The sequence below is a fragment of the Chanos chanos genome, chromosome 2, assembly GCF_902362185.1.
Source record: "Chanos chanos chromosome 2, fChaCha1.1, whole genome shotgun sequence".
NCBI lineage: Eukaryota > Metazoa > Chordata > Actinopteri > Gonorynchiformes > Chanidae > Chanos > Chanos chanos.
The window spans coordinates 31,358,250-31,469,189 of NC_044496.1; the positions used below are offsets into that span (position 1 = coordinate 31,358,250).

Consider the following 110,940-nt stretch of genomic DNA (forward strand, 5'->3'; position numbering starts at 1 on the left):
GTGCAGGTGTCTGGTCTGAGGAAAGGACATAAAATATATCTGTTGACTGAAGATCATTCCAGGAGAGTGGAGAAGATGCAGGTCTTCAACAGTCATTCAGTAAAATAAGAAATAAACATCATTGCAGAATATGTAAGACTCTGCTAAACAGAGGCTGACTACATACAGCCCATAAAGTAACTTTTTTCTGTAAATGTGCGGAAATATTCCGCTATCCTTGTGTTGCAAACACAGTGGAGCGTTGACAGTAAACAAGACCCTCCCCAGCTGTTTGTGTGTCATTCTGTTCCCTCAGCATGGCTCATTAGAGTTCCCACAATCACATGTTAGCGTTAAAACTGGTGTGTATGCATTCTGTCATCTACTGACTGGTGCCAGAGGGCAGAATGAATGTTCAGGTTATTAACTCTACACATGAATATTCAGGTTATTAACTCTACACATGCTGAGCAGATATGAGGGGAATTCACACATTTTGATTTGATTTTAAAAGAAAAGATTCTTCCTCTTGAAGTCATGTCCAGCACTGCATCTTTGTTCCAGTTTGATCATTCAATTTTTAAACGTGATTTTTGCCACAGCTCAACCCTCATCTTACTGCAATAACAACATGCATAAAGCAGAATTTTTAGACAACATCAAAGCATGTGTCAGTCATGTGATTGAGACAGATAGCTGAAATGATCAGTAAAGGTTTTGAGACAGAGTGCAGTTTATAGTGCAAATACATCATGTGGTAAGTGGCTCAATGGCATCACAGTTTAGAAGCCATTTCCTTGTTTTCATGCAAACATCTTTGTTTTAGCCCCTTTGTTTTAATTTAAGACATGCTGAAGGAAGAGTATTAAAATAGTTCGAATTAGGCAAACATAATCGTCAGTGTTGTGAGTCACATACTTCCGAAACATCCATATGAAGAAGACCCACACATATACTATACCAGAAAAAAATGTGTTTGAAGGAAAGCCACACATACAGTAAGACGAAAAAATAAATAAATAAATAAAAATACAAAAAAAAAAAAAACACCTGGCCTCAGGCTGAGTTCGACTCTCTCCATAAACATTATAGTTATGTGGAACATTTATATCTCTATATGAGTGAAGGCAGGGCTGAAGATACACCACATCCCCACATCCATAACGTACAAACACCACACGTCTGTTGTGATACCATGACACTACAGTGTATCACTGGTAACGCAGTGAAGCCTGGGCCTGAGCCTTGACCCCTATGACTGTCCTCACCAGTATTTACCCAGTCTTCCCATTCAGCATACAGCCCCACCCTCTCCCAATATCACACAATGACACAAACGTCCATTAACAGTGAGCCAGCTGGTGTCTAACATGTCTGACATGTCTGAGGAATGTGTGACTGTAGACAGTGCACTGGCTGAAAGAGCAACATGGCCAGAAAAACAGGGGAATGGAAAAGCTGCTGAAGAACATGAAGAACACGAGGAACATGACAGTCATGAAGAGTATGGAGATCCATCTACTGATGAAGGGAGGGCAGCCGGCCACTCCTCTCATATGGCAGGAGTGAACTCTCAGATCCTGAGGATGCTGGAGGCAGCTACAACTCGCTGGTCCACTCAGTCTCCCACACACAGTAATGAGGACGAGGACCCAGAGGCCTGTGAGGAGCCACTGAAGGCCACACACACCGTAAGTCTATGCTAACCTTTCAAATCACAACTGCAAAAAATGGCCATATCTGCAAACCTTTAAACTCAGTGTCTTCTAATTATCTAATTATCTTAATCATCTAAAGACTCTTACCCAATACAGGCCTAAGTTCGAAATATACACCACAACAAATGTCATCCATATGTCCTCAGTAAGTACATGTGCAAAGCCTCATGAGGCACTGAAACATTTAAAGTAATGGCCGGAATCACATAAATGGAGATAGTCACTTATCGATGTCTTTTATGTTTTATTTGTTTTATGTCAAAATACAGCAATCAACCCATAGTCTTCAAACAGACATACTCAGTAGCATTTGTTTTTGCAATATCTGTTCTGTTGTGATCTCTTTGCCTGCATACACTCATCTGACTGTGATGTAGTCAGGGCAGGTTTTACAGGCAGAGCCCAGCACAGAGGAGACGCGTGAGCGAGTGCTAACCAGAATTAATAAATGACTCCTTTGTGAGAGGAGAGGATTTAATCATTGCCTTTACATGAGTCATGTGACTTGTGCAAAGAGTTTAGTTTGCTCTCTCTACGGACAGTTTTTCCCAGGGCATTAAGTATCATTTTCCTGACCTAACAGTCAGTCTCTTTCACCTTGGCAAAACAAGTCCTCAGCCTTTGGGAGCAGTGGTTTAGGTCTGGCATCCTCAGTGCATTTCAGGCCAATTTCTTAAAATACTTTCCTAGTTGGATTAGAAAAAATGAGGAAGGCCTATAGTTTGGTGAACCGCACAGACATTAGGGAGTCAAAGGAGGCAGTGCAGTCACTGCATATAAAGGTATTTCACTTCTCTTCAAGGTTTCTCTCATTTGAATGTAATCATTTTGTGTATGTGTTCAACTAAAGCTCACTGTAGGTTTCCACAGCATAGCTCCTGTTTCTCCTTGTGTGAGGTAATGGCCAATGGAAAACTGGTTTGACCTGACATAGTACACAAGGTGCAGCCTCCTCGGGATAGCTCTGATTATGTCTTTGATTATAGTATGTCTGATATGTCATTGTTGCAAAATATGATTTGTTAAAGTAAATATATTTTTGTGTATGTGTGATTTAGTAAGCTAAGAGATCAGTGTGATTTTCACTAAGTAATTACATATTCAGAAAGGCACACTGCAGTTGTACTGTGACTTCTTAAGCTTGCTTGGCTAAAGACAGCACAATAGACAACATTATATTCAGTTGTATGTTTGTATCTTGCATATAGCCACACATACAGTGTGTGTGTGTGTGTGTGTGTGTGTGTGTGTGTGTGTGTGTGTGTGTGTGTGCGTGTGTGTGCGTTTTCATACAGCAGTGGAAAATTCCCATGCGCTTCAGGGTCTGTATAGACCCGCTGCATAATGTAGATCAAAAAAAAAAAAAAAAAAGAACTGTCAGTTTATTTGTACAGCCAGTCAGCATACACAGGTCTGCTACAGAAAGAATATTACAATTTGAATATTAAAACTAATAAAAGATGAAAAATTTTCGAAAAGCACAGTCTTCTGAGATTTAAAGATTTACTAAGAGTAAAGCTGGAAAACTGACACTGGGAATAAAACTAAAAACAACAGCATTTTATTTGGAAACAGGAGAATCTTAGAGTGTGTCAACTGCGTTCATACAGTCAGCGCAACATAACAATAATATTATGAAACTGATAAGCCTTAAAGGAGGAACCAGCTGGTGGTCCAATGGACAAACATTTGATTTTCACAGAGGGGAAAATTCATATGGAGAAAATCAAATCGATGGACAGTTTCAAAAGTCTGTTAGTTTACAACAGACCTATAATTGAATGTGATGTGTTCATACACATTGATGTGGGCTTTCACACAATAACTCTGGTCAGTTAAGCACAAAATGCAGATTACATTTTAAAGATGCAGTCTGGTTTGGTACTCTGGACTTAAGTGAAAGTCTCTGTCAGGCTAAAATGCCCCATATTTTGTCATTTATTACTTTTATCATTTTTAGAATCCTCAGTAAATGTTGACCCCCCCCCCCCCCCCCAGTCCTGACTGGGTCAAAGGGTACAGACTCAGTGTCTGATTGAATAGAGTGCAGAGGGTACAGACTCGGTGTCTGATTGAATAGAGTGCAGAGGGTATAGACTCAGTGTCTGATTTAATAGAGTGCAGAGGGTTTAGAGTCAGTGCCTGATTGAACAGAGTTCCTGAGAAGCACAGAGTAAATGACCCACAGGATTATACCAGGTCATAAACCTGCACAAATTAGGGTTTAGTTGTCACCTTATCACTGACAGGGTTTACTGATCCAACAAGGACAGGTGTTAATAATTAAACACAGACCACAGAAATTATGACATCCTCAAGTCTGACTTTGCATGGACATTCTCCTCTGTGACTCAACCACTGAACACTTTTTTCTCACATAGCAAATCAAATTTCCAGAACAGACGGAAGAGTTCAATAAACGTCCCACCAAAACAGCTCGACGCTCCCTATCCCGCTCCATTTCCCAGTCCTCTGCCGAGAGTCACAGCCCAGGTACAACATACACACACACACACACACACACACACACACACACACACACACACATACACACACACACACATACTTGTACTTCTATCTATGTGAGGACATGGATTGACATAATACATTTCCTAGCCTCTCACCCTCACCTCAGTCATCACAACTAAATGCCACTAAATACCACAACTAAATGTCCTCACTTTCCCAAAATGTCCAGAGCTTCCACAGCCCCACTTTAGATAAAACATACACACACACACACACACACACACACAGACATCCAGAGCTTCCAGAGCCCCAGTTTAGATACAGCACACACACACACACACACACACATACACATCCAGAGCTTCCGGAGCTCCAGTTTAGATACAACACACACACACACACACACACACACAGGATGAGCTGCTCGTCTCAAGCTGATATATTTTTCATTAGGTATTTCATCAACCTCATTCACCAAAAATAACAATTACATATTGTTGGCCCAAGTCCAATCTATGGCTGATGAAGATATGAGGAAAGACAAGAAGCAGGAATTAGCAGGATTTATGTACTCTTCTGATGTCTGGTGTCTAATGACTCTGAGAAGGGTTTTTCTGACCAACAGGACATGTGTTAACCTGTTCCCTGTCTCACAGTGCCCTCTGACTCAGACAGTTCGTTGGATGAGATCTCTCCACAGGACAAACAACAGAAAAACTCAAAGGGACAGACAGACTTCTGTGTAAAAGACATCAAACAAGCTCATTTTGGCCGAAGAGAAATCCAAATTGTTGAGCAAGGTTATGATACACAAAAAATAGTATCTGTATGTTTGTGTGTGTGTGTGCATGCATAACTGTGCGTGCCTGTGTGTATTGAAGTGTAATTCATGGTGTGATCCTCTGTAATTTGAACAGAAATGGGTGCTCTGATAGCTCTAAAATTGAGAGGCCAGGGAGACAAGCCATTAGCTGGAGCAAAAATCGTGGGCTGTACCCACATCACAGCACAGACAGCGGTGAGTATTTACCATGCCTGCTCCTTATTGTCACTTATCAATGCAGCAAATACATTCATAGACATGTAGCAAGAGACATTCTATTTGTGGTTGTGGTTTGTTTTGCAGGTGTTGATAGAAACACTGTCAGCCCTGGGCGCTGAGTGCAGGTGGGCTGCCTGTAACATCTTCTCCACCCACAATGCTGTGGCTGCAGCCTTAGCAGAGGAAGGTTAAAAAAAAAAGACTTTTGTCTTCTTTTCTCCTTCTCAGCTTTGCTGTTCAATATGCCTTTTAAGTAATTTCATATTTTTATATGTACTACTACAGTAAGTGCATAGGCTGTATTGAGTGTGTCTCTGTTTCTCCATGAAAGGTTTCCCTCTGTTTGCATGGAAAGGTGAAACGGAGGAAGATTTCTGGTGGTGCATAGAACGCTGTGTTAATGTGGACCGCTGGCAGCCAAACATGGTATGACTCACAGGAATCTCTCTCCTCACAGCATCTGCTTAACACAGTTATGGTCCAACACTGTACTACTGGATGGGGATAAATGTATTACAATACACAGAGTATTACACTGATGTGGAAATACAGTGCTACACACACTCATGTGGTCTACTGTGGTAAATGCACTATGCTACTGCCACTGTCTCTCTCAGATCCTGGATGATGGAGGAGACCTCACCCACTGGATCTATAAGAAACATCCTGAGATCCTCCAGAACATTAAGGGTGTGGTGGAGGAGAGTGTCAATGGGGTTCACAGGTGGTTTGGGATTTCTCTTGCCTTTTTCTTTTCCAAACATAGCTGCAAATTACACTGGACAACAAAGTTTTGCTTCCTGAAAAAAAAAATTGAGATTACGATAGATAATGTCAAGCTACACACAAAAATAATGTCAGATTTGCTCTATCACGTAGGAATTTAACATGTTTAATTGCATAATGATGCTTTAGCTTTTAACAAATCTTAGTCCCTAACCAGGTCATTTAGTTCTGGCAGTGTTATGAGATGAAAGGGTTCAACATCTGGATCACTGTCGTTTTCCACGTCTGGTTCATGTGTTGTGGCATCTTCATCTGCCTCGTCTACACTGTCATGGCTGATTCAACATATTTCTTATTTTTAAATGTAAATGGCATTGACTTCCAAGTACCTCTGAGCCAAGCTCTTAGGTTGACTGCACATATTGCACAACAAATGTGAGAAGCCAAGGATTTGTCTTGGTCACCAATTTCACATCCAAGTAGAGCTCATAGGCTTTCTTAATAAGTGCAGTCATGGTCCATCTTTGAGCCTTAAGCGTATACTCGCCACAGATGTGACAGAATCTACTGCCAGTTGTTGCAACATTGACAAGACATTTCTGCTGTATTAAATCTTCCTGAAGTCAGTAAATCCTATTGTTAAGTATATTCACTTTGCTATGGCCTGAAGAACATGTGCATCAACATGCATCCAAACAGCATCTGTAAATGCAAGCAGCTTTTATAGCCTGTCTGCCAGCATCTAACCTGACTAAGCATGCCCAGGCATGCCTCAGACAACATTTACATTGCACCTACACTGCACGCCCAGGCTTGGACTGACCAAAACAGCTTGCTTTGTGGGCAATATACTAGTAGACTCAAAACATGACGGGAAATCACAAAATAGGTTATATTTACAAAACAGTATGTGATAGGAAAAATTTAAAGATAATTTTCATGATCAGCAGCCCAGCATCCATAAAATACACCCATGAAGCAAAATCTTCATTGTCTAGTGTTATCCATGCTCCTATGGGAAACACCTCTGATCTGGTCAGTATCTGTTCATGAGGATCTGTTCTTTGTTTGAACCTGCTTTGTTCTGAGTTGCTACACACTGGTGACAATTAGCTTGGTGCACTGGTGCAGTTAGCATGTCTGACTGATGCTATGCTGTCTTACAGTGACAGAACAAGCTCTTGTTTTGCCAACACAGGTTGTACCAGCTGTCTAAGGCTGGGAAGCTCTGTGTGCCAGCTATAAATGTGAATGACTCGGTGACAAAGCAGAAGTTTGACAACATGTACTGCTGCCGGGAGTCTATACTGGATGGGTAAGATGTGAATTTGTGAATTTGAATGTCTGTATTAGTGTGGACAGGCATCAAAAACTTACTTTAATGGCATATTTCAGCAGGTAATTACTCTTTTCATTTAAACCTGTTCGCAAGACTTATAGGTTACAGTGAGTAAACACATACAGCTTCTTCTCCTGTGTTAATCTGTGTCCTCTGTACACATAAAACAGACTGAGGAAGACGGCAGATGTGATGTTTGGGGGAAAACAGGTGGTTGTATGTGGATACGGAGAGGTACAGTAACCACTTCATCATTTACATTAATGTCTGTTTGCTTTCAGTCAGGACACATTGCTTTGCTATGACATATGGTAGTGTCAGGCAGACACTCTGCAGCTTTCAGAAAGAAAAGGACATTTGTTAACCTTAAGTGTTCCTTAGTAATTAAAGTTGCAGTTGTGTAAACTCTCTTCCTCTTTTTCACCCTTCTTTATCTATTTCTATCACCCTCACTCTACTTCTCTATCCCTATCCCCTTTGATCCCTGTTCTCTCTTTTATGGCCCAGGCCTCCCTGCGTGTAGGACCAATGCATACCAAAGCAGAAACCACTCGCAGTAACACCTAACAGACGCCAGGTTTGATGTTTTAGCGCAGCAACCCCCAGACCATTTGGTCAAATGCTGATAACGTTTAATTGCGAGGGAGACTAGATCACCTCGGGAGGTTAGTTTCCCTGTGAGAATGGAATTCAGACCATGTCACAGGCCGTATCTGCATTGCTCCATTCGAGTACAAACTATGTAGAACAAAAGAAAAATGAAACAAACCATACAATATTATCAGTTAAATACGCATATCAAGTCATAACTGTTCGTATAGTCATAAATGCGCGGTAAAACTTAAAAATAGCCAGGAGCCAAGTCATGAGCAGCTAATTGTATGACCATCGGTGTAACTGTGCTGTTTTTAATGGTAAAGAAACCATATTTGGTCTTGTTCGGGAGCATAAAATGTGGTAGATTCGAGTACAGACGTAATTTTACTATTCTTTAATGGGAAAAAGTTATGTACAATTATTTCAACCGAGCTCAAATTAATACTTCCCAAATTCCAAGGAGTGTCTCCTCCTTTCAGCCAGAGACACCCCCAAAAGGATAGCAGCACCCCCCGTCTGCAAATCAGATAAAATGCCAGACTCTCTGCTATCCTACAGTTCAGTTCAGCTGCGCTAAGGTTCAGCTCCAGTTGAGCTCCGGTTGTATCAGCCATAATGTAAGTCTGTCCGTTCTGTCCTGCTCGTCTCCACGAAGAATCGGTCCAGGCTCACAGCTACGGAAGATCCGCGACGCTAAAAGACTTTCCCGGCACCGACACGAAGTCTCGCTCACGGTCTCCTTCTGCCAACCTCGGTAACTCCGGTCTCTCATACCTGAACGTGGCTGGGCCTGCTCTTCTTCTTCCTCATCCCTTTTCTCTCCCTTCCTCACAACCCCTTTTCTCCACTAGAACATCACTCAGATAATTCTTTTGGTTAAGCGTGCCTCTTCGTGAGTAATGCCTCATGCTCGAGGAGTTGTTCATTCATACATACTTTAGGTAACGAGGATATTGTTATTGTCTACCCTAGTGGAAATTCCAGTTGAAAATCCAGTAGCTAGTCTATTGGGATGAACTGGTCTCAAATGGTCTGTACTGGTTTCAACTGGTTCCAACTGGGTTTTCAGATTCTAATGGTTTGCCCAGTTAAGAATACCAGTTGAAACCATTTAAAACTAACGGTATACCGCTACTTGTTCGTCTTCTTGTTAGTAGTTTAGATGCTGTTGTATGTGTGTGTATAGCGGATGTGCCTTAATTCCAACTGATTTCCAGTTTATTTAACATTAGATTCATTCTGTACTGTTTGAATTTGATCGTTGTAATAAACGTGCACGTCCGTATTCCTACTCTTTGAGTACGTGATAACTTATTTACCAGTTACTGAATGTGGTGATCCAGGAACTTAGTTAGAAGTATTGAATTCGAAGAGTATTATTGTACCTGCTACTTTAATGCTGTTATTTATTATATGTACGGCTAATGAAGAGGTATTCAGAATAATTTCTAGGTTCAGTGTTCAGAGCGCTGCGCTATAAATAGTTTTTCAGGATGTCTATAATTTCACTGGGTTCAGGTTCCAATATAAGGTTATGGTTACAGCTAAGTGATATTAGTATTAAGTCTAATATTCACAGTGAACCATTAACCAGATTTTCCTCATACCATTGGCACGACAGTAGAGTATATCTCTGTAAAATGTGACAGATGGTAGAGTGTAATGGACATGTTTGGCTGTGCGGAGGGCTGGTAGATACTGATGTGTGTAGCTGAAGCATTTTAGCTATGGTAAATGTGTATTTCTGATGTGCGTATGTGTGTAGGTGGGGAAGGGATGCTGTGCCGCACTAAAGGCCATGGGCTCTGTGGTGTATGTGACGGAGGTCGACCCCATCTGTGCCCTACAGGCCTGGTGAGTCCACACACACAACGCACACAACACACCATCCACCATACGACAAACACAACACACACAAGGTCAAAATCAAGATTCACTTTATTGGCTCGGGCTTCCACCTATGCTGCATCCATAGAGAGAAACATTCCACATACATAAAAGACATGGTAAAACAGCTACAGGAACAGGAAACATCTAAGAATATAATCAAAACGTACAGTAAAAAAAAAGACAGAGAAAAACATAAAAAGATAGATAAATAGATAAAAATAAAACAGATAAACAGATAAAAACCTGTAATGCCAAAAAAAGTAAAAAGAAAGTACAGTGCCGCAAGTTTTATAGTCCACATATTGCTTAAATCCAGGTAGTGCGGCTTCAAACTTGCTGTGGTTAAAATCACCAACAATAAAACAAGGCGCTTCTGGAGTATGTAACAACTGTCTGTGCACACAGTCTGCACTTAAGGTGGCTGCCTTTGTGGCGTTTCCACTCAGTGGCATATAGACAGAACATAATGAAATATTCCCGAATTCATGGGGGAGATAAAAGAGTCTGAGACTTAGACATACCAACTCAATGTCGGGGGTGCAAACAGACTCCCTTGGTGTAAATTGGGAGCACCACTTTTGGTTGACAAAGACACAGATGCCTCCTCCCTTACTCTTGCCTGAGTTGTCATTCCTGTCAGAGCGCACCAGAGAGAGGCCAACAAGAGAGTCAGGCACATCCCCCTGTAACCAGTTTTCGGTGAATATAAGCAGGCACAAATCTTGATACACATGCTGGACTCTGGTGTTGACTCGTAGTTCGTCAACTTTGCAATGCCCCTCCCCTGAAGAGCAGAGAATCATGGACGGTAGAGACGGCCAGTTTGCCCTTTCACATAGTCGCTGTCTCACCCCTCCGTGCTTTCTCACACTGTCTCACCTCTCCTCCACGGTCCTACCTGTTCGCATGGGGTCCGAGTCCACAGTTCTCTCAGTAGTTTTGTTTGCACATTTGGTGCAAACAAAATACTAACGAGACAGTAGCATGGCAGCCTGGGTCGCAACAGTGCAGCGCCACCGGAAGTAGGTTCCAACACACCATCCACCACACAACACAAACAAAACACACACGACACACACCATCCACTATACAGCACACACAACACACCATCCACCACACAACACACACAACACACCATCCACCACACAACACACAGCACACACCATCCACCACACAACACACACAACACACCATCCACCACACAACACACAGCACACACCATCCACCACACAACACGCAGCACACACCATCCACCACACAACACAGAGCACACACCATCCACCACACAACACACAGCACACACTATCCACCACACAACACACACAAAACACACAACACACACAAAACACACCATCCACCGCACAACACACACAACACACCATCCACCACACAACACACACAACACACCATCCACCACACAACACACACAATACACCATCCACCACACAACACACACAAAACACACAACACACACAAAACACAATATCCACCGCAAAATATTTACAAACAAAATATTTACAAGTAAAAAACCAGACACAGACACAGAGCAATAATGTCTCCTTACTCCCTCAACATACAATGATTGAAACCCACTTTTCAATCATAAGCCCCTCCTCAAGAACATACCACATTCGTTCTGTTAATTTAAAAATAATATTGCAGTTCAAAATCATTTCAATGTACAAACAAAATCACCACTACCTTTATACCCTTCATATTTATATGATCACAATTTCAAATATCCCCATAGTTTCACTAGATCATCACATTTTCACATCAAACTCCTTCGCTGGTTTTGTGGCACCTTCCTATACTACACCGCACATGTGCAACTCAGGTCAACCCCAATAAACTAGCCCGTGTTGCTACACCTCGGTTTGGTCCTCTCCTGCACCGGTAGTGGTACCCCGCTATGGCACAGACAAACAGACGGAGAGAGAAAACGGAGGGAGACACGACGATCAACAAAATCCTGTAACACAAAAAGAGCATTTAAACCAAGCGCTAAGTACAATAAAGACAGGAACAAACATTTAAATGTGTAATTGTGTGCAATATGATAAAGACAGTAACAGTAAAGACAACAACAGTAGAGATGATAACAAACATTTAGGTGTAGTTGGTTGTGTTTGTAGTGTGTTTTAAACTGGAAGATTGTGAACGTGAATTGGAAATGTTTGTGTGTATGAAACCGGGTAAGCTGCTGCTTGCTTTGAGTGTGCACCCTCGAAGCTAGCATGATATTTTGGTGGACTATGTGCGTTAGTGATATGTATGCAAACACGTACAGGCAATTGGACACAAACACAATGAATAAATGAATGAATGAATACTGTATAACTATGGGGTAAGGTGGGAGAAAGGATGCCGCTCGCAGCCTGAGACCCAGCCCTCTGTCACAAAGTACATAACACACACACAAGACATACCATCCACCACACAACACACACAACACACTATCCACCACATAACACAAAAAACACACACCAGCCTCAGTTAGCCCTGCCACACTGTCATTGTGTCCTACAGAAAAACAGTAGTTTTTTAATTATCAGCTGATATACTATAAAGTGTCTGTGTGAGATGAACACACTCGTGTGATGGCTGCTACATATTCGTATCTGTTTTCAGTTGACCATAAGGTCATGTTGTCTGTTTTGTACTCAGCATGAATGGCCTTCGACTGGTTAAGCTGAGTGAGGTCATTAGAACAGTGGACATCATAATCACCTGCACAGGTCAGTGTCACAGCCCTTGTTTGTCAGCCCTGTTACAACACGTGCCACAAAACGAACGTCCTATAAATAACTGAACTCACTGTAACTGTGTACATGTAGCATGTAAACTGATATCTCCTTTGGCTCTGTGTGTATGGGCGCGTGTGTGCATACGTGTGTGCGCGTGCATGCATGTGTGTGTGTGTATACAGGCAATAAGAATGTGGTTGTGAGGGAGCATATGGACCGTATGAAGAATGGCTGTATAGTGTGTAACATGGGACATTCCAACACAGAGATTGATGTGGTATGGCATAAAATTATTACTATGGTCATGTCTGTATATATACACACATACATATACATACATATACATACGTGTGTGTGTGTGTGTGTGTGTGTGTGTGTGTGTGTGTGTGTGTGTAGGCCAGTTTGCGAACCCCCGAGCTCCGTTGGCTGCGTGTAAGGCCAAACCTGGATCACATTATTTGGCCTGATGGGAAGAGAATTCTGCTACTTGCCAAGGTCAGATGGCCTGCAATCACTGGGTTATCACTATCACCCTGAACACAGTTAATAGTGACATAGTCAAACCCTCCACACAGAAGTAATGAGTGTGTGTGTATGTGTGTGTGTGTGTGACTGCAGGGTCGTCTCCTGAATCTGAGCTGTTCAACAGTCCCAACATATGTGTTCTCCATCACTGCCACAACTCAGGTGTGTCCAGCATTGGTCTCTGTTTATTTACTTAACTCTGTTTGTCTCTGTTTTGTTCAATCTGCACATCAAATTGTTTTGGTATCTAGAATGAGTTTTAAAATTTAATGGTATAAGAAGGGAACTGAACCTGTTTCTGTGTTACAACCCCGTCTAAGGTAGGGTGAAACATAAAAAGCATGGGAGAACCTCCTTCTCCTGCCACCGCAGTAACCCAAAACACCAACACTCAACACTGATATAATACTTGTCAGCTTTTATTACTAAATATAATTATTTACAAAACACAAAAGACTTCGGGAGTGAGCCAGGCCAAAATAATAAACAAAAATACATCTAACTTGTGACAATCTACTAAGGTAACCCAAATGCAGAGACACAACTCAGGGTTAGAATGAAAAAATGAGAGTTTATTGACACGTTGTAATATGGTGACGGAAATGGAGGCAGAGGAGATGAAGGCAGTGGGCAAGGAAGCGGATGATGGGAGAGGTTGCAGAGTTGAGCTGTGAGTGAGGCAGAGTAGTTGGACTAAGGAGACGGAGTTGAAGGGTGACAGGCAGGCGAAGGGCACACTGGAGATACTGAGTGCCACAGAGGTAATCTGGATAGGCTGAAGTAACAGTCTGGCGAAGAGTGGATTAAACACCGGGGTTTAAATACTGTAATGTGATGAGATGACTGATTGCAGGTGTGTAGGCAATCTGGAAGAAGAGAGAGAGAGAGAGACGCCACGGCCACAACACACACACACACACACACAAAACAGAGAAGACAAACCAACAGGGGGAGCACAGGGAAAAGAGAAACACTAGAAACATAAGGAATAGACTCACAAAATAGCCTTAACCATGACATAACTAAAGGGAAGGGAATAAGCTAGCCAAAAGAATACAAAAAAAAAAGACAAACCAACTTCCCTCCCTAACTAACATAAACAGGAGAAAATATGCTCAACTGAAACGGCACCCACCTCCTACAACTGCTGACGAAGAAAACGACAGAAATGAAAACAACACGATAACCCAACTATTTACAACTATTTACAAACTATATTCATCACTAGCAAGATTTTTACACAAAAACACTCTGTTGACGTGGCAGCAGGAATTTCACAGGAGGTTCAGCCAGCTGTGCGCTGCAGAGCAGTTGTCTTTTAAAATTCCCTTGCACGTTCTTCAGCCAATCATGACCCACCAGCAATCTGAAAGGAGAAATGGGCCGGGGAGCGAGAGGGAGAGATAGTGAGAGAGGGAGAGAGAGAAAAACACCCAAACAGAACACAAAAATATGTCTAAGGATGTAACACCCCCACACACAAAAGCAAACATCAATGTGTGTTTACACACGCACACACGCACAAACACAAAACTTCATCGACACAGTCATACTGCACACACCACGATATTACAATATCCCTACTTACACTTTCAGGTGCGGGACTGAGCATCTGCCACGGCTATTTCAGACCCTTTTTTGTGTTTAATGTCTAGTGGAAACGATTGTGCTAGTAAAGACCACCTCATCAGTCTCTGATTTGTATTGCACATACAACTTAAGAACACCAGTGGGTTGTGATCAGTTTAGACAGAGATAGGGAGAGTGCTTGATACACCAAGATACACCTCAAACTGCAGTAGCGCAAGCAGGAGAGCAAGCATCTCCTTCTCAACTGTACTGTAATGAAGCTGATGCTTTGTGAACTTTTTCGAATAAAAACAGAAAGGGTGATCGATACCATGAGAATCCTCTTGCAATAAAACCACACCACCGCCAGTAGCGCTTGCATCCACTTCCAGTTTGAACAGCCACGCAACGTCAGGAGCGGCAAGCACGGGTGTGTTACACAGAAGAGTCAAATGCACACTGACACTCTGTCGTCCATACCAACTCTTTAAATGCCCGGAGCAGATCAGTGAGCGGAGACACCACGCTGGAAAACTTTCGGCAAAAAGCCTGCCATGCCTAAAAATCTGCGCAAATCTCGTCGGGTTCTGGGCACAGGAGTTCTACAGCCGACCACAGCGCACGGGAGCAGAAAGCATTACTAACTCATCATCAAGACGCTAGGGAAACAGAGGCTACCCCTTTAATGTCAGAACTCGCGGGTACACTGTTTTCACCTACACTATGGTTAACATAAGGTTTTAACGTGTTAACGGGACACATTCGAGTTTTACGTTTTAGGTTCGGTGTCACAACAACGTAATTGGTCTCGCTCAAGACAGTGTTTTTCACAATATTGTAATTTAAACTTTGCTCAACCGATAAAGACGTACACACCTCCTGTGCGTTTCCCACCAGCTTGCGTTGGAGCAACAAGGACCACACTTCATTGGGCCAGTGAAGGGCAGCTGCGATGCGCTCAAAAGCAACAAAATAAGAGTCTACCTCCGATTCACGAAACGGAGGCACCAGGTTAATGCGCCTACTGTCGTCAAAATCAAGACATGGTGTAGCTGATAGGGAGGGTGCGGTGGGAGATGGGGGAATTGGAGAGGCATCCGCAGCCAACCCCAAAGGAGGAACAGAGATAGCAGGGGAACTGGTCACTGGCCGTATGTCCAAGGATGTAACATTCTGTGAGAAGGAGAACTGGTGCATTAGTGGTGTCAAAAATGTCACATTTAAAGTGGTGTGAAAAGATGCTAATGCTAATCATCAGCAATCAACAACTTAACCAACAATATAACCAACAATGACAGACAGTGACATGTTAGGTCAGACCTGGGTATAATACGCCCCATGGGCCGGAACCAGCCCTCATGATGGTTCTGCCTGGCCTGGGAGGTCTAAGACAAACCACACCATTTTGAAACGCATGTGTGTTGTGAGCGTGCATGCCTTCTTCCTGTCACAGTTTACACTGACATGAGAAATGTTTGGTATTTACTGGAAGTCACAGCGGCATCTGCTGAGGCGCATCAGGTTGTGCAAGTGTATGAGGATTCTCATTTTGCTCGTGCAACGCAGTCGATGCAGATACAATTTGGAGTCACCTGCTACACGAAATGAGCACTAAAAAGCGAATGGTTGATGCCGAATGTAGAGTGTTTAATATGTCATGGACTGCAAAGTAGTTTTTCACTGAGGTTGGCAGCAGGGATGGACTGGGACAAATTGGTTGGATACCACCCATCAGTACACCATTCTTGCAGTCCCCTTAAATATGCGCACCTACTGTACTATTCCCACAAACCATGGCAAAGCTGAGTAGTGCATCCTCAGTGGACAGCAGCGTCAAACAATTTGAACTTACTGTAGGTGGAAAGCTACCTCACAGACAGTAATAACAGTAATCCATACTATACATATCCTAATAGTTACCACCATACCTGGCTGAAAATAAACATAGGACAACTTTGTTGCCTGTTGTTGCAAATGAAAACTTCTTTTTTCTGTGTAGACTGATACATAAGCAGACATACATTTTAGCACAGTAGAGCTACAGATGTAGTATATTATACAGCCTTTTCACACATCTTTATCAAGTGAACACTTAGCCTAACAATTTTAAGAACATTATGATGATACGATATGGACCTAGGTCACTCACGGCAACGTGGGCTTGGCCAACGTGACACTGACAAAATAACGTTAAGTTAAAATTAAGTTAAAATTAGAATAGTCAGCTGAAGTTGTGACTGCATTAGGGGACTATGCCAGCTACAAAAACAATGCCAAATAGCTTACGCTGTGCTATTTGACATTGACTGAGTGACCACCAGCAGTAGGTGACGGTCTCACTTCATGATAGCGTTACGATTATGTTATATTATCTCATTATCATCGACCTTAATTGAACTAATTATCATCATAGTCATCATGGCATGGCACACACACTACCTCCACGCTCCCTCCCTGCGAGTCCCTGTTAATCATGAAGCTACTCCATGCTTACCGCTTCAGCTACACTCTCCTCCTGCTCCTGCTCACTCTGTCCTTCAGCCCAATCATGTTCACATCGTCCCTCGGCCCAGTCATGCTCACTCTGTCCCTCCTCGGCTTCCCTGTCATACACCTGCTCCTCTGCTTGCTCCTCGGCCTGGCAGTGGCCATGGCCAGCCACCTCTCCTCTTTCAAGTTCCACCTGTTGCTGCACAATGTCAGATACTGTAGACGTTGAAGCTACTGTAGCCCCTGCCGCAAACATGTCACAAACATTTTTGCACATTTGGTGGCATCCACCTCTAGATTTTTAATTTTTAACTTAATTTTTAACTTAACCTCTCCATACCCCCCTTGTGCTTCTTTTTATCCATTCTGACACCCTCATCCATCCACAGATTTTTGGCTCTGAGCCAAAAAGAGGGGTAGGAGTGGGACCTAGTAAGTGATGTGATTTGGCCAGCCCAGTGTCAATATAGAAAATGAACCAGTGGGCCACTGTGCCTGCTTTACGGGCTGGCCATTGGCTAATTCTTCTTTTTAATTAAAAATGATAAATTAAATTATATCAGCCCCAAGGTGCATCCAAGGCCCACCAGAAAAATGCCTGGTATGCCAGATTACCAGTCTACCTCTGGTTGGCAGTAAAGCTGTGTGCTTAGTTTGCAACAAACATGCAAACTAATTTTTGTCACAGAGATCTTACTGCTGTAGTCTAAAAGACTGTCATAATGACCAATGCACTTGTTAAGGTAACCGTTCTTGTCAAAGATACAAACAGGAATACAGGATAGGTTGTGTCCATAAAAGCTGATTGATATAGTGTGTGGCTTTGTTCCCCGGTGCAGTAAATCAAACCATTTTAATAAGATGCTGTTTGGAGTGATTTTCAATTCATTCAAGTTTATTTAGAGCCCAATATCACTGTTTACAGTCTCAAAGGGCTTTGCATGGCTAAAACAAACAAAACAGGGAGGCACCCCCTGACTAAATCCTCATAGTGGGCAAGAGAAAACTCCCCAAAACCCAGGTGTAACAGAAAAAAAATCTTGAAAAAAAGAAACAGAAGAAATCTTGAGAAGGACCACAGGGAGAGGAGACCTCTTCATGGTCAGACTCACGTGCAATAGGTGCCGACCCAGTGGGCAATTACAGGTAATACAATCATAATGCAAAAGAAAACACACTAGATAAAGACAACAAAAAGCAGGACGAGGCAGATGGCGATGACGAGCAGGCTGATAGGGAGGGACGAAGAGAGCAGAGGGAGGCAGGGCACACCTGGGAGGAAAACAGTCACACTCACACAAGGCTTTCATACTCAAGCATATGAGACATACACACACACAGAAGATGAGGGGGAAAAGGAGAGCATTAGCAGGGTATCAGGAGTTAACAAAGCAAATAAAGAATGTAGTGCATAGACGCTTTAATGCAGCAAAGCCAATAACTATGGAAGGCACAGGAGGAGCAGGGCAAGCAGTGGCAGGAAACACAGGGCATGGGGATAAAATAAAGCCACCGACCTAAAGATGAGAGCCACATCTATGCAGTGAGACACAGACAACAGCCACTCACGCAGACAGAGGAGAACAGGTTAGTTAGAGAGAACAACAAGGTTGAGACAGATAAGTCTCGATAATCAGATTTAGTTGGATAGGTAGGCCAGCCCAAGCCCATGTGGAATTTTATATGTCAATAAGAGGACCCTAAAATCCGCCCTTGCATGAATTGGGAGCCAATGAAGGGAAGCCAGGACAGTTGTGATGTGATCAAACTTCCTCGTTCTGGTCAGGATTTTGGCAGCAGCATTGTGGACCAACTTAAGACTTTTGGTACTAGAGGCAGGCAGACCAGAGTACAGAACATTGCAGTAATCGAGGCGAGATGTGACAAATACGTGAACAGTGGTTTCTGCATCAGCCACACTTAGCATGGGCCTAATTTTAGCAATGTTACGGAGGTGATAAAAGGCCGTTTTGGTTGTGTTTTTGATATCAGTGACCTGCGAAAGACTAGAGCCAAAAACACACCAAGGTTTTTAGCTGTAGAATTTTGAGAGATAATGCAGTTGTCAAAATTTAGGATAAGATCACTAAAAAGATGCTTATGCTTAGGGAAACCAATGACCAGCATTTCAGTCTTGTCTGCATTAAGCAACAGGAAATTTTAAGACATCCAACCCTTAACAGCACAAAGACACACCTCAAGGTTAGCCAATTCAGAGCAGTCATTGTGCTTCATAGGTAAGAAAAGTGTGTATCTGAGTATCACCAGCATAACAACGGCAACTAATGTTATCACTACAAATAATGTTGCCCAGAGGGAGCATGTGAATAGAGAATAGGAGAGGGCCAAGGGCCGACCCCTGAGGAACACCATAGTTAACCTCACGGTACTCAGAGGTCACATTATTATAGTGGACACACTACTTTCTCTCTGAGAAATAAGATTTAAATCAAGAAAGCACCAGGCCACGAATACCAATTTGATTTTCCAGGCGCTTTAACGATATGGTGTGATGGACCATGTCCAATGCTGCACTAAGATCAAGTAGAGTAGGATAGGAATAGAGCAGGCGCCAGCATCCATGACTACTGAAAGATCATTAGTCACTCTAGTGAGCACGGTTTCAGTAGAATGAAAACACCTGAAGCCTGACTGAAACTCTTCAAACAGATTGTTGGAGGGCTATAAGCTGAGCAGCTACACTTTTTTCAAGTATTTTTGAAAGAAACAGGAGATTACAGATCACCCTATATTTATTTAAGGCTTCAGGGTCAAGGTTCGTTTTTTTAAAAAGGCTTGATCACAGCCATTTTAAAAGCAGAGGGTAAATTGCCAGTTTAAGTGACATATTAAGGATTTTGTTTTGTTTCTTTTAAGCTCGCCCCCACCCCCATCTTCAGAGGACAACCTTATTTATTTATTTATTTTTCCAAGTTCAGATTCAGTACCTTCAGTGAAGCCGCTCCACTCCCATTCACCCAGCTAACCTAAAACCATGATGATTCCTGAACAGACAGGCAGACCTGCAGACAGAGGCATGACGAGACATAACAACAGCAAGCAAAAGGACGGACAGGCACACAAAGACACAAACATGACAAGACATGACAAGACTAAGCAGGTAGACAGGTAGACAGACAGACAGACAGAGAGACAGACTGACTGACATGATAGGACATGATGAGACATGACATGACCGAGCAGGTGGACGGACAGACAGACAAACAGACTGACATAACAGGACATCACAAGACTAGGTATTGCATATAATGCGTTGTATGAAAGTTAATGGGGAAGTGTATGTGCGGATGTGGTAAGTTTGAGAACCGAGTGTAAGATGATGAAAGGGAGGAAGTAAGACTTTGGTAAGGGTTTATAATGTGTGTGTGTGTGTGTGTGCATGTGTGTTGGTGTTGGTGGGTTTAGTTAATAGGCAAGTCTAATGAGGTGATAAAGGAACCCCAAACTTTTTTGTGTGTGAAGTTTGGTGCTGGAATGTAATTAGTTCCATGGATATGTAAGATTGGGGATTAACCATAGCGTGATGTTTAATGTGTTTCTAGTTCACTAATTTAGGAGGGTTGTTTTTTTGGCAATAGTTAAGGCGATGAGTACAGGTTTTGAATTTGGGATTGGCGGCTTTATTATTGAGAGATCTCCTAGTAGAACGAGGGATGAGGATAGTGGAATGCTACAGCTCATAATAAGAGATTTTCTATCAGTAACTTGTTGCCAGAAACTTTGAGTTGGAGGGCATAGCCAGGTTGAGTGGAGATAATTATCTGGGCTGTTTAATGAGCAATGTGAGCATGTGTCAGAATCTGTGAGTCAACAACGGGTTTTCTAGGGTGAAGAGTTGGATGATTCTGTGTTGGCAATGCAGTGATGAGAATAACCAGGCAAAAGGTTTGGTTGCAGTGTTTCAGCTTGCTAGGAGTTTAGGAGAGGGGCGGTGCCATGTTCAGTCTCACCCGCTGTCTCACAATATTCTCAGAGCTGCGTCATTCCCCCTCTAGTCGGGGAGTGAGTTCAAGTCTAAGTGACTTATTTAGAAGGTTAAGCATTGTTGGTACGAGGACCGAGAAAAGCTCTATGTAAAGTTTAGCAGGGAGGGGGTCAAGCAGGCAAGAGGCTAGTTTAGCAGAGTGCGCCAATTTGGACAGCGCGTCTAAAGGGATAGGACTGCATTTTTCAATATTATAAATGCTGAAGAATAAATGCACAGTATGTTTTCTTTAATTTAGGTGGTTGCTGTGGTGATTTATTTAGACATTTATTTATTTAGATTTGGAAGTTTATACTGTGTGAGGGAGAGCAAACAGCACAGATGCCATATCAGATACTTTTTCTAAAAACAGAATCCCCACAGCTGCACCTGAGGAGACTCAGAATTTTTTTTCTCCTATACAGAAGGAACAGTAACGATAGCATTATAAAAGTGTCTAGTTGTCTGCAGACACATTGGTGGTGAACCGTGAAGCAGCTGAAACAGTGACAAGCGTAGTCAGAGCAGATGTTTAGTCATTGTCAGAGTCTTTGTCACTATCTGTGCTGTAACCGTGAAGTCTGTTTCTCCTGTAGGCTCTGGCATTGATTGAACTGTATAATGCTCCCGAAGGCCGCTACAAACAAGACGTCTACCTGCTGCCAAAGAAGATGGGTGAGCCAAGCCTTTTGTCTGTCTTTCATCCCATCTGCATTTTTCTGACAGTATCATCATGTAACATATGCAGAGAGAACAAGAAAAACAGAGTTGGAATTTTAAAATGATCTGTTGATGACTAAAAAATGTTTTATTTGTTTATACCTGATTTGTCTACTCGTGAATGTTTTAGATGAGTATGTAGCTAGTCTTCACCTTCAGACATTTGAAGCACACCTAACTGAGCTAACGGATGAACAAGCGAAGTACCTCGGCGTGAACAAAACTGGTCCCTTCAAACCCTATTACTACAGGTGACACACCGCCTCTGTGATTATGACATCACAGTCATGCCTGTGATCCTGAATCCACTTTAACTTCAATGCCACATTAAGCTCAGTATGGATTTAAATATCTGCCCATAGATTGCTGTGGTGGAGAAAGCCAAATGAAATTCTGCATGCAAATTAACTGCACACTGTGTCATTGTGTTTTCTTTTTGACCCCATATGATGTACAGTACAAACGTAGCTTGTGTCTTTTAGGTACTGAACAAGATGGAAGCAGGACAGTTGGGAACACAGCAAAGAGAGATGGTCAAGCAGAGACAAGGCACACACACAGGGCAAATACAGCTGGTACTTCCCCTCCCCCACTGGCTGAACATATCTGAACACACTTGAGGATGTTTCTTTCCTTTCCCATAGAGAGAGATGGACAAGCAAACATCCATAGACACTATATGCAAAAGCAAAAGAATAAAACAGATTTCCCAAGGAGGAAAAAGCTTCGAAATGACCGCATCTTCTTACCATGGACTGCTACCATCCTTTCTAATCCAGTATAACACTTAACGCTTACTGCGAAATTATTTAAATAGCAATGATATGAGATAAAATTCAACTGAAAATTAAAGTCATTTTATTACTTTTGAGTTGCCACTGAGTACACTTCATTTGTGTTGAGCATAGAGGATATTTCTGGAGGACTGAAGATTCTTGAACAAATGCTTCAGTTGCTTTATGTGTTCATTAAAAATTCTCAAAGGTTCATGAAAAGCTGAAATCGTAATTATAATTTAAGGTGGTGTCTTACCATGACTGGTTTGTCTTGCAGAACACCTGAAAGTTGACTGGATTTATGTGACTGTCCTAAGGGCTTCATAAAGCAGTTGTTGAGATACAGGCTGTAATGTATGCTGTGCTTAGGGAAAGCACTCCTCAGTGTACCTGCAGATGGAGACCAAGTTGAGCTTTTGGGACGGGGAGGGCAGAATAGCTGTGGCAGTCAAAGCAGCATAGAGCAGGGGAGGCTTGGGGACAGCTAGGGCTGCATTCCCATGTCGTGTCAGAGTTGTGTCTTGAGCTTTGTGTGGTATGATCTTCCTGTCTGGAGACAGGTTGGCCTGACAGGGGGAAACAGAGAATCCAGAGTCATTGCTATATAGATCAGAATTTGTGACTGTCGTGTCTTTGTCTCTACATCCATATCTCTCCCTATCCTTTCCTCAGCTGTTCCACACATTTTCAGACTTTTGTGGCACTTCTTTTATAACTTCTTCCTTCCATTCATTGACTTGTACGTCTGCTGTTATGTTCTTTGTTTGTCTGTGCTCTGTGTTTCGTAACAGATCCCACGGTTCAGTATACTGAGGCAGAGGGCTTTCAGACATTAACAGAATTTGAAGACAGAGAGCATCTCAGAGTGTACCTTGGCTGGCACTACTGATTTCCAAAGAAGACTTTTGTATTTGTCCTATCTGAAATACTGTAAACACACACAGCAAAGGGTTTCACACAACCTCAGAGAAATGCTGCTTTTAAATGATCTGGCTATGAAAGGTGAAAAGTGATAAGTCATAGCTGATAAGGGGTTGAGTGTTCAGAATGCTTTCTGTATGTATCAGTTAGAAGTATAACTTTGCCCTGTGTATGTTATTCAAAAAAATTTGTAAGGTGTTTCCAAATCACATATTTGAAATAACTCAAAGGGTTTGATTGTATAGTATCTCAGTGTTGATCTGTGTAAACCACTCTCAGGATCAGTAAAAGATATACAACACTAGGGCTGGACCCGAATATTTGACAATTCAGACATTTGTTCATTGGGTACGTATTAGGTTTTCAGTTTTGGGATTTGGATATTCAGTTTTTGTTTTTCTTCTAAATGTAGGCTACCTGTGACGGAGCCATCTTAGGCAAGGAGGCAGCAGGAGTCAAGATGGTGGTTTGTGGCTGAATACCCAGTAAATTTATTTTAGTGTCAATACAGGAAAGAAATGAAAGAAACCAAACCAAAATAATAACGTATTTACACTATTTACTGTATTTACACAATTCTTGCCAGGAAAAACAAACAAGGCATAAATTCCTGCAAGACTTTTCAATTATTACTTCGCACTCACAAAGTTGAAACTCCCACAACTACAACAACCAACCAACAACATACCACACATCTAAAACAAAATGGAGGGCTATTATAGCTCAAAAACAGAATGCGATGCAAACGGACCTCCTGTGCAGTTCGCAGGACTTTTCTTTTAAAATACCTAAGGCTGTGACCTACTGGTTTCCTTGACGTCACTGCCGCAAAATCTCACCCCCGGGAAGCATCAAACAGGTAAGTAACAGCTCCTACGTTTAACAATCAACAGTCACACAAATTAAATTCAACATTTACACATGGACAACACAACATAACGTAGCAGTTTTACAGTAATATGAGGATAGTGGAATATGAAAAATTGATTCGTTGGCCAACTTAATCGAAAATTTTATAGAATACTTTCAATGCTGATAGGGTGAGGAGCTCAGACACCTGGGAGGAGCTTGGAGTAGAGCCACTGCTCCTCCGCATTGAAAGGAGCCAGTTGAGGTGGTTCGGGCACCTAGTCAGGATGCCTCCCTGTGGAGGTGTTCTGGGCACGACCAACTGGGAGGAGACCCCGGGGAAGACCCAGGACACGTCCTCAGCCTGCTGCCACCGCGATCTGGTCCCGGATAAGCGGCAGAAAATGATGATGATGATGATGACTTTCAATGCTAACGCTAGTCTCTTTTCCCGATTATTTTCAGATCAATAAACAAAGACATTCGACATCACACACACAACAAAATCACAGTGACAACGATCAATAAATATTTGACTTGTACTCAGTCCATGTTATGGGGTGAATGTTTATGTTTGTGCAGTGATCGTGTAAGAACAGTTCATGCCTGCAAACAGTTCATACATGACGGAGAGTTTATGGGTCACACTACCAGTAAAGGCGAACTGCAAAATACATTTTGTCAGCACATTCATGTACTGTATTTATACTGTTTAACTGCACTGTTAAAATGTAGAAATCTCATCTCAGCTTGGGCGCCTGACATCCCTCACTCACAGCAGTGAATGTCACGCTTAAGTTCACCCTGGCCATTAGAAGGAAGACTAAAGGCTACGTCCACACTAAATCAGGTAAATCTGAAAACGCAGATTTTATGTAAAAAACGTTTTGTGTTAGCCAAGTGTTCTACGTCCACACCAAACCGCTGTAATGCCTTGGCATGTTGTTGTTACGCCATTACAAAGTGTTGCAGACGAACTACTTGTTTGGCCAGTAGCCCATGTTTCAGAAACATGGTTTAGTGAGAAAGCTCAGGCCATGTTTACACTTTATTTTAAAAATGCATCATTGGCCGAGTCAGATCACAAGTGGATCAGCCAAAACACATTGCGGTTTACACCCGTGTCATGCATCATGCAGTCTCCAAAGTGTCCAGCTGCCACGTTGTGTTCAGATTTCGGTACTGCCTACGTCACTTCCGCTAGAAGGTCAAAGGGCATCGAGCAGAGAAAAAAATAGTTTCAGGAACTAATATATATGCATGGGCTACTCCAACTGTTGAGACTGGCAGGGCAAAGTCATTTGCAACTTGCAAAAGAGTGCAGGACAAGACAAAAAAGAAGAATGTTAGAAAAGCAGTGGCTTACGATGACATATTTTCCTGTTATGTCCTTGTCGGGCATGTATAAAGACAAATTAGCATTTACACTACAAAAGATACGTGGTCAAATGCGCCCTAGACCACCTCAGTAAATGGTTTGAGTGATCAGATAAGAGTGCGTCTTCGTAGTTGCTTACACTTGTATTTAGCGCTGTCCACTTGTGATCCGATCGCCCAAGATGCATTTTAAACTAACTGAAGCACCCTATGGCTTTGTTTTGCTAGGAGAATGAAGCCAAAGGGCTCTTCTATTAGGAGGTTTACTACTTACTCTGAGCTAACTAACTCTGAGTTTTCACTAAACCCACCCCAACCCACCCAGTATTCAAATATTCTAACATTCACAGTTGATTACTGAACAAAAAATTATATTTGTGACAGCACAACACAACACACAGATTGGTTTCATTTTAATTGTGAAACATTTGGTCAGAGTCTTATCAAATTATGTCTGTATTGGTAAGTTTTGTTGTTGTTTTTTCTTTTTCTTAATATTGGTAATGAAAGAGGAAGTTAAGAGAGTAAGCATGGAGAAAAAATGACACTTTAATTTTGTGTCAAAGAGGAGATGAATAGTCAAAACATTACTGTAGTCAACTGAGGAAAACAGAACATATGGTCTGATGTGATAGCCTGGAGTGAGCAGAAACCAAAACAGGTCTGTAGCGTTTGTGTCATTGTTATTACTCTCTGCTCAGAGCAGGCTTTAAATGATATTTACTCCATGGCTTAGAGCGCATAGCTCAAGTCCTTTTTCAGCCTATTTATAGCACTTGCTCTTGCTACAATGTCAATGTAACTCGACTCCATAGACCAAGCCAGAGCATGTTGAATGTCAGAGACTGTCTGTCCGGCACTGCCGTCTCTCTCTGGCACAGACAGCCTGATGGACTTTGCAGGAAGACCCACAGGGGCTAGCTCCATCTTACTGGGCCTGCCTGGAGCAAACCTGCCTGATGAAGATGACGACAACCTGGGCCTCACAGGCATCAAGCCTAAATCTTCCCCTCTCCCCCGAAGACGGGGCTCCTCGTCCTCGGAGGATTCACAGCCTCCCCTGTCCAGCAGTAGGAAGGTGTCCTTCGCAGATGCCATGGGCCTCAACCTGGTCTCAGTGAAGCAGTTTGACGCCTGGGACATGACTCCACCAGCCTGCTGCCTTCCCCTGGATGGGGACCTGAATGAGGGCAAGGAGTATTCTCTATCCTTGCTCTTCACACCTCCGGAGTCAGTGGAGGAGTTGGCAAAGAGAGTGGAGGAGCAGAAACTGGAGCTGGAGAGCATAGAGCTGCTCCCTGGGACCACGACCCTGAGGGGAGTTATCTGCGTCCTCAACCTCTGCTTTCACAAAGCTGTGTACATTCGCACATCACTGAATGCCTGGAGCAGTCACTTTGACCTGTTGGCAGAGTACATGCCCGGCTCCAGTGATGGAGACATGGATCGCTTCTCTTTCAAACTCACCCTTGTCCCTCCATTCACAACCAGCAGGGCCAGGGTAGACTTCTGTCTGCGCTACGAGACTCCGGGAGCCACGTTCTGGGCCAACAACAACGACCAGAACTATGTTTTGTTTTGCAATGAAAGGTTTAAAGAGACAAAAGAGAAAAGCCACCAGGAAAACAGGATCAAGAAAAGCTGTTTAAAGATATCAAGGTGAGGGTTCTAAACACCATATTAACTGGGGAGGAGTTCAACATCAAAAACATTTCACATAATAAAGGTGTGACTAAATAAAATCTGACTGAATGATTGACTCATAGTATATAGGAATCATGTTTGGAGAGATTCCTCATTTGTGCTGTGGGAATTACTGTCAATGTTTTTCTAATAGGCAGAATTCATAGAGATATTTGTAAAGTGTCCAAAGATCCTTAGTAGCAAATCAAACTAGAGTTAAAGTTTGATTGATTTTCACACCTCTGGGTCTTGGAGTCACCCCAGTGTACTCACAGTATAAACTGTTATAAACATTCCTTATTTACCCCTTTATCCAGAATAATGAGTCTGCACAAAGTTGTTCCTAGACAATAAGTGTCTTCCTGCTCAATTAATACTTACTAAAACACAAATAAATAACATCTTATTGTATGCAAAAGTTTAAGTGTTATAAGACACTTCATCTTCAGTGATGAACAACGTTTCAATTCTTTATCTTCCTCAATAAATGTTAAACTCGCAGGAACTTTGCTCAATAATTTACTCAATAATTATTTATTAATGGTTGTAATTTACATTTTTGTGCTCGCCTTTTATTTTCTCAGACTATATATTCAGTGCTAGCAGCTTCTCTTTTGTTCTGTTTTGGTTAAACTGATTTTTGTTACCAGCTACAACAGTCCCTCCATGACAAATCCAACTCCAGGTTCTGAAGTTAGAACACAAGGTACTAATCTACAAACAAAACAAAGGCTTAACATCTGTTTTATGTAAAAACATTCATACAATAAACAACGTATGAATCATTACCAGTCCCAAGGTTAAACATTTACGGTGTTTTTCTAAGGACACGTACAATGATTTTTCCCCATACAGAGGCTGAAGGCCCAGGGGGAGAGTCTGAGATGTGAAAACAAAGAACAGCTGAGGCACAACAGACAAGAACAGCTGAAGAGCAACAGACAAAACTGCTGGTGGGTTTGCCTTGTATGAACATTTTCCAGATGAGAGAGGATACAGAGCAGACCTGATCTGTTAGAAAACTGTCAGTGTGTGCGTAAATGAAATTCTTCTGTGATCAAATAGTTACATTATATACTATTTCCTGGTTTAAAAAAATGTCTCTACATGACAATGTTAGCAAACAGCAGCAGTAAGAGCATGGATGTGGATCAGATATTTTATTCTGTTAGCACCAGGCCTGTAAATGTCACTGCCAAATTTGGAGCATGAGGCCCTCTGTGTTCAGTGAAATGGCACAGCCAGTTAATGTGAACTTGGTTGCTCTCTCTGAAAGAATGTCATGTGATTCCAAAATGTCAACGTCAGACAAGCATCAGCGTAACACAGTGTACCATAGCACAAGTGAGAACGTACACACTGCTCTCCTCAGCCATACAGGGAGTCAGGGGGATCAAACATCTCTATTCTGTATATCAACACAGAGGTCTAACAGGAAGATCAGCTCTTATACTTAAAATTGCCACACACTCATCATGAGGCTTACAAAGGAGAACAACAACATAAATACATATTTACTTTGAACAAGCAAACAGAAACAGTTTGAAACAGCTGAAAATGAATAGATTTACATTCTGCCTTGAGCTGAATGTTCTGATGTTTCAGAGACTGCATTACCTTTCATTCAGTCAAATAAAAGCTCTGCTACTAAACATGACAGATGATCTAACATTTCTGATGTTGTCATGATAAGCATGAAGAGAACAGGAACTGCAAACGAAGGAACAGGAGGAGAGCTGCACGGTTGGCACGCCTACGAGAATATTCTCCCAACATATCAAAGATCCTGACATAAAGACCTCAGAAACAGACAAAACTAATGAAGAAGACAGTGCAGCAGTGCCAAACAGCGCAACTTACAGCTGTTTAACACAAAGCACAACAGGGAAAACACAGCCTTTACCATTGGAAAGGTAAGCACAATCAAAAAAACAAGCAGATAAATCTCATTCTGATGACATCAGCAAGAAGGAAAAATCATACTGAGGCAGCTCAAACCCAGGCTGAGGAAGAGGATGCTGGTTTTGGCCAGCCTGGACCTGAGGCTCAAGCACCAGCTCACACCAGCACTTCCCAGGAACTGGCCGAGAGCACGGAGATATTGATGATGTCTGTAAATCAAACACTGGACAGGCAGCAGGCACAAGATATTCACACTGAGCAGCCTCTCTCAAACAAGCAGTATGTCTCTGACAGCAAGACTACTGAGCCTTTCATTAGTGAGAGAGAAGAAGGAGTATGGGAACATTTTGAGAGAGATACAAAGCAAAAGAGTACTACAGGGGGATCCAAAAGGACAGATGGAGAAAAAAATAGCAGCTCAAACACTGTGCCACAATTGGAGAAGACCAACCTGGAAAATAAGCTTAATCCTAACCAAAACCCTACCACAGAGGTCTTTAACCCCTTTGTTCCCAGCTGTAAGTTTGAGACAGTTGTGGCTCCTCTGTACCAAGAGATGTTTAGCAGAATGGAAACTGGGAAAAAAGGCTTTTCTGAGACTGGTCAGAGGGTCGTAAAACTGGTGGATGAGGGTAAGAAAGCAGCCACTGGCCAAAATTATCCTACAACACAGAACGTGGAACATATATCAAATGTCTGTATGTCTGAAAAACATGCACAGGAAGATGCTAGTCTTGGGATGAGTAATGAAACAGCTCAAAAAGTTATACTTAATAAAATAGTAACAACTGAAAAATGTCTGCCTAGAACAGGAGAATCAGGGAAATGTATTCAACACACAAAAACTGCTCTAGACAACAGCATCTGTCTCTTTCACAAACTGACTGATATCACTGAAAGTCAGCTTGACACCAAGCAGTGTTCAAAACCCCAGACAGAACATTTGCTGGCCAATGTCCAGGCAGGATTCTTACAACACATGCCACCACTTGGCCAGCCAAAGTTTTCACAAGGAAACACACTTCATCAGACAGATCCCTCACTAGGTAGCACACTTTTTCTGACAGAATCTTCAGAGAGCAGCACACATTTCCAGACAGAAACATCTAAAGACAGTCCTTCAGAACTGCACCAATCAAGACATTCACTAGAGAGTTTTCAATTCCAAACAGAAACTTCTAAAGACAGCAAACATCAACAGACAGAGCCTTCACTAAACTACACAGATTTCCCTACAGAATCTTCACTTTACTGCCTAGAGCACTCCAAAAAAAGCCAAGCTAGACCCCTCCCAGATATGTCTCACACCCAGACAGAAAGTTCTCCAGATATTGCAATAATGCAGACTCAAACTTCAAAGGCCAACAGTTTGGACACTATGTTCAGACCAACACTTTCTGCCTCTGACAACACAAGCGCTGACAGACAGTCAGCTGTGGAGAGCTTGACTACACAAATGCACCTCGACCCTCACACTGAAAAACACAATAAAAAGGACAAAACAGTTAGCCAAAAGCTGGTTCCCAGTGCAACTACTGTTACAAAAGCCAAACGTCCAGTGGACTCCATCACTGATAAAAGCCAAGGGCACTCTTCATTCATTCACACTTCTACTCCAAAGGACACTGATCTCAGGCCAGTTCACATTGGCACGGTCCCCATCTGTGACAGTCATGGTGAGTCAACAGTGCTGAACCAACCCATCTCTGCCATAAGCACAGCCAGGGTAACTGCAAAAGATCCTCAGTATGTCAGCCACAAAGATCAGCTCATGTCATCAGCCAAATATTCAGCAACATACAGGATCTCACATAACCTGCTAAAAAGGACTCACACAGAAACACCTAGAGCTGATAAAAATAGCCTAAATGTCATGGAAAACACTCAGAATGAAAATGCCTTTATCAAAGAGGCAGTGTTAAAGCATAAGACTAATGTGAAAGAAAAAGTTTTGTTTGTTGGGGATGAATGTTTGGAGAGCATAAGAGCTGCTGCTGATGCCTTAAGCAGGGCCAATGGAAAGATAAAGGAGAAGGAAAATCACATTGAGGCTGAATATATTTCAAACCATAAAGGGGAAAGAATCCATGCCATGTCCACGCAGAATGACCCGAATGTAACAGACAACATAGAAGCTCTGGGTAGGGCTGAAGAGGATCTGGGTGGGGCTGAAAAGGATCTGGGTGGGACCAGAGAATATCTGGGTGGGGCTGGAGAGGACCTGGGTGGGGCTGGAGAGGGCCCGGGCTGCTGTGATGCAGATGACCACAATGAGGGGAAATCAGAAGAAATGGAAGAACTTGAGCAAAAAGAACCTAAGGGAGAAGAAAAGGAAGGAGGACATAAAAGTGAAGACATAAAATACAAAGATACTGTAAATGAGGATGAGCTGGAGGAAGAGAAGGGAGATGGGGAAAGGCAGTATGTGTATAAGGAAGAGGAGGAGAAAGAAGAGGTTGTTTATGAGGAAGAGGATGATGTGTATGAGGAAGGAGAGGACATGAATGAGGAAGAGCATGGGAAAGAGGAGGACGTGTATAAGGAAGAGGATAAGGAAGAGAGGGATGTGTGTGGGGAAGAGGAAGATGTTTGTGAAGAGGAGGGGTATGTGTGTGAAAGAAAGGGGGATGTGAATGAGGAAGAGGATAAGGAAGAGGGAGATGTGAGTCAGGATGAGGGAGATGTGTGTGAAGAGGAGAATGGGAAAGATAGGAATGTGAATGAGAAACAAGAGGTGAGGGCATTGAAGTTGAGGCTTGAATCACTTAATCAAGTGATTATGGAAAAGAGGGAATTTGTCAGAGAACACAAAGTCAGACACTCAGATATGAATGAACAAGAGAAAACTGAAAGAGCAGGGGATCCTTGGATGATGCATGAGCACCAAGATAAAAGAGATGAGCAGAGTGAGGATAACCCTGCGAGTGACAGACTCGGTGAATCTGAACTGGACGATGGAAACTGTGTTAAGAAAGAGACAGAGATGTACCTCATAGCAGACACGCTTCAAAGCCAAACAGTGGAAAATGTTGTTTCTGCCCATGTTGTGTTGCATGGCTTTGGAAATTACTGGAATTTGAAGGGTTCTACTGATAAAGAGGGACAGGAACACTGTCAGATGGATAAACTGCAAAATACAGAGAGGAGTAGTGAGGGTGTCCATGAGCTCTGTGATAATCAGGTGGATTTAGAGGACCCAGACAAAACCTGTATGAAGGGGGTGGTTGAAGGGGAATCTGAGGACAACACCTCCACAGAATCTCAGGCAGACGAAGAGATGGAGCTATACATGCATGCTCTTAAGGTTGACCATGTGTCTGGGCTCAGAGACAACCCAGCCTGCAGAAACAAAAGAGCTTCTGTGTGTAGAGCAAAGACATGTTCCCCTATGCCATCCATCACTGAGTCTATTGACGAAGATCAGACATATATATCAGGTGAGGACCAGCCAATCACAGAAGAGGAAGCCAGGGCCACATTTCTGCAAGGGCAGGAGACTGAGCAGGTTACGGGGAGAAATGTGCAGTGCTGGAGAGAGTTATTCACTCCTGATCACATGTTTAGTGTACTGGGGTTCCCTTTGCTGATGATGATGTTCTTTGTCTCTGCTTACTATTATGACTTCCTGGCCTGTTTTGCCCTGTACCTGTTCTCCATGTACTGGCTTTATTTTCAGGGAGAGAAAGTGTCAGTGAAGAGAATGGAGAGGGGACACGGAGAACTGTAGTAGAAAATTCATAGAGATTGCATTGGTATTCACGGATTCCACTGAGGTTGTGTCATTAAACAGCTGCTGCAGTGAAGTACCAATTCAGGCAGTTAAACTTCTTTACAGTTTATCGGTGATGTAAACTAAAGACGTTTACTGACTTCACACATATGCGCGCATACACACACACACATTCATGATATACCAGTGAGATGACTAGGCTGCGTTTGGCTCTATAATGTCCAGAGGACCACATAGTGAATGTATATTAATAAATGACTATTAACCACATAGTGAATGTATGTAAATAAATTACTATTGACCACCTTAGCACAGACTGGCAGCCATGTATGAAAACAGATTACTAGATGGCTATAACTTACTAGATATTAAAAGATGGCTATAACTGCTGACCAGGGGGTATTCCAGAAAGCTGGTTTAGTGAAAACTCAGCATCAGTTAATTCAGAGTAAGTAGTAAATCTCCTAATAGGAGAGCCCTATGGCTTCATCCTCCTAGCAAAACAAAGCCTTAGGGGTCTCCAGTTAGGAGGTTTACTACTTGTTCTGAGTTAACTAACTCAGAGTTTTCACTAAACCTGTTCTCTGGAATACCCCCCCAGAGGCCTGTACTACGAAGCAAGATAACTGGCTTATCCTGGTAACTTCTGGTTAAGTTAACTCAGAGTAAGTAGAAAACTCCTAATAGAGGAACGCTATGGCTTTGTTTTGCTAGGAGAATGAAGCCATAGGTCTCTTCTGTTAAGAGTTTTACTACTTACTCTGACTCGCTTCATAGTACAGGCCCCAGGCCTTTAGTTTGTTTGTTTGTTTTTTGTCTCTTTGGGTTTTTTTTTTTTAATATATTTGTTGTTATTTAAGATCTGTTGTATGTTTGGAGCTGTCAGCCTAAAACATGAAGAAAAAGAGAATAAATCCTGTCTGTGTTGATAACTATTATCAATAAATGGTTTCAGTTAGGAAGAAACTCTCCTTTATTTATGAAGGCCGTATCACAACTTGGACAAAGTCAGAGGTGTGTGGAATGTTCTGGAGTGACAGGAAACTGGCCCTATTTGGTCACTGATTACAATCATGAGTTTCTTTTGGACTTTCTGCCACAAGTCACTAATGTCCCCATACAAGACAGGAGAAATCACAAAAATTCAGGTTACTTTCAAATTCAACCACCAGGTGACATGTTTTATTCCATTTATTCTATTTTTATTCTATACTATTGTTTTATATAAAATAATCATAATAATCAGAAACAAAAATGAGCAGACTGAGCATTAGCTCCCAGACAGAAGCTGCTAATGGGACTCAGACTTCTAGTCTTGCTTTTTTAGGCCACAGTTAACACACATGGTAAAGGAGGCAACCAAGACAAGCTGTCATAGACTGATGGGTTGTTTTAAAACAGTGGTTCTCCACTCCAGACCTGAGGACCCCCTGTCCTGCACTTATTTGTTTTAACTCTTCATTATCACAGTTAATTGAGCTAATCAAGGGCTTGATGATTAATTGATCAGTGGAATCAGATGTGTCAGTCCTGAGCTCAGAGTAAGTAACAGTGTAACTGAGACATGATTACCAAAGCTAGGAGTTATGGAACCACTAGATGGCAGAAAAGAGATTTGTTCCAATCTCCAACACACCTCCAATGACTTTGTGTAATATTTTTTCTCAGCAACTGAAAGATTTCTGATACTGAAAACACAGGTTAGAGGAATAAAAGCTCAGTGAATGAAAGCTTATCATAGATATGTCTCTGTAATTCTGCTGACATATACCAAATATACTAATATGCCTTTCACTTATTATGAATTTATCTTAAAGAGCTACGTGCCTTTCATTTAGTGTGAATTTATCTTAAAGAACTACGTGCCTTTCATTTAGTGTGGATTTATCTTAAAGAGCTACGTGCCTTTCATTTAGTGTGAATTTATCTTAAAGAGCTACGTGCCTTTCATTTAGTGTGAATTTATCTTAAAGAACTACGTGCCTTTCATTTAGTGTGAATTTATCTTAAAGAGCTACGTGCCTTTCATTTAGTGTGGATTTATCTTAAAGAGCTACGTGGTTGCTTGTTACCCTGGCTTGTCTTCATATCTCTATGACTGAATTTTATTCTATCCAGATTAAAAATGAAAGCCTACAAAAGGACACAAAGTTTAATCAGCTCTAAACATGTCTATCAGAGTATAGGTGTTGGCTGTAGGTGACCTGTAAAAGGTCCTAGGCTGCATGCGCCTGAGATGGTACATGTTCATCATGTTGCAAATATGGACCATTATGCTCCCAAACTGGGAACTGTAATTCCACATAACATGTGGATGAAATACACAAGTAGTTCCTTTGTGTTCTTTAAGTAGATTGTCATAAGACAGGCAGGTCCCTGACTAGCAGTTTTGTTTGAATTGTCATTCCTCAGGGGTCTCTCTGCCTTCTGGCCTGTCTCCGCATATTGAAGTGTATCTGTTGGTGAGGGGAGCGACAAAACAGTAAAAGAGTGTTTCAAGAAACTGCTGCCGTGACACCCCATTGCACAGATGTTGAAGGAACAGAAAGAGCAAACAGATGATGAAGGAACGAACCGTGGGCATTCTGAATGGTGAGTTATTACCTCACTTGCAAAGCTGCACTCACGCACATACAAGCAGAAAGTGAAAATCTGTTCTTCAGTGGATATGTTTTTATGTTTTGCAAAGAATATATTTTGTTAGTAAATCAGTTCATATTCCGTGAAAAATGACAGGCTTTTAATCAACAGCGATGTATTTTCCGTATCTAAAATGTGTCCGATGGCATCATCAGAAACATGTGGTATTCATAGCAGCCGTTAGAGCGAATCTCCACTTCAGTGTTAACACCACTAACAATTCTAATGTAGCAGTATTTGTCTAGACATGTCCATGAACGACCAAGCTGGAACTGAACTCTGTCGGTTTTCAATTTGGGGATTGGTCATGCAGATGGGTCGGCGACATGCTTAGCAATCAGAGAGTTTGTTGGCTTGCGCGAGGCCGGCGAGCCGGTAACTGTAGCTTCAGCCTGCACAAGGAACATCAGTGCTGTACTATGGACCTGCGGCACAATGCAGATACAGAGACGGTGTCAGAACTTTTCCCCACTTCTAGTTCGAAGGAATTACGAAGCAAGAAAACGGAGCAGGAGAAATTGTCTGGCGTTGTGAAGAGTGTCCATCGAAAACTTCGAAAGAAATACATTGAAGGTCGATAGCTAAAGCGTTTAGCTTGCAAAACCTGTCACGGAGGGGTATTTAAACGGATAACTAGAGGCCCTCTCATCTAACTGAGTTTACTTGGGATCCTGGGTTATTTTGCTTCACCACATACCTTGCCCGTTACTAATCAGCAATCCCCTAGCCTTTTTAGTTTGCTAGCAGTATTGTTAACTTGCTAATGGCCAGCACAGTGCTAACGCTGAAAGTTAGCCTAGCTCGTCTGGCTGGCAAGCTGTTTTCAGTGTTGAAGGCGAACTTGTTTAAACTTTAGCAAAACTAAACGACCCCTGGATAAACCGTTGAATCGTTCTGTGATGGATGCGTTTTATTTATTTTTTTGAGTGTGTAACATTTTAAAACCTAAAGATCAGGGCGACTTGACAAACCGTATTAGCATAGGTTTTGTCTCTCCCAAACCAGAGCGCTTCGCAGTGACAACTTCTCAGTTGTGCATAATCAGCGTGTCTTCTATGCTGCCAAGACGTAAATATATTGTGCGAATAGTGTGGATGTGCTACTTTGAAGTAAGTGGATAAGATACGGACGTAACTTTTTTCCCCCCGAAGTTTGATTTCTTGCTTTAATTGTTGAGGTGTGGGAGTACGCGTTCCAAACTCGTGTTATTTGTCGTAGCATTTGTCACCCAGAATTTACGTTTTAATTTACGAAAGTTCTGAATATTTCTACGTTGTCATACCGGATTTAGATTAGAGACATTGTTAACGAAAATGTTAAAATAACTTCTTTAGAAATAGTTTGTCTGATTTTTGGTCATTTTATCAGATTAACTTGAACGTGTGAAGATCCGTTCTATTTTAGTAAAGATATAAAGAAGTACAATAACCGTCCTTGTACTGGAGATGCAGACCATTATAAACCCATGTGGAAAAGAGTCCAATAAGCATAGCCTTAGTCACAACTGATGGGGATGCAGAGGCAAGTTGGGGCATAAGACAATATACGGCAAAAATGACTGACAGGTTAGTGACAGGGGATGAATATTATCAATTCTTTTTGCGTCATCTTAACAGCCCTTACATAATAGGTTTATTTGTATATGGAAGGTAGAACAATTAAGTAAATGGGTAAAATGGGTTACACAGTGACAAACATTTCTATAAACCCACGTGATCTGCTCATCAAATACGCTTACCGTATACCGTTATTAGCTGTTGGGATTTTGTCTGGGGCTTTCCTTTTTTGATCTCCGACTATACAGACTAAATCATTCTTTTTCAATCATGCTGGGTGATTGTCTCTCATGCAAGCAGTTTTACAGTGCCAGTGATGGAAAGATATACCTGAATAATTTTACTGATACAGCATTGACCTCTTTTCTTAAAAAGGCTTATAGCTGTTGAATAACAAGACACAGTTGGCCATTCAGTGGAGTTCCTGATAGGTTAATGAGGAAAGCATGACTGAGGGTCTGTGACTTTGAGAAGTGGAATTCATTCTTGTAAGGGCCAGCCCACCATGCATTTCTGCTCTTCTTACTTCAGCTGATCTGAAACCCATCCATATGGTCACAGAATATCTTGCTCATCACTGTCTCTCTCTCTCTCCCATATACCGTAATCTGGCCAGAGTCAGTAGAGTCCTGAACTGATAGTGCTGTTTCTGGGTTCTGGAGCCTGTAGGTGTCAAAGATGTGTGTGAGGCCTGGTTTTGATACTCTTGTAAGAATACAGCATGAATGTAATTTTGTTATCGGGGGACAGTGTCTAACTTTAAAACTTTTAAGGATACGTTAGCAATTGTGTTTGACATCTCACTCTCTGACAGAGTGTGTGCACACTGGTGTGTGTTCACTACACTGGGGAAAAAACATAGTGCAGCTTAACGGTGAGTTCTCTGAAACAAATATTGCTCAAAACTGTCTGTGACTCATGCCAGCTGCCTCCTGCCTTTGTTTTCCCCCTTTTCTCTGCTTTGTACATTTCCCTAAGAGGATTTGATGTGTGCTGCTTATAAGGGCTGTTTTTGAGTTTACAAGCACTGCTTAGCAGCCACAGAGACCATCATTTCCTTTTGTTCTGTGCCAGAGTGAAATTGTATTTAAAACAGTCTCTGTATGAAAAGCATAGTATGTTGAAGGCATATAAGCCTTGATCTCTAGTTTTGAGATGCAGAGATGCTTGATTTTAAGATGTAAAGCAGTTCTCACTTAAGTCTGCAGTTTTTTCATTACAGGTTTGAGGACTTGGTAGTAAAGAAGCTCACTGTGTGTGTTGAGTCTATGATGTGGTACAGTAAGACTGTGTGTGTGTTGAGTCTATGATGTGGTACAGTAAGACTGTGTGTGTGTTGAGTCTATGATGTGGTACAGTAAGACTGTGTGTGTTGAGTCTATGATGTGGTACAGTAAGACTGTGTGTGTGTTGAGTCTATGATGTGGTACAGTAAGACTGTGCGTGATGGGCTGTGTGTCAGACTGTGTGTGTTGTGACTGTGCTGTGGTTCAGTAGAAGGCTGTGTGTAACTGTGCTGTATGTCAGGATGTGCCTGTTGTGACTAGAGGTGTGCGATATTGACAAAGAATGATATCTCGATATTTTTTTGGAATTTGTCGAACGATAAGTAGACAATATTTTGCATTCTTCAAAAAAGTGTTTGTAAAAGTCTTATATTGTACTAGCTTGCTGTTGTTAATAGGATAAGGAGTTGGGGGGACATTGTAAAAGCTGAGCTGCTGGTGATAGCAATCAGAGAAGTTAGAGACAGAAGTCGGAGACAATACCTTGTCAAAGAGTTAAAAAGATCACCCTTTGTTTATTTCAACAACACCATTCCACTGCCTCGTTGTCGCAGAACAAACAATGTAGGCTAATCATCCAGGGGTAGGGTGACCAGATGCAAATAAAGCAAATGTGGGACGAGTAGCAAGTTTGTCTGGGACATGTTTACCAACGCTGAGAGGTAACCTAAAACTTTGATATAACTATAATTATTTAACTGAATAAGAAACATTTGTATTCTGCCTTTTGGTTCATTAACACCAACATTTTGTCCCCTAGTCGATTCCACTGCACGCCAGTTAGACCATCAACATTCCCTCCCTCGTACGCAACCGCACAGAATGAAAGAAAACAAAAGTAACTTGTACAGTGTGAAAGAATAAATGTACATATGGTATAGACATTCATCACATAGTCCTAAAATTACTAGGCCGTTTAGATAACCACTGGCCGATTAACCAACGGCTGATTCTCAAGCTGTCAGTGAACAAAAGTTGTTTGCAATGTTAGAACAGTCATATGTGATATCACTCGGAAGCGTAAAATGCTAATATAATTTTACTGTTCCTTAACTGGAAAAAAGTTAAGTAAGAAAACCCAGGAATATGTCGAAGCCCATTCTTTATTAGAAGAACATTTTCCTTTCTTTGTGGCCATTGACGTCACCTGGTAGCTTTTATCTTTGTATCCGCAAAGTTTGTTTAAGTTTGTTTTTTGTAACGTAGCTGTGGAGCTCACCGGACCCACATCTGCACAGTCTGATCAACAGCCGTCGCCGTCACTGCTCTCTTCTCGGCTGTTAGATGAAAGCCAGGTTTTTAGAAAAGCTTTGCTAGATTGCATTTTTTTGAGCCAGGTTGGTGCTTTTGATTTAGCGCTGTTAAATAGAGTAGAAATTATGCTGCAACGGTATAAGCAACTCATGTGCCTGGCGGGTAAAGGGACGCATCCATGTGTTCTTATTTCTGACAATTAAAAACCAAATGACTAATAAAAAAACGGGATGTTAACTTAGTATGCGATATGCAGACGAGGGTTCAAAATGCTGTGCAGTACAATGCAAAGCGGGACACCTGGTCACCTTGCCTCAATACAATATGTCCATTTAGTTAAACATCAGTTTAATAGAATGAGAAACGTCTTTATTTTTGACGGTATTGAAAATCATACCTTCGGGATTTCTAAATACCCCGGTATACCGTAATACCTTGATACGGCCCAATCCTACACTGCATGCACACGCAGTAGTCTATCTTACTAGGCTACATGACACAATGAATGCGTGGAGTCTCAAGCCATGTTTTTGACTAGTTTTTGGAAAGTGAGTGACATACTGATAATGTCAGCTCGCACATCATTAAAACAACAATTAAGATATTATCACAGATGACATATATATCGCACACCCCTAGTTGTGACTATGCTGTGGTACAGGTACTGCGTGTCTGGCTGTGCATGACTGTGTTGTGCTGTTGCAGTGGGAGATTTTGAGAGGATCTGGCGTGAACACTGTGAAGATGAGCAGACCCTAAGTGAATATGCCATGGCCATGAAGAGCCTGGCCCGTAACTACTGGCCCAACAGCTGTGAGGGAGAGGGCCGGATTGAATGGTGCCGTAGGTAAGACTAATGCAGCTCTACACTGAAACACCACATTCACTTGGCATCTCCATCATGGAACAGTCACTCTGAGGCAAGCCGATGCCATTTAATTCATTATAATACAATTAAGAAATCTATTCGTTCTTCCCGGCATGCCGTTTAATCCTTACCTGAGCAGTCCGATGTTTTATGATGGCAGTGTTTGTCAGGAGTACTTTCTGGACGGAGGCATGAGGCGAATGTTGGAGAAAGATGAGAAGATAGCGTGGCACGCCTCAGTTCTGAATGGTGCCCCCCTGAGTACCCCTCCACTTTCTGTCCCTGCAAGGTGCTGTCCACAGACGGCTAAGCCCACCTACACTAAGGTTATCTGCACAGATTTTACTGGACTGAACACTTAGGATATGTCCTCAAGCAGCTTTACCTGGGATTAAGACTGGGGCACACAAAGCAACTTTTTCAGACTAATTTCATAAAACTGATCTTTTCAAGTTTCTCAGGTCCTTGGTCTAGGATTATTTTTACCCTACTTAAGCAAATAAGGCTTAACAGGGAAAACTCTAGGAATTGCATTGTGTTAATTCTCTCAACCAATGGGCCACATCCCACCTTCAGACCAGAATCTTAAATTTGTTTATGGGAGAACACAGCGAGTGAGTCTCTGGACTGACAGCTCACATCCATTTGTATCAGTGTATAATACTGTATGTGTTATGGGTCCTTCACTGGAAGACACTGTCAGCTAAAGATTATTCAGAAATCAGTCAGGAAACGAGCCTGATCAGCCTTCAGTTCATCACTATTGCCTCTGGGTCAGGGGCACCCCAGAGAGAAAAAACAACAGTTAGTCAGTTGTCTCCTTTGGACAAAAGTGCAGTTACGTACAACTGAGTAAAATGATTTTGAAAAAGATGAGAAGCAGGAGAAATAGTACAAGTTCAAAATAGTTTTATGTAAATTATGTTTCCAAGGAAAAGACACTAAATATCTGAAATATTTTCACAATATAAGAACTTACATTCATAAATAAAAGGTCATAAAACATTTATGAATTTCAAAACTTCAATGATGGCTGAGGAAGACAGCCTCACCTGTGGTTTTACACAAAGTGTCCGTGATGTTTTGTCTTAGTCAGATTTGAGGATTTCTGACCTGATTGGACCATACTCATGTGTCATGTGCTCATTGCGACCAATATGTACTAATACCTCTGTTCCAGACCAAGCTTCCAGTCAGGGAAGATGCGTTTGTTGGACGTGGGCAGTTGTTTCAACCCTTTCCTTAAGTTTGAAGAGTTCCTGACTGTTGGTATTGACATTGTGCCTGCTGTAGAGGTAGATGAATGTCTCCCTCACATGTTCTCCTCTTAAGATTGAAAATACTGACTTTAACAGAGAGGCCCATTTTGAACTGATCCTTTTCCACACACACAGTCATTTTGTGCATCACATTTGGTCATCTTTAAGCTTTAAGTACTACCTTACAACAATTTTGACCCTCTGCTGGTCTGCTTTTACCAACATTTTTTTGTTTATTACATGGAGTTATTCAAAGCTGATTTATGTGTTGTGTCTAATTTCTCTGACCACAGAGCGTCTATAAATGTGACTTCCTGAACCTGCAGCTGAAGCAGCCATTGCAGCTGGCAAGTGACGCATTAGAGGCCTTTCTGCGTCAGTTGCGCGGGCCCATTGAGGCATTGCCTGCACAGCTCTTCCACGTGGTGGTCTTCTCACTGCTGCTCTCTTACTTCCCTGCTCCATACCAGCGCTGGCTGTGCTGTAAGAAAGCCCACGAGCTGCTGGCCCTGCACGGTTTGCTACTCATCATCACGCCTGACTCCTCCCACCAGGGCCGCCATGCCCTCATGATGCGCAGCTGGCGCGTGGCTGTGGAGTCGCTGGGCTTCAAACGCTACAAATACGTCAAGTTCTCTCACATGCATCTCATGGCCTTCCGCAAGGTGTCCCCCACCACCAGCACTGACCTGGTGAGCCACAATTACCCCAAGATGCTCTACATCCCGCAGGACTTCCACTCATACGAGGAGGATGGCTACAGCGACACACACGTGCCCCTGCGCTCTGATTCTGAGGATGACCAGCTGGCGTGCACCTTTGCCGAGCTGCCAGACACACCATATGACTCAGACTCAGGTGAGAGTCAGAGCAGCTCCGTTCCCCTCCATGAGCTGGATGACTCTGTCCTTCTACAGAGCTGAACCTTCCACACCGGCTTTACCACTGTCCTAACACCCCTGCCCTGCCCCCTTCTGTTCTCCACACCTGCTCCCCCAGGACTTCCACAGTGCTAAATCCCCCACACCCTCCATACCACTGCTCAGACCACACACTCTCTCCACTGCCCAGGCCATGCCCCCCTGCCCCTACTTCCCAGACCATGCCCTCTGTCTCTGCCTAGACCATGACCTCTCCCTGCCTCCACTTTCCAGACCGCACCCACTCCCTGCCCTGCACTGCTTAGACCACAGCTACTCCCTGCCCCACTACCCAGCGCACACACTCTCCCCACAGTCCAGACCATGCCCTTCCCCCACTTTCCAGACCATGCCCTCTCCCCAATGCCCAGACATGTCATCTTCCTACCCCCTGCTCCAGCCGCCCAGTGCTGCACAACCAAACACACTTGGTGCATTCTCACCCCTCTTTTTTACACAAATAATGCGGTTTGCACCGAGAGAGAAATAGAAAATGTTTACAGGAGTGGGCAGCATTTTTTTTCTTAAGCTGGTGGTTTTTTGTCTTGAGCTGGGAGGCACAACATCTCACATTCAAACACACATATTTACTTATTTACAGAAAAAAACAATAAAGTACAGCTTTTCTCTTAGAACAACTTGGCTTTGTATGTTTAGCAGTTGACTGATCCCAGGACAGAGGCTCTGCATGTTATCAACTTCTCAAATGAACAGTACTCTGAAGTTTGTTCACTGCAGTCAGTAGTTGTATGTGTGTTTTGTACCCTGAGCTGTTGTGTGGTAGAAGAGGCAGGTGCAGTTAGTGAGTCTATTGTGTGGTAGAAGGCGCAGGTACAGTTAGTAAGTCTGTCAGGATCTAGTAGTCTGACTAGGATTTCTTGTTCTTCTCTTTCCAAAACCAGCTCTCTTTTCTCCGCTGTCTCTGAGCCATAGGTCCTTTCTGAGTAACTGAATATTGCTCCTTACACAGACACTTACACAACCTTTTTAACTTTTAAACTGATTTTACAAATTATCTTTATAGCATTTTAAGCTTTTTCATAACTTAACAAGTGTGTGTCATAGGTTTGCTAATGTGGTTTTCTGAAGAACAGAGTAAGCTAGTAGTCACCCCATAGGGTGAGACACAGCTCAGTGAGAATTGTTAGAGGAGACTCCAGCTGCTGGGTGCCCGACCCTCCCCCTCTGGGTTTGGATGCTCCCCTTTTCATAGCGCCTGTTTGCAACTGAGCTTGTTGAAGAAGGCTGAGATTATTGTGAATTCATATCTTATAAAGGTTAACCATGAATAGACCCACTTATGAAAAGAAAACACACTTTGATTATCTGTGTTTATCAGACATTCTTGAATATGCTGATTGTTTACTTTGGAGGACTGTTTTCAATGCAAAATCTGATTTCCAAACACAATCTTACATCAGTGTTTGATTCTGAGATGCTTTGTGTGTTAGATACAGCCGACCGGGCTCTAACACAGGCTTTGTGTGTTAGATACAGCCGACCGGGCGCTAACACAGGCCTCCATAAAGGTTGGAGTTGTGCCGTGTGGTGAATACCTTGCACTGAGCTTTTGTGTACTGTGACATGATTAACCTCAGTGAAGTTTTTGCACTAATACTCCGCAGTCTTTGCTACTCTGTGCTGAGTGAATTTCAACAATAGCCTGTATGCTAATGAAGTAAGCGCTGTTAGATGGGCAGTTTTTTTCTTATGGGTTGTAGTAACACCAGGTTTACTCTAATAGTTTGACATGCTGCCATCCTTGAAGGGTACCATGTAGGAGCCCCCTGATAACAGTTTAAGCACTTAAAACTGCAGTATGTCAACAATGAGAGACTGACATTTTAGTGTGTATTAGCACACTCTGCCATGTGATGTGGCAATGCCACGATGGAGGTAACAAAGCACAGATTCCTCTTCTGGTTGTTAACAGTTGGCTGTTCACCTTGCATCTGTAGTTTCTACAAATATCAAATGAGCGTCCTCCCCAAAGACACTGTTCATATGTAGTCTTATTGTTTTGTAGGATGAGGTGTGTGTGTGTGAATACAATTTTTTTGTTTGGTTGGTTTTTTCTTTTCGGTGTGAGGCATGTAGAGTTTTCCAGCCAGTTTTAGGTGGTGCCAAAGTAACGGGTCAAATCAACAAGGCTTCTTACACATTGTTCTGGTAATTTGGTAATAATTACAATAATAAAGTAAGACAATCATTTTTTCTGTGTGTGTTTGTGTCTTACTCTTGACATTGAAATTCGACCAGTTCTCATGGTGCCTCTGGTCCCATTCCGGCCTCCATGGTGATAGTGATGAGTCATAGATTATGTTGCTATGGTGAGCATGAACTGACAGCTGTCTAATTTCGTATCGTGTCAGATGATCTTTGATAGCAGTGTCATTTCATGAATATTTCAGTTTACCCAAATTGCCACAAATTATTGTTGACCAAAATAGCATTACTGATTCTGTATGCAGAATTCTTTCTATGCATATTTGGTGTGCAGTCCCTGGAGGAAAGTAGAGAGGACAATCCTAGTAATATTTTAATATATTGACTTGTTTTGGTCATTTTTCTTGCTGACTACATCTTCCCTTATTGTATGAATAGTTTCCCTTTCAATATTAAGATGTTTTGCCACCATAGAATGAGACTATCTTGTTCCTCTTTTATAAATAAATGTCAGTATTACACCCCTGTAAAATTTGTGTGTGTCTATTTTTCCACATTTAATTAAATACTTTGCCTGTCGTGTAGACAATATAAGTTTTTTGTGCTGTCAATTCAAAGTTTTAGTGCACAGTTGTGATCAAGTTTATTTGTACAGTGCTTTTTAGAGAACTAGAGATCAGTGCCTAAACCTCCAGTGAGCAAGCAGAATGTGACAGTGGCAAGGAAAAACTCCCTAATGAAGTGAACAGGAGGAAGAAACCTTAGGAAGAGCCAAGACTCAGCAGGGGTCTGTGCTCTGGCCAGCACATAGAATAGAGACATTTACAGTATAGAATGTGTCCAGGGTTTGACTGTCTATAAAATTATTTACAGTATATGATCAACATCTAAGACTACAGAACGTTGTCAGACTAAAATCAGATCATTCTGAGGGCACGAAGATGCACTAATACTACTGCCCTTCCTATGTGAAAGATGAGAGCGAACCATATTCTTAGTAGAGGTGGTTAGAGACGTCATTATCTGTATCTTTATCTGTCTCTTTATCTGTTCAACCAACAAAATTATCTGGTTGTATAGGACACCTATTAGACGTTTGCAATAACGTGATGGTTAAGTCAGGGGAATAGCACGAGCTAACGGAGAGGACGCGATATAATGTTATAACTCAATGCTACCTAATGTTAGCAGCGAAACGGTGCGCACACGGCCCTTGAACAGGGTTGTGGGTTGCCAGTTTACGGTGACAGATGGGTTGAAACTGTGTTTAGTGTGTCGATTGCGTGTGTAGATTGTGTTTCATACACGATCTGGTAACTTGGGTAACATCAGACTTTAATATCCACATCAATAACAATTCTGATTCTCTTAATAAAGCTTTTACAGCTATCATAGACACTTTTGGCTTTAACCAATATGTCCACGAACTAACTCATTTCAGTGGCAACACTTTCGATCTTATTCTAGCTCGCGGACTAGATATCTCTCACGTTGTCGTCTGTCCTTACTCCGCTGCCCTCTCAGACCATTTTCTTATTACTTTCCAAGTAACTCTTCCGTTCACGTCAGTTGTCTCTACTTCGATTCGTAGCTGCCGTAGCATTAATGCTTCCACCACTGCTGCGCTCGCTGATCTGCTTCCTGCTGCTCTCAACTCTTTCAATGATCAACTAAGATCTTTAAACGACTTGACGGACAGCATAAATTCTGCCCTTCGTAATGTACTAGATATGGTAGCACCATTAACTACAACAAAAAAGGCGTAAACACTTAACACCTTGGTTAAATAATGAAACCCGCGCGCTGAAGCAGGTGTGTAGGAAATTGGAACGAAACTGACGGGCAACCAAACTAGAGGTTTTCCGCCTCGCATGGCACGACAGCCTGATAGATTTTACGCGCTCTCTACACAGCCAAATCCGGGTATTACTCGAAAATACTTAATATTAACAAAAATAACCCCAGGTTCCTTTTTGATACAGTATCTAAATTTACCCAGAATCACTCCCCTCAATCTAGCCCTTTTACTGCAAACGATTTTGCTGAATTTGTCTTTTTAAAAATAGACTTAATTCATCGTAATATTCAGATTAATTTATCAAATCAGACTGCCTGCACGCTCTCCGTTACAGCGCCTAAGATTAGTCAGGATGTGCACCCTTTAATTCAGTTTAACTCATCTCTCTAAACGCGCTGTCCAAATTGGTGCACTCTGCTACACCAGCTTCTTACCTCCTTGATCCCCGACCTGCTAAACCTTACATACAGCTTTTCTCGGTTCTCGGCCCAACAATCTTAAACACTCTGAATATGTCACTTAAGTCTGGTGTTTTACCCTCCGCTTTTAAAACAGCCGTGATCAGGCCTTTACTTAAAAAGCCTTAAATAAATATAGGCCGATCTGTAGTATCCCGTTTCTTTCAAAAATACTTGAAAAAATTGGAGCTGCTCAGCTGATAGCCCATATGTCCTCTAACAGTCTGTTTCAAATATTTCAGTCAGGCTTCAGGTGTTTTCACTCTACTGAAACCGCGCTTACTAGAGTAACTAATGATCTTTTATTAGCCATGGATGCTGGTGCTACTTCTGTTCTTATTCTGCTTGATCTGAGTGCAGCATTTGACACAGTCAATCACACTATACTGTTAAAGTGCCTGGAACACCAAATTGGCATTTGTGGCCTGGCGCTCTCTTGGTTTAAATCTTATCTCTCTGAGAGAAAGCAGTGTGTCCACTATAATAATATGACCTCTGAATACCATGAGCTTAGCTATGGTGTTCCTCAGGGATTAGTCCTTGGCCCTCTTCTATTCTCTATTCACGTGCTCCTTTTGGGTGACATTATTCGTAGTTTCAACATTAACTTCCATTGTTATGCTGACGATACTCAGATTTTCTTACCTATCCAGCCTTGAGGCGTGTCTTTGTGCTATTAAGTTTAAGTTTAAGTTACAAGTTTATTTAGAGCCCAATATCACTGTTTACAGTCTCAAAGGGCTTTACAGGCCACAACAGTCAAAATCAAAACAGGACAGCACCCCCTGACTTAATCCTCATGGCGGGCAAGAAAAAACTCCCCAAAAACCCAAAAGGGAAATGGGAAAATGGGAGAAATCTTGAGAAGGACCACAGAGAGCGGAGACTCCTCCTTGGCCAGACAGGTGTGCAATAGGTGCCAACCCAGCGAGCAATTACAATTGCAAGTAAATTGGAGCATGAACAAAGGGGATGGCGATGCTGCCAGGAGGCTGACAGGGGGATGAAAGATGATAACACCAGGATTGATCAGTCCAGAGGGCGGGAGGAGTCAGGATCATTGGTATCTCAGGAGAGAGGGAGAAAGAGAGAGAGAGAGGGAGAGAGAGAGAGAGAGAGAGAGACATTGTTAGATGTTCATTTCCACATAATGGTTAAGGGAAAATATACATCGTGTGCCGAGTATAGGCAGGGACCCCAGCAAGACTAGCTATTACAGCATAGTTAAAAGGGAGAGCTGGAAGGTAACACGGACATGAGGGCACTCTGGGACACAAGGCGGCTACCCACTCCACCGTCAACAAACCTGAGTGAACATGTTAGAGTGGGGGGGGCGACAGCATCCAAACGTCCCAGTTCACCAAACATTCTATGCCCGAGAACCCTCCAGATCTGCTCCTTTACCTAGTAAAGAGCTGTTAGCAAAAGGCTTGGCTAAACAGATAAGTGACTTAAACATAGAGACTGTGTCTGAGTCTCGAACATTAATTGGGAGGCTGTTCCATAACTGTGGGGCTCTGTAAGAGAAGGCTCTGCCCCCTGCTGTAGCCATCACAACTCGAGGTACCAACAAATAGCCTGCACCTTTTGATCTAAGTAGGTGTGGTGGATCATAAAAGACCAGGAGCGCAGGTACTGTGGCGCAAGACCATTTAGTGCTCTATAGGTCAATAGTAAGATTTTATAAACAATACGAGATTTGACTGGGAGCCAGTGCAGTGTGGATAAGATAGGAGTGATGTAATCATATCTTTTGGTTCTAGTAAGAACTCTGGCTGCTGCATTCTGAACTAACTGTAGCTTATTTATACACCTATTAGAACATCCAGACAGTAAGGCATTACAGTAGTCTAACCTAGAGGTAGTGAAAGCATGAACCAGTTTTTCAGCATCTTGAAATGACAATGCATTTCTTATCCTGTTAATATTTCCAAGATGAAAGAAGGCTATCCTGGTAATATTATCTACATGAGCTTCAAATGAAAGACTGGGGTCAATAATTACACCAAGGTCTTTTACTGCTGCACCTGATGAAAGAGAAAGGCCATCCAGAGTAACAATGTGATCGGAAAGCTTACTCCTAGCTGCATGTGATCCTAGTACAAGTACTTCTGTTTTTTCAGAGTTAAGTGAGAGGAAGTTAGTAAGCATCCACTGCCTAATATCCTTTAGACATTCCTCAATTTTGTTAAGCTGGTGTCTCTCGTCTGGCTTCGCTGAGACATACAACTGTGTGTCATCAGCATAGCAGTGGAAGCTAATACCGTGTTTACGAATAATATTACCTAGAGGTAGCATATATAAAGAAAAAAGCAGTGGGCCTAAAACAGAACCTTGCGGGACTCCAAACTTTACCTCAGTATGTGCAGAGAAGTCACCATTTACATCAACAAACTGATAACGATCAGTCAAGTAGGACCTTAACTACAACAACATTTTCTAGTCTATCAAGGAGAATAGCATGATCGATGGTGTCAAAGGCTGCACTGAGGTTAAGCAACAGAAGCAAGGAGACACAACCCTGATCAGAGGCCAGTAATAGGTCATTTGCAGCTTTAACCAGTGCTGTCTTTGTGCTGTGATGAGGCCTAAATCCTGACTGATACATGGACACGAACGCTGTTCTCAGAGGATCCTAAGGGTTATCAAAATGAATGTTAAAGTCTCCGACAATTAGAGCTTTGTCTAAAGAAATAACGAGGTTTGAGATGAAATCTGCAATTTCACAGAGGAATTCAGAGTACGGCCCAGGGGGTCTATAAATAATAATTAGTGTGATAGACTGGGTAGACTTATTTTTTGTGGCTACATATGTTATGTTTGTATAAAGAACTTCAAACGCATTGAATTTATGTAAAGGTTTTTGTATGATGCCTAGATTATCATTATAAATAACTGCAACACCTCCTCCTCTGCTAGTTAGACGAGGCTGGTGTATATAACTGTATCTGGGAGGACTAGCTTCATTTAATGCGAAGTACTCATTTGGTTTGATCCACGTTTCTGTTAAACACAGTACATTAAACTCCTGATCAATAATAATTTCACTGACAATAAGCACTTTAGGTGTAAGAGATCTAATAATTAAAAGGCGGTACATTCAGTATGATTTAAATCTATGTTAATTAGGTTACTAGGACAAATTCTCTGAGTGTTTCTACATTTTCGTATAGGTCGGGGAACAGACACAGTCTCAATATAGTTTAACCTGGGTGACAACTCTGTGCAGCTAGCAGACGGTCAGTTTATCTTGCTTGGCTCCCTGGCCTTGGCTCTGGATTGTCACAGACTAACTGTTCTGAGACTATGCATTATGTTACAAGAAATGAGAGCACCACCTTCCTGAGTGGGATGGACACCGTCCCGCCCTAAAAGGCCAGCTTTGCCCTCAAAACTATTCCAATTGTCTATAAAGCCCACATTGTTGTCAGAGCACCACCTGGACATCCAGCAGTTCAGCGACCATAACCTGCTGTAAGCTACATCGCCTCGCCGGATTGGGATGGGGCCAGAGCATATTACTGCATCGGACATCGCCTTCGCTAATTTACAGACCTCTATGATATTACTTTTAGTAATCTCTGATTGACGAAGGTGTACATCGTTAGCTCCTACATGAAAAACTATCTTTGAAAACCTATGCTTACTTAACACTTTAAGATTACTTGCTATGTCCGGTGCCCTGGCTCCCAGTATACAGCTAACTAAGGCTGGTGGTGCCCCTAAAGGTCTTGCTAATTTCACGTGCCGTAGAATGGAATCTCCTATAACCAGAGCTCTTTCAGGTTTCTCAGCGGGTGTTTCACTGAGGAGGGAAAACCTGTTCGACACGTAAAGTGGGGAGTGGTGTCTCTCTCGTGGGCTAGCGTTAGCTTTGGCTTTGTAGTTATGCCGCCGAGTCGTCACCCATTCGCCCTGCTGTGAGGGCTCTAGTGCCGGAGTCGGGGAGCTGCTAACTCTTCCTGAGCCATCCAGATTTTCCTTTACAGGAACTAGGCTATTCTCACTCTCACTAAGCCTCTCTAGCATCTGGAGGCGCATCTCTAATGCTACAATCTTCTCCGTCAGGGAGCTAACTAATGTACATTTAGCACAAACAGAGCTGTTATTAATGACGGAGGAGGAATGGCTGAACATCCTGCACTTGACACACTGAACATGCTGAGTACCCTATTAAGGGTTGGATGTCTTCAAATTTCCTGATGCTTAACGCAGGCAAGACTGAAATGCTGGTCATTGGTCCCCCTACACATAAGCATCTTTTTAGTGATCTTACCCTAAATTTTGACAACTGCACCATCTCTCAAAACTCTTCAGCTAAAAACCTTGGTGTGATTTTTGACTCTAGTCTCTCCCTAGTCACTGATATCAAAAACACAACCAAAACTGCCTTTTATCACCTCCGTAACATTGCTAAAATTAGGCCCTTTCTAAGTATGGCTGATGCAGAAAGCATTGTTCACGCATTCGTCACGTCTCGCCTCGCCTCGATTACTGCAATGTTCTTTACTCCGGCCTGCCTGCCTCTAGTACCAATAGTCTTCAGCTGGTCCAGAATGCTGCTGCTAGAATTCTGACCAGAACGAGGAAGTCTGATCACATTAGCCCTGTTCTGGCTTCCCTTCATTGGCTCCCAATTCATGCAAGGGCAGATTTTAAGGTCCTCTTATCAACATATAAAATTTTACATGGGCTTGCGCCTTCCTACCTGTCTGACTTAATTACACCCTATAACCCACCTCGCACCCTGCGATCTCAAGATTCTGGACTATTAGTCATTCCAAGAGTTAAAAAGAAGTCCACTGGCAACTGAGCCTTTTCCTACCACTCTCCCTTCTTCTGGAATGGTTTACGTACAGAAGTTAGGGAGGCAAACTCTCTCCATATCTTTATAAAACTAGACTAATGACTTATCTATTTTCTTGAACTTATGCATAATATAATTTTGATTTGACTTTGTTATAAACATGTAAAGCCCTAGGGCCCTTTGAGACTATAAATAGTGATATTGGGCTCTAAATAAACTTATTGTTATTATTATTATTATGAGACAAACATACAAAACTTATGAATCCGTGTATGACGGTTACTCATAATAAAGTTTGAGGGCCATGCAAACTACGGCAGTTTCCCGGGAGAAACAACAAAAAGGGAGGGTACCGGGAGATGGCATTGAAATACGGGAGAAACCCGGGAAAAACGGGAGTGTTGGCAGGTATGTGTCAGTCATGTGTCTTTTCCTGAATGATGACGAGCAACTTCAGGTAAAGAAATATGTGTTTCCATCGCATTGTTTGCTTTCCCGAATAAGGTATGCGGACTCGGGTTCGTCACTCTCAGACCTGACTGTACGTTCACACTGAGAGCGGCGAGAGCGTCAAGAGTCGCCCAAACCTCCCTGCCAACAACGCTGTTGAACACCGTGGACGCTCTGACGTTGATGAAATAGGCGGGTACAAGTTCCGTCGGAAAGCTTGGTTATGCAAATGTTTTTTAAAGGGGCCACAAAGCAAACAAACAGGTCGAGCGGTATCTTTGTGCTGACTGACCACCAGTAGGCTATAAGTTAACCTTATGAGATATTTTAAATGTGAATGTGCGAAATTGACCAATGAGAGAAATAAATAAAAAATGCTAATTACATATTTCGTAACAAAATGAACTAACGAAAAACACTACTGTAACAAAGGACTTTGGGTAACTCCTTCAGTTTCCAGCAGCAACCAATAGCGCAAGCAGTCACTCGCTATTGGTTGTCGTTCTCCATTAGATGCGCCAATCACAGTCGCACGAGTCTCCATAAATACTGCCACAAAAGCCGCTGTCTTTGTCGGCGCGATATTCGAAAGGAGAAGACTTGTGGGGAGACTGTGGCTGTGTCCGAAATGGCATACTAGCGTACTACATACTAGCCTAGTATACACTGCGTACTGCACACTATTCCACATGCTAGTATGCAGTATGGTACAATTACGAGACGTTTCGTGTAGTGCACTACACTACATTGCCATTGTCGCCGTCCGCCATGTTTTTTGAAAATTTTCGGAAAGTTAGAGGTTACCGCGTTGCATCATGGGATGCAGTAGTTAGCGAAGTGAGCTCGGGATGTATACTAGAAATTTTCGCAAGAGTAGTACATCATCCGGGTAACTGTAGTGTACTGCAAAATTTTTATTTTTCACGTACTGCATACTACTTTTACGTCATAATTAGTATGCGAGTAGTATGTAGTATGCCATTTCGGACACAGCCTGTGATTGCGCGTACACTTTTGGAGAAACTGCTGTGATATTCATCGCGGAGTACTGCTGTATTCTGCATACATCAAATCTTTGTGTGCATTCGGATACCAGTAAGTAAACTCTGCATTGGTAACATATGCGCGCTTTGAGTTTACTTTGTATCCGATCGTTCGGTGATCATGCCCGCCATTATGTAGTTAAGTTTGTAAGAGCCTTTGTTCTCGTAATGGCGGCATGTATCGGTTTGTTTGTATGTTTGCTGTGTTTTCAGTCATTTCAGTACGTAGTACCTTTTACCATGTCTTATGTCGGTAAATGTAGCGTATTGTGAGTAATACATGCTTTATAATGCGGATACTATGTCTGTCGGTATTCGCAGTAGTGTATGTTCGGTTTACTCGGTATGTAGACGCCAGTTTTGCCGTAGGCATATATTCATTCCGAGTGTAATACTGCGTTCTCTGTCTTGACTCTAGCTGTGTGTATGTATGTACTTGGCTGTGTATCTAATTTGGTGCTGTTATCTGTTACAGAACCACACACAAGGCACAATATAAAGAACACACAAATACCACACAATTACAAACACAGCAATACATACACCCCAATTCACAGCTTTGTATACACAGTGATTGTATACATACCACCCATTCACACCTCCTCTGTACCTCCATTTCTATTTAAATAAAAACCATTAAAGAAACATCTTGTGTCGCATTCTAACTGGATGCGCCATAGCAGCCACACACTTCCTGTGAACCATACAGTCCTTTACACACATCACAACGACTACTTAAAAGCTTTTTTGTTGTGTGTATTTCGTGTTAATGCTAGGCTAGGTCAAATTCCAGCATGGAGTTTATAGGACACGTTTACTAGCCTTGGTCTTTAACACTAACGTTTGTGCATAACCTACATTACAGTACAACATGGGGTAACCTACCACAGATATAATCAGTTTCTCCTCTATGTGGGAACAATAGTTTATACTGTTGTGTTCTCTAAAACTCTCTGGAGCGGAGCACTTCCAAATTCCTATTGGTTGCCGCCAAACCGCGTCATATCTCATTACCATAAAGTTAACCGAACTTCAACTGTATTTTGACGCCCAAACCACCCTCGCCGCAACGCCCTTTGCCGCGACGCTCTTCGCCGCTTTAAGACGCTGGCTCTCATAGAAAATGAATGACTTCCGGTCACTTTGAGGCTCTCGCCGCTCTGTGTGAACGTACAGTGATAGTGTACGCTGCTGTTTGAATTGCAGTTTGGCAAGTAATTAGCAAACGTCAAGATCCTTTCTGCTCCGAACTTGCAAAACACTAACTGAAAACCATTCACCTCAAAGCCACAGTTTCCCGGTATTTTCCAACTAAACAGACAGCCTCAGTTTGTCCCAGTAAGCTTTCCGTCACTGTAGATCATGGCAAAGGATAATGGCAGATTTAAAACAAAGTTTTTGAACTGGCTCACTTATTTCTTGGCGTACTTATTTCGGTCAAACGACTTCTGCTACGCTCCGCTAAAGATGTTCGTTGGTAAAGCTATAATATCTATACCTTCAACAGAATCGCTTTTAACAACTTTTCGGCTATGCTGTCTAACTTAAGCTTAACACCGCGAACCTGCTAACTTGAAAGCATATAATGAAAGTCCTCGCGAGTACTTTGGTTCCTTGGCTAAACGGCGTTTGTTGAACTTTGTTCACTGATAAAAGCAAATTCACAAGAGGCCTGTCGTGCCTTTTGTTTCTCAAAACCTCAATGTGGAGCGGTGTGGTTGCGCCAGAGTTTTCTAGCTCTCTTCAAGATGGCGCCCACTGAAGCAGACGTCTTTGCGTCATCCTCCCGACACTGACGCTATTTATTATTTATTTTAGTTTTAATACTTATCTTAAATGTACAAACCACTCTAGCGAAAGTTAAATACAGCAGAGAGACTCTCCTGGACATCGGCAAAGTTCGACACGAACTAAGCTTCAGTCTCTCGGACTTCGAATTTCTTCTGCGCCCGGACTCCAATGGCTACAACCGGCAAGGCCCAGCAACACCGGCCTCGGGTGAGCGGCATAGCCGATGGGCAGAGCGGTCAAGGCGGAAGCGTGGCAAGAGAAGCGGGCTACATGCTAGGCTAAAAGCTAGAGCTACAAGACCGCCGCTACCTAGCCTACTTCTAGCCAATGTCCGCTCCCTTGAAAACAAGCTGGACGAGCTGCGAGCTAGGATTACTACTCAGCGTGAGATCAGAGATTGCTGTGCTCTAATGCTCTCGGACAGCACGCCAGACTTGGCAATTCAGCTACAAACTCACTCTGTCCACCGTGGGGACCGCACAGCGGCATCCGGAAAGAACAGAGGCGGTGGTATCTGCATCTACGTGAACAACAGGTGGTGTTCAGATGCACAGACTGTAGAGAAACACTGTTCAAATGACAGAACTGCTGATGAAGTGTAGACCCTTCTACCTGCCGAGGGAGTTCAGCGCAGTATTCGTACTGGCTGTTTACATACCACCAAGGGCGAACTCCGCGATGGCGCTGGGGCTGCTGCACGACACGATCAGCAAACAAGAAACTGCACACCCGGACGCCGTGTTCATCGTAGCTGGCGATTTCAACCACTGCAACCTAAGGACTGTTCTCCCCAAGTACCATCAGCATGTGAACTTTTCGACGAGGGAGCGCAACATTCTCGATCAAGTCTATAGCAACGTGAGGGGCGCCTACAAGGCTGCACCACGGCCGCACTTCGGACAGTCCGACCACATCTCCGTGTTCCTCTACCCATCCTACCAACAACTGCTCAAGCAAGCTCCACCAATAAGTAAAGCTGTTAAAGTGTGGAATGAAGAAACTCACCTGGACTGCTTTGACAGTACAAACTGGGATGTGTTCAGAACTGCTGCTTTGAGAGAGGACTCTACTGTTGACCTAGAAGACTACGCTTCTGGGGTAACTGGCTACATCAGTACCTGCACTGAGAACATTGTTCCCACTAAACACTGCAGAAAATGCCCCAACCAGAAACCTTGGGTAAACTGTGAAGTCCGATCCATGCTACGTGCTCGCACCACTGCATTTGTCTCAGGCAACGATGAAGAGTACAAAAAGGCCAGATATGACCTGCGTAAATCTATCAGAGAGGCCAAGAGACAATACAGACTGAAGCTGGAGGGATACTACACCACCGCAGACTCCCACCGCATGTGGTAGGGCCTGCAGCACATCACAGACTACCAGCAGAGGAGCAGGGTGGTCACAACCAGCCACGCCACACTGCCAGATGAGCTGAATGAGTTCTACGCTCGCTTCGAGGCCCTCAACACGGAACAACAGAGAGAGGCCTTGGCCACAGAGAGCACACAGAACTCATCACTAACCGTGTCAGCAGCAGATGTGCGTGTGGCTCCGAGGAGATTAAACCCAAGGAAGGCGGCTGGCCCAGACAACATCCCAGGGCGTGCCTTCCTGCTTCAAGTCCACCACCATTGTGCCCCTCCCAAAGAAAAGCACCGTGACCTGCCTGAATGACTATCACCCTGTGGCACTCACTCCAATTGTGATGAAGTGCTTTGAAAGGATAGTCATGAGACTCGCATCCAGGAGATCATTCCAGACACTTTAGACCCTCTACAGTTTGCTTACCGACGGAACCGGTCCACTGATGATGCAGTCAGCACTGCCATACACAGCCCTCACACACCTAGAGGGCAAGGACACGTATGTCAGAATGCTGTTTATCGACTAAAGCTCAGCATTCAATACGGTCATCCCCCACAGACTCCCTGAAAAGCTCCTCACCCTGGGACTGACACCCACCCTCTGCAACTGGGTACTGAACTTCCTTACGGACAGACCCCAGTCAGTCAGAGTTGGCAACCGCACGTCAAGAACAAGAACTGTAAGCACTGGGACCCCCCAGGGCTGCATGCTGAGCCCCCTGCTGTATACTCTCTTCACGCACGACTGTGTGGCCTCCCAGAACAACACCAGCATCAAGTTTGCTGGTGACACAACAGTCATTGGACTGATCACTGGAGGGGACGAGACAGCGTACAGGAGGGAGGTTGCAGATCTGGTGGCCTGGTGTCATAACAACAATCTCTCCCTTAACGCAGACAAGACAAAGGAAATGATTGTTGACCCAAGGAGGCAAGGGGAGCTGCACACACCGCTTCACATAGGTGAGACTGAGGTAGAGAGGGTGAAAACCTTCAAATTCCTCGGCATTCACATCAGTGAGGATCTCACCTGGTCTCACAACAAACAGCACATCATCAGGAAGTCCCAGCAATGACTGTACTTCCTGAGAAGGCTGAGGAAATTTGGCATGCCAGCCAAAATTCTCAGCAACTTCTACAGGAGTACAATCGAGAGCGTCCTTACCAGCTCCATCACAGTCTGGTATGGAAACTGCACCGCTCAGGACAGGAAGGCGCTCCAGCGCGTGATTAAATCTGCTCAGTCCATCTCAGGAGCAGCCTTCCCCCTGCTGCAGGACACCTACAACACCAGGGTCATCAGGAGGGCCCACAACATCATCAAGGACAGAACACACCCCCAACATCACCTCTTCACACTTCTACCATCAGGCAAGCGCTATAGAAGTGTGAAGTCCAGAACATCAAGACTGACAAACAGCTTCTATCCACATGCAATCAGGCTTGTGAATGACTCTTTCACACATGGCCCCTCCCAACCTCTTTGACTGGTGGGCCACCTACTGAAAACACACACTACTTAACGAACCACTAAACTAAAGTTCCTTTGCTATTTATATCGTCTCCATATAAGATTTTTTTTTTCTACTTATTTATACATTGTCTATTCACACTCGTCTGGTAACGGAGGATGAGCAAAGTAAGAATTTCATTGTACAGTGCAACTGCCTGTTTTGCTGTGCACATGACAATAAAACTCTTGAATCTTGAATCTAAATCAGTGGTCGGGGAAAACGTGATTATGAACTGAATCCGAGCCCGAAGATACTACAATTCTTGTTTATACGCTGTGATACATACTGGTACACGAACTCCAGCCACATTTGTGTTAATTTACTGGTCATGAATTATTCTGCCCTGTGAAACGTGACTAGATGCAATAACGATGTATCCTAAATAAGCAACATCAAATGACCTTTAAAATCCATCGTTTCTTAACTGACGTAAAGGTTAAGACACGTCGCTGTTGTGTGCCAATTTCTTAGTTACTTTGTTAGCCACTCAATTTATGCCGCAATGGTTCTACTGGAGGAAGTCAATAAAGAGGTCAACATGTGGACGTCCGTTCATTACCTAGGCTACTTTTCCAGTCTTAACTTTCTCGTGGCCATATGCCTGGGTCTGTATGTACGCTGGGAGAAGACTTCAGAGGCCATGATTCTGATCACGTTTGTTAGGATTGTTTGTCCTTGGCATTGCCAGCATTTTTTACTACTACCTCAGCATGGAGAAGGTTAGCCTCTGCCTCGATCTTTGGTTTGGATTCTTACTCGGCTTGCTGTGTTTTATCTACAGCCCTGCTTTAGAGGTGGATATGAAGGAGCAAGCCACACATTATTTGTTGATTGTCAGTGTGGTGATTAGAACACTAAGAGTGCTGATAGAGAGAATCTGCAGCTGTGTCAAGTACCAGCCTGTATTTCTCACATCTGCAGAGGCTCTGGAGCTTACAGGCTTTGCTGTGGCCAGCACCCTACTAGCCATCAACAACTCTGTAGCTCTAGTGGTCCTCGCGTTAGCCCTCACAGTCCTCATTATAGACTTGCGAATGAAGTCTTACCTGGCCATGCCAAACCTGGTTTGCTTTGCTTTGGTCACAGGAGTTTTCTTTAGGGCTCTCCACCAACCCATTTGCATTGGGCTGCTTCTTCAGCACGCTCATTTGTGAGCCCTTACTGGACATCTACTTCAACGGGCAGTCGGTTACTGAGCGCTGGTTACCCTTCCTAAGGAAAGGTGCATTCTGCCGCCGGCTCTCCCTGCTGCCTGTTGTGACAGTGGAAATGGTTTTCTTTGTCCTGGCTGCTTTAGAGATAGGTCATGTGAAGCAGTGGTATGTGGTTTTCCCTGGTTTCTCTCTGTGTGCTGTTTTTTGGGTCATTAACCACATGGTGTTGCTGGTTACTGTGTGGGGCTTTCACCGGAAACTGAGTGAGTGTCAGAGGTGGTGTGTCATTCAGGGCATTGAGGCCAGTACCCTGGACAGGATCATGGCCTCCAAAGGCATGCGCCAATTTAGTCTAATCTCAGGGCGGCTGGTACTCTTCAGCCTGCTCTCCACTGGCATACTCGCCATCTTATCCTGGCAGGTAAGAACATGTAATATCAGCTTTTATATTAGATAGGATACTTGAAGACATCTTTGTAAATCAACCTAATTGAGTTTTCTTGGGTTTCCAGTCATGCATAAAATATGAAAGGGAAACATTCCTTTGATGTTAAGGTACTTTCAGACAAGACCTCACCAAACCAACACATTTTACACCAGAGAGGCTTAAGTTAGTGCACTGGAATTTCCCATTTCCGAACTGCTCAGCATTGCTAGCATGTGTTTTTAGACATCTAGAGTTGAGGTAACATATTCAAGTTTTATAATATTTCTAATACGGTTTCAGTGCATAGGACATCTAAATGTAGTTTTTAGTATCTAAGCATTGATTTTATGTTCATTTATGTTGAAATGTAATTTGTCGTGTTATAAATCATAGTAGGTTTATTTGTTTGTTTATGCTTCCTTGCAGCAAAACGCCAACAGTACCTTTGAGTATTTCTGCTGGTCCTGCCATTAGAGTCTCTGGCTCATGGCCTGTTCTGTGAGCTCGGCAGCTGCCTTGGAGGAACTTCTGTTGGGTACGCCTTGGTCATCCCCACTAACTATTGCAGGTAAATGCACGCCCTTAAAAATATACAGCTTCCCCAAACTTTACATAGAATAATAATTTCATGATTTACATGTGTTACAGTGTTATTTGTGAAATGAAAAATGAGTTTTGTTACATTAGTAACGTAATGAGAGCTCAACAAGCTGCACCTACCTGTGAAGGGGGGGTATTGCGGTTCGGTGACACGAGACCGTGGACATTTGTATTGCAGTTGCGGTCTCGGTTTCAGAACGGCTACACCTTTAACACACACACACAAAGTGTTTCAGCCCCACACACTGTACCACACTCTATACCACACATTGTACCACTCCAGGGAAAAGAACAGACTTTAGCAGCTGAAGGCAGTTTCATGGTCCTGATTGATTTTGATATACGCACAGTATCAGTGTATTTGGATTTCATGAACTGTTGTCGAGCTTAGACTCGCCTATATTAGTGCTGTTTGAATGATCATATCTTCTTTTCTCTCTGGACTGCAGTCCAGATGGACAGCCCACCCTTCTCCTACCTGACCAGATGCAGGAGCTGAATTTGCGCTCCACAGGCATTCTGAATAACATCCAGCGGTTCTTCTCCCACCATATGGTTGAGACCTATGGCTGTGACTATTCCACCAGTGGCCTGAGTCTGGACACGCTCCAGACCAAGCTGCACGCCTTCCTGGAGCTGCGCATGGCTGATGGCACACGGCATGACACCTACATGCTGTTTTACAGTGGACACACCTACCGCAGTGGAGAATGGGCCCTCACAGGTCATTTCTGCTCTCTCTCTTTCCTCTCCTAACACAAACGACCATACAGAACAAATTAGAAAAATTAGATGATTTTTGGATAAAACCATGAATGATCCTTGGCTTTTAAAGAAGTTAAGGAATTTGAGTCAGAGCTTGAGGAACAACACATCCTGAGCCTTCTTTTCCTGAGAAAATCCTGAGAAAACACAGTGTAGGGTCTGAAGTTCAGCTTTTTGTTTTGTGTATCACAGTGATGTTGTTGTGACAGTGCTATGTGCTCTGATCAGGTGGGGACACGCTCTGTCTGGACGATATTGTGCAGTGTTGGAGGGAGAAGAATGCTGGCTTCTGCTCCCGCCTCATCATCGTCCTGGACACAGAAAACTCCCTGCCCTGGGTCAGAGAGATCATGAAGGTGGATGGTCTCTATGTGGCCGTGCAGGGTGCCTCATTGTCTTATTCGACCGAAGTTGAAGTCCAGGACACGGCACAGCTAGGTGACTTCACTGCCCAGTGGATTGACTTCAACTGCAACCCTAACAGCACCATCCACTGGTCAGAGAGAGGCAGGACAGTTCTTGCTGCCTATGGGGTCTCCAAGCAGTGGGGAGACTACACACTCCACCTGCCCTCAGGAAGTGATGTCACTATGCACTGGAGGCTTTACTTCCCCCGCTGGACCTACCCGGTGGTACAGCTGGCCCAATGGTGTGGTGTACTAAACCTGTTCTGGCTGTGTGGATACTGCGTCCGTTTCCTCCGCAGACTCAAACTCTCCTGTTTTTCCCCCCCCTGTCCCAGACACAGGTCAAGGCTTCAAGCTGGTCAAATCCTAGAGCAGCTGTAAGCACATTACACGTTAAACTGTGTTTGTTTTAAGTTGCTGACAGCACAACCAAGCCAGAGTAACAGAAACATGTTAAGTGTCTGGAGCAGTCAAAGTGTTCTGTATGGTTCATATAAGATGGTAATGACAATCAGGAACTTTGTGGCCAATTATCTTAGAATTTTTATTGTACTTCGTATTCCAGCATTTTTACTGACTGCACTTTGCCTGGCCTCAGAATTGGCAGCTGTGTAATATAAGGACCATATGCCATTGATTTTTATCTCAGGTTTTTATGGAACACACATCTGTGTGCGTGCGTGTGTGTGTGTGTGTGTGTGTGTGTGTGTGTGTGAGAGAGAGAGAGAGAGTGTGTAAATGTGAGACAGAGATAGAGAATGTCTGTGTGAGACAATGTGTGTGTATGTTTCAGCCAAATCATAATGACTAAAAACAATTGAAAGATTTTTTTTTGGTGATTGGTTGTTAAAGAGTTACTGATGGAGTATGCTATTGCAAAGCTATGAAATTTTTCCTAATTAATCATTTATTTTTGATTGATTAGAAGGAGTCTTTTCTGTGGCAGTGATGTGATGAATTCAGAGCTGCTGTCCTTTACTTTTCCTGTATGTAAGCACAGCTGACACTTTCCACTATAGCTATGATGGAAGAGATTCATCTTATATCACCAGCATTACTGAATGACTGTGTAAAGCAGGGAAGTTCTCCATATGTCCTTATGTGCCTTCTTCAAGCTTAGACTGCCATGTGAGGCCTTAACCGCTTATTTTCTGAGAAAAAGAGTCATTATATAGCCTGTGATGACCTTGGATGGGGGTGGGCTAACACTAATGAAGTGAGAATGAGAATGTTTGATGAGCTAAATGTCGTTCTGAAGATGTATGATTGAGAATATGGCTGGGCTGTTGAGTCAGTTCAGTAGCTCTGGCTTCTCATTCCTGATGTAATGGACTTATTTTATGATTGTTGGAGTTTAAGGCTGAGAGCATAAGCGCTACAGGCAATCTAAGAGCTCTCACTCATGTTTAATAAAATCATCTGTATCATTTGTGTGCAGCAAGTTAACATTAACCATGAATGGCTTTTCAAATAAAACACTTCCATCTCTGCAAATTCGCCTGTTTTTTGGCTCTACTCACTTTTTCTCAGCAGGAAAGAAGGGGAATGTATATGCTGTTATGTCCAGACTGTCCAAATGCAGTCGTTTTGATTGTCAAAAGGTCTCTGTATTTATGCAGTGTTGTCCTAGAGTTCTTCTAAGAGTTCATTAATGTTCTTAGATCATCTTTAAAATCCACACTGGAGCTTCACTGAAACAGCGCGACTGCCAGTGTGAGGTCGTTATCCACGCAACCGCTGGCCTTTTCCCGAGCTCTGTAGGCTGTTTTCCACATCTGGGTTAACAAGGTATTCGTGATGAAAATGGGATTTCTGCTTGAATAATTGTTCATTTATTTTCTAGCTGTTATCCTAATTAGGGTCGCGGGGTGGTGGAGCCTATCCCACCTTTCATTTGGCGAAATGCGGGGAAACACCCCGGACAGGTCGCCAGTACCTCGCAGGCCTATATAATTATTCTAATTTGAAACATATGTCTTCAAATAACAACTTAAATCTGTGTGATTGTATTCGCTGTATTAAAATTATGTGTGCCCGTTAGATTTTCTGTAAGCACATCGTGGCGGGATGAGTGTGAGCTCTTTCAGAACGGTCAGAAATTTCTGCCCGAATTTGTCTCGAATTTACCTGGCTCAGGCGACCTTTATAGCACACGCTTGGCTTTAATATCAGGTTACTACCCACAAAGAGACCGCTGACTGAGACGACATGGTTTAGTTTCACATCTCGAAACATGGGAAGCGGAGCCTCGGTTGCCGATGCAAGGAGAGATGCAGAACAGAACCCCGAACCTCGTTGGCATCTGGGAGCAGTAGAGGGAGCTCCTCAATACCACTCTGTTACCACGGAGGAAGGTGTTGAACCCCAGGCAGAAATAGCCAAAAACGCTGGACTCCAGAATCCGAAAGATGAGAGTCGAGAGGTGACGGGAGAAGAGCATGAAGACGCTAAACCAAGCGACCGTTTCTCAAAGCACCTCTAGCGAAACAGCTGATCGGGAGGCAAGTGAATTTCAGCATCACACAATAATTTTAAAATGTACAATACAATAAATATTCACTTTCCCAAAATTGTTAATGCATTTTGTATGATACTGAAACGTTTTTACTTTTACAACCTGATACCTAAAAATAGATACTACTGAAGGACAGTCACGTTAATGAGTTCAAATCTAGCGAGACGAGCAAAGAAACGGATGAAACTGCGGTGGGAAACGAGGATGTCTCTAAAACAGTTGTTGTGAGTTGACCATGTTTTGATACCATTTACACAAAGTATGTCGTAGATTACCAAAGTTTCCCCTCGTATGCAATTGTACACCCACTGCATTTTACAGTGATTTAAGTTACGGTGGAGTGTAAGTTACCTTGTGATCAGACTTCTGATGAAAATTTTCTGTCTGGCACCTGACTGTATTTTAGGTTCCACGAGATTCAAAGTATCCAAACAATATTGTTCCTTCACTCATAAACATTTTTTTTGTTTGCCACAGGAGGCTGCCACAGGACCTGGGGAGGTGCCACTCGCGTTTGAGAGTTTTCTTCACAACAACGGAATCCTGTACAGGTGCTTCAGTCACCACGGGAAAAGGGTCTATGTTGATGAGTCAAAAGTAAGACCACAGAAACGGCATGTTTGAGAAAACGAACCTTAAAAAAAAAGTCGGTAAATGTTATTCATCACTCATTTTTCTAAGTCTCCGAGGGGCTCGTACCTTTTCCAGATGAGTGGTAAAGCCAGGGGAGATTCATCAGTGACACAAATGAGGTACTGTAATGATGACCAGATATTTTACATTTAATGTCAGGGCTTGAATATGACTGTCAGCTAGTTTGTGAATGTGTTTGACCACAGGTGATGGGCCAGACCCAAGGCCAACAGGGCAGTACTAATGAGAACAGCGGGCGAGCCATGTTCCAGGATGACTGGGCTAGCAGAGTCTACATACAGGGAACAGGATTTGTCATGACCTATATATTTGAGGTTGTCAGAACATACGTGGACACACACACACACACACACACACATGTTTATATATATAAACACACACATTTTTTTTGTTATATACTGAGAATGAGGAAAGAGAGACAGCACTGACTCCATCAGCCTCCCACTTGCACCGCCTCCTACTGGAATAGGCCTAACCTTTTGAAGACAGAGTGAATTGTGAAAGAGTAAATGTATGCATGGTGGAGTAGTGGAGTGGCTGTTTTCAGACTCCTCTCATATCAGACTGTATGGTTTGCTCTGTGTCTCTAGGAGAGAGCCAATATCTGCCGGTATTTTGATTCCCAGTCTGGACTCTGGCTGTTACTGCCCCTGCAATGGGAGATGAACGTCGATTTTGTCCATCACAGGATTCAGCAAGTTATGGTAAAGGCTATCTTTTGCCTGGACCAAAGAGCTTCATGCATTTTTAATTGCTCCAAATTATTAGCCATCTAATTGTCTAATTAGTGCTTCTAAGTTACTGTTTATGTTATTACAAATGCATCAATTCTGTAACCTATTAAAGAGATGACTATGAGCTGTCGATTTACAGTTGTGTGCTCTCCAGAAAGCTCTCCCAGGTCTGGTGGATCAGAAGGAGATTACTGCAGTGCTCAGACAGTGTAACTACGACCCTGATGAGGTCATCTCTGTTTACCTGACCATATTTGGGGATTTTATCCTGCAACCACCTCAAGGAACTCAGACTCAATCAGACTTAAACTCTTTCCGGTAAACATTTGAAAATGCAGAGTGCAAGATATTCTTTAAAATGTCACATCCTCTGACATACCTTCAAAGAGTAAAACAGTCTTTCTGCTTCAGTTTTAAGATAGCCACACCTCTGTCTCTGTAATAACTGGAGACTACTCATGCTTTACATGTTCTAACTGGATGGTCTTTGGTCAAGGAACCATCTGGAGGAGGATCAGACCTAAGGCACCGACTCTAGACCAAGGCGAAGGAGGCTGAAGACCTCCTCCAGAAAAACTCTGACCTGGTGCGGGATTCTCAGTACCTCTATGATCTGGTTCAGCACCTAACTCACAGAGTTGCTGAACTGGAAGCTGACAAACCGGAGGCCAGGGAGAAAATCAGAGCGCTTCTGAGCCGTAGGTCCACCACACCCCCAGTCGAAGCACCCCCTAAACCCCCTGTGGACCCCCAGATACTCCAGCAGGTGGGAGAGACATGTATATGAGAGAACCTATGTCAAACCTGCTTCTGTGATGGAGGAATGTTTTCATTTCCTTAAAATCTTTTATTTGTAGGTGAGCAGGTTAACAAGGGACCTGAATGTGTCAAATAGGCAGCTGTGCTCCACTGTGCATAACACATTGATGGATATGGAGAACCAGCTGAAGCAGTTCAGTGCAGCAGCTGAGAAGATGGCTCTGCAGGAGCAGCAGTCACTCCAGGCAGTGGAAGAGCTGCGCTCCCTCTACCACAAGGTGGTGCCTTCAAAAAAACAAAAAAACAAAAACTTAAACAATAACACCCTGCTTATTTAAAATTGTTGCCATGTATAAAAATAGATTATATGGAAAAGAAGTTTAAATCATCTGTTTTAACAATAAAACATAAAATATTGTTTCGACCCAATATGATGAGATGTTTTAATTTGAAGTACTGAAAATGTCCTCATAGTCTTAGGCAAATCTCTCCCTATTACCTGAACTGTCTTATTTTAATGCATAAAGATCTGAACTGCCTTATTTTAGTGCATAAAGATATTCTGAGCAGAGATGTTATTAATATGGCTCATGCAGGCCATTTCAGACCTTACATGCTACATGATGACTTTTCGAAAAGGAAACATTAGAGAGGAAGACCCTCTATAACAAATTTGTGGAGCTGCAGGGGAACATTCGTGTGTTCTGCCGCTGCAGGGCTCACATGGGCCCCACAGGCTGCTTTGGGGTACCCACCGACCAGGAACTGGTGGTTATGCAGAAAGGAAATAAGAAGTTCCACGTTGATAAGGTCTACAGCCCCAGTGCATCTCAGGTGGGGACTTTCTAGCACTACTGTTTGATGCTTTGCATAAAGGCCAGCAAGGTGTTCCAAAATAAAAAAATGCTGGACTGGTTCTAGATTCTTTTAGAAGTGTATTTGAAAAAAAAGAGCTTTTGAGCCTCAGTGACTGTGCTGTGGTGTAGTGCATAAAGACTGTGGTGTTGTGCATAAAGACTGTGGTGTAGTACATAAAGACTGGTGTCATGTATAAAGACTGTGGTATACTACATAAAGACTGGTATAGTGTATAAAGACTGTAGTATAGTACATGAAAACTGTGGTGCCGTGCATAAAACCTGTGGTATAGTACATAAAGGCTGTCGTGTTGTGCATAAAGACTGTGGTATAGTACATAAAAACTGTGGTGTAGTACATAAAGACTGGTGTCATGTATAAAGACTGTGGTATACTACATAAAGACTGGTATAGTGCATAAAGACTGTGGTAAAGAACATAAAGACTGTGGTGTTGTGCATAAAAACTGTGGTATAGTACATAAAGACTGTCGTGTAGTACATAAAGACTTTGGTGTCGTACATAAAGACGGTGGTATAGAATATAAAGACCATGCAACAGTTCCTATGTCAGTTAGGAGAGCGAGTTTTCATGTTTGAATCTCATGATCCTAAACTTTTAAAAGTTTGTGATGAAGAGAGTGATTTTTCTTGTGAACTCTTGTTTCAGGAGCAGATGTTTGAGGGGATGATGCCAGTCATAACTTCCTGTGCTGATGGATATAACATCTGTATTCTGGCATACGGCCAGACAGGCTCTGGGAAGACCTACACAATGATGGGCACCAAAGATAAACCAGGGGTCAATATGAGGTCAGAGACAACATGCTATCATTAATGTAACTGATTTATGCATGTCCAAAGTCAGGTCATTTGTATTGCTATTGGTCTATGAGACATTGTTTTGAGAATATGGATAGCTGAAATAACATGGTTAAACCTGTTTTCCTTTCTCAACTTTCAACAATCATCTAGTTTAGAAGATCTTTTGTGTCAGATATTAAAAAGCATTAAATAGCATTACAGATCACTGGGCCTGGGACTCGCGAGTCAGCAGCAGCAAAAATTAAACCCATGCTGTCTAGAACAGAGGGACAGTATTAGGAGTGGAGTCTGTTGTTTCTGTGTTAAGGTGTTCATGTGCGTGTGGAGAAACACTCTCATATTACTTTAGGCAGTTAGGGTTTCCTCTGTGACTGACATACACTGTTATGATCTCATAGCCTTCTGGTCATGTCACCTGAGCTTCAGCATCATGCTTCACTGAAACCACCTCCCTGGATCTGTGACCCGTGGGATGACAGTACAAATATTGACCACATAGGGGCAGTCTGTCTATAGTGATGAACTAATAAGGAAATGGTTAGTGTTGAAAACGAGACTTTTAAGTAATTGCTGTCTTCATTTCTGTTTTTAGGTCAGTTAGACAACTGCTGCACATATGCAAAGAGAGAGAAAAGATCACATACACACTAAAGGTCAGACCTCCTTATTCATTCTGTAGACTCTGACCAGTTTTATTATTTATTATCTGAAACAATGAATGACTGTGTTTGCTCACTGTCTGGCCACCTGAAACCACAGTAAGTGGTCTAATTACAAAATGAAAAATAATTATAGTAAAATAATGCTATATAGGGTTCCAAAGCAGAAAGTCAAGCTTGTACTCTTCATTCTTATTTTATGCTGCTTTTCATAATTGCACAAAGCTAATGATTTAATCAAAGTAGAACAATCCTTCTTTTCTTTGAAGTGATCATTTCAAGCAGTAAATTGCAACCCTTCAGATCTGAAGCATCTTGTCCTCAGGTCTCTATGTTAGAGACCTATAATGACAACTTGAACGATCTGCTGTCCAAAACGCAGATGGGTCATATGGAAATTCGCATGCAGGGGAAGTCCGTCAGCAGACCTGGGCTAACATGGGTTGAGGTGAAAACACAGGGCAGTATCTTGGATGTTACGGCGACAGGTGAAAAAAACAGAAAGATTGCTTCTACCAAAATGAACTTTGAAAGGTGAGAGAGCCTGTCTATTCTAGCTGTGTCCACTCTATCCAAATCTTTTCCATACTTTTTTTTTCAGTGTGGCAATGCATATATATATAATTTCTTTGTTGTTGTTGTTATTGTCACAAACAAGCTTCCTGTCTCTCTCTCTCTCTCAGCTCGCACTCTTACCTCATCCTGACCTTGACTGTGGAGAGCTTGGACAGCATCTCTGGTGTCACGTCTCGGTCAGGCTGACCCTGTGTGACCAGGCCGAATCTGAGCGCATCTCCAAAACCGAGGCCAAAGGTCAAAGACTTTTGGAGGCAGCTGCCATCATCAAATCCTTAATGTCTCTCGGACAGGTGAACCAAACACAGTGTGTGGGCATGAGGGAATCACTCCCTCTTCATTACTGTGTTCACTCTTGATACAACCAAAGTGTTTGATCACAGTAGGCTTTAACAGTCAGTTAGAATACACTGGTAGTCACTGTGATCAGTCAGAGTACACTGATATTTAACCTAATCAGTCACATACAATACACTGAAACTTAGGTAGACCACACGTATACAAGAGAGATACAGAAGGGTACACTAAAGCCCAGATATCTGTATGATGCCCACAGGTATTCAGTGCCCTGCACTGCAATGCTCTGCATGTCCCATTCAGGAACAGTAAACTCACCCACTTACTGCAGCCGTGTCTCAGTGGAGATGCCAAGGTAACGATTTATGACAATGGTGTTTACTGCATTGCTTATGTATGGTGATTCAGACAACATATGCTGTAATGCTTCTGTCTGTGTAAACCAGGCCTTTGTGTTTGTAAATGTCAGTCCTGATGTGAGAAACCTGGGTGAGACCCTCAGCACTCTCCAGTTCGGTTCGTCCATCCAACAGGTGACGCTGGGGAAAGCCACACAGCACGTAACTCCATCTAAACCCACCAAGGTGGACAAGTAAAACCCAGAGACACACACAGCCCTATCCAACCACATCTCCAGCTGGCTTGCTATTGACTGCAAACAAAAACCTTTCCCTGCCTTACAGATCTGGTTTTGATTCATAGAATTTACAGAAATGTTTCAAATGTCAACTCAGCAAAAAAACTCATCACTCACAGAACTGCTACAAAAAAACTTAACACCCATAGTAATGTATAGTTTTTTTTTTCAGTTCTAAAGAGAAATCTGCACATTTTAAATACAGAAACAGAGAATAACACTATGTAACAGTGCATTGCCTTCGTAACATCTTCCCAATATTCACAACGGCAAAAATTAAAAAAACAAAACAGGATCTTTGTTTTTTGGTAAAAGCCAACTGCAGTTACTAGTCAGTATTTTAAGAGTTATACACATTTTATTTATTTCAGGGCATCTGTCACAACACAATGGTTTCAAAAATATGGTGTTATCTCTGAATTTAAATTACTCAGTACCATATTTCCACATTTTACAACAAATTTTTTTTGAACAGGAAACATTTTAATGACTGGTTGCCAATTGTCAGACATAAACAGCACAAACATCAAAAGTGGAGAGTATTTCTGTACTCTCAAATCTGTGAGACCTGGGAGAGCACACACTGAACAGCCTGCACCAATACCTGTGCCGCAAATATAACTTAGTTAAAGAAACGAGTTTTGGGTCTAGATGGATGGATGGTTGCACTGCTTTACGTGGAGCTGGTCCTGTCTTTACAGAGGTGGCTCAGAACGCTGTTCTGCTTAAGGGCTCGCAGGTTTGACATGTCCTCAGCAATGACTGGAACATCCCCGCTACCAACAATCCCCTCTGAGTCACTCTCACTGTCTGACAACGCTGTCAGCAGGGCGTCATTCTCATACGTCGGAAAATAGTACCTAAAGAAAAAAGACATCTTTACTGGACGATGAAAAATAAAATGATCACTGTTAAAATCTGTATAATGATACGAATAAACAGGGATTAGGTGAGATACAAAGATTTATTTAATGTCTTCTTGGCTTTGGTTGTTGTTGATTGTTTATTTGTATAATTACATGAATAGTGTTAAGAATATTGTACGTAAGCCTTAAAAATCACAAACAAGTAAAATTATGAAATGGAAAGAAAACGTACATTTAATTGCTGTAGCAAATCCCACATCGACATTTTTTACAGTAAATTTTACTTTTCAAACATGACATATTCTGCTCACATGTCACTCTACTGCATAAAGCTTTTTTGAGAAAACTGGTGTCATTTCTCTCGTGTCTAGGTTTAATCTGTATTACTGTGTTTTAATGAGCGGAGCGTAAACTCACTCTGGCTGGTCCCACACCGACGTTGCTGGAGGTTCCATCATGTGTCCTGTGTCTGTTAGATGGTAAACCACCTCTGCTTTACTCCCAAACTTCTGCTGGCAGCCAAAGCAACGGCACTGGTGGATCTCACGCCGTATGTAATTGACCAGTTTGACTTGCTGGTAAAACTTAAGGTCTAGACAGAGACAACATAGTGTGCTTACTTTGCTTCATTTCTTTCTGTACATGCATTTGCTATTTTAAAGAAATACCAATAACTGGCCTTTTTTCCTCGTATAAAAACTAGTGTAATTTGACTTACTCAGATCCGTCTTTAGTTTGTGCAAATCAAATCCATGAGCCTCCTAAAAAACACAGGGGAAAACAATTCTGCATAAGGCCTGAATGATGTCCTGTAATGAGAATCTTTATCAAGCTTACAGAGAAACATCTTTCATCAAAATGGCATGACACCTTCACAGACGTACACCAGACCTCTGCTATGAGTGAATTCATAGACAGAGTGTTTCTGAATAGAGGCCTGGCATGGAGTAGACAGTGTAGAGACATCCTTACCTGCATGTGTATGTAGATTTTTTCCATTGTCTCTGCGTGCTGTTCACAAAACAAACACACAGCACACACAGGATGTGCCTGCCAGTCTGACCAATCGCTACTCAGACAGACAAACAGACACACAAAGATTGATTATATGATAACCTAAGGAAGGTTATATAACAGCATGAATAAATATATTATGTTGTCCAGCTAAATATTACTCTAGACTATATGCTCTTCTCCATGTCATGTGACAGCTGAGCTGTGAGGCTGATAATGAAGACTGGCTGAGCAGCATTAGGAAACAGAGATGAGTTCAGGGGGAGCTCAGCCCATCCCATTCAGAAACACAGTGTGTATTTAAACTCATGAGTCTGAGCCCTCTTCACTGACACTGTCTGTATGTGTTTCTGTTGAGGGAAGGCTATGCAGGCCAGACTGACTGAGATGGGCCTTACTCATCCTCATCCTGGCCCAGTTCCCGGTCATCCTCAGACTGGACCTGCTCCCAGGTTTTCCCCAGCTCCTGTAACACAAACAGAAAATCAGTGCAGAAAATCAGAACATCAGATCTGCTTACAATGCTCTAAACTTCACTGCTTCAAAGGGCCAAGAGACACAGTGACAACACAGATTCAGGTCATGAAAGGCAAGAGGGCACCAGTGTGTGCAGTGTGCAGTGTGCCGTCTGCCACTGTCAGCTCTGTTTGTGTTTGTCTTGTTTGTCATTTGTCACAGGAATGTTGACTCTCTACTGGTTTACAATCACCAAATACTCCTTAATATCCGTCTTGCTACCAAAAAACTGGTTCAACTGGGACGGACAGAAAACCTCTCCTCTTCCAATCTTATTGGAAATACATGCTCACCTCTGCCGCACTCTGGTTCCACTGCCCCAGAGGAGGTGTCATAGATGCTGGGGAACACACAGTGGTTTGTTAGTGAGAATGAAATCCTGCCTGACACTGTCTCCTGGGACTAATCCCTATGGTATTTTGGCTGAATATGGATTGGTTCGTTGCCGTTTTGTTTCCTGGTGTTCTCTGGAGCCTGTATACACCTGGTTGGTGCCTGCTATCAGCCCGGATGAGGAGATCCAGATCCCCTGTCTTCATGCACCTCGGCTCTGTGGAAGAGGGGTGAACCCCAGAAGCCTTCAGCCGCTAGGTCAAGGATCCCAGACAGCAAATGGCCTGGCTTCAACTATGATAGCCCTGGGAAATGCTAGATCTCTAGCTAATAAGACATTTATTCTGAATGATTTGTTCACTTCCCATGGATTGGGTCTGTTGTGTGTTACTGAAATGTGGCCGAGTGTCACTGAGTCAAGCCTATTTTCAGATCTTTTACCGCCTGATTGCACATATTTTAACTCCCCGAGGATGACTGGACAAGGAGGAGTAAATTCTATTCTAAAGGAAAGCTTTAATTGTAGGCAACTGTTGTCAGTCCTCTACTCCATCTTTAAACTGAATATGTTCATGCTGGATCGATCTCACCCAGAACTGTGCACTGTGATATACCAACCACCTTATAACAAGAACTTTATCAATGACTTTTCTAATCTCTTGACTGGAATTATACCAAAATATGATAGCGTTCCAATTATCAGAGATTTTAATATTTACGTTTGCTGTCCTACTGAGCCGTTGATTGAGGACTTTCTAAATCTTATTGACTCCTTCAATCTCAAAGTTTTTGACAGGTCCTGTTCAAAAGCATGGGCATACAGTAGATCCACCTGTTTTTAACACTGAAATATGCGATGCAGTTTTCTTCGATCACATGCCTGTTCTATTCGAGATCTCTCTCCTGTTGTCATATCACTAAACCGTGTGCTCCAGCTTATCGTTGTCATATGCTTAACCCCTGTACTGCTGTACATTTCTCTGCTGCTTTTAAAAAGGTTGTTGAGATGCACTCAAGGTCCCCCCTCTGTTCTGATACTGAGGAGCTAACCTCTCTATTTTATTCCACCTGCCAAAACACTGGTTACAAATGTAACTGTGGTTCTGTGAATACTGGAAGACTGCCAGAGGCATATAACAGAGTGGAAACCTCTGTGGTCACACATGCCTGATTAGTTGTTACCTCATGACGTCCAAATCTATATAACTCATCATGATCTTTCTCGCAATTCTGAGTGACCAAGAACTCTGGCAGTCTTCTAATATTCATAGACCATGGTTACGTTTGTAAGCAGCATTCTATCTCATATTTCCAGACCGCCAGAGGCATGTAACAGAGTGGAAGACTTATACCACCAAGTCACGAGGAATTATCACACATACCTAGACATCACTAGGAAGCACGGCTGCAGAGACTGGTAAAAGCGGCACCACATTTAACCAGTAGAACCTAGAAAACGTACACGGTGATGACCATGTGGCTAGAGCAAATATCAGGGAGAGATATCCCTCTCAATGACGCTCAAGAGGTTGCAGTTGCAAGTGGTGAGTGACTCCTCACAGAAGCAGGGACTGCTTTTCCAGCAGAGCGGTAAACACTGCTGATGGCTTCTGAAACTTAATGTGCCAATCTCTATTTAGACAGAGATGTTTCCTTCCAACAAGCTCCAAAACAAACAAACAGCTGGTCTGTTGGGCACCACTGGGCAGTCACTGAAACAAAGTGCTGTAACGCACAAGCTGGACATATTTCTAAGTGAGACTCATTATCATCAGAATGAAATGCAGATAAAGTAACAGACTGATTAGTAAATTGTGGGGATAGCACTTTTGGTAAAAAGGTAAGGTTAGGCTACAATGTAACTTGGTTGTCATCTGGGTCCCATCGCATACACTGAGCACTCACCAAGAGAGCACGTAGCTCACTAACTCTCTTGGCCAATACGATCACCAGCAAGAATGCAGTCTTAAAGAAGAGCCATTTAATGTCTGTGGACTCTAATGGTTCGAAAGGTGATGAAGACAGGCCATCTAGAACCACGTGCAGATCACAAGGGGCAAAGTTAACCCGACTGCGTGGGTGCAAACGCAGCGTACCTTTAAGAAAAGCTCCCACCAGCTTATGAGTGCCTAAAGATACACCCTCGGTAGATGTCCTATAAGCTGTTATCGCAGCCACATACACCTTCAGCGTAGCTGGAGAATGTCCTGCATACAGAAGATGTTGTAGAATCTCAAGGACTGCAGTAATCAGAAACTCAGAAGGGTTCAGGGCATGAGTAGCACACCAAGCAGTGAAAAGTTTCCATCTGTTTGCATACATGGTTCTAATGGACTGAGCATGCGTGTTCAGAACAGTGTGTCTGACCCCCTCTGAAACCACAGCATGCCCGGCCACCTGGGAGCCATCAAAAGCCCCCTGTGGCCCATCTCCTGAACTCAACTTGGGAACACCCAAATCAGCGGTAGCATACAGCAAAAGGTCTGGCCATGTGTGAGCCAGTGCATCTCTGCCCAGAGACTCCGTCTCCATCTGTCCCGCAAAAAACAGAGGGCAGTGTGTCATCTCCCTCAAGGCAAACAGATCTACTGCTGCTGTGCCATAAGTATTTCATGTCATCCACACAACCTCTTTGTGTAAGTGCCAATCTCCCGGTCTCAGTCCCCCGCGAGACAGTGTATCCACCGCAATATTGAAGCAGCCTGGGATGTGGGTCACTTGTAGGGAGAGAAAGCGTGCCTCCACCCAGGTCAGAAGCGCCTGTGTCAGATGAAGAGAGGAAAGTGACCTTGTGTCACCCTGATGATTTATGTGAAACACCACTGAAGTGTTGTTCGTCCTAACTAGGGATGGGACAATACATTGAAATACAGTACATCACGATCCAAAAATATTCCAATCCATTTCGTAAGGAAGAAAATAATATCATGATATTTGCTACTTTGTAGTGTACCCTACTTGTATTTGTATTTGCTACTTTGTATTGTACCCTACCCTCTAGATATTAAAGTTTCTTTGGCTACGATTGTCAACTTCTGTCTACAACTGAAACTCTAATTCAATTAATGTGCATGGACTTAATAAAGGAGTATATTCTTCTCCTGAATATTCGTCGCGTAGGTTTTATAGTATGGTGTTGCTAACGCATTGCATACGAACATGTGTTATTGATTGAAAATCACTGATTAAGATGCCTTAACGGTGAAAGCTATAATGGAATTATGGTATCTTGTTAGGCTTACGCATCACTTAAAGACTAAAGGCTAATATATATTTCTGCATAGGTGCTATGCGAAGCCTATGCTGTAGCCTACGCAAGTGGCCTAAGCCGCTGTGAGCATTTATACTTGTGCGTTGGTGTGTCTGCGTAACTTTGTAATGAAACCTTCAAAAGCTAGTATGCGGTGGAGTTTCTGTGCCAATGTGTTGAATTTCTTCATGCATTACTAGCGGTGGAGAAAATAATGTCAAATATAAAGTCAGAATTCAGTCTTTGCACAGTAATATCTATGTTACGTGCGGCGCGTTTGTGTGTGTGTTTGCGTCTTGCTGCGTCCTGTGTTTTGTTTTTCTCTCTCGCTCCTCTCGCCTGTCACCTGACGCAGGGATCCAGCGGTGGCGCGAACAGCTGCCACTCCCCACCTGGCCTGGTGTTGCGTCCCACCTCCGTGTTCCCAGCCAGCCAACCAAAGACGGAGCACCCCTCGTCGGATGGCCAACCGGAGATGGGGCGCGGAAATTTAAAGATGCCAGTTGTTAGCTGGGGCAGATTTTCGGTCTCGTTTTGCGTTCGCTTGTGCTCTATTGTGTTATAATTACTCGCTGTATATCGTGTTTGACTGTTGTTATTGTTGACTACGGATTTGGATTACGGATTGGTTTTGGTTGCTTTCGATTGGCGTGGGGAGAAGAATAGGTAAGAAGGGGATCCCCGCGCAAGGAGTTAACTGTGTATAGGGGTTAGGTTAGAGGCGGGTGCCACTATTGTATGTTTTGTTTTGTAGGCAGTGAGCGTAGTTAGGTTTATTTTGGCTCTGCCACCTTTTTAGTTTCTCGTAGTTACGTGTGTGTTTCCGTAGGCAGTTAGGGTGGTTTCTGTTATATTTCGTTCATTCCTTTGGCACCGTCTGTAGTTCTCTCCCCTCTCCGCGTTCAGGTGTAAATATTTCTGTATATATATATATATTCTTGTAAATATTCTTTTGGCACTTTGTAAATATCTTTAATACATTGCACTTTTTTTGTTGTACATTGCTCCCGTGTCCGTGTGTTTTTTTTCCCCTCGCACCGTCCCAATCCGACACTGGTGGTGGGTTTCCTTTATGCTACGTCCCTGCTCATACCCCTAGACCCAACTCACCATCTGGGACGTAACATAAATTGGGGGCTCGTCCGGGAGCATTTTCCCAGTTTTTCTCCTTTTTCTTTTTCTTTCCCCACCCTGTGTTTGGTTGTTTGTGTGCGCGCGTTTTGTTTTTTTTTGGGGGGTTTTGCGTATTTTGCGCATTGGCGCATTTCTTGGACGGTGTGTTAGTGACGGGAACAATGGCTCAGTTTAGCGTGGAGGAATTTCTGGCCCATCCTACCGTGGAACGGCTGGATTCGTGCCGTAAGGACGATCTCCTAATGTTGGCCGAACATTTTGGCATTGTGGTTGGAAGACAGGCATTAAAGAAAGTTATCAAGCTGGCAGTGTTTGAGGGTTTGATGGAGCGGGGTGTGTTTGCGCTTGGTGCACCTGCGCAGGCTGCAGAGGAGGTTCCGGCAGCTGAGAGGTCTGAAGTTCGGGGAGTAGCGCAGGCTGAGGCTGATGCGGAGGCGGAGGCCAAAGTCACGCTGCCACCCTACGTGTCCACCGTGACTGAGAGCGGTGGCTCCCTGTCCGGTGGCCTTGACCCTCGCTTGAGAGTACGTTTGGCGCGCCTCCAGCATGAGTCTGACGAGAAGAAACATGCGCTCCAAGCGGAGCTTAACTGGCGGTTGGAAGTTCGCCGGATGGAGTTGGAGGTCGAGAAAGAAATTAAATTGCGGCAGCTGGAACTGGAGGCAATGAAAATTGCTGCGGCTCCCGTTGCCCAGTCTGCTCCTGTTTCTCCCTCCCCCGTCGCGGACTCTGCCCCAGTGGCTCCACCGGCTATGCCGGGGTTTGATGTCAGCAAACATATTAGTCTTGTGCCGCCTTTCCGGGAATCTGAGGTAGATTCTTATTTTAGTGCGTTTGAGCGCATTGCTGCGTCCCTACAATGGCCTAAAGAGGTCTGGCCCTTATTGCTGCAGTGTAAGTTTGTAGGTAAGGCACAGGAGGTGTGTTCTGCACTGTCGTTGGCCGAGAGCTTACAGTACGAAACTGTCAAGGCAGCTGTACTGCGAGCGTACGAGTTGGTGCCTGAGGCTTACCGACAACGTTTTAGAAACCACAAGAAATTATCTAGTCAAACGTTTGTCGAGTTTGCGAGAGAAAAGGGGATTCTGTTTGATAAGTGGTGTGCGTCTAGCAAGGTGTCTGACTTTGCGACTCTTCGAGAGCTCGTTCTCTTGGAGGAGTTTAAAAATTGTCTGCCTGAGCGCATGGCGCTGTATCTAAATGAACAAAAGGTTCAGTCGCTGTCTCAAGCCGCTGTGTTGGCGGATGAGTTTAGTTTGACCCACAAGTCGGTGTTTGTGACTGATCGTACTCTGACTCAGGGTGATGAGAAAACATCGCCAGTTACCAAGCCTCAGAGCTGGAAACAGCTCAGTCCCGCTTCGTCCCGTTCAAAGGCTGATTGGAAATGTTTTTATTGCCACAAACCCGGTCATTTAATTGCCGACTGTCCGACTTTAAAAAGCAAGCATCAGAGGCAACAGTCGGAAACTTCCAAAAGCGTGGGTCTAGTTAAAACTGTCTCTGAGCCATCTAACCGCCCTGTTACTGTTACACCCATTCCGGACCCTAGCTATGCTCCGTTTCTGTTGAACGGATTTGTGTCAAAGACTGGTAAATCGGAGGAGCAAATACCCGTAGTGATACTGCGTGATACTGGTGCAGCGCAATCTTTCATTTGCTCTGACATATTAGATTTTTCAGATGACACTTTCGTTGGGTCTTATATACTGGTACAGGGGATTGAGATGGGCTGTCTTAGGGTTCCATTACACACGATTCATTTACAGTCTGACCTGGTTAATGGTTTTGTTAAAGTAGGGGTACGACCGTCATTGCCAGTAAAAGGGGTTGCGTTAATTCTGGGGAATGATCTGGCGGGTGGTAGGGTGCTGCCTCTGCCAGAAGTGACTGCTATGCCCACAGAGCAACCCCAGTCTGATGGTCTTGCTCGTGAGTTTCCTGGTGTCTTTTCTGCCCGTATAATGACTCCTGCTCAGTCCATTAAATATCAAGACGCTGTTGATCTTTCCGAGTCATTTCTCGCTCCCTCCGACCAAAACCCACTGTCTGAGGCATCGCCAGTCACGGACTCCATAATTCATTGTCCTGTCGGCAGCACTGAGTCTGTTCGTAGGGAAGAAGCGTTTAAGTTGCCGATCACCCGAGAGCAGCTTCTATCTTGTGTCGTGTGTGTTTGTTTTTGTGTACAAACTTGGTGTATTGTATGTGATGTTGCGGGGCAAGTTTGTTCTTATGGGTGGGGGTGTTACGTGCGGCGCGTTTGTGTGTGTGTTTGCGTCTTGCTGCGTCCTGTGTTTTGTTTTTCTCTCTCGCTCCTCTCGCCTGTCACCTGACGCAGGGATCCAGCGGTGGCGCGAACAGCTGCCACTCCCCACCTGGCCTGGTGTTGCGTCCCACCTCCGTGTTCCCAGCCAGCCAACCAAAGACGGAGCACCCCTCGTCGGATGGCCAACCGGAGATGGGGCGCGGAAATTTAAAGATGCCAGTTGTTAGCTGGGGCAGATTTTCGGTCTCGTTTTGCGTTCGCTTGTGCTCTATTGTGTTATAATTACTCGCTGTATATCGTGTTTGACTGTTGTTATTGTTGACTACGGATTTGGATTACGGATTGGTTTTGGTTGCTTTCGATTGGCGTGGGGAGAAGAATAGGTAAGAAGGGGATCCCCGCGCAAGGAGTTAACTGTGTATAGGGGTTAGGTTAGAGGCGGGTGCCACTATTGTATGTTTTGTTTTGTAGGCAGTGAGCGTAGTTAGGTTTATTTTGGCTCTGCCACCTTTTTAGTTTCTCGTAGTTACGTGTGTGTTTCCGTAGGCAGTTAGGGTGGTTTCTGTTATATTTCGTTCATTCCTTTGGCACCGTCTGTAGTTCTCTCCCCTCTCCGCGTTCAGGTGTAAATATTTCTGTATATATATATATATTCTTGTAAATATTCTTTTGGCACTTTGTAAATATCTTTAATACATTGCACTTTTTTTGTTGTACATTGCTCCCGTGTCCGTGTGTTTTTTTTCCCCTCGCACCGTCCCAATCCGACACTGGTGGTGGGTTTCCTTTATGCTACGTCCCTGCTCATACCCCTAGACCCAACTCACCATCTGGGACGTAACAATCTATAAAACAAGTTTTGCATTAAAAAGAAGGATTAGCTAAACTGTGGGGAACAAACAAAGGAAGCTCTCAAAAAGACATGCACTCAGTTCACCATTTTGCTGGAAATTTTTCTGTGGTGACTTTGAGGACTTTCTAAATCTTACGTTGAGCAACAGTTACTTTTAGTGAAATTACTGCAACACAGAAAAGACAGATGTTGGAGGAGATGGTGTGTACGACCATAGAACCAACTGAGGCAGAAGGGGGCAATGCTACCAAGTGGACTAATCAAAGTTGTTGCGGTCTACAGTGAGGAGGTGCGCGTCAGGCTACGGCGTAGGCTACAGCGTAGGGTACATGGCAACACAGAGACTACGCTTTACCTACGCCATAGATTTGACACAGAAGTATAAAGTGGCCTTCAGTTTTATTTCAACTAATTGTGATGTGACTATCAGTGTGAAAATAACTTTACATAGGGTACGCACGTATGATATTGAAAACTACTGTTTAAAATGACTGAACAACGAAAACGTGAAGGGATTTATGGTAACTTGTTATCTAAAGAAACAGTTTCTGGTTATAATGTATACCCGACCACCTCTAGAAATTTAAGTTTGGCTTTGGCTACGATTCTCAACTTCTGTCTACAACTGCAACTCATTTAATTAATGTGCATGGACTTCATAAACAAGTACGTTCTTCTCCTGAATATACATCGCATAGCGAGATACGAACATGTGTCATTGATTGAAAATCGCTGATTAAGATGCCTTAACAATGAAACCGATAATGGAATTATGGCATCTTGTTATCTTACGTGTCATTTAAAAACTAAGCTTTATTTCAACTAATCATAATGTTACATTCAGTGTCAAAACAACGTATTACATATGCGTGTCCTTGAAAACTGCTGTTTAAAATGACTGCACAATGAAAACATTAAGGGATTTATGGTATCTTGTTATGCAAAGAAACAGTTTCTGTTCATAATGTAGACACACATACTTACTGTATGATTCAAGATGTCATGTTAGTCATTTAATTTAATATGTCTGATTAACTTTGCTGCTGGGAAGCGTTGAGATAGCTTGTATTTATGACACCTTTGTTGTATTTCTGATCTTTATGAGAATTTCTGTTGTTACTTTGATCTCTTTATGTGTTGTTTAGTAGAGAACTTTATTCAAATGAGAATTTATTTAGCATTTTGCATGGCTAAAAATTAAATATCAATTCTGAATATTCATACTTTGTCACTGAACTGTTATTAGGCTCTATTGAATCGTGGTGAAATCAAATCGTGAACCTCATATCGTATAGTGAACCGACTTGTGAGATAATTACATCGTCCCATGCCTAGTCCTGACTAACACATGCTTGAAATGTCTGAGAGTCAGAAGGACTGCTTGCATCTCTAGGACACTGATATGGCACTGTTTCATGTGTGGATCTCATAGGCCGCTCACCCTTTGATGCTGCCACTACCCCCCCCAACCCATGAGCGTCCGTTGTGACGACATCCCTGCATGCAAGGGGTGGAACCATCTGCACTCCGGACTGTAGGAAACTCTCCTGCCACCACCAGAGGAGGTAAGAGCTGTAGCTGTTTGACACAAGCACTAAGGTACCTCTGTTGTATACTGCTGATCCAACTTGCGCAATCATCAACGCTGAAAGCCTCAACAGTTGAATATAAGGGATCCTGTGCCACACGTGGACTTTCTGATCTTGGTGAGAGTGGCACGCATTGCCCCGGAGTCCAAGTGCATGCCCAGATAACTCACCGACTGACTGGGGGTGAGACAACTTTTCTCCCAGTTGACCATGAGGCAAAGTGCTGAAACGTGATGTAAAAAACAGCTGGCATCGGCCGAAGCTTGTTCTGGAGTGGCTGCAGAAGTTGTCTAGGTACAGCAAATGGCAAAACTGCAACCAGTAGCCTTTCCCGACTGTCTCCAGAAGCCAACCGTTCAATGTTATCTCTCACCAGCACTGCAGCTGGGGCGCTGAAAAGTAAGTCGCAGACAACCTCAGCCTGTCAGCGACATCTCAAGGTCGATTCATTGGCCTGGGGGGGGGGTGCCAAAGTGATGGTGGTGTCACAGGCAGCGAGCGTGAGCGACCATCCTGATGAGCTGGAGGGACAGATCTGGTTGGCTGGCCTGAGGAGAACCTGTACTGTAGAAACACAGAGGGGTGAGTGTACACTTGTAAAGGTTGTGCGCCAATCTACATGCTGTGAGCGTGACTCGGTGACACACACTCTTCGCTCCAAGGCTTCCTGTACAGCTGGCCCGAAGAGGTGGCCAGGTATCAGTGGCAGCTGGCATAGGTTGTTACGGCACACTTAGGGTGACGGTGCCAACCACATCTGTTGACTTGTGTAGACAAGAAGACATAGTGCTCTCCCACAATCACTGGCCACAGTACCAAGCACTTGCAGCGAGGCATCAAGCAGGCCGGATGCAATATCACCATGAGGGGCTAAATCTAAAGTTGAATGTAAAGCTAGCAAAAGGTGACCCACTGAGTTGCCAATATGACCCAATCTGGCGATAGTGTTGTATATCTTGACCAATGTGTCATCAGTACACCTGCACTCTTTGCTGGGGCATTGTACATCTTGGCGTATGGTTTCATGGGGCGAAACAATAAGTAAGGCTAAGCAGGCATTGAGCCAAGGCCGATGGCATCTGGTGCAGTCATGTTAGCCAGCATGTGAGCAGCACGATCTGGCTGAAATGTCAAAGCTGACTGGAATGCCACTAATACAACTTCTGTGAAGTCCTTGTAGTGTGGTACCAGCAAGTCTTTCTTCCCAGGCACTGAGTGGCGCAGTAAGTTGGTAGGACCCGGAGCTTGTGGCATGTCTAGCTTCAACTCTGCAAGCACCACTTCAATATTGTCACATAGTGACAGCGCCACAGAAGAAGTTTCACTTCCTGTCTCGGCCTCGCTGCCATTAACTGAATGCGATAAAAATGGGTGACACTGCGGTGACTCCACATTGACAGATGGTTGGGTATGAGTCTCAGTAAAGAGAGAAGCTGTGGCTGCAACGGACACAGTGTCATTTCCCTCTGCCTCTGCATTAAATGAGTGCCATTGTGAGGACAGAGTGTGTGCACTGACGTGCAGCACTTCACATTCAGTCTGATCAGCATGCTTGTCTTTAACAGCTGCTATGGTAGCACAAGTCAAAAGTGCCTGAAGCCTTCCAACTGTTGTGGTGAGTTCATCGACCCCCTTTGCAAGTTCAGCCACTGAGGGTTTGCGTTTTGATTTCTGCTGTCCCTCTTTATCTGCTGCTTTGCACTTTGCACTGTGCACATTTACTGAAACAGTAGACGAGAGCAAAACCTCCAACATATCAGAGCAGGCATTGGTCAAACATTTCTGGCAGAGTTCAAGTGGCATAATGCTACATTCAGGACAGGGATTGGACCACACCTCTCTAAACAAGAGGGGCAGCAATCATGCCCGTCTAGCATTGTGTGCAGAATGCAGAGTGCTCCATTATCACCACAGTAGATTAACGTTAAAACAACACAACCTAACATTGCTAATAATGTTAGCGAAATCCAAACTACAACAAGAGAGTAGTGTGTGCTATGGAGATCCTTATTCACTGACTGGCAGCTGGAGGTAACTGGGAGTTCACAAGTTGTACCTTACTGCTGTCATCAAACAAGGGAACCCTGGAAGACCAATAGGTACTTGCCGGTAGATGCTAATAAAGCCATAGCCTTGCAGCTTACTCACCTGTGGTTGCCAGTATCTGACGTTCAATAGTGCAAGTAGTATCCGAAAGTTCCAATAAAAGCACTGAGCAAGTGCGAGTAGTCGTCAAGCACTGTCAGGCTGTCGTTGGCACAAAACAAGGGAACCTTGGCAAACCAAGAGGTACTCGTTGGGCTGACTGTTCTTGTTAATTCCAACAAACACAGTGAGACGCAGCTAGGTGAGGAAGCAAGATACTAAGCCCAATAACAGTTAAGCTGCACCTGTCTCTTCTAAAATGTTCTCTGCATGGCGAGAATGAAAAGGAGAAAGATCATGACACAAGTATAGGTTATATAGACTCGGGAGTCATGAGGTGACAAGTAATCGATACCCTCTCGTGGCCAGTCTGGAAATATGAATTAGAACATCCTGGACACTGTTGCTCCATTAAAAATCATGCATTTCAAACTAAAACTGAGGTTGAATGACACTATTCAGGCAGCCAGATGTGAATGCAGGAGAGCTGAGCGCAAGCGGGGAAAAAAAAAAAATGCTGCAGGTATCTTTTGACAATTTAAAAACATTTTAAACATTAGGAACTGATGCAGATATCAGAAAACTGTTAAAGGTGAAAAGACAAAATGTTTTTCTGATATTGTTTCAAAAAATGGTCATAAACCTTGTGTTCTTTTTAGTACCATTAACACCATTCTGAACAACCTCCCCCCCCAATCTACCTGCCTTGATGTCTCCTCAGATACCTGTGGAAAATTACACTTTATTGTTGACAAGTTTATGAGCATCAGAGCTGTCATCTCATCGCCTTCTTATGACCCATCCATCACTGTCACTTGCTCTGCCGTTTTTAACCAGTTGAGCCTGTGTCTCTCTCACCCGAAGGAAACTATCGGTCATATGAAATTATAAGCCACAGATGCTGTCCCCCCTCACTTTTTTTAAAGATATTTTTGAGACTATTGGACCAAACATCCAAGCAATTATGAACAGCAGTCTCGCCTCAGGTATTGTACCAGTACAATTTAAGCATGCAGTAGTGCAATCACTGATTAAAAAAACCCAATCTGGACACCTCAGTCCTCTAATTTTAGACCTATTTCCAAACTCCTGTATCTTTCAGAAATTTTGGAGAACTTTGTACTGATACAATTGCAATCTTTATTTAGACATACATGGCATTCTTGAGCCGCTCCAGTCTGGTTTTAAAGCTCTTTACAGCACCGAACCTGCACTGTTAAACGTTTTTAACGATCTGTTATTAGCTATTGACTCCAGGGATTTTGCCATTCTTATTCTTTTGGATCTCACAGTAGCATTTAACACAGTAGACCACAGTATTCTCATCTCTCGCCTGGAGCATTGTGCTGGCATTAAAGGTACTGCTCTGAAATGGTTCAGATCTTACATGTCCGACAGACGTTTTACTGTCAGCCTCCTCAGCATCTCTCCCTTGTGGAGTCCGCACGGGTTCTATTATCAGGCCAATCCTATTTTCCCTTTACATGCTCCCCTTAGGGTCCATTCTTAGAACATGGCATCTTGTTCCACTGTTATGCAGATGACACCCAAATTTACCTGCCTTTAAAACGGAAAGATCCCATCCCAACTTGTTAAAACCACCGCTGGACTGTCTTGAGGACATCAAAGCTTGGATGGCCTTAAATTTTTTAAACCTTAATGTGAATAAAACTGAGGTCCTGGTATTTGGACCCAGTGATTCCTGTGATGTCCCTCGTATAGATCTATGTTCCCTGGAAACACATGTAAAACCCACTGTAAAAAAATCTGGTGTGATAATGGACAGTGATTTTAAATTGAACAAATGTGTAAACTCAGTGGTTAAATCTGGCTTTTTCCAACTGAGGCTCTTCTCTGACGTCAAGCGCTTTTTATCATTTATGCATTTTGAAAGGGTTATACATGCTTTTATCTCAACCATGGCTTGACTACTTTAATGCCCTGTATGTTGTGTTTTCCAGGCCTCTCTCTCACGCAAGTTGGTCCAAAATGCTGCAGCTCATCTTCTAACAAGAACACACAAGCGAGAGATCTAGGCTGAAGCACTGGGGAGATCATGCCATTTGCAGTTACAGCCCCAAACAATGGAATGATTTGCCTCTGCATGTAAGGCTGGCCCCTATACTGCCTGTTTTTAAATCCTGTCTTAAGACACATCTTTCTTGCCTGGCCTTTAACTCAGTATGAGAGTCGCTTTCTTCTTTCATTGGTCTCATTGCTTTTTTTTTTTTTTTTTTTTTTTAAACTGTCTTTTTTGTTTTTTAATTGGTCTCTGTGTTTTTATTGTATTGTGATTTGTGTTTTTATTGCTATTTTGATTGTATAGCACTTCGGTCAACTGCTGTTGTTTTTTAAATGTATTTTATAAATAAACTTACCAAGTAGTTGATGACATAGAAGCGGTCATAATCATGGTTATTAGCATTGATCCTCCGGTGTTGTTTCTTTCTCATGTGATCCTTCAGGGTGGTCTTGTCTCTGAAGGTTTTCTCACAGTACAGACACTGCATTCTGACAGCAAACAAAACCATCTTACAGTAAGCACACAGCGTCCAGACTCCTACTGTTATGTGCTGATTAATTAAACACAGACAGCATAACTGATCACTGTAAAAAATGCAAAACCCACAAAAACCACTTCTATACAAATTTTTGACAACACATCCAGGGAAGGGCCACTACAGGGAACCCTTCTTATAGTGTGCATAATTACATCAATATGTGTGTTTCCCCAACCTGCTCCTGTGGCTTGACACTTCACCTCACTCATCTTGCTCTAAAAGACAGGATTCTGGTTTGAATCTATAATGTTAGAGCAGGGGGAGACAGGAAATGAACTGAACCTGGTTTGTTGGAGCAGGGGAGATATGAAATTAATCGAATCTGGTTTGTTGGAGCAGGGGAGATATGAAATTAATTGAATCTGGTTTGTTGTAGCAAGGGAGACTTGAAATGTGCTCACCCTCCGGAGCAGGATTGGGAAACAATGGGTTATTTAATACTGCGGAAAAAAAAGACAGACCTGCAATATTGATAGAACTAAATACTAATAAAACGTAAACAATAAATAATAATAAAAATTGTGTTAAATAGATGTGATCTGTATACTGTATATAATGTAAGATACAATATCACTACTGCAGTACTCACTACCTGCACTTACCTGTAAATAATGCTATGCTTTTGCACTTCTGGTTAGATGCTACTGCATTTCATTGGCTTTGTACCTGTACTCTGCACAATGACAATAAAGTTGAATCTAATCTAATCTAATGTGATAAAAACAGACACCTACTGGTCCAGTTTTCTCTCCAGAATGTCAAGGAATTCTGAGCAGAAGACGATGTTGTCTGGGTGACCGACGCTGAAGGAGTGCTCTTTGGCCATGTGGTTCAGCAGTGACGACCTACACAGGACAGAGCAGGTTCACAAGCTCCTTTAGTTAGGACACAGGGCCATGTGGGAGATCTCTCCACTGTAATGATTTCAGTTAGCCTGCACACTGCATTACCTCTTCACTAAGAGTGCACGGTCACACGCATGCTGTTTGCCGTACGGCAGTAACGTGCCAGGTATCATAGGGTGTGGAAGTATCATGTATCATCTGTGTGACTGACAGACATAAAACCCACCTGTTTCCCCTGTATTGCTCATGACAGAACATGCAGGTATGCTGGAAACTGCAGTCATCTCTCTCTTTCTGCTGCTGTTCAAGGACCTCCTCCTAAAAACACAATGGTGCTTCAGTTTGGGAAAACAACAATAAAATGACAAAAGGAGGAGAAAAACACTGATATATTTTCTGTGATACACGTAAAGAGAAACCGAGTGAGCGTAAATAAAATGAGGCAGTTCTCTGCAATGCCAGAACCCCATTTTTTTCTTCCCTTATCAGTAAGGGAAGGGAAATCAAACACTGGCCACAGGAACACATCTGCACTAAATATGACTAGCATAAAAACAAAACATATTCCTACAGCTCGCTAATACACTTTAATCATCTTACAGCAGGGAAGTGTGGGCTTGTGTGTGAGTGTTTGAGTGTGTGTGAGTATTAGAGGTGTAACTGTTTTGCCCCAAAAGCCAAAGCCACAGTCTGTAGTCCTTGATTCAGTTAGACTTTGACTGCTTTTATTGTCATTTCCATATATACAGGGGAACGAGATTGCGTTACACAAGGACCACAGTGCCACATAAAACAATTAACACATAAATACCACATAAAACAATAAATAACGCACAATAAATACTGAGGACAAAAAAATAAATAAATAAAGTATTGAGTAATAAATATGACAACTGAAAGTACTGAGTATAAACAGAAAGTACTGGGTAAGAACAGAAAGTACTGGGTAAGAACAGAAAGTACTGAGTAAAGAAAGTACTAAGTAAAGAGTAAAAAAACCTACATATTACAAACCTAGACATAACAAGCACATCTGACACGGACAGTGAATTACTGGCAACAGCATTGGCATTGTGCAGGTAGGTGAGTTGTTTGGGGTGTTAGTGTAACTCACCTACCTGCACAATGCCAATGTTGTTGCCAGTAATTCACTGTTCACAGTATGCATGGATGTAGTGAACCACGGATGGATGTTTTTTTTGGGGTTTTTTAAGCCTCAGTTGTTGTAGTTGATTTTTTTTTTTAGATCATGATGCCCACTCACAGAGAATACACATTTCTTGTATAGGAGACAATTCCTCACTGTGTTTTTGATCATTAAGCATAATGTTAACGATAGTTTGAAGCTAGTATGCCTTTCTTTTTCTTTTCATTTCTCACTATGAGAAAATATAAGCACCATGTTTTCCATGCAGTGTGTATATATTTTAACAGAGCGAATGATTATAACAGCTTTCATTCTGACGGACAGTGCTGACTGAGTAACCATTTAAATAATAACAAAGCACATGGTATCATCACTTAGAGCAGGGGTGTCAAACTCATTTTACTTCAGGGGCCACTTATAGCGGAATTTGATCTTAAGTGGGCCGGACAAGTAAAACAATAGCATAATAATCTATAAATAACTAGAATTCTAAATCCATGTCTTTGTTTTAGTGCAAAAAAGTATTAATATATTATTAAGATGCTCACATTTATTGAACTATCCTTTTACAACACATATTATGAAAAACCTGAAATTTGAATAAAAGAACTGCAATTTAAACAATATTATGCATCAGTTCATCATTTACACATGTGCATTACAACTTACAGATCACAGTGGATTTTTATTTTATTTAATGAGTATGGCGAATGAATATGGCCAGTTGAGCAACATCTGTAATGTCAGTACTCTCATCAATTGCAATTGCAAATGCAACAAATGACTTGACTTTGTGCTTTATTTGGCTGTCCAAATCTGCAGAAAGGTCTGAAATCCTGTCTGCCACAGTGTTCCTCGTCAGGCTAATGTTGGCAAAAGCTTGTTGCTTCTCAGGGCACACAATTTCTGCAGCCTTCAGCATGCATGTTTTCACGAAGTCGCCCTCACAGTATGGCTTGGATGCTAATGCTATTTCGTTAACAATAAGGTAGCTGGCTTTGACCGCCGCATCACTAATCCCTCGGCTGTGGGTAAAAATAGACTGCTGTTTTCTCAGACCCGCTAACATTTCATTGATCTTTTCTGTTCTCAGTTGTCCTTGCAAGCTGTCATATTTTTCACTATGATGAGTCTCATAGTGGCGCTGAATATTATATTCCTTGAGCACTGCAACTTGGGCCGTACGTTTGACACCCCTGACTTAGAGCATCTGAAAAGGGCCCGAGCCTTTGGTCATAATTTTGCAGTCATCATGTGTTCTGCTGATAAGATTACGATTAAGACTATGATTACGATTAAATCTCCATGACTGCACACACACACTGTGAGCAGTGAATTTGACCTCTGTATTTAACCCATCCATACACAGCAGTATTGAGCACACACACACTAGGCGCAGGAGCAGTGGGCAGCACACCTATGCTCGGGGAGCAGTTGGGGGATAAGTGCCTTGCTCAAGGGCACCTCAGCCGTGGATGTTTTCCTGCCGGTCCTGGGAATCAAACCAGCACCCGTTCAGTCACAAGTCCACTTGTCTATCCTTAGGCCACGGGCTGCCCGCCGTGACCTGTCTCTTGAAATGGTATGTTAAAGAGACAGTCCCAATGTTCAAGTTTAACAGATTTTCTAGAAGAAGGACCTTCCAATAAAACAGGGGTTTTCAGCATTTTTCGACATGCCTCTCCACCCCATCCCCCTCATTGTCCTTGCCAGTTTGCGCCTAAAAACCTCCTAATCTTGCGCCCCCCTTGACAGGTGCATCCCCCCCTCCCAGGGGGGCGGGGCCCACAGGTTGAACTGCATGATGTGTTTGATGGCATCAGTGCGGCAGGTCACTGTGGCCGTGTTAAACAGCTGGTTGGTGGAGAACAGAGAAAACCGCAGAGGTGGCAGGAAGCCAGGTTGCCTGGCAACCACTATTGCCTTTACAGTTTTTTCTCAAGATGAGATCTGTGAGAGATGATGTTGACTCATAATATCAGCACAAAAAAGAACATTCTGAGAACAGTCTGGAACTGATAATCTTCTCAGCGTATGGGTTATTAAATTTATGCATGTTTTAGAACACATGCTACGAGTCTGTGTCCTAAGATACTATTAAGAATATTGCATTTGAAGAAGACTAAAACAGTATTAAAGTTTTGAAAAGACATCATGAGTCTGCCGATAGAAAATTTATAAAAATGCCATTAAAATAGGTTTTCTTGTTTATAAAAATGCCATTAAAATAGGGTTTCTTATCAACAGTGAAGGAAAAAAAAACAGTCAAGCCTGATCAACCATGGTCTCTGAGAAACACTCCAGGACAAAGTTGTGGAAATGCACAGCACAGCATAAGGCTATTTTAAAAAACTTTTTATGGTTAAATTGGGGGGAATGCATTATGAATGTACTGGGAGTGTACTGTGATATGAGGTAATGTACGGGGAGCGTACTGTGGTATATGAGATAATGTACTGGGAGTGAACTGTGGTATGAGGTAATGTACTGGGAGTGTACTGTGGTATGAGGTAATGTACAGGGAGTGTACTGTGGTATATGAGATAATGTACAGGGAGTGTACCGTGGTATACTGGATAATGGTAGAATTCAAACCATCATCACATCAGTACACTGCTACCAGAGCACTATAACAGTCGGACCATGTGAAAAGCCCGGTGCGACATTAAACATGACAGAGGAGGTGAAAAGGAGGAGCTTTGCCGGAGTATGCAGTCCTGTAGACACTAACCAGTCTCTTCTGTTGGAGCTGCTCCCGTAGAACCCTGTCCTCTGGCAAGGCATCGCACAGCAGGAAGAAATGATCCTGTTCCTCTACAGTCAAAGGACAACCACATGTTAGCCCAGAGTCTCAAAACAAACAACCTGTCAGTGAATCTAACCCAGTTTTTCACGTTTTCACGGACAGGGCAGTGTCATGGTGGGGAAATCATAACACATTAACTCCACACACATTAAATATTAGAGTTTACTAAAAAACAAACTGAATTAAATTAGCATAGCATGGCACTGATGAAAACAAAAGCTTCCTTGCACATTATAAACCTGCAGGACATAGCTGTTATAGGAAAGAAGAATATGTGCTTTTTCTGGCTCAGAGTGATTTAGATATCTCAGTATGTAATTTTAACAGTTTATACATTTTTCAATTCTCATTACTGCAATGGTCATTATTGAACACGAGAAGTTATTGACTTCTTCCTCTGCGAATTTTCTTCAAATGTCTGATCGGCTGTTTTTAACAACGTGATTTTTAGTGATTCCTTCACTTTTTTTTTTTTAAGTTTCCCCTCACTAACTGTGACTATTGGCACAGATCTCTGTAAAGCTGGTTTGAGACAATTGTTAATTGTAAAAAAGCACTATATAAGTAAACTTGACCTTGAATTGTAATTTACACGCAATGCAGCACAGCTAACGCAAACATATTAAAGACAAGTTATTTACTTTCATTCGCAAACCTGTTAGAGACGAGTTATTTACATTCATTCGCAAACCTGTTAGAGATCAGTTATTTACATTCATTCGTAAACCTGTTAGAGACAAGTTATTTACATTCATTCATAAACATGAGGAATGGATGTAAATGAGTCCAGACAATCAAATACACGCAAAACATCAAAGCAAAAGACATCAAGGCCAGCAGCATAAACTCAGCTTAAATGGAAATTAACAAATGCATAGCTCAGAACTTATACACACAAACATATCAGACAAAACTTTCTCCACCACCTCCTCGATATCACACTGCACAGTGAACTGTAATGGTGAAGATGCCACAGCAACCAGTGTCTTCCCAGACAGTGAAATATGCCAGTCAGGTGTTATTAGTCCTCTAGAATAATCTATAATTAATAATAATTATTTGTCACTGACAAGTGGCATGAAATAAGTAATAAAGTGATAGATCAAACTGAGCTAGATTTTCTACAACTGTTGCTTTATGTTGCTGTGGTAAAAAGAGATTTTGATTGGTTGTTTTACATGATATCTGTATATATTATGCTCTGAACCTAATGATTTAAAAGTGAACGACTACAGTAAATATGGAGCATTTTCGAAGGGGATTAGGTCAGCACATAAGAAAACCATAGTCAGTTTTACATTATTCTTACCGACAGGACCCTCTGAGTTTGTCTTGATTACACTGCAGAAGTCTGTGATTGGTTGTTCTATGAAGCGTCTCTTCCAGTACATCATATACCTACAATCAAAACATCAAGGGAACTGGTCAAATCCTCAGGCAGTGTTACTGTGTGTCCTGAGAGGACAAAGTAAATGTGTGCTATTGGTTCTAACCGTGGGAAGTCGGCAACCAGTTTGACATCAGCAATGACCAGTTTATGCTGCAGAAGCAGGTGCCTGAGGAGCTGGTCCCTGTCGGTGAGTGAGGTCGTGTCTGGACACAGCAGGCAGGGCACCAGGAAGCCGCCCTGGGCATGTGCCAGGCTGGCATAGGCATTCTGCTGCTCAGGAAAACACAGTGGCTCCAGAATACAGTCCTGCCCACCTGAGAGAAACAGAGATGCATTACTCTCCCAGCTACACCATGGAAATATATAACAGTAACACATTCTCAGACAATCACACTTCAGCATCATATATCTGTAAAAGATACACATCTCCTGAGTTTTCTGAAGGTCTCTACATGTGCACCATTTTTATAGTGCAGCCCAACAATATTAAGCACAAAATTTAGCCTTCAGTTAATCAACCCTACGTGTAAACATATGATGAAGGCGAAAACAGGACAACGATTACAAAAGGATCATTGCAACAACATGGATCTACATGTGAAATCTGATCTGATCAACTTCTCACATAAAGGATCTACGCTGTGGCCTGTGAATGAATAACACCTTGGCGCATCACGTGCGTGTCGGAAAAATACCCAACCTTCTTCAGCAAACGCAAAGCACATGGATCACACACCATTCAAGAGCGACCCAAATGAGCACTGCGTCCTCTTATCATCGTCTAAAATCCATCACAAACCCACACCTAAATGCATTTAATCCGACTACACCCACTTCAAGAAAAACACAAGTAACATCAAAAGGCTGCCGTACACTCATGGTCCACCTACAGGAGGATAACTCACTCACCATTTCAGTGAGCTACCGCTTCCATGATCCCACTCTTAAACCGACAGGGTCAATTTGATTGGACCGCTAATCGACTTTTCAGTTGAGAAAACAGTAGTTCAGAAAGACTCTCAACTCAACTGTCTGCGCTAGTGACATCAAATTAAATCTGAGTTTTATAGTCGACCATTATGCTGTAAAAACGACCTATCAATATGAAGGCTCCCTCTGACACCGAGTGCTTGGTACTTAGGCCTAACAGAATAAGCAACGCTCGTAACTGGGACGTAACGTTAGTTAATGACTATTTTAAAATTATCCAGTGTCCGCTCGAAGACGTATTTTTAAAGAGCAGCTTGTGTGTTGAAGTGAAAGTATATTTCACTGACAAGACCAACCTTAATACGAAATTCGTTCAGGTTTAGCGAGAATACAAACACTATACCTGTCAGACTTCCCTTATCCATGCAGTCGGCCATTTCCGACTGTGTGGGTCATGTGTCTTAACAAAGTGTCCCAGTATGACCAATCATTACTTGTAACGCTATTACTGTGGAAGAAGGGAATTGTGGAACTCGAAGTTTTTTATTGCTTTTTCCTCAACAAAATACTTCATCTCCCACGATGCAACCGTACTTGTTCACTGGCTGAGAAAATGCACTGAGGGTTGCGCTCACAGATATACATGTAGATGCTGCATTGGCCGCTGCTGTATGTCGTCACTGTGCGTCTGCACGTCCGCCATATTGGAGCGGTCAAGACCCGCTAGTAAACAAATACAATGTATATGGAAAGAAGCAGACTTCTGTACAAAAATCGACTGTAACTCGCTTAATTCTGAACCGATTTTCATGAAATCTGGTTTGTTATAAACGTGAGAAATTGAACATGATACTAGTTACTTGTTGGAATTAAATTCAGTTACTGGGGACGGATCTAATCAGTTCTATGCCAAAACAATAACCTTCTGAATAGCCACAACTTCTTCTCGGACATGCAGGCACCCGTCTATGAATAGGCAACATCAAGTGTAGATTTAGAATTTCAGCTTTTGTGAATTCCTCCAAAAATTGAGGAAAATGTTATCAAAAATATAATTCCTACCTGATGCCTTGATGGAATTGAACAGGAGCTCTAAATGGTCCTGGCTTAAGCGGCAGACATATGTGACTGAAGGGCAATTAGGTTAGGTTAAAATATTTTAATGTAAAAATCTAACTATAACTATGTAAGGGATCATATACAGCGAGCCGGTTATTATTGCGAGATACACCCCGACGCGAAGCTGTATTATCCCGATTAGTTCGTTACTGTACGTTCACACTGAGAGCGGCGAGAGCGTCAAAGTGACCGGAAGTCATTCATTTTCTATGAGAGCCAGCGTCTTTAAGCGGCGAAGAGCGTCGCAGCAAGGGTGGTTTGGGCGTCAAAATACAGTTGAAGTTCGGTTAACTTTATGGTAATGAGATATGACGCGGTTTGAATGTACAGTTAGATTCTGCGGTTGGTCCATAGCAACGGTCTGCTACTCAGAAACAACACACCGTAGAATGCCATAATTGGCCAGTCAGAATCGAGTGTTCAACAAAGTCTTGTAAATAAATAAATATAGATAAAAAGGATAAAAAAAGAATACTTTGGTAATAACTAGCTAATTTCATGATCGGCTCAGAATCAGCTCAGAATTAAACGAGTTACAGTCGATTTTGCAGAGGTCTGCATCTCTCAATACACGTTATATTGGTTTACTAGCGGATCTTGACCGCTTCAATATGGCGGATGCGTAGACGCATACAGCAGTGGCCAAAACGGCACCTATGCATGTCTGTGGTTGCGCTGGTCTGGATCGCGATCAGAACAATACCACATTGATTTAGGAAGAATCGGGATGAACTGTATGACGCGTAATTGCGTTACTGTTTAGCATGTATTTTAAAATCTTAAAGCCGAAAAATGTGGATACCTACTGAGCACGAAAAATATGGCGTTGGTAAGTTTGTGTTATCCTTCATATTTCCAATTAGCTTTACGTCTGTATGTGCAATTATAATAGGTAATGAGTTGGGATTGTGCTGGTGTGTTCATCAGAGATGCTATCCAAAATACCTTAATTATTTGTGATAAAACATCATTTTGTGGAAGACTGGAATCCATTTTTGGATGATTGATCAGATTTTTAAAATAATATGCTTATTTTAATTATTGTGTCTCATTCAAGTATTTACAGTATTACTTCGGTTATTTTGTTGTTGTTTATTTTATTTTTACCATCATTTCGTCTTATATTACATCTCGTTGCGCAGCGATTTCGGCGGTGATCAAAGTGGAATGGTCGTTCGGTTCGCGCACCTTGGCCATTTCTCAGATTCTTTTATGGGAATGGTGTCGTGTTTATAGCATTAAACTATTAACAATGTAACACTCTGCACAGTAGCCTTGGACGGAAAGAAATTTATGGGAAAAATATTCAGTTCAGTGTGCCCATTTTATACACGAATGAAATTATTCGTGTATAAAATGGTTTAATTTAAAGACTTAAGTATTAATTTAGTGATTGTTTCAGAATGGACAATGGAAAAATGTTTCACCTTGTCTACGTCAGACACTCCTTTGATAACGAACCGTAGACTGCACTTATTTCTACCAATTGCACATCGACAACCTCAGCCGAGCCTGTTGAGATGCTGTCACTGAGAATATGTGCGACTCCCAGTGCGGGTGTTTACAAAGCACTGACAAATACTCCAGTAAATCTGTGATTTAAAAAAAAAAAAAATTCATTCGCAAATTATTGAATTTCACGACACCTTTAAATAGGACGGCCAGCATACATTTATGGCTCAAAAGAATGTTCTTGTGACAGTTCTAGTGAGTTTAAACAAAGTTATTAGGCTTTACTGACGTTTTTGCTTTTGCTGGGCAAGTAGATTTTGTTTGAATAGTACGTTTTGTGATCACAAAACAGACTTCCAGTAAAATTCACAAATATATTAAAACATGCATTCATGAATATTGCTGCACATAGATGTATCTATGTATTAAAGGGGTTTTTCATGGATTTTTTTCCTTGAGCCATATATTTGTAATGTTTTTAATATTTTAATCTTTAAAACCTCTAGTCCCATTAGTCCTGTAGCATACGTCTTTAAAGCTGTCTGTCAAGTTTTCTATGAGAGGGAGGGATAGCATCTGATAGGTTCTTTACAGGCTTGTACTAGGGCAGGATTAGAGAATTTCTTTTAGCTAACATTCACTTCCTGTGTGAATTGTCTGTGTAATTGGCAGTTAATGAGATTTTGCCTCAGGAGCTCAATACCATCTTTAGGTGAAATGAAGCACAAAAATGCTGGAGTCAATTACAGAGTGGTTTATTAGAGATTAGAGATTTTGACTGATTTCAGTGGTCAGTAGTTATCTTAAAGTTGTCTGATAGATGTATCCAGTCCACAATGTGGGTCTGTGTATGAAGCAGACAGCTACTGGAACCTTTATCAGTCATTAAATATGGATAGACTCCGGCAGTGACGGCACCATCCCCACTTTCACACACCAGTATGTGTGTTCATGCACATCCACATACACACTACACACAAATACAAATGTGAGTACACATTTGTACACACATGCACACACATGCACGCAAAACAGTTTCTTGAGTAATGGCTGTGGCTAAGACCTAGAGGCAAACTGTAAACAGTGTGCCACGTTCTGCAATGTACACAGCAAATTTCCTTCAGCTGAATGATATTAAAGATTGTTCATGTTGTTGCCCACTGGACCAGAGTTATATTAACTCTGTGAGTGTTCATGCTGTACCACACTGAACCACAGTTCGGGGGCTGTATAGCTGACAGACATAGGGATAGTTTAGTACAGCTGGGCCTGTTTGCAGAGCAGACCTCGGCCCAAACTGGGCTGCAGTACTGGTCCATCCAGTCCCAGTGTACATGATACAGCTGAAGCAGTTTATTTCCTTTACCTCTAAAATTGTAAGAATATCTATGGGATAATAGTATAATCAGTTATGTGAGGGGATTTGACCAGCTTTTTATACCTCTTTCTGTGTAGTGTTTGCCCACAAGCTGGTCAAACTCTACTGTAAAAGTGGCAGGGAGACTTTTTTAGACCGTGTGATCATGGCTTACTCTTGAACTTGAGAAGAGGGCAATTTATGATGGTAACCTGTTGACCATTCCGACAAGCCTCTCTTTTCTCACATGCTGACCACAGCTCCGGACAACAGGGAAACTGTGAAACCCAAAGACACAGTCAACTGGTAAATCTATCTAGCTTTTTTCTCCCTTACAGGCTAAAGATAATGTGATATGCCAAACGCCCACAGTCCTTTGAACTAATACATTTAAAGGCTAATGGAGAGTCAGCTATGAAATGACTACTCCTTTCTCTTCATTTTTGGGCATCCAGTGTAATGGAAACTCATAAATGTGTGACCAGAAATCCACATGTTGTCACTTTGGCTGTAGGAAAGTTTTTAGGCACAAAGTGAAGGTGTGAGAGGGTTTGCAGTATTATAAACAGATATTTTTACAGGCATGTACTTTCATAAGCAGATATATAAATGATTGATGCTCATTCGCTGGTAGAGGACAATGTGACAGTGAGCTCTGATATTTTGCATTGGTGAAACATATTCCACAGTCGATCTGTTAAATGATACATTCAGAGACAGTTTCTCAGATCTGAGTCTTTAAACCATCTGTGCCTGACGTGGCCCTGTGCTGCTGTCCCTGCTGGCAGTCTCCTGTCTCTTCTCCCCATATGTTCCCTATCAACTTGCTGGCTTCCTGCTTCCCTGTCTTCTCTCCCATATCCAGAAAAGAACAAGGGAGAATCATATTGAAATCATGTTTTCTGCTGAATGTGTCTCAAAGTTGGATCATTTTGCCAGTTTTTTGTGTATGTCCTTGGGATTACTGTGATTTTTCCTGTGGATATGGCTTTCATAGTAACAGTGAGATATCTGTGAAGTACTATAACAGTGCGTACAACAGAGAGCATGTAGGATTTTTACAAAGAAGAAATGGTTGTGACTGTGACGGTGTGTTGGACAGTGTGTTAAACAGCTTGTTAAAGTGTGTGTTAGTCTGTGTGTTAGCCTGAGTGTTAGTCTCTGTTGGACAGTGTGTTAGACTGAATGTTAGTCTGTCCAGTACAACTTAAATCGAGTCTCATGAGGACAGACACCACCTTCCACCAAAACCACGGCTAGCCACTGTTTTTCAGGCATTCCCAGTCGACTCTGTTTTACTTCGTCTGCTCAGGATGAGAATCGACCTTGGCTGCTTTAGCCTGTCATGCAGTCTGCCAGCTGAGATATGTGATTTCCCCTCCGTTTGCTGTCAGACTGAGTGTAGTACATTAGCGCTGGCGTCAGAGGTGTCTGAAAAAAGGCACCCATCTGCTGGACTAGCTGTGTTTATGTGCAGTAATCCTGCTAGAACTCACTGAGCATGTTTCTGGAGAGGACAGACACACACTGGCTGACAGACGCATTCTTTCAACACCTTCAGTTCTTTCTGTAGGATACTGCTTTGTTCACTACTGCGCTGGTTGTACAGCTACTGGCCTCATTCTTCTGTCAGAAAGAATTGCAGCTCTACAGACTTAACGGTTTTAATGACGACTTGGTTATGTGTATGTGTATGGGAGTGTGTGTGGTTTCTTTGGAGAAAACAAAGAAATGAATAATTAACAAAGGGTTTACATTGTCAGAGTACAATCAGACAAGTATGTACAATATCATCACTGAATGAGTGTCCTCGTTAGTATAGTGGTGAGTATCTTCGCCTGTCACGCGGGAGACCGGGGTTTGATTCCCAGACGGGGAGCAGCTTTGTAGGGCAGCCGTGGTCTAAAGGGTAGAGAACCGGGCTTGTGACTGGAGGGTTGCCGGCCCAACGTCCACGGCTGTGTGCCCTTGAGCAAGGCACTTAACCCCAATGCTCCCCGGGCGCTCACCAAGGAAGGCTGCCCACTGCTCCTGCGTCTGGTGTGTGTTCACTACTGGTGTGTTGGATGGGTTAAATGCAGAGGACAAATTCACTGCTCGCTGTTCACAGTGTGTGTGTGCAATCACCGAAACTTAACTTAACGAAAGGTCTACGGATGAATACTTCGCATGTTACATTAATTTGTAATTACATGCACAAGGGTGTAATAACATGCACACGGTTCTAATAACATTCACTTAATGACGAATTATTTCTCTATTACGAATCTATGTGATACAAATATATCTATGCCGGTTAACTAGCATCGATAAGCACAGCTGAAATTGTACCCGCTTTGCTACGAAAATATCCCGCAAATAAACAATATATCTTAATCATAGAAAGATCATTTACACAATATATCTTTAACGCGGAAAGATAACTGACATTGTCAATGATGCACAACACTGTAGAAATAACGCGTCAGAAATGGAAACCTCGGCAGAGAGGAAACAACGGAGCACACGAAACACGAGCAATAAACTGCTGAGTTTCTGCATGCGTATTCAAGTCAAGGCAATTCTATGCATAGTCCGGGGCGGTGAAGCAGGGAGTTTTTCACACTTTCAGCACAGCGTTTTTGTGTTTTGAATGAGCACAGATCAATGAACTCATGTTCACCTGAACTCTGATTTACTGAGTTATGCAGATAGACTGTACTGTGTTGTGTAAATGGACTCTGTGTTGTGTTGTGGGCACAGACTGTGCCCTGTTGTGTAAATGGACTCTTTGTTGTTTTGTGGAGATAGACTGTGCCATGCTGTGTTACATGGACTGTGTTGTTCAAGTTTATTTGTATAGCGCTTTTTACAGTAAAAAATTGTCTCAAAGCATCTTTACAGTTATCAGTGCCTAAACTCCCACGAGCAAGCCTCAGGTGACAGTGACAAGGAAAAACTCCCTAATGAAGTGAATAGGAGGAAGAAGCCTTTGGAGGAACCAAGACTCAACAGGGGGAGCCCGTCCTCCTCTGGCCAGCACGTAAAGTAGACATTCACAGTGTAGAATGAGTCCAGGGTAAACAGATTCAATGGTGTATGCAATTATTTAAAATTTATGATTGGTTTACAGTAAAAAGGAGTTAATATATGAGGCTTAAGGAGTTCTAAGTGGCAACATATTAATTTGATAACCAAGCAGTGCTCATATCAGTATGTTTGTCCTTAAGACCAACTGTATAGTGGCTGAGAATGATTGGCTTTGCTATAGTTAAAACTGAGATTTAGACATGGCTATGAAGGACAGGTTGTTTCTGGTTCACAGTCAGGTTGAGTAGCATCACAGGTGGGCCGCTGGCTCAAAACAGGGGCCTGCAGGAGGTTTGGGCAGGAGGGACAGAAGTATATAGGCTTCAATCAGGGAGAGGATGCCTGTGACTGGAACCTTGTAGACCTCAGAATGGATACCCCAGTGTTGGGGCAGAGAAGTGAAGATAAAAGATAAAGGAAAAGAGGGAACAAACAAACTGAACCATGTAGTAGAATTTTTCGAGATGTTTTAGAATGATTTTGATTTTGATTCTGATTCGAGTGCAGCACTGGTGCTCCAGCAGCCATAAGTAATGCAGCAGAGTGCTTTAACTGTGTTAAGGAGATGGATTGTGCCATGCTGTGTTACATGAACTCTGTGTTGTGAAGATAGACTGTGCCCCGCTGTACAAATGGACTGACTGCATGCTGCATTATTTATATTGACTCGGTTTGATTCCACTTTAGGCTAACAGGATAATGTTGAACCCTTACCATATAGAGGTGATAAACATAAACCTTATCATTATTCTGTTAATGAAAGCTTGTACCTTTGCGTACCTTAGCTGGCATCCAGCCCCCAACAGACCATGATCTGGTAATAAAGCCAAACAAATTTTGTGTCAAAAATCAGTGTATAAGCTTTGTACTAAGACTCTATTGTAGCAGAGGAGTTGTTTTTTTTTTTTAAACTGATGGAAGGATCATCCTTAAATATTGGAAACAGGTCATCTTTACTTGTCCTAGCAGGTATTTTCAATTATATATTTCTCATTTCACAAAGGTGTGCATGCCACAAACTGTGTCACATTAGAGATCTGTGTAATGAAGAATTACATCTTTTACTGCCCTCAAATACATAATAATTACAGTTTTGCCTACAGTGTTTACAGAATGATGAGTTGATCCTGTCTGTGAGTCTCTTGTATAAGCCGGTAAAAGACATCCTTAAGATTGCTCCTTCACAAAATCAAGGTTTAGTGTTAAGAGAAGTTTCTCAGAGTCTGGAATCATTGTGTGATATTTGTGCTTAGGATGATTAAAAACATTGGCATACACACAAACATACATACAGACATACCTACACACATACATACAAACACACATAAACGCATACGTACAAACACACCCATACCCACATCTACACACACACGTGCGCACGCACACACACACGCATGCACACACACACACACACACACACATTCACACATATACTGAGAAACAAAGTCTACTGCTGAGGTGAGATGAAAATCAATCTATGCTCAAGGGACTCACAGATTCCTCTCTGTTGTGTTGGGAAAGACGTGTTGTGTGAAAAAATCATTACTATCAAACGTACATGTAAGGCTATATGTATGCTCCCTAGATGACATACAGTGCAGTGCATTTGTAATGCAGTATCTCCTCTCATGGTAATCTTTTAATGACAGACTACTGATAGACCAGTGCAATCAGCCTTATCAGTAGTGTTATAACATGGTACAGTATACTCTCTATTTCAGTTTCTGCAGACTGCCGCACACAGCTGCGTAGATGGACTGAATGAAACATTTAAGCCTGAACCTCCCAACATCCGATCAAATGTGGAAGAACTCTCTTCACTCTCATGTTTGTGCTGTCTCCTCCAAATGATATGGGTTTTAACTGTGTGAAAAAGGCTGCTGCTGTCTGAGGTCAGGTAGATGACAGACTGCATGTGTATGACCTGCCTATTTGAACCTTATGCCCAGCCTGGGAATTTTATACATAAAAATTACACAATAAGTTCCTATTAACCTCATTAGTTATGTAGTTGTATCTTTGTCATTCAACTTGTATCAATGTTGAGATATTTTGTGAAGTGTTACAACAAAAACAATAAGAAGAAGAAAGATAATATAATAATAATAATAATAATAATAATAATAATAATAATAAGGTAGGTGACATTTCCAGTAGTTTATTTGCATCTGGATTACATCCAGATACGGAGGTGCGATTTAAATGTTGTGAATAAACTTGTCTTTATGTGGGGGTGTATTCAGAGATGGACTATTATACATAATGGTAGTCCTGCCCTCTCCAGTCTCTGTCAGATAAGGGCCTTAGAGTGCTAAAGATGCAGGTCTCACCCCACACTGCACTAAATCAGCACACAGACTCACGTCAGTCACTGCTTCTCCTACATGAGTCCACAGCTCAAATTCTCACTCTCTGCCTGCAGCACTTGCTATGCTCCCTCTTCCTGCAGACTGATGCAGGTCAGCATGGCAGGCAGGACTACAAGGCCATGAGAGGTGTGATGTCTGACATGTTCTCAGATCTCCTCACTCACCAGTACCACACAGACACAGGCCTGGCCTGAGTGTTCCCTCTGTCAGACTGAGACATCCACAGCCACTAAACTGTGCTCATCCTTAACGGGCTCTCCTTAGGTTTACTCATGTTAAATATCTAACACCTTTGAGATGAATGAAATATGTATGTGAACATAATCCCTCTTTTTGTGACTCATGATGTAATCTATGAAGCATAACTGGTCTCCTGCTAATGCCACACTCTTCCAGTCTGGAAGCGATAGTGTTTGCACATATTAAGTCAAACCCACCACTGGTATCTGCTCTACAGCTATCATAGACACTTTTGGCTTTAACCAATATGTCCACGTAGCAACACTTTCGATCTTATTCTAGCTCGCGGACTAGATATCTCTCACGTTGTCGTCTCTCCTTACTCCGCTGCTCTCTCAGACCATTTTCCTATTACTTTCCAAGTAACTCTTCCGTTCATGCCAGTTTTCTCTACCGCAATTCGTAGCTGCCATAGCATTAATGCTTCCACCACTGCTGCGCTCGCTGATCTGCTTCCTACTGCTCTAAACTCTTTCAATGATCAGCTAAGATCTTGATGGACAGCATAAATTCTACCTTTCGTAATGTACTAGATATGGTAGCACCATTAACTATAAAAAAAAATAGCCATAAACACTTAACACCTTGGTTTAATAATGAGACCGGCGCGCTGAAGCAGGGGTGTAGGAAATTGGAACGAAACTGGCGGGCAACCAAACTAGAGGTTTTCCACCTTGCATGGCACGACAGCCTGAGAGATTATAAACGCGCTCTCTACACAGCCAAATCCGGGTATTACTCGAAAATACTTAATATTAACAAAAATAACCCCAGGTTCTTTTTTGATACAGTATCTAAACTTACCCAGAATCACTCCCCTCAATCTAGCCCTTTTACTGCAAACGATTTTGTTGAATTTTTAATTCATCGTAATATTCAAATTAATTTATCAAATCCGACTGCCTGCACACTCCATTACTGCGCCTAAGATTAGTCAGGATGTGCACCCTTTAACTCAATTTAACCTTATCTCTCTAGACGCGCTGTCCAAATTGGTGCACTCTGCTAAACCAGCTTCTTGCTTCCTTGATCCCCTACCTGCTAAACTTTACATAGAGCTTTTTTAGGCTCTCGGCCCAACAATCTTAAACACTCTGAATATGTCACTTAAGTCTGGTGTTTTACCCTCCGCTTTTAAAACAGCTGTGATCAGGCCTTTACTTAAAAAACCGAACCTTGACCCTGCAGCATTAAATAATTATAGGCCGATCTCTAATCTCCCGTTTCTTTCAAAAATACTTGAAAAAATTGGAGCTGCTCAGCTGATAGCCCATATGTCCTCTAACAGTCTGTTTGAAATATTTCAGTCAGGCTTCAGGTGTTTTCACTCTACTGAAACCGCGCTTACTAGAGTAACTAATGATCTTTTATTAGCCATGGATGCTGGAGCTACTTCTATTTTTATTCTTATTGATCTGAGTGCAGCATTTGACACAGTCGATCACAGCATATTGTTAAAGCACCTGGAAAACCAAATTGGCATTCGTGGCCGGGCGCTCTCTTGGTTTAAATCTTATCTCTCTGAGAGAAAGCAGTGTGTCCACTATAATAATGTGACCTCTGAATACCATAAGCTTAACTATGGTGTCCCTCAGGGATCAGCCCTTGGCCCTCTTCTATTCTCTATTTACATGCTCCCTTTGGGTGACATTATTCGTAGTTACAACATTAACTTCCATTGTTATGCTTACGATATTCTGATTTTCTTACCGTTCCAGCATAATGACCGCTCTGAATTGGCTAACCTTGAGGCATGTCTTTGTGCTATTAAGGGTTGGAGGTCTTCAAATTTCCTGATGCTTAACGCAGGCAAGACTGAAATGCTGGTCATTTAGTGATCTTACCCTAAATTTTGACAACTCCATCATCTCTCAAAACTCTTCAGCTAAAAACCTTGGTGTGATTTTTGACTCTAGGCTCTCACTAGTCACTCATATCAAAAACACAACCAAAACTGCCTTTTATCACCTCCGTAACATTGCTAAAATTAGGCCCTTTCTAAGTATGGCTGATGCAGAAACCATTGTTCATGCATTCGTCACGTCTCGCCTCGATTACTGCAATGTTCTTTACTCCGGCCTGCCTGCCTCTAGTACCAATAGTCTTCAGCTGGTCCAGAATGCTGCTGCTAGAATTCTGACCAGAACGAGGAAGTTTGATCACATTAGCCCTGTCCTGGCTTCCCTTCATTGCCTCCCAATTCATGCAAGGGCAGATTTTAAGGTCCTCTTATTAACATATAAAATTTTACATGGGCTTGCGTCCTCCTACCTGTCTGACTTAATTACACCCTATAACCCACCTCGCACCCTGTGCTCTCAAGATTCTGGACTATTAGTCATTCCAAGAGTTAAAAAGAAGTCTGCTGGCAACCGAGCCTTTTCCTACTGCTCTCCCTTCCTCTGGAATGGTTTACGTACAGAAGTTAAGGGGGCATACTCTCTCCATACCTTTAAAACGAGACTAAAGACTTCATTTTCTTGAACTTATGCATAATTTAATTTCGATTTGACTTTGTTATAGACATGTTAAGCCCTTTGAGACTATAAATAGTGATATTGGGCTCTAAATAAACTTCTTCTTCCTCTTCTTCTTCTTCTTCTTATTATTATTAGTCCAGAGAGACAGTTAGAGTAACACTCAGTTTTCTACAGTCTCCTCTGTGTCCAACTGTGTATTATCATACCACAACTGAAAGATGGTCCACACACTGTACACACTCACAGTGAAGTAACTCTTGTCAGCCCTGCCCCCACTGCCAACACTCACCATATCTCCCATTAATCTCCTTTTTAAACTCCTCCCATTAATCTCCTGTTTAAACTCCTCCCATTAAACCCCTGTTTAAACTCCTCCCATTAACCTCCTGTTTAAACACCTCCCATTAAACTGTGTCTGTCAGGCATTTGTTTGATTTAGGCATTTGAACATATTAATGTGACAGATTATCTTAAAACACCATGGCTGTTATTTCAAGGTCAGTCTGGTAGTGGAAAGCATGGAAAGACCACAGGAACACAGGTGATAGGATGACTGCTGAGTTTCCATCTGCTTACTCAAAAGTCTGCATATCTGATCTCCCCACATTACAAACTCCTCATCTCCATGCAAGGGGCCAAGGCCTGCAGTTAAGTTTCTGTGTTAGCTGTGTAAAGTTGAAATGAAAGTGTAATAGAGAAATACAGATGCAAAAGAGCTTATTATGTTGATTATGATTTACAGACACAGTCAGCCACTTTGATTCCATAGCACCACTCGGCTGCAGCTCGCCTTGCCTAACAGTGGGTGATGGTGCAGGTCAGAGCGCAGTGTGCAGGTCAGAGGTCAGTGTTAGGAGAGACCAGGGGTAGGCCTCAGGGGTTACTGCACTGTGAGCACCCTGCTGTGTCACTGGTCACTTGTGCTCATTGTGCAGGTCTCCTGCTGCAAGATTTGGTCATTAATTCATCTGTGACTACGCAGGTGTGAGGGAGGATAGCTCTGTTTGCTTTGGTTAGGATATTGACTCATGATTGGCCCTGTATCTCTGTTGTGAAAGGAAAAACATGCTGTAATATTTATTTAGTATACATAAGAATTAACAGAAGTAGAGGGAAAAGCAGAATGCACCATGGTTAAGCACAGACTGCTGCTGCACTAGACTGGGGCTCAGCAGGACTATAGACCTGACGTTTACCTAGTGCAGCATTGGCCAGTGTGGCTTATCCCAGAACATTGGCATATGAAGATGTGTTGGAGAGAGTGGACATATTCTCTGTTCATTCTGCATTTTCTTGTCTGTTGGTACAAAAGAGTGCAGATACTTCTCTCATGTACGAGCACATCTCTTGTGTGGTCCTTAGTAAATGTTTGACCACTGAAGTGTGTGTGTGTGTGTGTGTGTGTGTGTGTGTGTACATGCATGCATTCGTGCATGTGCCTGCAAGCGAGCGTATGATAACTCTTGCTGTAGTGTACTCATTGTAGGGGAGTGTGGCAGACCCAGTTCACACCCAGGGAGAGTTGTGTGAGTTAGGATGGACTGTGTTATCAGACTACCAGTCATTAGTGTGTGTCCACAGCTTCAGCAGGGCCCAGAGAAGCCTTGTAACCCCAGAACAGAGCTACACAGTGTCGCATTGCTACTTCACACAGAGAACCCATTTAACACCAGAATCAACCTAAGCTGAATCACCTTACTTCTTCATGCAGGTGATAATCATGATGCTAGTCCTGGTCTAGGGTACCATGCAGTGGAGCTCTGTCTGCTGTATAGTACATGCATGCAGAAAAAGGTTTTATGTTTGTAAGTCGATGTAAGACTCCAGTGTGTCAGTGGACACAAGATTCTAATGTGCCTTCTCTCATGTATGATGACAGTGAAACCCTTAGCGTTATGTCATTGGCTGTTATGGCAGGTCTTGGTCTCATGGTTTTTATTGTTATACAAATTACAGCATTATGGGAATGGGAGGAGGACCCTGCTTTGTTTAATAGTGGGTCATATTTACAATAATTACAATTACAGTGTTAATGTGCCATAAATTTATCTGCAAAACAGGCAAAGATATGGTAGATTTACAATATATGTTTACAGTGCTTGTATTTCTTGCCTTACATTAAATGGAGAAAGACATTCATTTGTCTTTTTCTATAATCTATCGTTGCTTGTTTTTTTGTTGTAGTATTCCCCACATAATGTGTTAGCACTCTGGTGTTCCAATTCAACAATGTAGTAATGTGCAGATTTCTACATAAAGTATGTTATGTTTATTTTGGAGCATTTACAGTGATAAATGACTGCAAAGTCCCAGAAATGGGCATTTTAATAAAGACAAGCTGAGCTGTCACACTTCACTGTCAGAGTATGCAGAAGAACTGAGTAACCTAAGGCTATCCACTACTGCACTGAAAGATTTAAACATATAACACTTAGTTTTAATGTTTTACTTTACCCTCAATTTAAATAACATATTCTCAAAAGAACAATCAAGGAGTGAGGATGGTTAGAGTGTATTTGCATATTATACATTAATGTGATTAATGGTATCAAATGGTATTGAGACTGCTAACATTTTTTTAATTGACTTACACATAAGGCGCTTTCGAACCGAACAGTTCTAGGGTCTCATTTGATAGGAACTACTCCCCTGGGGAGCTTCTAGGGCTTTTTTTCTGTTTGCATTCGCACCGCCATTAGGAACGCTGAAGTGACGTAAGCCGGCCGACGGTATAGCAGCCAAGAGCTGCTGTTTACACTAACCAGGATAGCGGCACATTTTTAAGTACAAATTTAATGACTTTTAAGACCTTTTAAATACCTCCAAAGGAAAAAAAAATACCATTACTGCGGCAAAAGAAATCGACAAACTAGACTATAGTATAGCCTACACAATTAATGAGTTTTATTGAATTTGAATGACAGAAATATTGAGTGCACATTAGATAACATATAACTGCCTTCTCATTAACGAAAATAAAACCGTATGGTGATAGACCCAGTCCAATGCAAAAATAAAAGGCCCCCTGCATTTATGCATTTACCACAGCAGTAGCAGTGATTGACTCGATGGGCATAGTACTTTTCGGGTGCTATCGCTTGTGCCTGACGCTTTCTCGCAGCATCGTGTTTTTTTGTTGTTGTTGTTTTTTTCCCTTTTCCCCGCCGCAGCGCTCAAATCGTAAGCTAGATAAATACATTCTTATTTTAGGTTAAAATGTGGATCACAGCCACACAAGCGGACACACAAGCACCTACAAAAGCGGAGTGTACACTACCTCTTCAATGTACAAATATATATTGGACGTTGCAGAAATGGTCATTGTTGGGGGATATAAAATATCGGTAAAATAAAACATAAAAACCATGTCTCCCCTCCCACAATTCCAGACATTTTAAGACATTTTAAAACATGAATATCAAAAACTAAATGTAATACGTTCTAAGACTTTGGCTGTGTCCGAACTGGCATACTGCATACTAGCCTAGTATACACTGCGTACTGCACACTACTTCACACACTAGTATACAGTATGGTACGCAATTATGAGAACTTTCGTGTAGCGTAGCCTACTACACGTTCGCTATCGGTTGGGCTATCTGTTCTGTTAAAATCGAACAACACACGACTACCACAAATATGTATCAAAGGTAGTCCTATAAGAAAGCGTATGAAGACTTATTACACCAAAATATGCAACTGATACATTTATATTCGGAACTGCAGCTGCAGTTGAAGTTGAAGCTGGTTCTGTCGCTGTCCGCCATGTTTTTAAAATGTTTTGACAGCTGGAAATCACCGCGTTGCTTCATGGGATGCAGTAGTCGGCAAAGTGAGTTCGGGATGTATACTAGAAATTTTCGCCAGAGTAGTACGTCATCCGGGTAACTGTCGTGTAGTGCAAAATTTTTATTTTTCACGTACTGCATACTACTTACTACTTTTACGTCATAATTAGTATGCGAGTAGTATGCAGTATGCCATTTCGGACACAGCAAGCGTTTATGTTTTGCACGGATCTTTAAAAATGGCGGTTGCAATCATCGTATACCTGCGTCTGGACCAATGGCTGTACGCCTATAGGTGCTTTCGGACCGAACAGTTCTAGGGTCTCATTTGATAGGAACTACCCCCCGGGGAGCTTCCCCTAGAACTACATACGTTCTAGGGTCTTTTTTCTGTTTGCATTCGCACCGCCAGTAGGAACGCTGAAGTGACGTAAGCCGGCAGACGGTACAGCAGCTAAGAGCTGTTGTTTACGACTAACCATGGATAACTGCACATTTTTAAGTACAAATTTAATGACTTTTAAGACCTTTTAAATACCTCCAAAAGGAAAAAACATGCCATTACCGCAGCAAAAGAAATCAACAGACTACAGTATACACAATTAACCAGTTTTATTGAATTTGAATGACAGAAATATTGAGTGCACATTAGATAACTGCCTTCTCATTAACGAAAATAAAACAGTATGGCGACAGACCCTGTCCAATGGGAAAAAAAGTCCCCCTGCATTTATGCATTTACCACCGCAATAGCAGTGAATGACTCGATGGGCATAGTAGTTTTCGGGTGCTAGCATAGCGCTTGTGCCTGACGCTTTCTCGCAGCATCGTGGGGTTTTTTTTCTTTTCTCCACCGAAGCCCTCGAATCGTAAGCTGGATAAACACATTCTTATCTTAGGTTAAAATGCGAATCACAGTCACACAAGCGGACACACAAGCACCTACCGAAGCGGAGTGTACGCTACCTCTTCAATGTACAAATATACATTGGACGTTGCAGAAATGGTCATTGTTGGGGGATATTAAATACCGGTAAAATAAAACATAAAAACCATGTGTCCCCTCCTACAGTTACAGACATTTTAAGACATTTTTAGACATGAATATCAAAAACAAAATGTAATACGGTCCAAGACTTTATATTTTGCACGGATCTTTAAAAATGGCGGTTGCAATCATCGTATACCTGCGTCTGGACCAATGGCTGTACACCTACGTCACAAGGTTCCTATTGCGCTGCGAAAGTACCTACCCTGAAGTAGGAGCTAAAAAAGCCCCTCAAAATGGCGTTCTAAGAACTATCATCGTTCTAAGTTCCTACGGTGCGAACACACGAAAAA

General features: G+C 42.6%; 5 protein-coding genes and 1 non-coding gene across 8 annotated transcripts; 5 read left to right on the forward strand and 1 right to left on the reverse strand.

Moving 5' to 3' along the window:
- Positions 1-2,401: 2,401 nt before the first annotated feature.
- On the forward strand, positions 2,402-22,051 carry ahcyl2a (adenosylhomocysteinase like 2a). Of its 2 annotated transcripts, none has more exons than XM_030794419.1 (16): positions 2,402-2,479; positions 4,079-4,190; positions 4,823-4,966; positions 5,084-5,184; positions 5,293-5,395; positions 5,540-5,634; positions 5,826-5,932; positions 7,133-7,249; positions 7,444-7,507; positions 9,636-9,724; positions 12,428-12,498; positions 12,690-12,784; positions 12,904-13,002; positions 13,126-13,194; positions 21,673-21,751; positions 21,927-22,051. In XM_030794419.1, exons 1-16 carry the CDS (start codon positions 2,402-2,404, stop codon positions 22,049-22,051), a joined length of 1,548 nt encoding a protein of 515 aa, XP_030650279.1. The 2 variants fall into 2 exon arrangements, with proteins under 2 accessions (XP_030650279.1, XP_030650280.1); XM_030794420.1 differs by having other exon boundaries at positions 2,402-2,422.
- A 14,042-nt stretch (positions 22,052-36,093) lies between these two features.
- samtor (S-adenosylmethionine sensor upstream of mTORC1) lies at positions 36,094-45,350 on the forward strand. 2 transcript variants are annotated; one of them, XM_030766664.1, is made up of 6 exons: positions 36,094-36,247; positions 40,476-40,617; positions 40,799-40,916; positions 41,448-41,470; positions 41,825-41,933; positions 42,191-45,350. In XM_030766664.1, the coding sequence occupies exons 1-6, from the start codon at positions 36,094-36,096 to the stop codon at positions 42,818-42,820; spliced, it is 1,176 nt and encodes a 391-aa protein (XP_030622524.1). In that variant the 3' UTR covers positions 42,821-45,350. The 2 variants fall into 2 exon arrangements, with proteins under 2 accessions (XP_030622524.1, XP_030622523.1); XM_030766663.1 differs by lacking the exon at positions 41,448-41,470 and having other exon boundaries at positions 40,799-40,927.
- Positions 45,351-58,713: 13,363 nt separating this feature from the next.
- tmem168b (transmembrane protein 168b) lies at positions 58,714-61,934 on the forward strand. Its single transcript, XM_030766662.1, is given in 7 exon segments — positions 58,714-58,868; positions 58,870-59,301; positions 59,303-59,796; positions 60,219-60,360; positions 60,842-61,116; positions 61,386-61,879; positions 61,881-61,934. Coding segments are annotated over 7 exon segments (2,046 nt in total).
- Positions 61,935-63,797: 1,863 nt separating this feature from the next.
- On the forward strand, positions 63,798-70,036 carry LOC115804736 (kinesin-like protein KIN-14R). Its single transcript, XM_030765240.1, is given in 15 exon segments — positions 63,798-63,986; positions 64,557-64,676; positions 64,919-65,047; positions 65,324-65,437; positions 65,622-65,785; positions 66,104-66,233; positions 66,325-66,504; positions 66,866-67,060; positions 67,754-67,896; positions 68,501-68,561; positions 68,893-69,101; positions 69,251-69,321; positions 69,324-69,436; positions 69,700-69,795; positions 69,887-70,036. Coding segments are annotated over 15 exon segments (2,064 nt in total).
- Positions 70,037-70,435: 399 nt separating this feature from the next.
- On the reverse strand, positions 70,436-94,188 carry znf277 (zinc finger protein 277). The gene is made up of 12 exons (XM_030766508.1): positions 94,129-94,188; positions 92,899-93,109; positions 92,715-92,803; positions 91,331-91,413; positions 87,679-87,770; positions 87,342-87,452; positions 86,425-86,557; positions 72,356-72,423; positions 71,916-72,012; positions 71,662-71,704; positions 71,361-71,535; positions 70,436-70,937 (listed from the first exon to the last, which is right to left on the reverse strand). Exons 1-12 carry the CDS (start codon positions 94,160-94,162, stop codon positions 70,751-70,753), a joined length of 1,323 nt encoding a protein of 440 aa, XP_030622368.1. The 5' UTR covers positions 94,163-94,188; the 3' UTR covers positions 70,436-70,750.
- A 5,272-nt stretch (positions 94,189-99,460) lies between these two features.
- On the forward strand, positions 99,461-99,532 carry trnad-guc (transfer RNA aspartic acid (anticodon GUC)). Its single transcript has one exon. It is a non-coding gene; the product is annotated as a tRNA-Asp (tRNA).
- Positions 99,533-110,940: the final 11,408 nt, after the last annotated feature.

Coding starts and splice junctions, on each gene's coding strand:
- ahcyl2a (XM_030794419.1), top strand. CDS start 2,402: ATGAGGAAGGCCTATAGTTTGGTGAACCGCACAGACATTAGGGAGTCA. Junction 4,967..5,083: donor AATCCAAATTGTTGAGCAAG/GTTATGATACAC, acceptor TAATTTGAACAG/AAATGGGTGCTCTGATAGCT. Junction 7,508..9,635: donor TTGTATGTGGATACGGAGAG/GTACAGTAACCA, acceptor GTATGTGTGTAG/GTGGGGAAGGGATGCTGTGC.
- samtor (XM_030766664.1), top strand. CDS start 36,094: ATGGACCTGCGGCACAATGCAGATACAGAGACGGTGTCAGAACTTTTC. Junction 36,248..40,475: donor TCGAAAGAAATACATTGAAG/GTCGATAGCTAA, acceptor GTGCTGTTGCAG/TGGGAGATTTTGAGAGGATC. Junction 41,471..41,824: donor GTTGTCTCCTTTGGACAAAA/GTGCAGTTACGT, acceptor TTCCAGACCAAG/CTTCCAGTCAGGGAAGATGC.
- znf277 (XM_030766508.1), bottom strand. CDS start 94,162: ATGGCCGACTGCATGGATAAGGGAAGTCTGACAG. Junction 86,558..87,341: donor CTGGAGAGAAAACTGGACCA/GTAGGTGTCTGT, acceptor GTTTGCTGTCAG/AATGCAGTGTCTGTACTGTG. Junction 72,424..86,424: donor TCTATGTCATCAACTACTTG/GTAAGTTTATTT, acceptor TTTGTGTTACAG/GAGCTGGGGAAAACCTGGGA.